The 144,179-nt window shown below is 44.4% G+C and overlaps 1 protein-coding gene across 1 annotated transcript; it reads left to right on the plus strand.

The window, feature by feature from the left end:
* Window positions 1-28,003: 28,003 nt before the first annotated feature.
* Window positions 28,004-110,621, plus strand: LOC142677665 (uncharacterized). Its single transcript, XM_075847277.1, has 5 exons — window positions 28,004-28,223; window positions 57,436-57,590; window positions 58,776-58,955; window positions 59,040-59,163; window positions 108,176-110,621. The coding sequence occupies exons 2-5, from the start codon at window positions 57,468-57,470 to the stop codon at window positions 109,552-109,554; spliced, it is 1,806 nt and encodes a 601-aa protein (XP_075703392.1). The 5' UTR covers window positions 28,004-28,223; window positions 57,436-57,467; the 3' UTR covers window positions 109,555-110,621.
* The last annotated feature ends 33,558 nt before the right edge of the window (window positions 110,622-144,179 follow it).

A 144,179-nucleotide genomic window follows, 5' to 3' on the forward strand; every position in this document is an offset into this window, starting at 1 on the left:
CTCCCAGCATCTCCAGGCTGTTATTATGTGATATCAGAGGACATTACAGGAGGAGATATAAGAGGAGAGGACTACAACTCCCAGCATGTCCAGACTGTTATTATGTGATATCAGAGGACATTACAGGGAGGAGGTATAAGAGGAGAGAACTACAACTCCCAGCATGCCCAGGCTGTTATTATGTGATATCAGAGGACATTACAGGAGGAGATATAAGAGGAGAGGACTACAACTCCCAGCATGTCCAGACTGTTATTATGTGATATCAGAGGACATTACAGGAGGAGGTATAAGAGGAGAAAACTACAACTCCCAGCATGTCCAGACTGTTATTATGTGATATCAGAGGACATTACAGGAGGAGATATAAGAGGAGAGGACTACAACTCCCAGCATGTCCAGACTGTTATTATGGGATATCAGAGGACATTACAGGGAGGAGATATAAGAGGAGAGGACTACAACTCCCAGCATGTTTAGACTGTTATTATGTGATATCAGAGGACATTACAGGAGGAGATATAAGAGGAGAGGACTACAACTCCCAGCATCTCCAGACTGTTATTATGTTATATCAGAGGACATTACAGGAGATATAAGAGGAGAGAACTACAACTCCCTGAGCATGTCCAGAGTGTTATTATGTGATATCAAAGGACACTACAGTAGGAGATATAAGAGGAGAGAACTACAACTCCCAGCATGTCCAGACTGTTAATATGTGATATCAGAGGACATTACAGGAGGAGATATAAGAGAAGAGAACTACAACTCCCAGCATGTCCAGGCTGTTATTATGTGATATCAGAGGACATTACAGGGAGGAGATATAAGAGGAGAGAACTACAACTCCCAGCATGTCCAGGCTGTTATTATGTGATATCAGAGGACATTACAGTAGGAGATATAAGAGGAGAGGACTACAACTCCCAGCATGTCCAGACTGTTATTATGTGATATCAGAGGACATTACAAGAGGAGATATAACAGGAGAGAACTACAACTCCCAGCATGTCCAGACTGTTATTATGTGATATCAGAGGACAATACAGGAGGAGATATAAGAGGAGAGAACTACAACTCCCAGCATGTCCAGACTGTTATTATGGGATATCAGAGGACATTACAGGAGGAGATATAAGAGGAGAGGACTACAACTCCCAGCATGTCCAGACTGTTATTATGTGATATCAGAGGACATTACAGGAGGAGATATAAGAGGAGAGAACTACAACTCCCAGCATGTCCAGACTGTTATTATGTGATATCAGAGGACATTACAGGAGGAGATATAAGAGGAGAGGACTACAACTCCCAGCATGTCCAGACTGTTATTATGGGATATCAGAGGACATTACAGGGAGGAGATATAAGAGGAGAGGACTACAACTCCCAGCATGTTTAGACTGTTATTATGTGATATCAGAGGACATTACAGGAGGAGATATAAGAGGAGAGGACTACAACTCCCAGCATCTCCAGACTGTTATTATGTGATATCAGAGGACATTACAGGAGATATAAGAGGAGAGAACTACAACTCCCTGAGCATGTCCAGAGTGTTATTATGTGATATCAAAGGACACTACAGTAGGAGATATAAGAGGAGAGAACTACAACTCCCAGCATGTCCAGACTGTTAATATGTGATATCAGAGGACATTACAGGAGGAGATATAAGAGAAGAGAACTACAACTCCCAGCATGTCCAGGCTGTTATTATGTGATATCAGAGGACATTACAGGGAGGAGATATAAGAGGAGAGAACTACAACTCCCAGCATGTCCAGGCTGTTATTATGTGATATCAGAGGACATTACAGTAGGAGATATAAGAGGAGAGGACTACAACTCCCAGCATGTCCAGGCTGTTATTATGTGATATCAGAGGACATTACAAGAGGAGATATAACAGGAGAGAACTACAACTCCCAGCATGTCCAGACTGTTATTATGTGATATCAGAGGACAATACAGGAGGAGATATAAGAGGAGAGAACTACAACTCCCAGCATGTCCAGACTGTTATTATGGGATATCAGAGGACATTACAGGAGGAGATATAAGAGGAGAGAACTACAACTCCCAGCATGTCCAGACAGTTATTATGTGATATCAGAGGACATTACAGGAGGAGATATAAGAGGAGAGAACTACAACTCCCAGCATGTCCAGGCTGTTATTATGTGATATCAGAGGACATTACAGGAGGAGGTATAAGAGGAGAGGACTACAACTCCCAGCATGCCCAGGCTGTTATGTGATATCAGAGGACATTACAAGAGGAGGTATAAGAGGAAAGAACTACAACTCCCAGCATGTCCAGGCTGTTATTATGGGATATCAGAGGACATTACAGGAGGAGGTATAAGAGGAGAGGACTACCACTCCCAGCATGTCCAGACTGTTATTATGTGATATCAGAGGACATTACAGGAGGAGATATAAGAGGAGAAAACTACAACTCCCAGCATGACCAGGCTGTTATTATGTGATATCAGAGGACATTACAAGAGGAGGTATAAGAGGAGAGGACTACAACTCCCAGCATGCCCAGGCTGTTATGTCATATCAGAGGACATTACAAGAATAGGTATAAGAGGAAAGAACTACAACTCCCAGCATGTCCAGGCTGTTATTATGTGATATCAGAGGACATTACAGGAGGAGATATAAGTGGCGAGGACTACAACTCCCAGCATGTCCAGACTGTTATTATGTGATATCAGAGGACATTACAGGAGGAGATATAAGAGGAGAGGACTACAACTCCCAGCATGTCCAGCCTGTTATTATGTGATATCAGAGGACATTACAGGAGGAGGTATAAGAAGAGAGAACTACAACTCCCAGCATGTCCAGACTGTTATTATGTGATATCAGAGGACATTACAGGAGGAGATATAAGAAGAGAGAACTACAACTCCCAGCATGTCCAGACTGTTATTATGGGATATCAGAGGACATTACAGGAGGAGCTATAAGAGGAGAGAACTATAACTCCCAGCATGTCCAGGCTGTTATTATGTAATATCAGAGGACATTAAGGGAGGAGGTAAAAGAGGAGAGGACTACAACTCCCAGCATGTCCCCACTGTTATTATGTGATATCAGAGGACATTACAGGAGGAGATATAAGAGGAGAGGACTACAACTCCCAGCATGTCCAGACTGTTATTATGTTATATCAGAGGACATTACAGGAGATATAAGAGGAGAGAACTACAACTCCCAGCATGTCCAGAGTGTTATTATGTGATATCAGAGGACATTACAGTAGGAGATATAAGAGGAGAGAACTACAACTCCCAGCATGTCCAAACTGTTATTATGTGATATCAGAGGACATTACAGGAGGAGATATAAGAGAAGAGAACTACAACTCCCAGCATGTCCAGGCTGTTATTATGTGATATCAGAGGACATTACAGGAGGAGATATAAGAGGAGAGAACTACAACTCCCAGCATGTCCAGGCTGATATTATGTGATATCAGAGGACATTACAGGAGGAGGTATAAGAGGAGAGGACTACAACTCCCAGCATGCCCAGGCTGTTATGTGATATCAGAGGACATTACAAGAGGAGGTATAAGAGGAAAGAACTACAACTCCCAGCATGTCCAGGCTGTTATTATGGGATATCAGAGGACATTACAGGAGGAGGTATAAGAGGAGAGGACTACCACTCCCAGCATGTCCAGACTGTTATTATGTGATATCAGAGGACATTACAGGAGGAGATATAAGAGGAGAAAACTACATCTCCCAGCATGCCCAGGCTGTTATTATGTGATATCAGAGCACATTACAAGAGGAGGTATAAGAGGAGAGGACTACAACTCCCAGCATGCCCAGGCTGTTATGTCATATCAGAGGACATTACAAGAATAGGTATAAGAGGAAAGAACTACAACTCCCAGCATGTCCAGGCTGTTATTATGTGATATCAGAGGACATTACAGGAGGAGGTATAAGAAGAGAGAACTACAACTCCCAGCATGTCCAGACTGTTATTATGTGATATCAGAGGACATTACAGGAGGAGATATAAGAGGAGAGAACTACAACTCCCAGCATGTCCAGACTGTTATTATGGGATATCAGAGGACATTACAGGAGGAGCTATAAGAGGAGAGAACTACAACTCCCAGCATGTCCAGGCTGTTATTATGTAATATCAGAGGACATTAAGGGAGGAGGTAAAAGAGGAGAGGACTACAACTCCCAGCATGTCCAGACTGTTATTATGTGATATCAGAGGACATTACAGTAGGAGATATAAGAGGAGAGAACTACAACTCCCAGCATGTCCAAACTGTTATTATGTGATATCAGAGGACATTACAGGAGGAGATATAAGAGAAGAGAACTACAACTCCCAGCATGTCCAGGCTGTTATTATGTGATATCAGAGGACATTACAGGAGGAGATATAAGAGGAGAGAGCTACAACTCCCAGCATGTCCAGACTGTTATTATGGGATTTTAGAGGACATTACAGGAGGAGGTATAAGAGGAGAGAACTACAACTCCCAGCATGTCCAGGCTGTTATTATGGGATATCAGAGGACATTACAGGGAGGAGATATAAGAGGAGAGGACTACAACACCCAGCATGTCCAGACTGTTATTATGGGATATCAGAGGACATTACAGGAGGAGCTATAAGAGGAGAGAACTACAACTCCCAGCATGTCCAGGCTGTTATTATGTGATATCAGAGGACATTAAGGGAGGAGGTAAAAGAGGAGAGGACTACAACTCCCAGCATGTCCCCACTGTTATTATGTGATATCAGAGGACATTACAGGAGGAGATATGAGGAGAGAACTACAACTCCCAGCATGTCCTGACAGTTATTATGTGATATCAGAGGACATTACAGGAGGAGATATAAGAGAGGACTACAACTCCCAGCATGTCCAGGCTGTTATTATGTGATATCAGAGGACATTACAGGAGGAGATATAAGAGGAGAGGACTACAACTCCCAGCATCTCCAGACTGTTATTATGTGATATCAGAGGACATTACAGGAGATATAAGAGGAGAGGACTACAACTCCCAGCATGTCCAGACTGTTATTATGTGATATCAGAGGACATTACAGGAGGAGATATAAGAGGAGAGGACTACAACTCCCTGAGCATGTCCAGAGTGTTATTATGTGATATCAAAGGACACTACAGTAGGAGATATAAGAGGAGAGAACTACAACTCCCAGCATGTCCAGACTGTTAATATGTGATATCAGAGGACATTACAGGAGGAGATATAAGAGAAGAGAACTACAACTCCCAGCATGTCCAGGCTGTTATTATGTGATATCAGAGGACATTACAGGGAGGAGATATAAGAGGAGAGAACTACAACTCCCAGCATGTCCAGGCTGTTATTATGTGATATCAGAGGACATTACAGTAGGAGATATAAGAGGAGAGGACTACAACTCCCAGCATGTCCAGACTGTTATTATGTGATATCAGAGGACATTACAAGAGGAGATATAACAGGAGAGAACTACAACTCCCAGCATGTCCAGACTGTTATTATGTGATATCAGAGGACAATACAGGAGGAGATATAAGAGGAGAGAACTACAACTCCCAGCATGTCCAGACTGTTATTATGGGATATCAGAGGACATTACAGGAGATATAAGAGGAGAGGACTACAACTCCCAGCATGTCCAGTCTGTTATTATGTGATATCAGAGGACATTACAGGAGGAGATATAAGAGGAGAGGACTACAACTCCCTGAGCATGTCCAGAGTGTTATTATGTGATATCAAAGGACACTACAGTAGGAGATATAAGAGGAGAGAACTACAACTCCCAGCATGTCCAGACTGTTAATATGTGATATCAGAGGACATTACAGGAGGAGATATAAGAGAAGAGAACTACAACTCCCAGCATGTCCAGGCTGTTATTATGTGATATCAGAGGACATTACAGGGAGGAGATATAAGAGGAGAGAACTACAACTCCCAGCATGTCCAGGCTGTTATTATGTGATATCAGAGGACATTACAGTAGGAGATATAAGAGGAGAGGACTACAACTCCCAGCATGTCCAGACTGTTATTATGTGATATCAGAGGACATTACAAGAGGAGATATAACAGGAGAGAACTACAACTCCCAGCATGTCCAGACTGTTATTATGGGATATCAGAGGACATTACAGGAGGAGATATAAGAGGAGAGGACTACAACTCCCAGCATGTCCAGACTGTTATTATGTGATATCAGAGGACATTACAGGAGGAGATATAAGAGGAGAGAACTACAACTCCCAGCATGTCCAGACTGTTATTATGTGATATCAGAGGACATTACAGGAGGAGATATAAGAGGAGAGGACTACAACTCCCAGCATGTCCAGACTGTTATTATGGGATATCAGAGGACATTACAGGGAGGAGATATAAGAGGAGAGGACTACAACTCCCAGCATGTTTAGACTGTTATTATGTGATATCAGAGGACATTACAGGAGGAGATATAAGAGGAGAGGACTACAACTCCCAGCATCTCCAGACTGTTATTATGTGATATCAGAGGACATTACAGGAGATATAAGAGGAGAGAACTACAACTCCCTGAGCATGTCCAGAGTGTTATTATGTGATATCAAAGGACACTACAGTAGGAGATATAAGAGGAGAGAACTACAACTCCCAGCATGTCCAGACTGTTAATATGTGATATCAGAGGACATTACAGGAGGAGATATAAGAGAAGAGAACTACAACTCCCAGCATGTCCAGGCTGTTATTATGTGATATCAGAGGACATTACAGGGAGGAGATATAAGAGGAGAGAACTACAACTCCCAGCATGTCCAGGCTGTTATTATGTGATATCAGAGGACATTACAGTAGGAGATATAAGAGGAGAGGACTACAACTCCCAGCATGTCCAGGCTGTTATTATGTGATATCAGAGGACATTACAAGAGGAGATATAACAGGAGAGAACTACAACTCCCAGCATGTCCAGACTGTTATTATGTGATATCAGAGGACAATACAGGAGGAGATATAAGAGGAGAGAACTACAACTCCCAGCATGTCCAGACTGTTATTATGGGATATCAGAGGACATTACAGGAGGAGATATAAGAGGAGAGAACTACAACTCCCAGCATGTCCAGACAGTTATTATGTGATATCAGAGGACATTACAGGAGGAGATATAAGAGGAGAGAACTACAACTCCCAGCATGTCCAGGCTGTTATTATGTGATATCAGAGGACATTACAGGAGGAGGTATAAGAGGAGAGGACTACAACTCCCAGCATGCCCAGGCTGTTATGTGATATCAGAGGACATTACAAGAGGAGGTATAAGAGGAAAGAACTACAACTCCCAGCATGTCCAGGCTGTTATTATGGGATATCAGAGGACATTACAGGAGGAGGTATAAGAGGAGAGGACTACCACTCCCAGCATGTCCAGACTGTTATTATGTGATATCAGAGGACATTACAGGAGGAGATATAAGAGGAGAAAACTACAACTCCCAGCATGACCAGGCTGTTATTATGTGATATCAGAGGACATTACAAGAGGAGGTATAAGAGGAGAGGACTACAACTCCCAGCATGCCCAGGCTGTTATGTCATATCAGAGGACATTACAAGAATAGGTATAAGAGGAAAGAACTACAACTCCCAGCATGTCCAGGCTGTTATTATGTGATATCAGAGGACATTACAGGAGGAGGTATAAGAAGAGAGAACTACAACTCCCAGCATGTCCAGACTGTTATTATGTGATATCAGAGGACATTACAGGAGGAGATATAAGAGGAGAGAACTACAACTCCCAGCATGTCCAGACTGTTATTATGGGATATCAGAGGACATTACAGGAGGAGCTATAAGAGGAGAGAACTATAACTCCCAGCATGTCCAGGCTGTTATTATGTAATATCAGAGGACATTAAGGGAGGAGGTAAAAGAGGAGAGGACTACAACTCCCAGCATGTCCCCACTGTTATTATGTGATATCAGAGGACATTACAGGAGGAGATATAAGAGGAGAGGACTACAACTCCCAGCATGTCCAGACTGTTATTATGTTATATCAGAGGACATTACAGGAGATATAAGAGGAGAGAACTACAACTCCCAGCATGTCCAGAGTGTTATTATGTGATATCAGAGGACATTACAGTAGGAGATATAAGAGGAGAGAACTACAACTCCCAGCATGTCCAAACTGTTATTATGTGATATCAGAGGACATTACAGGAGGAGATATAAGAGAAGAGAACTACAACTCCCAGCATGTCCAGGCTGTTATTATGTGATATCAGAGGACATTACAGGAGGAGATATGAGGAGAGAACTACAACTCCCAGCATGTCCAGGCTGATATTATGTGATATCAGAGGACATTACAGGAGGAGGTATAAGAGGAGAGGACTACAACTCCCAGCATGCCCAGGCTGTTATGTGATATCAGAGGACATTACAAGAGGAGGTATAAGAGGAAAGAACTACAACTCCCAGCATGTCCAGGCTGTTATTATGGGATATCAGAGGACATTACAGGAGGAGGTATAAGAGGAGAGGACTACCACTCCCAGCATGTCCAGACTGTTATTATGTGATATCAGAGGACATTACAGGAGGAGATATAAGAGGAGAAAACTACATCTCCCAGCATGCCCAGGCTGTTATTATGTGATATCAGAGCACATTACAAGAGGAGGTATAAGAGGAGAGGACTACAACTCCCAGCATGCCCAGGCTGTTATGTCATATCAGAGGACATTACAAGAATAGGTATAAGAGGAAAGAACTACAACTCCCAGCATGTCCAGGCTGTTATTATGTGATATCAGAGGACATTACAGGAGGAGGTATAAGAAGAGAGAACTACAACTCCCAGCATGTCCAGACTGTTATTATGTGATATCAGAGGACATTACAGGAGGAGATATAAGAGGAGAGAACTACAACTCCCAGCATGTCCAAACTGTTATTATGTGATATCAGAGGACATTACAGGAGGAGATATAAGAGAAGAGAACTACAACTCCCAGCATGTCCAGGCTGTTATTATGTGATATCAGAGGACATTACAGGAGGAGATATAAGAGGAGAGAGCTACAACTCCCAGCATGTCCAGACTGTTATTATGTGATATCAGAGAACATTACAGGAGGAGGTATAAGAGGAGAGAACTACAACTCCCAGCATGTCCAGACTGTTATTATGTGATATCAGAGGACATTACAGGAGGAGATATAAGAGGAGAGGACTACAACTCCCAGCATGTCCAGACTGTTATTATGTGATATCAGAGGACATTACAGGAGGAGATATAAGAAGAGAGAACTACAACTCCCAGCATGTCCAGACTGTTATTATGTGATATCAGAGGACATTACAGGAGGAGATATAAGAGGAGAGAACTACAACTCCCAGCATGTCCAAACTGTTATTATGTGATATCAGAGGACATTACAGGAGGAGATATAAGAGAAGAGAACTACAACTCCCAGCATGTCCAGGCTGTTATTATGTGATATCAGAGGACATTACAGGAGGAGATATAAGAGGAGAGAGCTACAACTACCAGCATGTCCAGACTGTTATTATGGGATATCAGAGGACATTACAGGAGGAGGTATAAGAGGAGAGAACTACAACTCCCAGCATGTCCAGGCTGTTATTATGGGATATCAGAGGACATTACAGGGAGGAGATATAAGAGGAGAGGACTACAACACCCAGCATGTCCAGACTGTTATTATGGGATATCAGAGGACATTACAGGAGGAGCTATAAGAGGAGAGAACTACAACTCCCAGCATGTCCAGGCTGTTATTATGTGATATCAGAGGACATTAAGGGAGGAGGTAAAAGAGGAGAGGACTACAACTCCCAGCATGTCCCCACTGTTATTATGTGATATCAGAGGACATTACAGGAGGAGATATGAGGAGAGAACTACAACTCCCAGCATGTCCTGACAGTTATTATGTGATATCAGAGGACATTACAGGAGGAGATATAAGAGAGGACTACAACTCCCAGCATGTCCAGACTGTTATTATGTGATATCAGAGGACATTACAGGGAGGAGATATAAGAGGAGAGAACTACAACTCCCAGCATGTCCAGGCTGTTATTATGTGATATCAGAGGACATTACAAGAGGAGATATAACAGGAGAGAACTACAACTCCCAGCATGTCCAGACTGTTATTATGTGATATCAGAGGACAATACAGGAGGAGATATAAGAGGAGAGAACTACAACTCCCAGCATGTCCAGACTGTTATTATGGGATATCAGAGGACATTACAGGAGGAGATATAAGAGGAGAGAACTACAACTCCCAGCATGTCCAGACAGTTATTATGTGATATCAGAGGACATTACAGGAGGAGATATAAGAGGAGAGAACTACAACTCCCAGCATGTCCAGGCTGTTATTATGTGATATCAGAGGACATTACAGGAGGAGGTATAAGAGGAGAGGACTACAACTCCCAGCATGCCCAGGCTGTTATGTGATATCAGAGGACATTACAAGAGGAGGTATAAGAGGAAAGAACTACAACTCCCAGCATGTCCAGGCTGTTATTATGGGATATCAGAGGACATTACAGGAGGAGGTATAAGAGGAGAGAACTACAACTCCCAGCATGTCCAGACTGTTATTATGTGATATCAGAGGACATTACAGGAGGAGATATAAGAGGAGAAAACTACAACTCCCAGCATGCCCAGGCTGTTATTATGGGATATCAGAGGACATTACAGGAGGAGATATAAGAGGAGAAAACTACAACTCCCAGCATGCCCAGGCTGTTATTATGTGATATCAGAGGACATTACAAGAGGAGGTATAAGAGGAGAGGACTACAACTCCCAGCATGCCCAGGCTGTTATGTCATATCAGAGGACATTACAAGAATAGGTATAAGAGGAAAGAACTACAACTCCGAGCATGTCCAGGCTGTTATTATGTGATATCAGAGGACATTACAGGAGGAGGTATAAGAAGAGAGAACTACAACTCCCAGCATGTCCAGACTGTTATTATGTGATATCAGAGGACATTACAGGAGGAGATATAAGAGGAGAGAACTACAACTCCCAGCATGTCCAGACTGTTATTATGGGATATCAGAGGACATTACAGGAGGAGCTATAAGAGGAGAGAACTACAACTCCCAGCATGTCCAGGCTGTTATTATGTAATATCAGAGGACATTAAGGGAGGAGGTAAAAGAGGAGAGGACTACAACTCCCAGCATGTCCCCACTGTTATTATGTGATATCAGAGGACATTACAGGAGGAGGTATAAGAGGAGAGGACTACAACTCCGAGCATGCCCAGGCTGTTATGTGATATCAGAGGACATTACAAGAGGAGGTATAAGAGGAAAGAACTACAACTCCCAGCATGTCCAGGCTGTTATTATGGGATATCAGAGGACATTACAGGAGGAGGTATAAGAGGAGAGGACTACCACTCCCAGCATGTCCAGACTGTTATTATGTGATATCAGAGGACATTACAGGAGGAGATATAAGAGGAGAGAACTACAACTCCCAGCATGTCCAGGCTGTTATTATGTGATATCAGAGGACATTACAGGAGGAGATATAAGAGGAGAGAACTACAACTCCCAGCATGTCCAGACTGTTATTATGTGATATTAGAGGACATTACAGGAGGAGGTATAAGAGGTGAGGACTACAACTCCCAGCATGTCCAGGCTGTTATTATGTGATATCAGAGGACATTACAGGGAGGAGATATAAGAGGAGAACTACAACTCCCAGTATGTCCAGGCTGTTATTATGGGATATCAGAGGACATTACAGGAGGAGGTATAAGAGGAGAGGACTACCACTCCCAGCATGTCCAGACTGTTATTATGTGATATCAGAGGACATTACAGGAGGAGATATAAGAGGAGAGAACTACAACTCCCAGCATGTCCAGGCTGTTATTATGTGATATCAGAGGACATTACAGGAGGAGATATAAGAGGAGAGAACTACAACTCCCAGCATGTCCAGACTGTTATTATGTGATATTAGAGGACATTACAGGAGGAGGTATAAGAGGTGAGGACTACAACTCCCAGCATGTCCAGGCTGTTATTATGTGATATCAGAGGACATTACAGGGAGGAGATATAAGAGGAGAACTACAACTCCCAGTATGTCCAGGCTGTTATTATGGGATATCAGAGGACATTACAGGAGGAGGTATAAGAGGAGAGGACTACCACTCCCAGCATGTCCAGACTGTTATTATGTGATATCAGAGGACATTACAGGAGGAGATATAAGAGGAGAGAGCTACAACTCCCAGCATGTCCAGACTGTTATGGGATATCAGAGGACATTACAGGAGGAGCTATAAGAGGAGAGAACTACAACTCCCAGCATGTCCAGGCTGTTATTATGTGATATCAGAGGACATTAAGGGAGGAGGTAAAAGAGGAGAGAGCTACAACTCCCAGCATGTCCAGACTGTTATTAAGGGATATCAGAGGACATTACAGGAGGAGATATAAGAGGAGAGGACTACAACTCCCAGCATGTCCAGGCTGTTATTATGTGATATCAGAGGACATTAAGGGAGGAGATATAAGAGGAGAGAACTACAACTCCCAGCATGTCCTGACAGTTATTATGTGATATCAGAGGACATTACAGGAGGAGATATAAGAGAGGACTACAACTCCCAGCATGTCCAGACTGTTATTATGGGATTTCAGAGGACATTACAGGAGGAGATATAGGAGGAGAGAACTACAACTCCCAGCATGTCCAGACTGTTATTATGTGATATCAGAGGACATTACAGGAGGAGGTATAAGAGGAGAGAACTACAACTCCCAGCATGTCCAGACTGTTATTATGTGATATCAGAGGACATTACAGGAGGAGATATAAGAGGAGAGAACTACAACTCCCAGCATGTCCAGACTGTTATTATGTGATATCAGAGGACATTACAGGAGGAGATATAAGAGGAGAGAACTACAACTCCCAGCATGTCCAGACTGTTATTATGTGATATCAGAGGACATTACAGGAGGAGATATAAGAGCAGAGAACTACAACTCCCAGCATGTCCAGACTGTTATTATGTGTTATCAGAGGACATTACAGGAGATATAAGAGGAGAGAACTACAACTCCCAGCATGTCCAGACTGTTATTATGTGGTATCAGAGGACATTACAGGAGGAGATATAAGAGAGGACTACAACTCCCAGCATGTCCAGGCTGTTATTATGTGATATCAGAAGACATTACAGGAGGAGATATAAGAGGAGAGAACAACAACTCCCAGCATGTCCAGACAGTTATTATGTGATATCAGAGAACATTACAGGAGGAGGTATAAGAGGAGAGAACTACAACTCCCAGCATGTCCAGACTGTTATTATGTGGTATCAGAGGACATTACAGGAGGAGAAATACAAGGAGAGGACTACAACTCCCAGCATGTCCAGGCTGTTATTATGTGATATCAGAGGACATTACAGGAGGAGGTATAAGAGGACAGAACTACAACTCCCAGCATGTCCAGACTGTTATTATGTGATATCAGAGGACATTAAGGGAGGAGGTAAAAGAGGAGCGGACTACAACTCCCAGCATGTCCCCATTGTTATTATGTGATATCAGAGGACATTACAGGAGGAGATATAAGAGGAGAGAACTACAACTCCCAGCATGTCCAGACTGTTATTATGGGATATCAGAGGACATTACAGGAGGAGATATAGGAGGAGAGAACTACAACTCCCAGCATGTCCAGACTGTTATTATGTGATATCAGAGGACATTACAGGAGGAGGTATAAGAGGAGAGAACTACAACTCCCAGCATGTCCAGACTGTTATTATGTGGTATCAGAGGACATTACAGGAGGAGATATAAGAGAGGACTACAACTCCCAGCATGTCCAGGCTGTTATTATGTGATATCAGAGGACATTACAGGAGGAGGTATAAGAGGAGAGGACTACAACTCCCAGCATGTCCAGTCTGTTATTATGTGTTATCAGAGGACATTACAGGAGGAGATATAAGAGGAGAGAACTACAACTCCCAGCATGTCCAGACTGTTATTATGTGGTATCAGAGGACATTACAGGAGGAGATATAAGAGAGGACTACAACTCCCAGCATGTCCAGGCTGTTATTATGTGATATCAGAAGACATTACAGGAGGAGATATAAGAGGAGAGAACAACAACTCCCAGCATGTCCAGACAGTTATTATGTGATATCAGAGAACATTACAGGAGGAGGTATAAGAGGAGAGAACTACAACTCCCAGCATGTCCAGACTGTTATTATGTGGTATCAGAGGACATTACAGGAGGAGAAATACAAGGAGAGGACTACAACTCCCAGCATGTCCAGGCTGTTATTATGTGATATCAGAGGACATTACAGGAGGAGGTATAAGAGGACAGAACTACAACTCCCAGCATGTCCAGACTGTTATTATGTGATATCAGAGGACATTAAGGGAGGAGGTAAAAGAGGAGAGGACTACAACTCCCAGCATGTCCCCATTGTTATTATGTGATATCAGAGGACATTACAGGAGGAGATATAAGAGGAGAGAACTACAACTCCCAGCATGTCCAGACTGTTATTATGGGATATCAGAGGACATTACAGGAGGAGATATAGGAGGAGAGAACTACAACTCCCAGCATGTCCAGACTGTTATTATGTGATATCAGAGGACATTACAGGAGGAGGTATAAGAGGAGAGAACTACAACTCCCAGCATGTCCAGACTGTTATTATGTGGTATCAGAGGACATTACAGGAGGAGATATAAGAGAGGACTACAACTCCCAGCATGTCCAGGCTGTTATTATGTGATATCAGAGGACATTACAGGAGGAGATATAAGAGGAGAGAACAATAACTCCCAGCATGTCCAGACTGTTATTATGTGATATCAGAGAACATTACAGGAGGAGGTATAAGAGGAGAGGACTACAACTCCCAGCATGTCCAGTCTGTTATTATGTGTTATCAGAGGACATTACAGGAGGAGATATAAGAGGAGAGAACTACAACTTCCAGCATGTCCAGACTGTTATTATGTGATATCAGAGGACATTACAGGAGGATATATAAGAGCAGAGAACTACAACTCCCAGCATGTCCAGACTGTTATTATGTGATATCAGAGGACATTACAGGAGGAGATATAAGAGGAGAGAACTACAACTCCCAGCATCTCCAGACTGTTATTATGTGATATCAGAGGACATTACAGGAGGAGATGTAAGAGGAGAGAACTACAACTCCCAGCATGTCCAGACTGTTATTATGTGATATCAGAGCACATTACAGGAGGAGATATAAGAGGAGAGGACTACAACTCCCAGCATGTCCAGGCTGTTATTATGTGATATCAGAGGACATTACAGGAAGAGGTATAAGAGGAGAGAACTACAACTCCCAGCATGTCCAGACTGTTATTATGTGATATCAGAGGACATTACAGGGAGGAGATATAAGAGAGGACTACAACTCCCAGCATGTCCAGACTGTTATTATGTGATATCAGAGGACATTACAGGAGGAGATATAAGAGGAGAGGACTACAACTCCCAGCATGTCCAGACTGTTATTATGTGATATCAGAGGACATTACAGGAGGAGATATAAGAGGAGAGGACTACAACTCCCAGCATGTCCAGACTTTTATTATCTGATATCAGAGGACATTACTGGGAGGAGATATAAGAGAGGACTACAACTCCCAGCATGTCTAGGCTGTTATTATGTGATATCAGAGGACATTACAGGGAGGAGATATAAGAGGAGAGAACTACAACTCCCAGCATGTCTAGGCTGTTATTATGTGATATCAGAGGACATTACAGGGAGGAGATATAAGAGGAGAGAACTACAACTCCCAGCATGTCCAGGCTGTTATTATGTGATATCAGAGGACATTACAGGAGGAGATATAAGAGGAGAGAACTACAACTCCCAGCATGTCCAGACTGTTATTATGTGATATCAGAGAACATTACAGGAGGAGATATAAGAGGAGAGGACTACAACTCCCAGCATGTCCAGACTGTTATTATGGGATATCAGAGGACATTACAGGAGGAGATATAAGAGAAGAGAACTACAACTCCCAGCATGTCCAGGCTGTTATTATATGATATCAGAGGACATTACAGGAGGAGATATAAGAGGAGAGGACTACAACTCCCAGCATGTCCAGACTGTTATTATATGATATCAGAGGACATTACAGGAGATATAAGAGGAGAGAACTACAACTCCCAGCATGTCCAGACTGTTATTATGGGATATCAGAGGACATTACAGGAGGAGATATAGGAGGAGAGAACTACAACTCCCAGCATGTCCAGACTGTTATTATGTGATATCAGAGGACATTACAGGAGGAGGTATAAGAGGAGAGAACTACAACTCCCAGCATGTCCAGACTGTTATTATGTGGTATCAGAGGACATTACAGGAGGAGATATAAGAGAGGACTACAACTCCCAGCATGTCCAGGCTGTTATTATGTGATATCAGAGGACATTACAGGAGGAGGTATAAGAGGAGAGGACTACAACTCCCAGCATGTCCAGTCTGTTATTATGTGTTATCAGAGGACATTACAGGAGGAGATATAAGAGGAGAGAACTACAACTCCCAGCATGTCCAGACTGTTATTATGTGGTATCAGAGGACATTACAGGAGGAGATATAAGAGAGGACTACAACTCCCAGCATGTCCAGGCTGTTATTATGTGATATCAGAAGACATTACAGGAGGAGATATAAGAGGAGAGAACAACAACTCCCAGCATGTCCAGACAGTTATTATGTGATATCAGAGAACATTACAGGAGGAGGTATAAGAGGAGAGAACTACAACTCCCAGCATGTCCAGACTGTTATTATGTGGTATCAGAGGACATTACAGGAGGAGAAATACAAGGAGAGGACTACAACTCCCAGCATGTCCAGGCTGTTATTATGTGATATCAGAGGACATTACAGGAGGAGGTATAAGAGGACAGAACTACAACTCCCAGCATGTCCAGACTGTTATTATGTGATATCAGAGGACATTAAGGGAGGAGGTAAAAGAGGAGAGGACTACAACTCCCAGCATGTCCCCATTGTTATTATGTGATATCAGAGGACATTACAGGAGGAGATATAAGAGGAGAGAACTACAACTCCCAGCATGTCCAGACTGTTATTATGGGATATCAGAGGACATTACAGGAGGAGATATAGGAGGAGAGAACTACAACTCCCAGCATGTCCAGACTGTTATTATGTGATATCAGAGGACATTACAGGAGGAGGTATAAGAGGAGAGAACTACAACTCCCAGCATGTCCAGACTGTTATTATGTGGTATCAGAGGACATTACAGGAGGAGATATAAGAGAGGACTACAACTCCCAGCATGTCCAGGCTGTTATTATGTGATATCAGAGGACATTACAGGAGGAGATATAAGAGGAGAGAACAATAACTCCCAGCATGTCCAGACTGTTATTATGTGATATCAGAGAACATTACAGGAGGAGGTATAAGAGGAGAGGACTACAACTCCCAGCATGTCCAGTCTGTTATTATGTGTTATCAGAGGACATTACAGGAGGAGATATAAGAGGAGAGAACTACAACTTCCAGCATGTCCAGACTGTTATTATGTGATATCAGAGGACATTACAGGAGGATATATAAGAGCAGAGAACTACAACTCCCAGCATGTCCAGACTGTTATTATGTGATATCAGAGGACATTACAGGAGGAGATATAAGAGGAGAGAACTACAACTCCCAGCATCTCCAGACTGTTATTATGTGATATCAGAGGACATTACAGGAGGAGATGTAAGAGGAGAGAACTACAACTCCCAGCATGTCCAGACTGTTATTATGTGATATCAGAGCACATTACAGGAGGAGATATAAGAGGAGAGGACTACAACTCCCAGCATGTCCAGGCTGTTATTATGTGATATCAGAGGACATTACAGGAAGAGGTATAAGAGGAGAGAACTACAACTCCCAGCATGTCCAGACTGTTATTATGTGATATCAGAGGACATTACAGGGAGGAGATATAAGAGAGGACTACAACTCCCAGCATGTCCAGACTGTTATTATGTGATATCAGAGGACATTACAGGAGGAGATATAAGAGGAGAGGACTACAACTCCCAGCATGTCCAGACTGTTATTATGTGATATCAGAGGACATTACAGGAGGAGATATAAGAGGAGAGGACTACAACTCCCAGCATGTCCAGACTTTTATTATCTGATATCAGAGGACATTACTGGGAGGAGATATAAGAGAGGACTACAACTCCCAGCATGTCTAGGCTGTTATTATGTGATATCAGAGGACATTACAGGGAGGAGATATAAGAGGAGAGAACTACAACTCCCAGCATGTCTAGGCTGTTATTATGTGATATCAGAGGACATTACAGGGAGGAGATATAAGAGGAGAGAACTACAACTCCCAGCATGTCCAGGCTGTTATTATGTGATATCAGAGGACATTACAGGAGGAGATATAAGAGGAGAGAACTACAACTCCCAGCATGTCCAGACTGTTATTATGTGATATCAGAGAACATTACAGGAGGAGATATAAGAGGAGAGGACTACAACTCCCAGCATGTCCAGACTGTTATTATGGGATATCAGAGGACATTACAGGAGGAGATATAAGAGAAGAGAACTACAACTCCCAGCATGTCCAGGCTGTTATTATATGATATCAGAGGACATTACAGGAGGAGATATAAGAGGAGAGGACTACAACTCCCAGCATGTCCAGACTGTTATTATATGATATCAGAGGACATTACAGGAGATATAAGAGGAGAGAACTACAACTCCCAGCATGTCCAGACTGTTATTATGTGATATCAGAGGACATTACAGGAGGAGATATAAGATGAGAGAACTACAACTCCCAGCATGTCAAGGCTGTTATTATGTGATATCAGAGGACATTACAGGAGGAGATATAATAGGAGAGGACTACAACTCCCAGCATGTCCAGACTGTTATTATGTGATATCAGAGGACATTACAGGAGAAGGTATAAGAAGAAAGAACTACAACTCCCAGCATGTCCAGACTGTTATTATGTGATATCAGAGGACATTACAGGAGGAGATATAAGAGGAGAGCACTACAACTCCCAGCATGTCCAGACTGTTATTATGTGATATCAGAGGACATTACAGAAGGAGATATAAGAGGAGAGAACTACAACTCCCAGCATGTCCAGGCTGTTATTATGTAATATCAGAGTATATTACAGGAGGAGATATAAGAGGAGAGAACTACAACTCCCAGCATGTCCAGGCTGTTATTATGTGATATCTAAGAACATTACAGGAGGAGGTATAAGAGGAGAGAACTACAACTCCCAGCATGTCCAGGCTGTTATTATGGGATATCAGAGGACATTACAGGATGAGATATAAGAGGAGAGAACTACAACTCCCAGCATGTCCAGGCTGTTATTATGTGATATCAGAGGACATTACAGGAGGAGATATAAGAGGAGAGAACTACAACTCCCAGCATGTCCAGACTGTTATTATGTGATATCAGAGGACATTACAGGAGGAGATATAAGAGGAGAGGACTACAACTCCCAGCATGTCCAGACTGTTATTATGTGATATCAGAGGACATTACAGGAGGAGATATAAGAGAGGACTACAACTCCCAGCATGTCCAGACTGTTATTATGTGATATCAGAGGACATTACAGGAGGAGATATAAGAGAGAACTACAACTCCCAGCATGTCCAGACTGTTATTATGTGATATCAGAGGACATTACAGGAGGAGATATAAGAGGAGAGAACTACAACTCCCAGCATGTCCAGACTGTTATTATGGGATATCAGAGGACATTACAGGAGGAGGTATAAGAGGAGAGGACTACAACTCCCAGCATGTCCAGACTGTTATTATGTGATATCAGAGGACATTACAGGAGGAGATATAAGAGGAGAGAACTACAACTCCCAGCATGTCCAGACTGTTATTATGTGATATCAGAGTATATTACAGGAGGAGATATAAGAGGAGAGAACTACAACTCCCAGCATGTCCAGGCTGTTATTATGTGATATCTAAGAACATTACAGGAGGAGGTATAAGAGGAGAGAACTACAACTCCCAGCATGTCCAGGCTGTTATTATGGGATATCAGAGGACATTACAGGATGAGATATAAGAGGAGAGAACTACAACTCCCAGCATGTCCAGGCTGTTATTATGTGATATCAGAGGACATTACAGGAGGAGATATAAGAGGAGAGAACTACAACTCCCAGCATGTCCAGACTGTTATTATGTGATATCAGAGGACATTACAGGAGGAGATATAAGAGGAGAGGACTACAACTCCCAGCATGTCCAGACTGTTATTATGTGATATCAGAGGACATTACAGGAGGAGATATAAGAGAGGACTACAACTCCCAGCATGTCCAGACTGTTATTATGTGATATCAGAGGACATTACAGGAGGAGATATAAGAGAGAACTACAACTCCCAGCATGTCCAGACTGTTATTATGTGATATCAGAGGACATTACAGGAGGAGATATAAGAGGAGAGAACTACAACTCCCAGCATGTCCAGACTGTTATTATGGGATATCAGAGGACATTACAGGAGGAGGTATAAGAGGAGAGGACTACAACTCCCAGCATGTCCAGACTGTTATTATGTGATATCAGAGGACATTACAGGAGGAGATATAAGAGGAGAGAACTACAACTCCCAGCATGTCCAGACTGTTATTATGTGATATCAGATGACATTACAGGAGGAGATATAAGAGGAGAGAACTACAACTCCCAGCATGTCCAGGCTGTTATTATGTGATATCAGAGGACATTACAGGGAGGAGATATAAGAGGAGAGGACTACAACTCCCAGCATGTCCAGACTGTTATTATGTGATATCAGAGGACATTACAGGAGGAGATATAAGAGGAGAGGACTACAACTCCCAGCATGTCCAGACTATTATTATGTGATATCAGAGGACATTACAGGAGGAGATATAAGAGGAGAGAACTACAACTCCCAGCATGTCCAGACTGTTATTATGTGATATCAGAGGACATAACAGGAGGAGATATAAGAGGAGAGGACTACAACTCCCAGCATGTCCAGACTGTTATTATGTGATATCAGAGGGCATTACAGGAGATATAAGAGGAGAGAACTACAACTCCCAGCATGTCCAGACTGTTATTATGTGATATCAGAGGGCATTACAGGAGGAGATATAAGAGGAGAGAACTAGAACTCCCAGCATTTCCATGGCTGTTATTATGTGATATCAGAGGACATTACAGGGAGGAGATATAAGAGGAGAGAACTACAACTCCCAGCATGTCCAGGCTGTTATTATGTGATATCAGAGGACATTACAGGAGGAGATATAAGAGGAGAGAACTACAACTCCCAGCATGTCCAGACTGTTATTATGTGATATTAGAGGACAATACAGGAGGATATATAGGGGGAGAGGACTACAACTCTCAGCATGTCCATGGCTGTTATTATGTGATATCAGAGGACATTACAGGGAGGAGATATAAGAGGAGAGAACTACAACTCCCAGCATGTCCAGACTGTTATTATGTGATATCAGAGAACATTACAGGAGGAGATATAAGAGGAGAGGACTACAACTCCCAGCATGTCCAGACTGTTATTATGTGATATCAGAGGACATTACAGGAGGAGATATAAGAGGAGTGGACTACAACTCCCAGCATGTCCAGACTGTTATTATGTGATATCAGAGGACATTACAGGAGGAGATATAAGAGGAGAGAACTACAACTCTCAGCCTGTCCAGACTGTTATTATGTGATATCAGAGGACATTACAGGAGAAGGTATAAGAGGAGAGGACTACAACTCCCAGCATGTCCAGGCTGTTATTATGTGATATCAGAGGACATTACAGGAGGAGATATAAGAGGAGAGAACTACAACTCCCAGCATGTCCAGACTGTTATTATGTGATATTAAGGGACAATACAGGAGGAGATATAAGAGGAGAGGACTACAACTCCCAGCATGTCCAGGCTGTTATTATGGGAAATCAGAGGACATTACAGGAGGAGATATAAGAGGAGAGAACAACAACTCCCAGCATGTCCAGACTGTTATTATGCGATATCAGAGAACATTACAGGAGGAGATATAAGAGGAGAGGACTACAACTCCCAGCATGTCCAGACTGTTATTATGGGATATCAGAGGACATTACAGGAGGAGATATAAGAGGAGAGAACTACAACTCCCAGCATGTCCAGGCTGTTATTATGGGATATCAGAGGACATTACAGGAGGAGATATAAGAGGAGAGGACTACAACTCCCAGCATGTCCAGGCTGTTATTATGTGATATCAGAGGACATTACAGGAGGAGATATAAGAGGAGAGGACTACAACTCCCAGCATGTCCAGACTGTTATTATGTGATATTAAGGGACAATACAGGAGGAGATATAAGAGGAGAGGACTACAACTCCCAGCATGTCCAGGCTGTTATTATGTGATATCAGAGGACATTACAGGAGGAGGTATAAGAGGAGAACTACAACTCCCAGCATGTCCAGGCTATTATTATGTGATATCAGAGGACATTACAGGAGGAGAGATAAGAGAAGAGAACTACAACTCCCAGCATGTCCAGGCTGTTATTATGTGATATCAGAGGACATTACAGGAGGAGATATAAGAGGAGAGGACTACAACTCCCAGCATGTCCAGGCTGTTATTATGGGAAATCAGAGGACATTACAGGAGGAGATATAAGAGGAGAGAACTACAACTCCCAGCATGTCCAGACTGTTATTATGTGATATTAGAGGACAATACAGAAGGATATATAGGGGGAGAGGACTACAACTCTCAGCATGTCCATGGCTGTTATTATGTGATATCAGAGGACATTACAGGGAGGAGATATAAGAGGAGAGAACTACAACTCCCAGCATGTCCAGACTGTTATTATGTGATATCAGAGAACATTACAGGAGGAGATATAAGAGGAGAGGACTACAACTCCCAGCATGTCCAGACTGTTATTATGTGATATCAGAGGACATTACAGGAGGAGATATAAGAGGAGTGGACTACAACTCCCAGCATGTCCAGACTATTATTATGTGATATCAGAGGACATTACAGGAGGAGATATAAGAGGAGAGAACTACAACTCCCAGCATGTCCAGACTGTTATTATGTGATATCAGAGGACATAACAGGAGGAGATATAAGAGGAGAGGACTACAACTCCCAGCATGTCCAGACTGTTATTATGTGATATCAGAGGGCATTACAGGAGATATAAGAGGAGAGAACTACAACTCCCAGCATGTCCAGACTGTTATTATGTGATATCAGTGGGCATTACAGGAGGAGATATAAGAGGAGAGAACTAGAACTCCCAGCATTTCCATGGCTGTTATTATGTGATATCAGAGGACATTACAGGGAGGAGATATAAGAGGAGAGAACTACAACTCCCAGCATGTCCAGGCTGTTATTATGTGATATCAGAGGACATTACAGGAGGAGATATAAGAGGAGAGAACTACAACTCCCAGCATGTCCAGACTGTTATTATGTGATATTAGAGGACAATACAGGAGGATATATAGGGGGAGAGGACTACAACTCTCAGCATGTCCATGGCTGTTATTATGTGATATCAGAGGACATTACAGGGAGGAGATATAAGAGGAGAGAACTACAACTCCCAGCATGTCCAGACTGTTATTATGTGATATCAGAGAACATTACAGGAGGAGATATAAGAGGAGAGGACTACAACTCCCAGCATGTCCAGACTGTTATTATGTGATATCAGAGGACATTACAGGAGGAGATATAAGAGGAGTGGACTACAACTCCCAGCATGTCCAGACTGTTATTATGTGATATCAGAGGACATTACAGGAGGAGATATAAGAGGAGAGAACTACAACTCTCAGCCTGTCCAGACTGTTATTATGTGATATCAGAGGACATTACAGGAGAAGGTATAAGAGGAGAGGACTACAACTCCCAGCATGTCCAGGCTGTTATTATGTGATATCAGAGGACATTACAGGAGGAGATATAAGAGGAGAGAACTACAACTCCCAGCATGTCCAGACTGTTATTATGTGATATTAAGGGACAATACAGGAGGAGATATAAGAGGAGAGGACTACAACTCCCAGCATGTCCAGGCTGTTATTATGGGAAATCAGAGGACATTACAGGAGGAGATATAAGAGGAGAGAACAACAACTCCCAGCATGTCCAGACTGTTATTATGCGATATCAGAGAACATTACAGGAGGAGATATAAGAGGAGAGGACTACAACTCCCAGCATGTCCAGACTGTTATTATGGGATATCAGAGGACATTACAGGAGGAGATATAAGAGGAGAGAACTACAACTCCCAGCATGTCCAGGCTGTTATTATGGGATATCAGAGGACATTACAGGAGGAGATATAAGAGGAGAGGACTACAACTCCCAGCATGTCCAGGCTGTTATTATGTGATATCAGAGGACATTACAGGAGGAGATATAAGAGGAGAGGACTACAACTCCCAGCATGTCCAGACTGTTATTATGTGATATTAAGGGACAATACAGGAGGAGATATAAGAGGAGAGGACTACAACTCCCAGCATGTCCAGACTGTTATTATGTGATATTAAGGGACAATACAGGAGGAGATATAAGAGGAGAGGACTACAACTCCCAGCATGTCCAGGCTGTTATTATGTGATATCAGAGGACATTACAGGAGGAGGTATAAGAGGAGAACTACAACTCCCAGCATGTCCAGGCTATTATTATGTGATATCAGAGGACATTACAGGAGGAGAGATAAGAGAAGAGAACTACAACTCCCAGCATGTCCAGGCTGTTATTATGTGATATCAGAGGACATTACAGGAGGAGATATAAGAGGAGAGGACTACAACTCCCAGCATGTCCAGGCTGTTATTATGGGAAATCAGAGGACATTACAGGAGGAGATATAAGAGGAGAGAACTACAACTCCCAGCATGTCCAGACTGTTATTATGTGATATTAGAGGACAATACAGAAGGATATATAGGGGGAGAGGACTACAACTCTCAGCATGTCCATGGCTGTTATTATGTGATATCAGAGGACATTACAGGGAGGAGATATAAGAGGAGAGAACTACAACTCCCAGCATGTCCAGACTGTTATTATGTGATATCAGAGAACATTACAGGAGGAGATATAAGAGGAGAGGACTACAACTCCCAGCATGTCCAGACTGTTATTATGTGATATCAGAGGACATTACAGGAGGAGATATAAGAGGAGTGGACTACAACTACCAGCATGTCCAGGCTGTTATTATGGGATATCAGAGGACATTCCTGGAGGAGATAATAAGAGAGGACTACAACTCCCAGCATGTCCAGACTGTTATTATGTGATATCAGAGGACATTACAGGAGGAGGTATAAGAGGAGAGAACTACAACTCCCAGCATGTCCAGACTGTTATTATGTGATATCAGAGGACATTACAGGAGGAGATATAAGAGGAGAGAACTACAACTCCCAGCCTGTCCAGACTGTTGTTATGTGATATCAGAGGACATTACAGGAGAAGGTATAAGAGGAGAGGACTACAACTCCCAGCATGTCCAGGCTGTTATTATGTGATATCAGAGGACATTACAGGAGGAGATATAAGAGGAGAGAACTACAACTCCCAGCATGTCCAGACTGTTATTATGTGATATTAAGGGACAATACAGGAGGAGATATAAGAGGAGAGGACTACAACTCCCAGCATGTCCAGGCTGTTATTATGGGAAATCAGAGGACATTACAGGAGGAGATATAAGAGGAGAGAACAACAACTCCCAGCATGTCCAGACTGTTATTATGCGATATCAGAGAACATTACAGGAGGAGATATAAGAGGAGAGGACTACAACTCCCAGCATGTCCAGACTGTTATTATGGGATATCAGAGGACATTACAGGAGGAGATATAAGAGAAGAGAACTGCAACTCCCAGCATGTCCAGGCTGTTATTATGTGATATCAGAGGACATTACAGGAGGAGATATAAGAGGAGAGGACTACAACTCCCAGCATGTCCAGGCTGTTATTATGTGATATCAGAGGACATTACAGGAGGAGATATAAGAGGAGAGGACTACAACTCCCAGCATGTCCAGGCTGTTATTATGTGATATCAGAGGACATTACAGGGAGGAGATATAAGAGAGAACTACAACTCCCAGCATGTCCAGGCTGTTATTATGTGATATCAGAGGACATTACAGGAGGAGATATAAGAGGAGAGAACTACAACTCCCAGCATGTCCAGACTGTTATTATGTGATATCAGAGGACATTACAGGGGGAGATATAAGAGAAGAGGACTACAACTCCCAGCATGTCCAGGCTGTTATTATGGGATATCAGAGGACATTACAGGAGGAGATATAAGAGGAGAGGACTACAACTCCCAGCATGTCCAGACTGTTATTATGTGATATTAAGGGACAATACAGGAGGAGATATAAGAGGAGAGGACTACAACTCCCAGCATGTCCAGACTGTTATTATGTGATATTAAGGGACAATACAGGAGGAGATATAAGAGGAGAGGACTACAACTCCCAGCATGTCCAGGCTGTTATTATGTGATATCAGAGGACATTACAGGAGGAGGTATAAGAGGAGAACTACAACTCCCAGCATGTCCAGGCTATTATTATGTGATATCAGAGGACATTACAGGAGGAGAGATAAGAGAAGAGAACTACAACTCCCAGCATGTCCAGGCTGTTATTATGTGATATCAGAGGACATTACAGGAGGAGATATAAGAGGAGAGGACTACAACTCCCAGCATGTCCAGACTGTTATGGGATATACGAGGACATTACAGGAGGAGATATAAGAGGAGAGGACTACAACTCCCAGCATGTCCAGGCTGTTATTATGGGAAATCAGAGGACATTACAGGAGGAGATATAAGAGGAGAGAACAACAACTCCCAGCATGTCCAGACTGTTATTATGTGATATCAGAGAACATTACAGGAGGAGGTATAAGAGGAGAGAACTACAACTCCCAGCATGTCCAGACTGTTATTATGGGATATCAGAGGAAATTACCGGAGGAGATATAAGAGGGGAGAACTACAACTCCCAGCATGTCCAGACTGTTATTATGGGATATCAGAGGACATTACAGGGAGATATAAGAGGAGAGAACTACAACTCCCAGCATGTCCAGACTGTTATTATGTGATATCAGAGGATATTACAGGAGGAGATATAAGAGGAGAGAACTACAACTCCCAGCATGTCCTGACTGTTATTATGTGATATCAGAGGACATTACAGGAGGAGATATAAGAGGAGAGGACTACAACTCCCAGCATGTCCAGGCTGTTATGTGATATCAGAGGACATTACAGGAGGAGGTATAAGAGGAGAGGACTACAACTCCCAGCATGTCCAGACTGTTATTATGTGATATTAAGGGACAATACAGGAGGAGATATAAGAGGAGAGAACTACAACTCCCAGCATGTCCAGGCTGTTATTATGTGATATCAGAGGACATTACAGGAGGACATATAAGAGGAGAGGACTGCAACTCCCAGCATGTCCAGGTTTCCAAATCTCACACGTGACGTTACTCCTCTATATAAACACCGCCCCTCAGGTTCTGATCACATGACGGTGACGTCATCCCATCCGCCACTTCTCTTCACGTCTGAGCTCCGCCCCTTCCAGTTCTGATCACATGATAGTGACGTAATCACAGATTCTTCATCCACCTCTTCTATTCTGCTGGGCTCCGCCCCCTCCGGTTCTGATCACATGATAGTGACGTCACCTCAGGTCCTTCAGATATAGTGATATTACAGATACACGGCAGGTCCTGGTCGGTGTATGACTGGTGGTCGCTGCTGTTCTCTCTGTTATCAGTCAGTAGAGGATTTCCCGTCATTCAGAGCGGTGTATACGGAGGGTATATATATATATATGCTGCTACATTCCGGACTTACATTATTTGCGGGAGACGTGTAATAAGAAGACGCGCGGTGTAAGGTAAGGTGACGTCACGTGGTTATTACGCAGTGATTGTGACGTAACGTGTAATGTGACGCATGTTCTCCGCTACTTGGCGCAGATTTCGACCGCGTTGAGTTTTATAAAACCCCATAAACGTTTCTCTTATTTTCACCTCCGCAGCGTTTCTGTTATGTGGCGGGTGTGAAGTGTAAAGGGTTAAATCGGGGTCTGCTCTGTGTGGAGGAGGGGGGGGGGGCTGCTCTGTGTGGTGGGGGTCTGCTCTGTGTGGTGGGGGGGTCTGCTCTGTGTGGGGGGGGGGTCTGCTCTGAGTGTGGGGGGGTCTGCTCTGTGGGGGGGGTCTGCTCTGTGTGTGGTGGGGGGTCTGCTCTGTGTGTGGTGGGGGGGTCTGCTCTGTGTGTGGTGGGGGGGTCTGCTCTGTGTGTGGTGGGGGGGTCTGCTCTGTGTGTGGTGGGGGGGTCTGCTCTGTGTGTGAGGGGGTCTGCTGTGTGGTGGTGGGGGGTCTGCTGTGTGGTGGTGGGGGGGTCTGCTGTGGCTGTGTGGTGGTGGGGGGGTCTGCTCTGTGGGGGGGGGTCTGCTCTGTGTGTGAGGGGGGGGTCTCCCCAAAGAGGATTGGTCACTGGTTTTATCTCCCCTGATATTCTAGCATTGTGGTGTTAGGCCATACTAGCCACGGGGGCGGGAGCAATATCCAGACCCCGCCCAGGAGAGAGAATATGGTCACCGCCCCCGCGGCTGCATATAAATAATGGGGCTTATATCTGCGTCACGGCTCCGTTCTTGGGTCCCGTCTGAGCTTTTTGTCTTTCAAACACCACACGTTTCCGTCTGCATCAGTGTTTATTTCAATGGTGACGGATCCGGTGCTAATGGTTTCCGTTTGTCTCGGTTGTGCAAGGGTTTTCATTTTGACGGAATGAACAGGGAGTCCATCTGTGTCGCGCAACCTTCCCTGTGTCGCGCAACCTTCCCTGTGTCGCGCAACCTTCCCTGTGTCGCGCAACCTTCCCTGTGTCGCGCAACCTTCCCTGTGTCGCGCAACCTTCCCTGTGTCGCGCAACCTTCCCTGTGTCGCACAGTGAACCTGCTCCATTGTAGATGAGAAATTATCTTGACCACATTGTGTAATGTAGACCTGTACTATTGTAAACTTCTCTCGGTCTCCTGGGGCACATGTCACACATTAGCTATATAAACTGCTGTAATTAATAATGTCAGTTCTGAACAGGAATTCAGGGCTCTGTGTACACACAATGAAGCGGTGAGTATAAAAAAAAAATCTGTCCTATGTTATTAAAGAATTATTTTTTCTTCTCTACTCATGAGGCTGCTTTCCTCCTCCTTCCCATTCACTCAGTTTCTTCTCTCTAAGTAATCCGTCTCCATCCTCACACACAGAAGTCTATGGAGAGGGGAGGGGGAAGGAGAAGGCTGTAATTGATTAATTGCCTCACTCTGAACAGTGATAGGTAGTCTTATCTGGCATAGTAGTGCTAGGAGGGTGATCTTACATGCTGTGTAGTAGCAGAGAGCTCAGCAGCTGCAGTATGTGTGTCTTTCATCAGCCTCCTCCTCCACCCTCCCCTCTCTATAGACTTCAACTTTAAAAGCAGGAAAGAGCAAAGCAGCCTAATAAGTGGAGAAAGTATCATATTTATTTAATAACATACACTACCTTTCAAAAGTTTGGAGTCCCCCACACAATTTTGTGTTTTTCCATGATAACTCACACTTATATTTATCAAATGACTAGAAAATACAGTCCAGACATTGAAAAGGTTAGAAATAATAATTTTCTCCTTCAGACTTTGCTTTCGTCGCTCCATTTGCAGCAATTCCAGCATTGCAGACCTTTGGCATTCGAGCGGTTAATTTGCTGAGGTAATCGGGAGAAATTTCACCAGAAATTTCCAGAAGCCCCTCCCACAAGTTGGATTGGCTTGATGGGCACTTCTTGCGTACCATACGGTCAAGCTCCTCCCACAACAGCTCTATCGGGGTTGAGATCTGGTGACTGCGCTGGCCACTCCATTACAGATAGAATACCAGCTGCCGGCTTCTTCCCTAAATACTTCTTGCATCATTTGGAGGTGCTTTGGGTCATTGTCCTGTTGTAGGATGAAATTGGCTCCAATCAAGCGCTGTCCACAGGGTATGACATGGCGTTGCGGAGTGATCGCCTTCCTTATTCACAATCCCTTTTACCTTGTACAAATCTCCCACTTTACCCCAGACCATCACATGACCTCCACCATGCTTGACAGATGGCGTCAGGCGCTCTTCCAGCATCTTTTCAGTTGTTCTGCGTCTCACAAATGTTCTTCTGTGTGATCCAAACACCTCAAACTTCCATTCGTCCGTCCATAACACTTTTTTCCAATCTTCCTCTGTCCAATGTCTGAGCTTTTGCCCATATTAATCTTTTCCTTTTATTAGCCAGTCTCAGATATGGCTTTTTCTTTGCCACTCTGCCCTGAAGGCCGGCATCCCGGAGTCGCCTCTTCACTGTAGACGTTGACACTGGCGTTTTGCGGGTACTATTTAATGAAGCTGCCAGTTGAGGACCTGTGAGGCGTCTATTTCTCACACTAGAGACTCTAATGTACTTGTCTTGTTGCTCAGTTGTGCAGCGGGGCCTCCCACTTCTCTTTCTACTCTGGTTAGAGCCTGTGTGTTCTGTCCTCTGAAGGGAGTAGTACACACCGTTGTAGGAATTCTTCAGTTTCTTGGCAATTTCTCGTATGGAATAGCCTTGATTTCTAAGAACAAGAATAGACTGTTGAGTTTCACATGAAAACTCTCTTTTTCTAGCCATTTTGAGAGTTTAATCGAACCCACAAATATAATGCTCCAGATTCTCAACTAGCTCAAAGGAAGGTCAGTTTTATAGCCCCTCTAAACAGCAAAACTGTTTACAGCGGTGCTAACATAATTGCACAAGGGTTTTCCAGTGTTTTCTAATCATCCATTAGCCGTGTAACACAGTCAGCAAACACAATGTACCATTAGAACACTGGAGTGATGGTTGCTGGAAATGGGCCTCTATACACCTATGTAGATATTGCATTAAACACCAGACGTTTGCAGCTAGAATAGTCATTTACCACATTAACAATGTATAGAGTGGATTTCTGATTCATTTCATGTTATCTTCATTGAAAAAACTGGGCTTTTCTTTCAAAAATAAGGAAATTTCTAAGTGACCCTAAACTTTTGAACGGTAGTTTATATTATAAAGTTCCTTATATTCACCAGTACTATCCATTCATGAAAAGTTGTTTTATAATTAGACCGCGTAAACTCCGACCAGACCGTATTTACTGATGCTGATTGATCGGCACTCGTTTGCTCCGGTCACACGGAGCTATGGCTAATAATAATCTTTATATAGCGCCAACATATTACGCAGAAGCAAAAAGGAGACCCCCTAGTGGCTGGCAGGGATAATTAAACAATGAAGAGAAATGTGCCTAGGCACAAAGTCCCAATTTCGCAGCCACCAGTCAATCAGTCGATAAATGTCAGTAAAGGCAGTTAAAATATAACTTTTATTATTGTATCAAACAGACAAACGACACTGAAGAGTTAAAATTGTGTCAAAAGACGGCCAGTATGTAACACAGAAGTCAGTGTGCATGCATCCAGTACAGCACTGGACGCAGTGAGAGAAACTGATTCGGCAGCTGCAGACTGCCGTACATAGGAACAGTTCCCCCGAATGGAGGCAATAACTGGACCGTCGGTGATGTATTAAAATGGCGATAGCCCCCCCGACATGTTTCGCTGCAGAAGCAGCGTCCTCAGGGGATAACACGGGGCTAATGAGCGCGCGTTTGAAAACCTGCTCCCTATATAGACTCGTGTGCCTGCGTCTGCATGACGTGTGACGGCAACGATTCTCCTCCAAGCCAATCAGATGGCCGCAAATGGCAAGCCCCCACGCCAAGGAGAATGGCATGACAACAGGCCAATAGAACACCGGGATCAGGCATCCAATCACCACGGAGGCTGAGCGCAAGCGCACATCAGTCAAAACGGGTGATAGTCATTCAGAAAATTCTGTATGCGGGGAGATTGACAGCAAGGGCAGCCAATAAGGAGTACAAAACGGCACCCAATCGGGATAAACAAATCCAAACACTTGGATACCGTAGAGAGCCTCAATACAGGATGACAGCAAATGCATGCATTCAATACGATATACGCGTCATGCTAGCCACAGGGAGAGCAAAATACAGTCACACAGGGCAACATGCAGAGTCAGCATACACGAGTGCATGATAATATATTTATTTTACATAATACATTTATTTTACATAGTCAAGTTCGGTGGACAAAAACAAATAGTAAGAGAGAGCAGGGATCAGAGCGAGTCGTCTGTTAGATCGATAACAACCTCAATGGTAATGTGATCGCAATTTGAGTCACGTTACGCCTTGATCTCCATGCAGGTTCAAATCAGGTGGGGGGGTGCGAGCTCGGAGAAGCAACAGATACACTGAGACGTTTCTCAAGGTAAAAATCCTTCTGACTTTATTTGCAGAGACACAGAGTTTATATAGTAAAAATATCACATGAATACGTGCAGACACACATGAATCATTTACATTCTTGTGGTTTCTTCCCTCGTGATTTATGTCTCTATGTACATAGTTCTTATCTCTTACATCTAGTTGTTAATCTGGTGTCTGGTCCTTATCTATCTTGGCTGTATGCACAGAACTCAAACATCATATAAACAGACTCCTTTGTGTCTGGTAAGTCCTTGTAGGGCCCCAATTTCTACTATCTACAGAATGTCTGCAAATCTATTCCATTACCTTTCAATAATACCCAACATATTTTCTAATACATGTTCTTCTCTTCAGCATTGCACTCATTGAGGTCCCAGATACATTATACATATATTTATTCCATAACAATCCCTCCTTTTGTGATTTTACCAACACCTAAATTCCAATGCTACTTCTATCTCCTGATAGCAAGGCTTCGATCCATTTCTTCACTTGATTCACACAGGTATGTAGGTGGGGTAATCTCACAACACTCTTTCATCATAATGTATAGGCCTCTGATTGAATGCTTCCCTTATTTTGCAAAATGTATAACAATTGAAACATGTAAGCAATATAAACAATATTATGAAACATATCAAGGGTTGGAATAACACATGCAGTATCTTAGTGGCAGTGGGGGAAAATCCTGTAAATATGTCATACCAATGATGGGCACTGGCATCTTTTATTGCTGACGATAAATTTATTACTTCCTTAGCTGCTATTGTAGCCAATACTTTCACTTTACTTAGAGTCACATTATGGGCTGCTATCAATTTCTTTACGTCTTTAGACTTTTGTAACACTTGTTTTAACTCTTCCAGTGGCAAACTAAAATTTCCATAGGGCAAAGGTTCAGGTACCCATACAGTGGACATTATTTCTTCTAAAGTAGGCAGGAACACTATAGTTTGGTTCCCCCAAGTCAAATGCGTCACATTGTATAGACATCCTGAAAATGGTCCTGTGAGATTAAACTGGCTAAGGGTCTGCTTGTTGTTAGTTATTAAACATACATGCTGTGGACCTACTTCAATATAAACCTGTAGGTTAGCTTCTGGGATTATAGTGAGTGCGCATACATTATCCTGGTGCTGCATTAGACAGGGTTCATATATCCCTGACTGTCGATTACATACATATCCATGCTCTGTTAACTGGCACAAATCTATATTCCTTGTCTTATTGTGAGAATCTATGTGTGTTCCTTTCATTTCCGGCATCCAATATTGTCCTAATAATGTCACCGGATCAGTCATTACCATTGGTATAACAATAAATTTGCATAATAGAGTAGGATTTTTCACATTAAATGCTATTAGTCTTCCTGCACACCATCTAGGTGTACACTCAGTATACTCAGGCTGTAACAATAACCACGTATCATTTCTCTCTCCTATGGGCAGAATGTCTGTCCATTGCCTAACATGACTCTTATATGTGGCTTAAAACTATCTCTTAAAATTGTTATCAAGAATACAAAATATATTCTATTTCTTATTTCGCTATTATTCATACATAATATCATCCCATCAGTTTCTTTTATTACAATCGTAGAGTTGAGCCTCTCCTTGTTGCATCTTTCATAAATCTTATTTATCATTTCATTTCTATTTTTACTGGTTGTATATTTCTGTAGATACTGTAAATCTGGTTCATAACAACAAAACAACAGCCGTCTCTTCTTGTATGCTAATGTTGGCTGTTTTGTCTATGTGAAGGTACACAGTCCCTCCATGTGGTCCTTTTCTCCAAGTCCCTTCGGTTGTAGTCACATTTGTAGTATAACATTCCAGTGATTCTGTACTGATTACGTGTACAGGAGTAGCAGTTCTGCCTTTTTGTATAAGAGCACACGCAACAACCGCCGCAACAACCGCAAAGATCTTCATTCTTCTGGCTGAAGAACCTTTTTACAATGACTGGCGTGAATCCAGCTTGCCTTTCCTTCGAGCTTCACTGAGGTGCTTGTAACGAGTAGGACTTGAAAAGGACCATCAAATCTTGGGTCTAGACTTTTCCTCACGTGTCTCTTAACGACCACCCAATCTCCCGGTTCCAGCTTATGCGTCCCTTCAACTGAATCGGGATCTGGAATGGAAGCAAAAACTTGTGCATGCACCTTGGTCAATTGTTTGTTCAGCGTTTATACATAATCTGTTAGTCTACCATACTGCATTTGGAGCACCTGTGGAAAATAACATCCTAATCTGGGAGCCGACCCAAATAAGATCTCATATGGGCTGAGACCTGTTCTTTTTGTGGGCGTATATCTTACTGAGAACAAGGCTAATGGTAGACACTCGGTCCATGGTTTCCCGGTTTCTACCATTGCTTTTTGGATTTTCAATTTGAGAGTCCCATTTAGTCTCTCAACCTTCCCACTACTTTGTGGATGGTATGGTGTATGTAGGGCTTGACTTATGCCTAGAGCTGACAACACATAGTTCATGATTTCACCCGTAAAATGAGTTCCTCTGTCGCTCTCGATCACCTCTGGAACTCCATATCTGCACACCACCTCGTTGATCAGTTTCCTTGCTGGGGCTACGGCTGTAGCTTTGGTTACTGGAAAAGCTTCTGGCCATCCTGAAAAGAGATCAATACAAACAAGCACATACTCATAGGTACCAACTTTGGGTAGTTGAATATTGTCTATCTTCAGTCTCTGGAACGGATATATAGGTCTGGGTGTGTGCTTCTGTGGTACTTTTACAGTTCTTCCAATATTATGTGTTGCACAGATCATGCATCCTTGTGTAAAACTGCTGGCCATCACACTAAACCCTGGAGCATACCACACCTTGTTTACCAAGTCCATCATTGCCGTTTTTGACTGGTGTGTCTCTCCATGTGTTATCTGGGCCATCATTGGGAACATTGTCTTAGGCAGGCACAGTTTATTCTGGCACTGCCAGAGGCCATCTTTTCGTAGCGTTGCTCCTTGGGCCGTCCACTTGTCTTTTTCTTCTTTTGTTGCTTGTCCTTGAAGTTTTTGCAGTAGTTCCGGGCTTACAGCTGGTCTTGTTTCCTCTGGATCTTTTATCTGATATACGGCTGCTAACACGGGTAGCTTCTGTGCTGCTTGCTTTGCCGCTTCGTCTGCCAGGGCATTTCCCCTTTTGTCTCTGGTGAACTCACCTTAGTGTGAGCTTTTAATGTTTACTACTGCTACTTCTGTGGGTAACATCAGGGTCTCCATCAAGTATTTTACAAAGTCTGCATTCTTTACAGGTGTACCTGCAGAGGTCAAAAACTGTCTAGCCCTCCATATGGGGCCATAATCGTGTGCAATCCCAAAAGCATATCGAGAGTCAGTGTATATATTTGCTGTCTTTCCTTCTGCATGTTGGCATGCTGCTGCCAGGGCCTTAAGCTCCGCTTCTTGTGCTGAGCGGGACGCTGGTAAGGAGGCTGCTTCTAGGACTACATCTTCGGTGGTTACTGCATATCCTGTAAAAAAAAAAAGATCCTTCTACACAATACCTTGAACCATCCACAAAGAGTATTAGGTCTGGGTTTTTGGAGTGGGGTATCTTTCATATGTGCAAAGCCCACTGTTTCCTGGGCCATAAGGGCCATACAATCATGTTCATCAGTTTCAGGCAAAAATTGTGACCATACTTTACCTACGTCTTCTCCCCCTTGCTCCAAAGGCAGTAAGGTAGCTGCGTTCAATGTAGTACAGCGGTGTAAAGTAACCTGCTCAGGAAGAAGAAGAGCACAGGTTAATCTCAAATGTCTTGCAGTTGACAAATGCTTAGGTTGTACTTGAGTTAGAATAGCAGTAATATACAAGTTTTGTTTTGCCTTCTCCCTCATCTAAATCCATAAAAACTCGTGTGAGTGACGTCACATCGCCTCCTGTGTAACTTTGCTGGAGGGGGATGGTCTCTTACACATAAACCAAAATTGTACCTGATCAGTTCCTTCACCCTTCCCCCCTTTGTGGACTCTGCGAGAGTAATGTAGCAGAGTCCAAAACTACATCTCAACATAACACTAGTTTAACCCCTTGTAATGTGCAACAGCCTGAAACAAAAATGACTTTTTCCTGACAAACATGTTATCTTTACAATGACATAACTCATGTGTGAAATCAAAAACAGAACAATTGTAGTTAGTTATTCAATAAAACAGAAAATATTATCTCTGATAACATTAATTACTGCAAACCAATAAACAGTATAACGGTGGGGGCACATACATTTTCAATACCCCCGTGTCTCACAGTATCTGTAGTCTAATACATCTGAATTATCAAAACACATGAAATCTGATCACATCATAACACATAAATATCGGAACTTTTATAACCAACAGCGCTTGCGCAAAAGACAAGAAATGTATTTCGGTTTGTAGACATTACTGATATATATATATATATATATATATATATATATATATATATATATATATATATCTCAGCAGTGCATATTGAAATCCCTTTGTCTCATCAGCCCTGCAGACTGCACCCAGTCAGCCCCCCCTCCTCCTCCTCCCAAACACAGCACACTACAGGGGAGAGGGAGGGGGGTCACACACTCACAGCTTCTCACAACTTCTCACAACTTCTCACAACTTAACACTTTCAATGCCGGCAAAACAACATACGTATCTGCAATCATTCATCACACCATTGTATAGGAATTATCTACGTTAATGTTTAACCGTACAATCTGACGGCCACCATCTCTATATTATAATTACGTGTTGTTTCATCAGTGAACTAGACTGGAACTTCTGTAAATAGAAAAAACACTACAAATGACAAAATTAACAAGGTGATTATTTCATACTGATTTGGATGGGCCGGGCGTGGCCACATCAGGGGCAGGGGGGGGGGCAGCCTCTCCCATTAGAAACAGTGCGCAGGGGGTTTCCCACCAACAATGAGGACACACTCAACATGAGGTACGGACGCCATTACCGGGCGTCTGCTGGTCCTGTTCTCTAATACATACAATATGACACAAAGTCATACAAAATATCTATATCAGCATTTAATGTTGTGTCCATTCATTTCAAGAACAAGATTACATTTCTTATCTCACTAGCAGCTGTTCTCCACCTCCCCCTTCTCTTGTCACACTAGTTGATTCTAAATTATACCATATGGGAATTTACTATAAGGTTATTTGCAACATTAAAACAACTACTACTTCTATACCTCCCTTTGCTTTAAACTTTACTTTATAAAATATGAATTTCCTCTGACAACCTCCTGCACTTTTACTTCAGTGTATTAACATTACATACATTTGTAGGCTCTTTGTTGCTTTCTAAAAGATGCTACAATCCATCTACTCCAATCTGCTTTGTCATTTGACTCTGTGTGGTTCTGGATTTACAATCCCCTAGTAAATTTACACCATTTTAACAGGTGCTTGCTCACCCATATGCCATACGACTCTATTGGCTGTTAGGGAAAGTCCCACACTACGTATCTCCTACGTACACTCTGTATACACTATCCAACTGAGCCAAATTACAACCAACTAAACAATAATCCCACAAAGGATCTGCTCATTATATCATCTATATTTTTCCCGATCTAATCTTCCCGCTTTTCCCATTCCACATGCCTTCATTAACTGATTCGTTCCTTGCGTTGCCTTTTTACCTTCTCTTTCTGCTACTACCTGTTTGGCTGTCAGTCCTTGTGGGTGCTCATCTCGTAATAGGAACACCAAGTTCCCCATAGTTATAAGTGGTCGCCTATGGGCAGACCCTAAGTTACGTAGGGGGTAATTTTCCTGATAGGTAAATTTCTTCTCACCTATTTTAGACAGTTACTTATCCCCTCGAAACTTCTTAATAGGAACACCAAGTTCCTCATCTTGTGACTGTAAGTGGTGGCCTTTTTTGGCACACCCTAAGTAATTCAAGGGGTAAGTTTCCTGATAGGCAAATTTCTTTCTTGCCTATTTTCGACAGTTACTTATCCACTTGATACTTCTTATTTTGTTACAGATTTTAGCTACTGACAGATGAATTTCTTTCTCATCTATTTTAGACAGTTCTAGTTTCCGTACTTACTCTTCTACTCTGGCCAGAGGATCTTTCCCTTTCACAGTCCTTTTATAACTTTCCTCGTCTGAGACACCACTCAAGGAGATATCCTCCACACCATAACAGTAATATGACAAATATTCCTAATCCAAATAACAAGGCAAACGTAAAATCAAGCTGTTCTTTTGACATGCCGGATTATCAGATTGCACAAAATTCTGGAATTTTGAGCTGAAAATCAGTGCATGATAATCTCCGCAAGTACCTCAATGCTGTACACACATTTTCGGCATTTTTCCGGATTATCAGATTGCACAAAATTTTCGATTTCCGGGCTTAAATTTAGCCTATCATAATCCCCGTAGTCACCTGAAGCATGTACACATGTTTCTGGTAATTTGCCGGATTATCGGAAGTTTTTTTCCAAAAACAATTTCCTTATTCTAAAATGCATTTGTGACACAAAACTGGGTTTCTACAACATTCATACAAATACTGCCATGGAGATCAGGCACTTTATCCTGAGGGTAGGATTACATATAGACTTGACCAGATTTTTACACTAAAAATACCCTCATGTGGCCCCTCTATTCCTCAGGAGTACTACCGGGAAGGTGACCTACCAGACAGGAAGGTGCAGAGCAGAGTTTGTAAGAATTAAGTCTTCTTACCTTGCTGCAGCAGTGGTCTGCCCGTTCCTTAGTCTGGAGAGTCGCCACTCTAGTCCCGGGAGATCCCCTAGGTGGGGTGCCGTCCTTCTGGTCAAGTCCCTGGTTCGGGCGCCAATTTCTGTGATCGCAATTTGAGTCACGTTACGCCTTGATCTCCATGCAGGTTCAAATCAGGTGGGGGGGTGCGAGCTCGGAGAAGCAACAGATACACTGAGACGTTTCTCAAGGTAAAAATCCTTCTGACTTTATTTGCAGAGACACAGAGTTTATATAGTAAAAATATCACATGAATACGTGCAGACACACATGAATCATTTACATTCTTGTGGTTTCTTCCCTCGTGATTTATGTCTCTATGTACATAGTTCTTATCTCTTACATCTAGTTGTTAATCTGGTGTCTGGTCCTTATCTATCTTGGCTGTATGCACAGAACTCAAACATCATATAAACAGACTCCTTTGTGTCTGGTAAGTCCTTGTAGGGCCCCAATTTCTACTATCTACAGAATGTCTGCAAATCTATTCCATTACCTTTCAATAATACCCAACATATTTTCTAATACATGTTCTTCTCTTCAGCATTGCACTCATTGAGGTCCCAGATACATTATACATATATTTATTCCATAACAGTAATATACATGCTCACCAAGCATTAATAAGGTATAACTAAGTATACATCAAGACTGCATATGTGGTGATCAGTGTGTCACATAACTGTCAGAACGACAGAAGTATCACAAGGGAAAATATGTTCAGCAGAGAAGATTAATTCAGCAATAAAGGTTTATGATAACAAGAGAAGAGGGTACAGTGCCACCTACAAAAAAGCCATGAAGGTGAACCCCTCATTTAGGCCATTAGGACTCAAAGAGCTGAGCCTATGTATCCATCGTGCCTCCTCCTGCAGTAGTCTCCTATCCAAGTTGCCGGCCCTAGGTCCAAGTTTTAATTGCGTAATGCCCCAAAATTGAAGGACCTTGGAGTCGCTCCCATGAAAAGATCTCACATGTCTAGAAATGGAAGTATCCTCTTTCATATTGATACTACTGACATGTCTGGAGATTCGTCTCCCGAGTTGCTGAGTGGTCTTGCCAACATACAGTTTGGGGCAAGGGCATCTGGCGACATATACAACACCAGTGGTTTGACAGTTAATAAAGTGTCTGATGGTAAATTGACAACCGTTTAGGGGGTTGGTAAAACACTTGATCTTGGGCATATATGTGCAGAAGGAGCACCTGCCACAGGGGAAGGAGCCCACCGCAGGAGCTGAGAGCCATGTATCGCGAGGGATGAGTGGTCTAGAATAATGACTCCGCGTAAGAAATTCATGGAGGTTCCTACCGCGTCGAAAGGTCACATTCGGAATGTCAGAAATGGCGTCCGCTAAGTCAGGGTCAGACCGCAGAATAGCCCAATGCTTCTTGAAAATCTTAGAGATCTGAGTGGAACAAGTGTCAAAATTGCCAATACACCTAATATTGGAACCTCCAGATCTTTCCTCAACATTAGTTTTTCTGCCATAGAGCAGTTCCTCTCTGGGAGTGGCCTTAGCTCTGGCATAAGCTCGGTGTAGTATTTTTTTGGGGTAGCCTCTTGCCGAAAATTTATGGAAGAGGGTGTCACATTCTAATTTGAAAGTGTGTTCATCGGAGCAGTTCCTTCTGGCCCTAAGGTACTGACCGATAGGTATCCCCCTCTTGAGTGCTGGTGGATGAAAGCTACCATATTGTAAAAAACTGTTGGTAGCAGTCTTTTTTCTGAAGACATTAGTGTGGACACTGCCACCAGAATCCAGAGAAATCTGAAGATCAAGAAAATCAATAGTGTTTTTATGTATGTGGTGAGTGAATTTCATGCCAATGTCATTGTGATTAAGTATATCCATGAAATCATGAAAAAGTGTAGTGTCACCATCCCAGAAGATCAGTATATCATCAATATACCTCCCCCAGAATAGTATGTGACACGTGAAAAAAAGTAAGTCTTCATTAAAAATTAAAGTATCCTCCCACCACCCTAGAAATAAATTTGCATAAGTGGGTGCACAAACTGTGCCCATTGCTGTGCCTTTTACCTGGTGGTAAAATTTACCATCAAATAAAAAATAATTGTGAGTTAATAGAAATTTAAGAAGTGAAAGTATCAAAGTGTTGTGTGCCTGAAATTGTGTTCCCTTAGTGTTCAGAAAATACTGTACCGCCTGTAAACCCAAATCATGTTTAATGTTCGTGTAAAGTGATTCTACGTCAACAGTGGCGATTAAGGTAGTGTCAGTGACATTGATCCCCTGGATTCTGGTGAGGGTGTCCTTCAGAAAAGAAGGTAAGGCTTTAACAAAGGGTGCCAACATTTCATCGACATATGTGCTGATGCCCTGTGTCAGATTGTCGTTTCCAGAGACAATGGGTCTCCCAGGAACTGGTCTTGTATCCTTGTGAATCTTAGGAAGTGCATAGAAGGTTGAAATAGTCGGAGTGGAATTGTACAGGAATTTAAATTCGTCTGGAGTAATAAGTTGTCTAGATTTAGCATCATCCAATAGAGAGCAAAGCTCTGATGTAAAGAGATTCGTAGGGTTCCTTTCCAGGATGACACATGTGGATCTGTCATCAAGTAGTTTGTGGACCATGGATGTATAGTAAGCACGATCCATGACGACGATGTTGCCACCCTTGTCTGAGGATTTTATAATAATTTCATCATTATTGCACAGTGTGTCTAGTGCATCCTGTTCCATTTTATTCAAATTATGATTGGTGCCATGTTTATTGGCTTTAAGTTTCCCCAATTCGGAGCTCACCAGTTTGACAAAGACGTCGATATGTGCGTATTGTGCAAAGGGAGGGGTCATCTTTGATCGAGGTCTTAGAGACGAAAAAGGGCCGGTGGCTGAACTGATACGGTGTTCATTTTCATCAGACAAATCCTCAAGGGCCTGTAAGGTCCTGCGTTCACTAAAGTCCATTTGATATTCATCACTGGTCTTGGTCTTAAAATATTTGTGCAATGCCAGCTTCCTGGCAAAAAGATGAATATCCTTAACCCAGGAGAACTCGTCAAAGGCAAATGTAGGAGTATAAGAGAGACCCCTCCGTAGAAGCGACTCTTGATGGAGACTTAACTGTACAGAGGAAAGATTGTAAATCATCTAGGGTGTCACTAACAGATGTTATTTCGGTTGGTTCCATGGAGTGTGGTGTGTCCCTAAAAAAGGAAAAGCATTCAGGGGGCCACTCATCAGAGAGCTGGTGGACGATGTAGATATAGGGTTTCTCCCCAGAACAGACGTCTACACTGGAAATTGTCCCCATGATATTTGGGGTTGATGGAATATTTGTGGTCATAGTCGTGAAGGAGGGACGAGCCAGAGTGGAGACTGATGGTGTAAAGGAGGAAGAAGAAATTGGATGTTGTCCGCTGCGAGGAGAACATGGTGCAGTGAATCTCTGAGACGCGGCAGGTGCTCTCTTCGACGGATTATATTTATTGCCTCTAGTTTTGCGTTTTGCTCCCAACCTGTTGTCATCAGAAGATGGTCTTGAATCGTCTGTTCCGGATACGTCAGACTCTGAAATATCCCCTGGTCTATATGTGCGGTTAGGGAATGAAGCAGCTGGAGTGCGAGAGCGATAGGTATACACCTGCCCCGTGTCAAAATCCCTGCGATCACGTATATATTTGCGGTGTTTTCTTTCCTTTATCTCTTTTTGTAGATATTCTATATTTTTTTGTAATTTAAACTCACACTCTGCGAATTCAGGAGTAGAACTGAATGTACGTATTTCTACAATTTCTTTCTCCAATTGTGTACCTATCTTGCTAAAGTCTCTTTTTTCAAACTCCAGCAAGTAATGTAACATACGGGATGAACAGTCACTCAAAATCTGCTCCCATCCCTTCCTAAAGGTGTCATCATTACGGTATGAGTTTGGAATAATATTTATACGCAGTCCCCTATAAATGATTTTCTGCTGGATGTATGTTTCCAGCAGAAAATCATTTATAGGGGACTGCGTATAAATATTATTCCAAACTCATACCGTAATGATGACACCTTTAGGAAGGGATGGGAGCAGATTTTGAGTGACTGTTCATCCCGTATGTTACATTACTTGCTGGAGTTTGAAAAAAGAGACTTTAGCAAGATAGGTACACAATTGGAGAAAGAAATTGTAGAAATACGTACATTCAGTTCTACTCCTGAATTCGCAGAGTGTGAGTTTAAATTACAAAAAAATATAGAATATCTACAAAAAGAGATAAAGGAAAGAAAACACCGCAAATATATACGTGATCGCAGGGATTTTGACACGGGGCAGGTGTATACCTATCGCTCTCGCACTCCAGCTGCTTCATTCCCTAACCGCACATATAGACCAGGGGATATTTCAGAGTCTGACGTATCCGGAACAGACGATTCAAGACCATCTTCTGATGACAACAGGTTGGGAGCAAAACGCAAAACTAGAGGCAATAAATATAATCCGTCGAAGAGAGCACCTGCCGCGTCTCAGAGATTCACTGCACCATGTTCTCCTCGCAGCGGACAACATCCAATTTCTTCTTCCTCCTTTACACCATCAGTCTCCACTCTGGCTCGTCCCTCCTTCACGACTATGACCACAAATATTCCATCAACCCCAAATATCATGGGGACAATTTCCAGTGTAGACGTCTGTTCTGGGGAGAAACCCTATATCTACATCGTCCACCAGCTCTCTGATGAGTGGCCCCCTGAATGCTTTTCCTTTTTTAGGGACACACCACACTCCATGGAACCAACCGAAATAACATCTGTTAGTGACACCCTAGATGATTTACAATCTTTCCTCTGTACAGTTAAGTCTCCATCAAGAGTCGCTTCTACGGAGGGGTCTCTCTTATACTCCTACATTTGCCTTTGACGAGTTCTCCTGGGTTAAGGATATTCATCTTTTTGCCAGGAAGCTGGCATTGCACAAATATTTTAAGACCAAGACCAGTGATGAATATCAAATGGACTTTAGTGAACGCAGGACCTTACAGGCCCTTGAGGATTTGTCTGATGAAAATGAACACCGTATCAGTTCAGCCACCGGCCCTTTTTCGTCTCTAAGACCTCGATCAAAGATGACCCCTCCCTTTGCACAATACGCACATATCGACGTCTTTGTCAAACTGGTGAGCTCCGAATTGGGGAAACTTAAAGCCAATAAACATGGCACCAATCATAATTTGAATAAAATGGAACAGGATGCACTAGACACACTGTGCAATAATGATGAAATTATTATAAAATCCTCAGACAAGGGTGGCAACATCGTCGTCATGGATCGTGCTTACTATACATCCATGGTCCACAAACTACTTGATGACAGATCCACATGTGTCATCCTGGAAAGGAACCCTACGAATCTCTTTACATCAGAGCTTTGCTCTCTATTGGATGATGCTAAATCTAGACAACTTATTACTCCAGACGAATTTAAATTCCTGTACAATTCCACTCCGACTATTTCAACCTTCTATGCACTTCCTAAGATTCACAAGGATACAAGACCAGTTCCTGGGAGACCCATTGTCTCTGGAAACGACAATCTGACACAGGGCATCAGCACATATGTCGATGAAATGTTGGCACCCTTTGTTAAAGCCTTACCTTCTTTTCTGAAGGACACCCTCACCAGAATCCAGGGGATCAATGTCACTGACACTACCTTAATCGCCACTGTTGACGTAGAATCACTTTACACGAACATTAAACATGATTTGGGTTTACAGGCGGTACAGTATTTTCTGAACACTAAGGGAACACAATTTCAGGCACACAACACTTTGATACTTTCACTTCTTAAATTTCTATTAACTCACAATTATTTTTTATTTGATGGTAAATTTTACCACCAGGTAAAAGGCACAGCAATGGGCACAGTTTGTGCACCCACTTATGCAAATTTATTTCTAGGGTGGTGGGAGGATACTTTAATTTTTAATGAAGACTTACTTTTTTTCACGTGTCACATACTATTCTGGGGGAGGTATATTGATGATATACTGATCTTCTGGGATGGTGACACTACACTTTTTCATGATTTCATGGATATACTTAATCACAATGACATTGGCATGAAATTCACTCACCACATACATAAAAACACTATTGATTTTCTTGATCTTCAGATTTCTCTGGATTCTGGTGGCGGTGTCCACACTAATGTCTTCAGAAAAAAGACTGCTACCAACAGTTTTTTACAATATGGTAGCTTTCATCCACCAGCACTCAAGAGGGGGATACCTATCGGTCAGTACCTTAGGGCCAGAAGGAACTGCTCCGATGAACACACTTTCAAATTAGAATGTGACACCCTCTTCCATAAATTTTCGGCAAGAGGCTACCCCAAAAAAATACTACACCGAGCTTATGCCAGAGCTAAGGCCACTCCCAGAGAGGAACTGCTCTATGGCAGAAAAACTAATGTTGAGGAAAGATCTGGAGGTTCCAATATTAGGTGTATTGGCAATTTTGACACTTGTTCCACTCAGATCTCTAAGATTTTAAAGAAGCATTGGGCTATTCTGCGGTCTGACCCTGACTTAGCGGACGCCATTTCTGACATTCCGAATGTGACCTTTCGACGCGGTAGGAACCTCCATGAATTTCTTACGCGGAGTCATTATTCTAGACCACTCATCCCTCGCGATACATGGCTCTCAGCTCCTGCGGTGGGCTCCTTCCCCTGTGGCAGGTGCTCCTTCTGCACATATATGCCCAAGATCAAGTGTTTTACCAACCCCCTAAACGGTTGTCAATTTACCATCAGACACTTTATTAACTGTCAAACCACTGGTGTTGTATATGTCGCCAGATGCCCTTGCCCCAAACTGTATGTTGGCAAGACCACTCAGCAACTCGGGAGACGAATCTCCAGACATGTCAGTAGTATCAATATGAAAGAGGATACTTCCATTTCTAGACATGTGAGATCTTTTCATGGGAGCGACTCCAAGGTCCTTCAATTTTGGGGCATTACGCAATTAAAACTTGGACCTAGGGCCGGCAACTTGGATAGGAGACTACTGCAGGAGGAGGCACGATGGATACATAGGCTCAGCTCTTTGAGTCCTAATGGCCTAAATGAGGGGTTCACCTTCATGGCTTTTTTGTAGGTGGCACTGTACCCTCTTCTCTTGTTATCATAAACCTTTATTGCTGAATTAATCTTCTCTGCTGAACATATTTTCCCTTGTGATACTTCTGTCGTTCTGACAGTTATGTGACACACTGATCACCACATATGCAGTCTTGATGTATACTTAGTTATACCTTATTAATGCTTGGTGAGCATGTATATTACTGTTATGGAATAAATATATGTATAATGTATCTGGGACCTCAATGAGTGCAATGCTGAAGAGAAGAACATGTATTAGAAAATATGTTGGGTATTATTGAAAGGTAATGGAATAGATTTGCAGACATTCTGTAGATAGTAGAAATTGGGGCCCTACAAGGACTTACCAGACACAAAGGAGTCTGTTTATATGATGTTTGAGTTCTGTGCATACAGCCAAGATAGATAAGGACCAGACACCAGATTAACAACTAGATGTAAGAGATAAGAACTATGTACATAGAGACATAAATCACGAGGGAAGAAACCACAAGAATGTAAATGATTCATGTGTGTCTGCACGTATTCATGTGATATTTTTACTATATAAACTCTGTGTCTCTGCAAATAAAGTCAGAAGGATTTTTACCTTGAGAAACGTCTCAGTGTATCTGTTGCTTCTCCGAGCTCGCACCCCCCCACCTGATTTGAACCTGCATGGAGATCAAGGCGTAACGTGACTCAAATTGCGATCACATTACCATTGAGGTTATCGATCTAACAGACGACTCGCTCTGATCCCTGCTCTCTCTTACTATTTGTTTTTGTCCACCGAACTTGACTATGTAAAATAAATGTATTATGTAAAATAAATATATTATCATGCACTCGTGTATGCTGACTCTGCATGTTGCCCTGTGTGACTGTATTTTGCTCTCCCTGTGGCTAGCATGACGCGTATATCGTATTGAATGCATGCATTTGCTGTCATCCTGTATTGAGGCTCTCTACGGTATCCAAGTGTTTGGATTTGTTTATCCCGATTGGGTGCCGTTTTGTACTCCTTATTGGCTGCCCTTGCTGTCAATCTCCCCGCATACAGAATTTTCTGAATGACTATCACCCGTTTTGACTGATGTGCGCTTGCGCTCAGCCTCCGTGGTGATTGGATGCCTGATCCCGGTGTTCTATTGGCCTGTTGTCATGCCATTCTCCTTGGCGTGGGGGCTTGTCATTTGCGGCCATCTGATTGGCTTGGAGGAGAATCGTTGCCGTCACACGTCATGCAGACGCAGGCACACGAGTCTATATAGGGAGCAGGTTTTCAAACGCGCGCTCATTAGCCCCGTGTTATCCCCTGAGGACGCTGCTTCTGCAGCGAAACATGTCGGGGGGGGCTATCGCCATTTTAATACATCACCGACGGTCCAGTTATTGCCTCCATTCGGGGGAACTGTTCCTATGTACGGCAGTCTGCAGCTGCCGAATCAGTTTCTCTCACTGCGTCCAGTGCTGTACTGGATGCATGCACACTGACTTCTGTGTTACATACTGGCCGTCTTTTGACACAATTTTAACTCTTCAGTGTCGTTTGTCTGTTTGATACAATAATAAAAGTTATATTTTAACTGCCTTTACTGACATTTATCGACTGATTGACTGGTGGCTGCGAAATTGGGACTTTGTGCCTAGGCACATTTCTCTTCAACATATTACGCAGCACTTAAATCTAGAGGGAACATAAACCGACAATATCAGACATTATATAGTGACAAAGCTGATTTTACAATTCAGACGGGAGGATTGAGGACCGTGATCACAAGAGCTTACAATCTATGAGGAGAGGAGGAGTGAGGACGCTGATCACAAGAGCTTACAATCTATGAGGAGAGGAGTGAGTGTCAGGGTAAAACTTCCTTTTTTTTCCCCTGTTATCTCACACCGAATAACTACCTCTGTAAATTGAAAACTGGTCGCATGCATGTAGAAAATATACCACGAGACAAGTTGGTATAGATCCTACCTCCGTCGAGTAGGAAGTGAGCTGAACTTTTTTATTAAACAAAGAAAGAAACCCAAAACTCCTCCCTAGAAATGTGGGGCGTGCTTAAGCACCATTGGCTCCTCAGCTGTGAGTTCTTCTGTACACTCCTCTTGCATTCCAGGGGCGGTGTCTTCATAGGCGTGTTCCTGATACAGGTTCCATTTTGTTACATTCCAGTTCTTTGTGTAATATACTGATATATATATACATATGTGTGAGGATAATATTTTTGCAAACAATATACATGGTAATGATCCCTGACAGTCCCCCCTAAAAATATTATTACTCTATCCCTGAGTCTTGCCTAGCAACCTACCACTGACCAATCGAAACAGGCGGGTAGGGGTTTTGGATTTCTTCACCAGCTTGAGACGAGCTACTCCTTCTGAGTAACCCCCCTTTGTACCTGGACTTCCAAGGTTTCGGAGTGGTCCTAACTTTCCCTATTCTCCTCAGGATACAGGATGGTTGTCTTGGTATAATCTACAAACCGCAGCTGGTTGTAATATATATAACTAATCCAGTCTACATTTTTATTAATAGTAATAATTGTCGCACTGTCACTTACTGTCCTAATGGGACTTTTACCCGTGCAGATATAACAGGTCATGGGCAGCATCTTCCCCAACCCTAAAGACACCCGGGTAACATAACCTCCGGGCTGTCATTGCGGCCATGTACTTCTTACATATGAGTGACAACAACCAGTGACCTTCACCTCACACCTCCACATAAAACTCCTCAGATTGTAATTTGCAGGGCCGTGGCATATTTACACACATTATAATTATAAACCTCAGATAATCTAAACAATAGGGCCTCAACTAATACTATAATCCTATCACCAATCTCATGCTATCACCCTCAGGTTTTGGGTCCCATCAGTTCATTGCCAGTCCTGTACATCATCGTCCTCTTCTTCTCCTGTCTTCTGTGGAGTCAGACTGCAAAGTGGTGTCCAGTGAGGGATTTATTATTATCCTCCATCTGGTCACTTACTTATTAAAACACTATATACTGCTGACGGATTCACTCAGGTCTTTACTTTACTTTGCTGATGTCATCAGAACTTGGTTTGGTCCTTCTCATCTGTCAGACACCGTCTCTTTCAGTATACGTCACCAGGCTGTACATAGCACCTCATGCTGTGAGCCTGGGGTGAGATCCCACTTAGACGGAGTAGTGGAGTTTTAGGGTAAGTCCACACGGCAGCGTCCGTAACGGCTGAAATTACGAAGCTGTTTTCAGTAGAAAACAGCACCGTAATTTCAGCCGTTTTGGCATGTTGAGGCGCTTTTTACTGCGTCCATTACGGATGTTAAATGGAGCTGGTTTTCCATGGAGTCAATGGAAAACGGCTCCATTTATGTCTGAAGAAGTGACAGGCACTTCTTTGACAGCGGGGCGTAAAAAAATATGACCGTGCGCACAGAACATCGTAAGACCCATTCTAATGAATGGGCAGATGTTTGCCAACGCTATCGAGGCGCATTTTCGGACGTAAAACGCCCGAATTACGTCCGTAAAAAAGCCGTGTGAACATACCCTTATTGTGACTACCATAAACCCTCCGTATCTGTCTTCTTTCTCTGGCAAGTTACTTGTCTGGGCAGCTGCTTAGAATTGTGACACTGCCGTCAGTTCGTGAGAAACGCGTTGTAGTGGCTCAGGCTGCGGCTTCCGCATCTCAGTGAAGGAGTTAATCATCTTAAAAGTCTTCTAGTTCATATTTACTGGCACTTGTCGGGGACCCAAACCTTGTCAATTGTTAAAATAAATACTAATCTGGTGATAACATCATCCGCATACATTATAAACGTTGTTCGAAGTACATACAATAATAATGTCAGGCCCTTAAATGACATCAAACACCCTTATATAAGAAAAACTTCTCTGTTACAATGGACAGGGCACCTAGAAGATGTGTCATTACTGGGTACATTGTATTTGAACATGATGTTTACACTTTCCAGCAGGATTTGTAACTTGATCTCAGCTGATTGCCTGTAACATCTCCTATTCACAGAAATATACACAGATTCCACCTGTTTATCTGACAAGTGTCTCAAACCAATTTTTCTCCCCAGGCCTCTCAAGGTCTGTTCTCTTTGTGGGAGGCGGGTATGATAAGGTTGGCACCGGTCTGCCAGGACTGTTCTGTAGGCAAATCAAACAGCTCTAACAGAATTTAGCAGCATCAGCTGTAAAGCCTGGGACATACCAATTAGATCTTACCAAAACGATCCTTGCAGTCTTGGGGCATATGTGAGGTCATACACCATCAATGCAAGTACCATCAAGAGTGCCTTGGGTGGTACCGGTTTACCTTCCTTTATCCGTCCACATTCTGTCAGAATCTGGTTCTCACGCGTTCCGCTCCCAGTTGGGCTTTCCATCGCATAATCTGTAATTGATTTGAAGAAAAACATTAACAAATAACATATTTGCATTAAACGTTCACATTGAGCAGTAACTAGAAGTGATACATGCAAACTCATTTTACTTCTTTTATATATATCTACACATATACACTGCACAGAATTCTCTGCTCTAAAATGTTTCTTTCACAACAAAAATATTTTCAAATAGGAATCTACTTGCACTGAGAAGTTATCATTCACACAAACATAATACTGACGCCTGCAATAGTCCAATGCTAAGGCTGGTCCAGAACTTTACATAAAACTTAACCTCCGTATTTAATATTCCCACAACACTTTCTGAATATCGTTATTAAACAAACTAACTTTGGGATAATATCTGGAGAACTGCTGACATCTTATCATTGTACAAACACCAGGTCAATACTTGGGATAACATTGTTCCCCTGTCACTACACACAATGTCTGCAGTTTGGAAGATACAGGCCGGGCTTCAGGCTTCCCTGAGAACAGGTCTACACACACACGAGCACATTGTCATACACTTCTACCTCGGGTAGTTGTATGTTCTGCAGTCGCTGGGATGGGTAATCTGGCCGGGCTGCACTTTTCACAGGTACCTTTGCTGTTTTACCTATGTCATGCAGTGCGCACGTCACGTCGGCTGCTAGAAACCTAGTGGTGGCATTATTGTATCCAGGGACAAGCCAATTTACTGACACCTGGCTGCACATTCTCTTGTCAGTTCTGTCTTCTCTTGCTCTCGCAATTGGCTTACCCGATGATCCAATAAAGTTCCTACTACCAATTGGCCCATAATTGTGGGCTTTGCCAAAAGCGTACCTAGAGTCGGTGTAAATGTCGGCCCTCTTACCTTCTGCCAGGTTACAGCCTCAGCGAGCACCTCCAGCTCCGCTCCTTGAGATGAATGAGAAGGTGAGAGTGGTTTCTGGATGATTTACCTGGTGCCTCGTATCCTGTCTTGTACATACTGTATATGATCAAGTATCTCTACATTACAAATTTACATTAAAAACCCATGTCACATATAGATAGAACATTTCAATGGGGGGCGTCTTCATTCTCTAAAATAAAACCAAATGTTATACACTTCTCCACACTCATCCGATAATCCAGAACACTTTGAAAATTTCACTTTATCAGGTTCTGTAAATACTTGATTAATACAAAAACAAATAAAAATTACTAAAATCTTTACATAAAATTAACAATGTTTAGATAATTTTCACCTCCTTCCCTCCTAAATCTGGAAAGACTCATCTGTGAGTGACCTCGACCTCTTGTGTAAATTTGCTGGAGGCGGATGGTCTTTTACACAGTACCTCATATTGGGTGGAGACTACAGCACAGCATACCCAGTGCCATATTTACTGTTCTGGAAGGATCTACACAGAAAAATCTCAACATTTAGGTTACTCTCATACACATTTAATCTGGATTACTCAATGGGGTCTCATACACATTTTGTAGATCTCCGGGAACCAAATTCATTAATTCAAAACAAACCAAAATTGTACCTGATCAGTCCCTTCACCATTCCCCCCTTTGTGGACTCTGCGAAAGTAATGTAGCAGGGTTCAAAACTACACCTCCACATAATAAGGTTGGGCACTCTATCTGGGGGGCACTAGTTTAACCCCCTGTAATACACAACAGCCTGGAACAAAAATGACTTTCTCCTGACAAAAATAAATTTTATCTTTAAAATGACTTGCAACCATTTACCTGTAAAACATCTCACATTTTCCAAAATAACATTTAGGCTGCACTAGAGCACGTGCCTCATGTGTGAACACAAAACAATTGTAATTAGTTATTCAATAAAACGGAAATTTTATATCTAGTAATATTAATTACTGCAAACCAATAAACTGTATATAAGAATAGGGAACAGTGGGGGCACATACATTTTCAAGACCCCGTGTCTCACAATATCTGTAGTTTGATACATCTGAATTAACATCAAAACATTCCAACATTAAATCTTATCACATTATAACACAAATATGCAGCGTAACTTTTATCAACAACAGCGCATGCGCAAAGATAAACTTTCCTGTACACAGAAAAAAGAAACTGATTTTAACCCCATACACAAAACACTAAGAATTTTTGTTTTTAGACATTACTGCTGTTAAAAATAAGAGCATAGAATATAGATCTAAAATCAGGGCAATATTGTAATCCCCTTGTCTCATCCGTCCACGCCCTGTATACCAGTCGGTCTGCTTCACACTGCAGACAGCACACAGCCCCACTCCCCCACACAGTCACATTCTACAGGAGGGGGTCACACACTCACTCCTCACAGCTTCTGTTCTCACAATCTTAACAATTTCAATGCCGGCAAAACAACGTACGTATCTGCAATCATTCATCGCACTATTGTGTAGGAATTTTCTACGATCAAAACATCAAACACATAATCTGTAACTGTGTCCAATCTGTCGGCCACTATCTCTATATTATGATGACGTGTCTTTTCACCTGTGCACAGCGTCCTGCACCCTGGGACGGAATCTAGAATAGAAGAAAACACTGCAGCGTGTGTTACTGAGGGGAATGACAAAATTAAGAAGGCTATAATTTCATACTGATTTGATTGGGCCGGGCGTGACTTCATCAGGGGGTGGGGAAGGGGCAGCCTCTCCCAGAGGAAGCACAGTGCTCAGCTGTGAGGGGGGTTTTGCTGCCCACAATGAGGACACACCCAACATGAGGGACTGTCGCCATTACAGGGCGGCGGCTGGTCCTGTGGTTTCTAATACATATAACATACAATACCTTTCTTATTCATAACTTCCATTCGCTTCACCAAATCGTACGAATAGGATCGTCCGGGTACGGGTGATCCTGATGATTTGAATATGGACCGTAAACCATCCATTCTAACAGTCTATATTATACACGTAATTTATATAACCATTTTCGGTCTACAACTCTCTAGGTCTAGCCGGAAATATTAAAATTTCGCAGTCTGCAACTCTCTCTAGGTCTCGCCGAAATATTGCAATCTCCCAGTCTGCAATGTATTTCATCTCGTTGGAATATTACAATCCCCCAGTCTGCAATTTTATTAAATCTAGCAGGAATATTACAATCTCGCTGGAATATTACAATTTTCCCAGTCTGCAACTCACAGGTCTTGCTGGAAAATTACTCACGACTGATCGTGCCCCTGTATAAAACAGGTTATATTTTCTATCTAGTCCCTAATTACCCAGAGGATGGTTAGTCGGGAGCGACTAATTTCTTATGGGTTCGTGACCACACAGTGGGGATGTCGCTTCTGTCGCCTGAGATAATCGAGCCAGTCGATCAGGGTTCTACAGATTCCCACAAGACCGTCCACTAACACAGATAAGTCGAAGATTAATAAAATCAACAGACTTACCGTTTTATTGTGGAGGTGATCAGGCTCCTTCGGTGGGCAGTCCTGGGTCGTCTGTTTCACCTTGTGATTGTCGTCTGTCCGGATTCCGAAATCCCCTCAAGTGTGGCCCTACGTTGGGCGCCAAAATGTCAGGGTAAAACTTCCTTTTTTTCCCTGTTATCTCACACCGAATAACCACCTCTGTAAATTGAAAACTGGTCGCATGCATGTAGAAAATATACCACGAGACAAGTTGGTATAGATCCTACCTCCGTCGAGTAGGAAGTGAACTGAACTTTTTGTATTAAACAAAGAAAGAAACCCAAAACTCCTCCCTAGAGATGTGGGACGTGCTTAAGCACCATTGGCTCCTCAGCTGTAAGTTCTTCTGTACACTCCTCTTGCATTCTAGGGGCGGTGTCTTCATAGGCGTTCCCCTGATACATGGTCCATTTTGTTACATTCCAGCTCTTTGTGTAATATACTGATATATATACATATATATATGTAAGGAAAATATTTTTGCAAACAATATACATGGTAATGATCCCTGACATGAGGACGCTGATCACAAGAGCTTACAATCTATGAGGAGGAGTGAGGATGCTGATCACAAGAGCTTACAATCTATGAGGAGAGGGGGGAGAACGCTGATCACGAGCTTACAATCTATGAGGAGGAGAGGAGGAGTGAGGATGCTGATCACAAGAGCTTACAATCTATGAGGAGAGGGGGGAGAACGCTGATCACGAGCTTACAATCTATGAGGAGGAGTGAGGACGCTGATCACAAGAGCTTACAATCTATGAGGAGAGGAGGAGGGAGGACGCTGATCAGAAGAGCTTGCAATCTATGAGAGGAGTGAGGATGCTGATCACAAGAGCTTACAATCTGAGGAGAGGGGGGAGACCGCTGATCATGAGCTTACAATCTATGAGGAGGAGAGGAGGAGTGAGGACGCTGATCACAAGAGCTTACAATCTATGAGGAGAGGAGTGAGGACGCTGATCACAAGAGCTTACAATCTATGAGGAGAGGAGTGAGGACGCTGATCACAAGAGCTTACAATCTATGAGGAGAGGAGTGAGGACGCTGATCACAAGAGCTTACAATCTATGAGGAGAGGGGGGAGTACGCTGATCACGAGCTTACAATCTATGAGGAGGAGAGGAGTGAGGACGCTGATCACAAGAGCTTACAATCTATGAGGAGAGGGGGGAGAACGCTGATCACGAGCTTACAATCTATGAGGAGGAGAAGAGTGAGGACGCTGATCACAAGAGCTTACAATCTATGAGGAGGAGAAGAGTGAGGACGCTGATCACAAGAGCTTACAATATATGAGGAGAGGGAGGATGCTGATCACAAGAGCTTACAATCTATGAGGGGAGGAGTGAGGACACTGATCACAAGAGCTTACAATCTATGAGGAGAGGAGTGAGGACACTGATCACAAGAGCTTACAATCTATGAAGAGAGGAGGGAGGACGCTGATCACAAGAGCTTACAATCTATGAGGAAATAAACGAGACACAAAGTGTAACAGTGTTTGTTCCAGAGGACGGAGCAGCACGAGAGAAATCCTGGAGACGGGAGTGGGAGGTTCGGATTATGGAGGATGTTAATCTAAGGTCGTTGGCAGAACGTAGAGCCCGAGTAGTAGACAGAGATGAGGGAGGAGATGTGAGGAGGTGCAGCACTGTGGAGAGCGTCGTGAGTGAGAGTAATAAGTTTGAATTTTATTCGGAAGGGGATGGGCAACCAGTGCAGTGACTGGCACAGGGTAGAGGCGCTGGTGTAGTGACTGGCACAGGGTAGAGGCGTTGGTGCAGTGACTGGCACAGGATAGAGGCGCTGTTGTAGTGAATGGTACAGGATAGAGGTGTTGGTGTAGTGACTGGCACAGGGTAGAGGTATTGGTGTAGTGACTGGCACAGGGGTTGGTGTAGTGACTGGCACAGGGTAGAGGCGCTGGTGTAGTGACTGGCACAGGGTAGAGGCGTTGGTGCAGTGACTGGCACAGGATAGAGGCGCTGGTGTAGTGAATGGTACAGGATAGAGGTGTTGGTGTAGTGACTGGCACAGGGTAGAGGTGTTGGTGTAGTGACTGGCACAGGGTAGAGGCGTTGGTGCAGTGACTGGCACAGGGTAGAGGCGTTGGTGCAGTGACTGGCACAAGGTAGAGGCGTTGGTGCAGTGACTGGCACAGGGTAGAGCCGTTGGTGCAGTGACTGGCACAGGGTAGAGCCGTTGGTGCAGTGACTGGCACAGGGTAGAGCCGTTGGTGCAGTGACTGGCACAGGGTAGAGCCGTTGGTGCAGTGACTGGCACAGGGTAGAGCCGTTGGTGCAGTGACTGGCACAGGGTAGAGCCGTTGGTGCAGTGACTGGCACAGGGTAGAGCCGTTGGTGCAGTGACTGGCACAGGGTAGAGCCGTTGGTGCAGTGACTGGCACAGGGTAGAGCCGTTGGTGCAGTGACTGGCACAGGGTAGAGCCGTTGGTGCAGTGACTGGCACAGGGTAGAGCCGTTGGTGCAGTGACTGGCACAGGGTAGAGCCGTTGGTGCAGTGACTGGCACAGGGTAGAGCCGTTGGTGCAGTGACTGGCACAGGGTAGAGCCGTTGGTGCAGTGACTGGCACAGGGTAGAGCCGTTGGTGCAGTGACTGGCACAGGGTAGAGGCGTTAGTGTAGCAGTGCAGTGTAGTTTCTGGTACAGGGTAGCGCCACAATACCTCCTGGTATCGGCCATGTGTCCGGTCTTCATTGTCTGCTCGGCCGTTTCTGCAACTTTCATAGAATTAAATAATCGCGCACGTCCATGGCCACGGCTCCGTATATACTCTGCCTCGATATGGAGGGCACATCATCGGGTAGATCGGATGAGGTGTGTCCCTGAGGTGTGACCCGCATGTATCAGACATCTGATATATTCGGTGTATAATTGTCGGTGCCGGTCATGCCCCTTTATTCCATGTTTTGGAGGCTCGGAGAAGCGGTTTCTCTCAATAAGTGATGTTCTGTATTTCACACATGATGTTGTCCCCTGTATAATTCTCTCCTCTTCTCATATAGCCGCCTGCAGTACTACAATCTCCAGTGGATCCATGTTGTCATCCAGAACGTTCCTTCTCCTGAATGACCCACCAATGATGGACAAGGACAGCAATGAGGTGACCACAAGAATATTAAACTTCACCCTGGAGATCATCTACCTGCTGAGCGGAGAGGTAAACATTTCTATATTTCTATGTTCTTTATTGTATTATGTAACGTCACGTAGGAGGAAGAAGCCAGTGTCCTGTATACCATCTACGAGACCTTCCAAGTGATGGGAAGTAGTGAAGATCAGCCAGCAATATGGTCAGTTATGTGTAATAGTAATGTAGAGTAATGAGAATAGTAAGTAGTCACGTTGTAACCAGGAGGAGAAGGCGCGGAGGAACCAGGAGGAGAAGGCGCGGAGGAACCAGGAGGAGAAGGCGCGGAGGAACCAGGAGGAGAAGGCGCGGAGGAACCAGGAGGAGAAGGCGCGGAGGAACCAGGAGGAGAAGGCGCGGAGGAACCAGGAGGAGAAGGCGCGGAGGAACCAGGAGGAGAAGGCGCGGAGGAACCAGGAGGAGAAGGCGCGGAGGAACCAGGAGGAGAAGGCGCGGAGGAACCAGGAGGAGAAGGCGCGGAGGAACCAGGAGGAGAAGGCGCGGAGGAACCAGGAGGAGAAGACCCGGAGGAACCAGGAGGAGAAGACCAGGAGGAGAAGGACCGGAGGAACCAGGAGAATCAAATGGCCGGAGTCTGTCCTGGAGACGAGGATTTCTACCACTAGTCTGACCTCTATATAGAAACATAGAAGATGACGGCAGGAGGAGAATCACATGGCCGGAGTCTGTCCTGGAGACGAGGATTTCTACCACTAGTCTGACCTCTATATAGAAACATAGAAGATGACGGCAGGAACCAGGAGAATCACATAGCCGGAGTCTGTCCTGGAGGTGAGGATTTCTACCACTAGTCTGACATCTATATAGAAACATAGAAGATGACAGCAGGAGGAGAATCACATGGCCGGAGTCTGTCCTGGAGATGAGGATTTCTACCACTAGTCTGACCTCTATATAGAAACATAGAAGATGACGGCAGGAACCAGGAGACCGCTATATCTGTAATTTAGAGCAGGAGGTGGTGGTGGTGGTGGTGGTGGGGGGGGGGGGGGGGGGGGGGTATTCGGTGTAGGGTCCTGGACACTTGCGATCACGGCTCTGGAGGAATTACAATGGGTTTTATTCGGTCACTGAACCTTTAAGACCATCCCCTCTGGTGTCTTTACACTTCTATGCTCGTCTTTATATAACGGTCAGATGTTTAAGGAGTGTTATTTGCTGACAGACCCTTAAAGTGTCTCTCTCCATACACAGGACTACACAATAGTGAAGAAGACATCGGGGGACTGTGTGGCCCACAGCAGTCATGAGTCAGGAGGATGGAGCCGGAGCCCCATCATAGAGCCCGCTCCTCACTCGCAGATACATGAGAGGAACAATAAGCAGAAGATCCTAGAACTTCTCCACAAGATGGCGGAGCTGCTGACTGGAGAGGTGACGCTGCTGGGAATGCTGGGAAATTATACCGTAGGATCACTGGAGGAGTCTGGGTAATGACTGTATCATTGTGTGTGTCAGGTTCCTATAAGATGTCAGGACGTCGCGGTCTATTTCTCCATGGAGGAGTGGGAGTATGTAGAAGAACACAAGGATCTGTACGAGGAGGTCATGATGGAGGACCACCAGCCCCTCCCATCACCCGGTAAGAGGAGACATCGCTGTGAAAAAATATTTGCCCCTTCCTAAATGTTCCTATTTTTGCATATGTCCCAATTGAATGTTTCAGGTCATTAAACTACATTTAATATTGGACTGATTACCCAAGTAAACACAAAATACATTTTTATCTGATGAATTCCTTTATTAAAGAAAAAATTCTGCTTAGTCCTACACGGCCTTATGTGAAAAAGTAATTGCCCCCTAGTTGGTGGTGGTAGTGTGGTGGTCTGACGCTGGTGGTGGTGGTAGTAGTAGTGTGGTGGTCTGACGACGCTGCTGCTGCTGGTGGTGGTAGTAGTGTGGTGGTCTGACGCTGCTGGTGGTGGTAGTAGTGTGGTGGTCTGACGCTGCTGCTGCTGCTGGTGGTGGTGGTAGTAGTGTGGTGGTCTGACGCTGCTGGTGGTGGTAGTAGTGTGGTGGTCTGACGCTGCTGCTGCTGGTGGTGGTGGTAGTAGTGTGGTGGTCTGACGCTGCTGCTGGTGGTGGGGGTAGTAGTGTGGTGGTCTGACGCTGCTGGTGGTGGTAGTAGTGTGGTGGTCTGACGCTGCTGGTGGTGGTAGTAGTGTGGTGGTCTGACGCTGCTGGTGGTGGTGGTAGTAGTGTGGTGGTCTGACGCATCTGTTGGTAGTAGTGTGGTGGTCTGACGCTGCTGCTGTTGGTGGTAATAGTGTGGTGGTCTGACGCTGCTGCTGCTGCTGGTGGTGGTAGTGTGGTGGTCTAAAGCTGCTGCTGGTGGTCTGACGCTGCTGGTGGTGGTAGTAGTGTGGTGGTCTGATGCTACTGGTGGTGTTAGTAATGTGGTGATCGGACGCTGCTGGTGGTGGTGGTAGTGTGGTCTGATGCTGCTGGTGGTGGTGGTAGTAGTGTGGTGGTCTGACGCTGCTGCTGGTGGTGGTGGTGGTGGTAGTAGTGTGGTGGTCTGACGCTGCTGGTGGTGGTGGTAGTGTGGTCTCTCGCTTCTGGTGGTGGTGGTAGTAGTGTGGTGGTCTGACGCTGCTGGTGGTGGTGGTGGTAGTAGTGTGGTGGTCTGATGCTGCTGGTGGTGGTGGTAGTAGTGTGGTGGTCTGACGCTGCTGCTGCTGGTGGTGGTAGTAGTGTGGTGGTCTGACGCTGCTGCTGGTGGTGGTAGTAGTGTGGTGGTCTGACGCTGCTTCTGGTGGTGGTAGTAGTGTGGTGGTCTGACGACGACGCTGCTGCTGGTGGTAGTAGTGTGGTGGTCTGACGCTGCTGGTGGTGGTGGTGGTAGTAGTGTGGTGGTCTGACGCTGCTGCTGGTGGTGGTAGTAGTGTGGTGGTCTGACGCTGCTGCTGGTGGTGGTAGTAGTGTGGTGGTCTGACGCTGCTGCTGGTGGTGGTAGTAGTGTGGTGGTCTGACGCTGCTGCTGGTGGTTGTAGTGTGGTGGTCTGACGCTACTGCTGGTGGTGGTGGTAGTAGTGTGGTGGTCTGACGCTGCTGCTGGTGGTAGTAGTGTGGTGGTCTGACGCTGCTGCTGTTGGTGGTAATAGTGTGGTGGTCTGACGCTGCTGCTGGTGGTGGTGGTAGTAGTGTGGTGGTCTAACGCTGGTGGTGGTGGCGGCGGTGGTGGTGGTAGTAGTGTGGTGGTCTGAAGCTGCTGGTGGTGGTCTGACGCTGCTGGTGGTGGTGGTAGTAGTGTGGTGGGCTGACGACGACGCTGCTGGTGGTGGTGGTAGTAGTGTGGTGGGCTGACGCTGCTGGTGGTGGTGGTAGTAGTGTGGTGGTCTGACGCTGGTGGTGGTGGTGGTAGTGTGGTGGTCTGACGCTGCTGGTGGTGGTGGTGGTAGTGTGGTGGTCTGACGCTGGTGGTGGTAGTAGTGTGGTGGTCTGACGCTGCTGGTGGTAGTAGTGTGGTGGTCTGACGCTGCTGGTGGTAGTAGTGTGGTGGTCTGACGCTGCTGGTGGTAGTAGTGTGGTGGTCTGACGCTGGTGGTGGTAGTGTGGTGGTCTGACGCTGCTGGTGGTAGTAGTGTGGTGGTCTGACGCTGCTGCTGGTGGTGGTAGTAGTGTGGTGGTCTGACGCTGCTGGTGGTGGTAGTGTGGTGGTCTGACGCTGCTGCATGTGGTGGTAGTAGTGTGGTGGTCTGACGCTGCTGCTGCTGGTGGTAGTAGTGTGGTGGTCTGACGCTGCTGTTAGTAGTAGTGTGGTGGTCTGACGCTGCTGGTGGTAGTAGTGTGGTGGTCTGACGCTGCTGGAGGTGGTGGTAGTGTGGTGGTCTGACGCTGCTGCTGGTGGTAGTGTGGTGGTCTGACGGTCTGACGCTGGTGGTGGTGGTAGTAGTGTGGTGGTCTGACGCTGCTGGTGGTGGTAGTAGTGTGGTGGTCTGACGCTGCTGGTGGTGGTGGTAGTGTGGTGGTCTGACGCTGGTGGTGGTAGTAGTGTGGTGGTCTGACGCTGCTGGTGGTAGTAGTGTGGTGGTCTGACGCTGCTGGTGGTAGTAGTGTGGTGGTCTGACGCTGCTGGTGGTGGTGGTAGTGTGGTGGTCTGACGACGCTGCTGGTGGTAGTAGTGTGGTGGTCTGACGCTGGTGGTGGTGGTAGTAGTGTGGTGGTCTGACGCTGCTGCATGTGGTGGTAGTAGTGTGGTGGTCTGACGCTGCTAGTGGGGGTAGTAGCGTGGTGGTCTGACGACGACGACGACGCTGCTGGTGGTGGTAGTAGCGTGGTGGTCTGACGCTGCTGCTGGTGGTAGTAGTGTGGTGGTCTGACGCTGCTGCTGCTAGTAGTGTGGTGGTCTGACGCTGCTGGAGGTGGTGGTAGTAGTGTGGTGGTCTGACGACGCTGCTGCTGCTGGTGGTGGTAGTAGTGTGGTGGTCTGACGCTGCTGGTGGTGGTCTGACGCTGCTGGTGGTGGTCTGACGCTGCTGGTGGTGGTAGTAGTGTGGTGGTCTGACGCTGCTGCTGGTGATAGTAGTAGTGTGGTGGTCTGACGCTGGTGGTGGTCTGACACTGCTGCTGGTGGTAGTAGTGTGGTGGTCTGGTACTGCTGGCGGTGGTGGTGGTAGTAGTGTGGTGGTCTGATGCTGATGGTGCTGGTGGTAGTAGTGTGGTGGTCTGACGCTGCTGGTAGTAGTAGTGTGGTGGTCTGACGCTGCTAGTAGTAGTAGTAGTAGTAGTAGTAGTAGTGTGGTGGTCTGACGCTGCTAGTAGTAGTAGTGTGGTGGTCTGACGCTGCTGGTGGTGGTAGTAGTGTGGTGGTCTGGCTGCTGCTGGTGGTGGTGGTGGTAGTAGTGTGGTGGTCTGACGCTGCTGCTGGTGGTGGTGGTAGTAGTGTGGTGGTCTGACGCTGCTGGTGGTGGTGGTGGTAGTAGTGTGGTCTGACGCTTCTGGTGGTGGTGGTAGTAGTGTGGTGGTCTGACGCTGCTGCTGGTGGTAATGTGGTAGTCTGACGCTGGTGGTGGTGGTAGTAGTAGTGTGGTGGTCTGACGCTGCTGCTGCTGCTGGTGGTAGTAGTGTGGTGGTCTGACGCTGCTGGTGGTGGTCTGACGCTGCTGGTGGTGGTAGTAGTGTGGTGGTCTGACGCTGCTGCTGGTGATAGTAGTAGTGTGGTGGTCTGACGCTGCTGGTGGTCTGACACTGCTGCTGGTGGTAGTAGTGTGGTGGTCTGATGCTGCTGGTGGTAGTAGTGTGGTGGTCTGACGCTGCTGGTGGTGGTGGTAGTAGTGTGGTGGTCTGATGGTGCTGGTGGTAATAGTGTGGTGGTCTGAAGCTGCTGGTGGTGGTGGTGGTGGTGGTGGTAGTAGTGTGGTGGTCTGACGCTGCTGGTGGTGGTGGTGGTAGTGTGGTCTGACGCTTCTGGTGGTGGTGGTAGTAGTGTGGTGGTCTGACGCTGCTGCTGGTGGTAATGTGGTAGTCTGACGCTGGTGGTGGTGGTAGTAGTAGTGTGGTGGTCTGACGCTGCTGCTGCTGGTGGTAGTAGTGTGGTGGTCTGACGCTGCTGGTGGTGGTCTGACGCTGCTGGTGGTGGTAGTAGTGTGGTGGTCTGACGCTGCTGCTGGTGATAGTAGTAGTGTGGTGGTCTGACGCTGGTGGTGGTAGTGTGGTGGTCTGATGATGCTGGTGGTCTGACACTGCTGCTGGTGGTAGTAGTGTGGTGGTCTGATGCTGCTGGTGGTAGTAGTGTGGTGGTCTGACGCTGCTGGTGGTGGTGGTAGTAGTGTGGTGGTCTGATGGTGCTGGTGGTAATAGTGTGGTGGTCTGAAGCTGCTGGTAGTAGTAGTGTGGTGGTCTGACGCTGCTAGTAGTAGTAGTAGTAGTGTGGTGGTCTGACGCTGCTGGTGATGGTAGTCTGATGTCTTGGGCAGGACCTAGAGAACTTGCCATATTTGATGGAATCGTGAATTCCTGCAGGGTGACACAACCAGTTATTAGGTTTAGGAGGCAATTACTTTCTCACATTGATATAGGTTTTATATCAATCTTTATCCTCAATAAATGGAATGATCATATAAAAGCTGCATCTTGTGGTTACTCGTGTCGTCTTTCTATTAACCCCTTCCCGACATCCGCCGTATATATACAGCGACAAAATGATAGTTTTTTACCGCTCAGACGGTTGTAGATGTACAGTCTGAAGTGTCCATCAAGGGTTTGACCTTCCCCTCAGCTAGCATGCAGAAGGAATGATCCAAATTTCCACTGGTTTGTATATCTCGCTGGTACTTGTGGTTCCAATAGGGTTGCATTATTTGGCGTGTTACAAGAGCTTATCTTATGCTTTTATCTATATCCATTTTTGTAAGTATGGAATAAAGTCGTGGAATTTGCAGTTTCCAAAAGGTAGTGACGATCTCCTTTTTCTCCCTTGTTGGAGATTTAGAACATCACGTACGAGGATATACACAGCAAGCAGTTGCATTTCTGCAGTTTCACTTCTGTGTGGAACCACAAGTACCAGCGAGATATACACACCAGTGGAAATTTGGATCATTCTTTCTGCATGTTAGCTGGGGGAAGGTCAACCCCTTGATGGACACTTCAGACTGTACATCTACAACCGTCTGAGCGGTAAAAAACTATCATTTTGTCTCTGTTTTTTGTGGTGTTGAGGATTTCACCTCTTTTTTTTACCTGCTCCGGTTGTTCATCTCCTTGTTGAGATATTTCAGTGAGTAGAGAGCTGAGTTGCATATTTGGTATATATACAGAGCTGTCGGCAGGGCTTCCCGCAAAGCGCAGTACCATTACGTCGCGGTGATAGTGCGGGCTCGTATGTTACATCTAGCACCCTGAGGTATCGGCCAGGACCGGAGCTAGCATCCGATCCGGCCGATTAACCACTCAGATGCTGCTTTCAATAGAGATCGCAGCATGTGAGGAGTTTTTAGCCACCGGCACCCTAGCAACATGATCGTATTAGGCAATCGGAGGCCTAATACTTACCTCCCGGTCTGCCAGCAACGGAAGCCTCCTATTCCCCGCTTGCCGGCAGGGCCTAAAAGGCTTCCGGTACTATTGACAAGATGGCGTCCGCTCAGCTTCCGGTTCAGAAGCTGAGCCGGCGTCATCAGCAGTGGTATCTGCTATATGTTACAGCTGACAGCCTGCTGTGTTGGCAGGAACCGGTGCTAGCTCCGTTTCCTGCCATTAACCCCTTCGATGCAGCAATCCAGTGCGATCACTGCATCAAAGTGGTTTGTAGCAAATCGGCAGCCTGCCATGCGATGGGAAGGCTATCAACTGCTAGTATGGCAGCAGGAGGCCTAACAATGGCCTCCTGTCTGCCATTACGGAAGCGGATTAGGCCCTGACCGGAGCCGGATCGGCTTGCTGTCAGTGAACAACTGACAGTTCTATTACATTGCACTACATAGGTAGAGCAATATATAAGAACATCAATCAAACAGTTGGACCTTCAAGTCCCCTAGTGGGACTAAAGAAAAGTGTAAAAAAAGTAAAATTAAAAGATGTAAAAGATATAATAAAAGTTTCAAGTAATAAAATAAAACCCAATCGCCCTTTTTCCCTTATCAAGTCATTTATTATTGAAAAATAATAATAAACCATACATATTCGGCATCGCCGCGTCCGTAACGACCTGAACTATAAAAATATGATGTTATTTGTCCCATGCAGTGAACGCCGTAAAAAAAAATAAAAAGAATCCAAAAATTGAAATACAAAGTGATCAAAATGTCGCATGTATCCAAAAATGGTACCTATAAAAACTATTAGATAGACTTGGGAAAAACATCCTCATACCACTACGTCTATGAAAAAATAAAGTTAGTTAAGGCTCCAATAAGTCAGGAAATAAAAATATGCAGTTGTGCATCCTGAGGGGAACATTTCTTCTGTTTCAAGTGGCGATTTATCAAGGCCTTAAAATTAGGGAGCCAGGAAGTGGAGGGCCCAAACATATCTGCTGGAAGCGAGGGCGCCCGTATTATACCAGGAAGGGGAGGGCCCAAACATCTGCTGGAAGCGAGGGCACCCGTATTATACCAGGAAGGGGAGGGCCCAAACATATCTGCTGGAAGCGAGGGTGCCCGTATTATACCAGGAAGTGGAGGGCCCAAACATATCTGCTGGAAGCGAGGGCACCCGTATTATACCAGGAAGGGGAGGGCCCAAACAACTGCTGGAAGCGAGGGTGCCCGTATTATACCAGGAAGGGGAGGGCCCAAACATATCTGCTGGAAGCGAGGGTGCCCGTATTATACCAGGAAGGGGAGGACCCAAACATCTGCTGGAAGCGGGGGTTCCTATATTATACCAGGAAGGGGAGGACCCAAACATCTGCTGGAAGCGGGGACGCCCGTATTATACCAGGAAGGGGAGGACCCAAAAATATCTGCTGGAAGCGAGGGTGTCCGTATTATACCAGGACAACACTTCCCTACAAAATTCCCAAAACTGCAAAGGTGCGGAGTGTGGACGAATATGGGGATAAGGAAGGACATTTATCAGTGCGACACCGGCCGGTGCAGAAAGGATTGATCACAGTGTAACCCACATCTATGGATTATTTGACAGTTTTTTTTTAGTTTTTTTTTTTACCCCGTTATTATACCACCTGACTCTGCCCCTGATTTACTCTGCCCAGCTTACATGTACCCCCACATTATTATACCACCTGACTGTGCCCCTGATGTACTCTGCCCGGATTACATGTGCCCCCACATTATTATACCACCTGACTATGCCCCTAATATACTCTGCCCGGCTTACATGTACCCCCACATTATTATACCACCTGACTATGCCCCTGAAGTACTCTGCCCGGCTCACATGTGCCCCCACATTATTATACCACCTGACTATGCCCCTAATATACTCTGCCCGGCTTACATGTACCCCCACATTATTATACCACCTGACTATGCCCCTAATATACTCTGCCCGGCTTACATGTACCCCCACATTATTATACCCCCTGACTGTGCCCCTGATGAACTCTGCCTGGCTTACATGTACCCCCACATTATTATACCCCCTGACAGTGCCCCTGATTTACTCTGCCCGGCTTACATGTACCCCCACATTATTATACCCCCTGACTGTGCCCCTGATTTACTCTGCCCGGCTTACATGTGCCACCACGTTATAAACTAAAATAGCTGTAAAACTCCAAACAAAACTACTACCAAGCAAAATCCACGCTCCAAAAGCTAAATGGCGCTCCCTCCCCTCTGAACCCTACAGCGTGCCCAAACAGCTGCTTACTTCCACATATATGGCATCTCCATACGTGGGAGATCCCCTTTAACATTTTTTGGGGTGGCACAAGCTGGGCGTGACATATTTCCCACTGAAATGGCATATCTAGGGAAAAATTAAAATTTTTACTTTGCACCATCCGCAGCGCAATCATTTTATGGAAAAGACACGTGGGGTGAAAATGCTCACTACCCCCTTAATAAATGCCTTGAGGGGTGCAATCTCCAAAATGGGGGTCACTTCTCAGGGGTTTCTTTTATTATTTCACATCTGAGCCTCTGCAATTGTGAACCAATACTTTGTAAATCGCCAAATTAGGCCTCAATTTTACATGGTGCTCTTTCACTCCTGAGCCTGGTCGATAGTCCAGGCAGAAGACTAAAGTCACATGTAGGGTGATTCTAAAACCGGGAAACACAGCGTAATAACTAGAGAGCGGTCTTTTCATGTTGGCACAAGCCGGGCACCACATATTGGCATATCTATGGAAAAAATCACTCTGCAGCATCGAGTGCACACTAGTTTCTGCAAAACACCTGCAGGGTTAACATGCTCACTACACTCCTAGGTAAATGCATTGAGGGGTGTAGTTTCCAAAATGGGGTCACTTGTGGTGGGGTTTCCACTGTTTTGGTCCCACAGGCGCCCAGAAACCAATCCAGCAAAATATGTACTCCGAAAGCCAAATGCCGCTCCTTCCCCTCTGAGCCCCGCCGCATGCCCAAACAGCAGTTTATGACCACATATGGGGTATTGCCGTACTCGGGAAAAATTGCTTTACAAATGTTGGGTTCTTTTTTTCCTTTTATTGAGAAAACAATTTTTTTTTTAGCTAAAGCTACGTCTTATTGAACAAAAAGTATTGTTTTTATTTTCACTGCCCAATTCTAATAAAATCTATGAAACACTTGTGGGGGTCAAAATGCTCATTACACTCCTAGATGAATTCTTCAAGGGGTGTAGTCACTTTTAGGCAGTTTCCACTGTACTGGTACCTTAGGGGCTTTGCAAAAGCGACATGGTGCAGAAAAACCAATCCAGCAAAATCTGTGCTCCAAAAGCCAAATGGCGCTCCTTCCCTTCTGAGCCCTGCCGTGTGCCCAAACAGCCGTTTACGACTACATCTGGGGTATTGTTTTAATCGGGAGAAATTGCTTTACAAATGTTGCGGTGCTTTTTCTCTTTTAGTCCTTGTGGAAATTAGAAGAAATTAGCTAAACCTACATTTTCTTTGAAATAATGTAGATTTTCATTTTCACGGCCTACTTCCAATTTCTGCAATAAACCTGTGGAGTCAAAATGCTCATTATACCCCTAGATAATATCCTTCAGGGGCCTAGTTTCCCAAATGGGGTCACTTTTGGGGAGACTCCACTGTTTTGGCACCGCAAGAGCCCCTCAAACCTGACATGGTGCCTTAAATATTTTCTAATAAAAAGCAGGCCCCAAAATCCTCTAGCTGCTCCTTTGCTCCTGAGGCCGCTGCTTCAGTCCATTACCTCACTAGAGCCACATGTGGGATATTTCTAAAAACTGCAGAATCCGGGCCATAAATATTGGGCGTTTCTCTGGTAAAACCTTCTGTTACAGAAAAAAATGGATTAAAAATGAATTTCTGCAAAAAAAAGTGAAATTTGTAGATTTCCCCTCTACTTGGCTTTAATTCCTGTGAAACGTCTAAAGGGTTAAGAAACTTTCTCAATGTTGTATTAAATACTTTGAGGGGTGAAGTTTTTTAAATGGGGTGACTTTTTGGGGGTTTCTAGTATATTAGGCCCTCAAAGCCTTTTGAAATTTTCTTGACAATGTGAGAAATTGCTGCTAAAGTTCTGAGCCTCGTAATATCCTAGAAAAATAAAATAATGTTCAAAAAACGATGCCAATGTAAAGCAGACATGTGGGCGATGTTAACCCCTTCCCGTCGTAAACCACTTTCAGATTTTCGTTTTCGTTTTTTCCGCCCCATCTTCCAGAAGCCATAACGTCTTTATTTTTCCGTCGATCTTGTCCTCTGAGGGCTTGATTTTTGCGGGACGAGTTGTAGTTTTTCGTAGCGCCATTTATTGTGCCATATAATTTACTAGGAAACAGGAAAAAAAAATATTTGTGGGGTAGAAAATGAAAAAAACAGCGATTCCTCCATTGTTTTTTGCGCGTTGTTTTTATGGAATTCACTGTGCAATTAAAACAACATGTTACCTTTTATTCTGCGGTCATTACGATTACAGCGATACCAAATATGTGTCGTTTTTTTCTATATTTTACTACTTTTACATGTAAAAGCCGAAGTGTAAAAAAGAAAATTTATTTTGTGTCGCCAAATTCCGAGAGCCACAACTTTTTTATTTTTCCGTGGATTACGCGGTCTGCGGGCTTATTGTTTGCGGGATAAGCTGTAGTTTTTAATAATACAATTTTGGTGTAAATGCGACAGTTTGATCACTTTTTATTTCATTTTTTGTGGGAGATGAGGTGACCAAAAAATAGAGATTCTGGCGTTTACAAATGTATTTATTTTTTACGGCGTTCACCGTGCGGGTTAAATAACGATATATTGTAATAGTTCAGACTTTTACGGACGCGGCGATGCCAATTATGTTTATTTATTTTATGTTTTTACTATGCTCTAGGGGGGAAATGGGAAAAGGGTTTTTTTTTGAACTTTTTAATATTTTTTTATTTATTTTTTTTACACCAAAAAAATGTATACTAATGTATTGCAGTATATCGTGATTCTGACAGGCGAGGCTTAATAGGTGTACAAAGATGACGGACCTGGGGGCGTTCATGAAGCCCCCAGGCAGCCATAGCAACCATCGACCCATCCCCCCCCCCCGCGATTGCGTTGCGGGGGGCGCGATGAGCTGTTAGAGGGGGTTGCCCCCCTCTTTCTGACGATTTAAATGCTGCGGTCAGTATTGACCGAGGCATTTAACGAGTTAAACTAGCGGGATCGCGCTCGAGCGCGATGCCGCTAGTTACTCTGAAGTGTCGGCTGTAACATACAGCCGACACCGTCATCGTATGAAGCGAGCCCTACCCGACTTTGGCGTATGGATCGTCAAATGTCGGGAAGGAGTCAATTAGCAACTATTCTCTTTGGTATAACTATCTTACAAGTGGATACGTTTAAATTTTAAAAATGCTAATTTTTCACTAAATTTTGGTGTTTTTCACAATTAAATACTGGACATATCGAGCAAATTTTGCCAGTAACATAAAGTCCAATGTGTCACGAGAAAACCATCTCAGAATGGCTTGGATAGGTGAAAGCATTCCGGAGTTATTACCACATAAAGTAACACCTGTCAGATCTGAAAAATGAGGCTGTCGGGATGGTCAAAAGTGGCGGCAGCGGGAAGGGGGTAAATGTAGTTGTATGATCGGAAACCTTTAACCCTTTAAGGGTGCAGTAAGTTTTGGTTGATACATTCTGTGTTTTTGTGAAAAACACTCGTATTGAAAATGTTTTTAAAAATTAGCAATTTTCAATGTTAATTTCTACTTGTGGGACGGTCCGAACACGTAAGAGTCTGTGATTGACATTTACTGCGGCTACTTTTCTGTTGGTGACATTTATTGAACATCTTTTTGTACTTTTAGGTGTTACAGTGAAGGAAATAAGTATTTGATCCCTTGCTGATTCTGTAAGTTTGCCCACTGTCAGAGTCATGAACCGTCTAGAATTTTTAGGCTAGGTTAATTTTACCAGTGAGAGATAGATTATATATAAAAAAAACAAACAGAAAATTACATAGTAAAAATGATATTTCTCTGTGCACAATGCAAATAAATATATAAGTATGTGACCCCCTACCAACCATTAAGAGTTCAGCCTCCTCCAGACCAGTTACACGCTCCAAATCAACTTGGTGCCTGCATTATAGACAGCTCTTACATGGTCAACTGTATAAAAGACTCCTGTCCACAGACTCAATGATCAGTCTGACTCTAACCTCTACAACATGGGCAAGACCAAAGAGCTTTCTAAGGATGTCAGGGACAAGATCATAGACCTGCACAAGGCTGGAATGGGCTACAAAAGCATAAGTAAGACGCTGGGTGAGAAGGAGACAACTGTTGGTGCAATAGTAAGAAAATGGAAGACATACAAAATGACTGTCAATCCACATCGATCTGGGGCTCCATGCAAAATCTCACCTCATGGGGTATCCTTGATGCTGAGGAAGGTGAGAGCTCAGCCGAAAACTACACGGGGGGAACTTGTTAATGATCTCAAGCCAGCTGGGACCACAGTCACCAAGAAAACCATTGGTAACACATTACGCCGTAATGGATTAAAATCCTACAGTGCCCGCAAGGTCCCCCTGCTCAAGAAGGCACATGTACAGGCCCGTCTGAAGTTTGCAAATGAACATCTGGATGATTCTGAGAGTCATTGGGAGAAGGTGCTGTGGTCAGATGAGACTAAAATTGAGCTCTTTGGCATTAACTCAACTCGCCGTTTTTGGAGGAAGAGAAATGCTGCCTATGACCCAAAGAACACCGACCCCACTGTCAAGCATGAAGGTGGAAACATTATGTTTTGGGGGTGTTTCTCTGCTAAGGGCACAGGACTACTTCACAGCATCAATGGGAGAATGGATGGAGCCATGTACCGTCAAATCCTGAGTGACAACCTCCTTCCCTTCACCAGGACATTAAAAATGGCTCGTGACTGGGTCTTCCAGCACGACAATGACACGAAACATACAGCCAAGGCAACAAAGGAGTGGCTCAAAAAGAAGCACATTAAGGTCATGGAGTGGCCTAGCCAGTCTCCAGACCTTAATCCCATCGAAAACTTATGGAGGGAGCTGAAGATCCGAGTTGCCAAGCGACAGCCTCGAAATCTTAATGATTTACAGATCTGCAAAGAGGAGTGGGCCAAAATTCCATCTAACATGTGTGCAAACCTCATCATCAACTACAGAAAACATCTGACTGCTGTGCTTGCCAACAAGGGTTTACCACCAAGTATTTAGTCTTGTTTGCCAAAGGGATCAAATACTTATTTCTCTGTGCACAATGCAAATAAATATATATAATTTTGACAATGTGACTTTTTAGGGACCAATTCTGTTCTGCTGTGGCCCTGAGGGGCCTATTTATAAGAAAACACTCATAAATCGCCACATTTTAAAATCTTCACCCATCAAAGAATTCAAAACCGTGTTTAGCAAGTTTGTTAACCCTTTAGGTCTTTCGCAGAAATGAGTGAAGTAGAGGTGAGATTTTAGACTTTTTCTGTAGCTGTTCAGTTGTAATACGAGGTTTTCTGTAAGGCCCCTGCGCACTCTTGTTCCATTCATCTGAATGGGGTTGTTTCTGCAGCGTGTGTATGGGGCCTAAGACCGCAGGTGTTAACTGAGAAACACAACTCCAGCTTTATTACCCAGATTTTTCAGTTTTTAGAATGATCCCATATACTAGGTTAAAAAAACCACAAGAAGCACATCCCAAAAAGTGAGAGCATCGTCTGAATTTGAGGCTTTTTTTCAGCATTAGTTCAAAATTGTCTCTGAGGTCAAATAGTAAGAGAAACCCCCGAGAAGTTACTCCATTTTGGAGACTACACCTTAAAGGCGTTCATGAAGGGCTATATAAACCTACAAAATAATGGGGCGAAGTACCACAGTAATAGAAAAAATATCAAAAAATCTTTATTAGCGCATTCAAAATGGAGTCCCACAATAGATAAAAGATAAAGCGATATCACGGGAGTGAGGCATACAGAAATAATATATGTCCAAGGCAACGGGTAGATCTATCATAGGGAAGTATCGTGGATAAAGTATAGTGTGTGTGTGTGTGTGTGTGTGTGTGTGTGTGTGTGTGTGTGTGTGTGTGTGTGTGTGTATACACAGAAATCTGCAAAGTACATGGGGGTATACATGGACAGCTGGGTATAAGTAACATGTATAGAACAATGGATTGAGTAACATACAATGCCTCATACCCATCTGTATGTTGCAAACCGGGATGGCGCCAATCCCGACGCGCGTTTCGCCACATTCTTCGTCTGGGGGTATAGTGAGTATTTGGACTCCACGGGTGTGGGCTCGTATGAGCGCTGCTTCCCCTTCATTTCTTCTTACTCACTGTGAATGTTCAAGACGCATTTCACGGAAATTCACAGGTATTACAGCCGCCTTCCCCTATTGAGATGAATGAGTGAGCGAGAAGAAATGAAAGGGAAGCCGCACTCGTACAAGCAGTGCAGCCCCTTCAAAAAAGTCGGACCACATTCAATCAGCTATTGATGGCCTATCCTCTGTATATACGCAATCAATTTATATTGGCTGGAAGACCCCTTTAATTTCTTGAAAATACCAAATTGCAATTTTTCCACTGATATGCAATTTCAGTGCCCAATATGGTGTGCCACTGGAGACATACACCCCATAAACTGTTACGAGGGTTCTCCTGGGTACAGCAATGCCATATATGTGGAAGCAAACTGCTGTGTACAGTGCATGGTTCAGAAGGGAGGGAGCGCCATTTGGCTTCTGGAGTGCGGCTTTGCTTGGTAGCAGTTTTGTTTGAAATGCCAGCAAAACTCCAGTTTATGTGGGAGCATATGCAATATGTGAGGAGTACATCAGGATATATGTAATATGTGAGGAGTACATCAGGATATATGTAATATGTGAGGAGTACATCAGGGTATATGTAATATGTGAGGAGTACATCAGGATATATGTAATATGTGAGGAGTACATCAGGATATATGTAATATGTGAGGAGTACATCAGGGTATATGTAATATGTGAGGAGTACATCAGGATATATGTAATATGTGAGGAGTACATCAGGGTATATGTAATATGTGAGGAGTACATCAGGGTGTATGTAATATGTGAGGAGTACATCAGGATATATGTAATATGTGAGGAGTACATCAGGATATATGTAATCTGTGAGGAGTACATCAGGATATATGTAATATGTGAGGAGTACATCAGGATATATGTAATATGTGAGGAGTACATCAGGATATATGTAATATGTGAGGAGTACATCAGGATATGTGTAATATGTGAGGAGTACATCAGGATATATGTAATATGTGAGGAGTACATCAGGATATATGTAATATGTGAGGAGTACATCAGGATATATGTAATATGTGAGGAGTACATCAGGGTATATGTAATATGTGAGGAGTACATCAGGATATATGTAATATGTGAGGAGTACATCAGGATATATGTAATATGTGAGGAGTACATCAGGGTATATGTAATATGTGAGGAGTACATCAGGATATATGTAATATGTGAGGAGTACATCAGGGTATATGTAATATGTGAGGAGCACATCAGGATATATGTAATATGTGAGGAGTACATCAGGATATATGTGAGGAGTACATCAGGGTATATGTAATATGTGAGGAGTACATCAGGATATATGTAATATGTGAGGAGTACATCAGGATATATGTAATATGTGAGGAGTACATCAGGGTATATGTAATGTGTGAGGAGTACATCAGGGTATATGTAATGTGTGAGGAGTACATCAGGATATATGTAATGTGTGAGGAGTACATCAGGGTATATGTAATGTGTGAGGAGTACATCAGGATATATGTAATATGTGAGGAGAACATCAGGGTATATGTAATATGTGAGGAGTACATCAGGATATATGTAATATGTGAGGAGTACATCAGGGTATATGTAATATGTGAGGAGTACATCAGGGTATATGTAATATGTGAGGAGTACATCAGGATATATGTAATATGTGAGGAGTACATCAGGGTATATGTAATATGTGAGGAGAACATCAGGGTATATGTAATATGTGAGGAGTACATCAGGGTATATGTAATATGTGAGGAGCACATCAGGGTATATGTAATATGTGAGGAGCACATCAGGGTATATGTAATATGTGAGGAGTACATCATCAGGATATATGTAATATGTGAGGAGTACATCAGGGTATATGTAATATGTGAGGAGTACATCAGGGTATATGTAATATGTGAGGAGTACATCAGGGTATATGTAATATGTGAGGAGCACATCAGGATATATGTAATATGTGAGGAGCACATCAGGGTATATGTAATATGTGAGGAGCACATCAGGGTATATGTAATATGTGAGGAGCACATCAGGGTATATGTAATATGTGAGGAGCACATCAGGGTATATGTAATATGTGAGGAGCACATCAGGATATATGTAATATGTGAGGAGTACATCAGGATATATGTGAGGAGTACATCAGTGTATATGTAATATGTGAGGAGTACATCAGGGTATATGTAATATGTGAGGAGTACATCAGGGTATATGTAATATGTGAGGAGTACATCAGGGTATATGTAATATGTGAGGAGTACATCAGGATATATGTAATATGTGAGGAGTACATCAGGATATATGTAATATGTGAGGAGTACATCAGGGTATATGTAATATGTGAGGAGTACATCAGGGTACATGTAATATGTGAGGAGTACATCAGGGTACATGTAATATGTGAGGAGTACATCAGGGTACATGTAATATGTGAGGAGTACATCAGGGTACATGTAATATGTGAGGAGTACATCAGGGTACATGTAATATGTGAGGAGTACATCAGGGTACATGTAATATGTGAGGAGTACATCAGGGTACATGTAATATGTGAGGAGTACATCAGGGTACATGTAATATGTGAGGAGTACATCAGGGTACATGTAATATGTGAGGAGTACATCAGGGTACATGTAATATGTGAGGAGTACATCAGGGTACATGTAATATGTGAGGAGCACATCAGGGTACATGTAATATGTGAGGAGTACATCAGGGTACATGTAATATGTGAGGAGCACATCAGGGTACATGTAATATGTGAGGAGCACATCCGGGTACATGTAATATGTGAGGAGCACATCAGGGTACATGTAATATGTGAGGAGCACATCAGGGTACATGTAATATGTGAGGAGTACATCAGGGTATAGCATCATTATCAGGTCTCTATGCAAATTGTCCCTTAGTGTTGTCCTGTTCCCTTTGTTTCCCGTGCCCTGCTACCTGTATCCCGTTCTGTTATTCTTCCTCAGCCTGTTCAGTGATTGAGTCGTGTCCTGCTGCACCTGCTGCCATCCGCCACGTCTGGCGCACCCTACTGCACCTACTACTATCCGTGCCAGAGTCCCTGCCACCATCTGGACTATTTCAGGTACGCTTGTGCTACGAACCTGTATAGATTCTTGCATAGACTGTGACTTGGCCAGCTACCTCTCCGCTACGACGGAGCGGCCTAGTGGGTGCACATGCCCTGCGATCGTGACAATACGCTCAGGCCGTGGAACCCGCAGGCCAGGCCAAGATCGAGTTCAAAAGTTAAAGACGGAGATGCATGACCTACGGACACGTCAGGATCAACTCCATGAGGCTGTAAATTCCATCATGGCCCGTCTGGATCAACTCACTGTTCCGCCTCCGATTCCTCCTCGAGAAGCTGCTGCCGCTCCACTACCCGTTGCTCTCCCTGTCTTTTCCGAATCCACAGTTTCACTGCCTTTTCCTCCTCGCTAGGATGGTGATCCCAGATCCTGTAGAGGATTCATCAACCAATGCACGGTTAATTTTAGGCTACGGGTTCATCTCTTCCCCTCTGAAGAGGCCAAATTAGCGCTTATCATCTCCCTCCTCGCTGGCAAGGCTCTCGCATGGGCGAATCCCAGCTTGGCACAACAAGGACCTGTATCCTCGGATTTAGCCTTGTTCCTGCAGTATTTCCGTGCCGTGTTTGAGGAGCCGGGCCGAGCATCTTCTGCCGGAGACACTGAAGCAAGAGGGTTACACAGTAGGGGAGTATGCCATCTCCTTCTGTACCCTGGCAGCAGAGTTGGCATGGAACAATAAGGCATTGGTGGTGACCTTTTGGCAGGGACCGTCCTCACACATCAAGGATGAGCTTGCAGCCTGTGAACTTCCTTCTACCATGTATGCGCTCATCCTGTTGACCACTCATGTTGACATGAGGATCCGGGAGCGCTCTCAGGAGGTTCATCAGGAGAGCCGGTGTCACAGACCAGCACCCTCGGGCCAGAAACCACTATTGCCTTCCCCTAGTGCGCTACCTGAAGAACCTATGCAGGTAGACCGGGCCCGGTTGTCCGAACAAGAGAAACCGCACAGCGGCTCTTTTGGATTATGTTTGTATTGTGGCCTTAAGGGTAATTTTGTGCGCCGATGCCCACAGAAACCGGGAAACTCCAGTACCTAGGGTTGGTTGGAGAGGCAACTCTAGGGGGGACGTCTCCAGATGTCAAAACCTCTTCCAAACTATCGATTCCTGTGACCATCATCTCCGGAGAGACATTACATTCTTCCTCTGCCTATCTTGACTCTGGAACAGCTGCAAATTCCATCCAACAGGATCTAGTGGATCGCTTACATCTACCCACAGTTCTTTTGGAGAGACCTCTGGTTATTGCTTCTGTGAATGGCCTACCGTTGCCCGATTCAATTGTGTTCATCACGGAACCATTGACACTACAAGTCCGAGCTCTTCACTCTGAACAGATCGCCTTGTATTTCCTAAAGCTATCATCCCTATTCTGCTGGGTCTGCCATTGCTTCGCCTACACGCTCTGGTTCTCGACTAGAGTTCCGGAGAGCTCCTCCAATGGGGCCCCAGATGCCATAGCCACTGCCTGTCACAGGTTCGCGCTGTGTTGCCCCACTGCCTCAGCCCCTCTCCGGTTTGATTACAATAGTTTTGTGGACGTTTTTAGCTAAATGGAAGCAGAGACTCCTCCTCATCGCATCTATGACTGCCCGGTGGATTTACTCCCTGATGCTTCACCACCTCGAGGGCGCATTTAGCCTCTTTCCCTGTCAGAGACCCAAGCCATATCTGCCTATGTTAAAGAGAATCTCAAAAGCGTTTTTATCTGAAAGTCTTCCTCCCTGGCCGGAGCCGGATTCTTCTTTGTGAAAGGACTGATCTCTTCGGCCATGTATCGACTACCTGGGCCTGAACCAAATTACTGTTAAAAAGAAGTATCCCCTGCTGCTCATCTCAGAACTTTTTGACAGAATCTGTGGGGCCAAGGTAATCACAAAACTGGACGTACGCGGAGCATATAACTTGAGCCGTATCCACAGAGGAGACTAATGGAAAACCGCATTTAACACCCGAGACTGCCAGTATGAATACATTGTGATGCCTTTTTGGCCTGTGTAACGCTCCAGCTGTGTTCCAGGAATTTGTAAATGACGTTTTCTGTGATCTGCTGTATGTCTGTGTAGTAGTCTATCTGGACGACATCCTGATATACTCGCCGGATTTAATGCCACATCGGAGGCACGTTCGCCAAGTTCTTTCGCGTTTAAGAGACCACCACCAATACGCTAAATTTGAGAAATGTATGTTCGAGAGAAACTCTCTGTCCTTCCTGGGCTACATCGTGTCCGACCGTGGCCTCAAGATGGACCCAGAGAAGATGAGCTCATCTTAGAGTGGCCACGTCCACAGGGCTTTCGGCCCATACAAAGATTTCTGGGATTCGCGAACTTCTATCGGCAATTTATGCCGGACTCCTCATCTCTGACTGCCCCAATCTCGGCCCTCACCAAGAAGTGGCGAAAACCAAGGTTTGGCCTCCAGAGGCCGAATTGGCATTTAGTAAGCTCAAGAGCGCGTTCACCTCAGCATCTCTTCTTCATCACCCTGATGCTTCTCGGCAGTTCCTTCTGGAAGTGGACGCATCTTCCGTTGGTGCTGGAGCACTACTAGGTCAAAAGAACTCTTAAAGGACGAGTGTCGCGAAAAAAAACATTTTTTTATATCAATTTGCTTTTAGTGTTTTTATTTAAAAAAATAAATATTTATTTGTGTGTTTGTGTTTTTACTTTTTTTTTATTTTTTAACTTTTTCTGGTCTATGGGGGCTGCCATTTTTTTTTCCATCTCTGTATGTGTCGATTAACAACACATACAGACATGGAATACGGCACATACAACCCCAAAGTGAATGCGAACGGGGCCCGTTCCATCCACTATACTGTACGCCGTCTGTGTGGGAACGGCGCATGCGCCGCTCCCACACAGTCCAAATTGAAGGTCTTCGGCCGAGCGATGTCCGGCGCCATTTTCTTGTGGATTGGAAGCCGCGGCCGGACAGTAAGATTACTACTTCCAGTCGCGGCTTCCGGACTTGTGCACTTGGAGCGGAGGGAGTGGACGGACCGGAGGGAGCGGCGGCAGCAGGAGCAAGTAAGATAGGTCTGTGTATGTACGTGTTTTAGTGTGTGATTACTACTGTATGTAAACCTACTACACTGTGTGTTAGCGCAAAAAATGGCGGCACATAGTGTAGGAGGTTTGACCGTTCAATCCCCTCCTTTCTCCTGGCACTAGCCAGGATAAAGGAGGGGGGATTCTGTGAGCTCACTAGAGCGAGTGTGTATTCTCAAATTTTGCAGCATAAAGCAATGCGTTTGCTTTACCACATGCCTATGCTGCAATTTTGGGAATTGCTCCATCTAGTGAAAAGCACTGGGAAATGTTATAAATTAGAATCGAATTTATAATATTTCCTGACTCATGAAAAAATAAAAAAAATTAGAACAATGTTTAATCACTTATACACTAACTGTTTAACTAAAAAAAAAAGAACAATTTTCTAGCGACACATTCCCTTTAAGGGCAAGATGGTGGCTTGTGGCTTCTTCTCAAAATTGATCTCTACGTCAGAGCGCAACTATTCCATCGGGGATCGAGAGTTTCTGGCCGTCAAGTTGGCATTAGAGGAATGGAGACACTTGCTGGAAGGCGCGACCCACTCAATTCTCCTTTATATGGATCACAAGAACCTTACATACTTAGTCAGCACAACGACAAAATCCTCGCCAAGCCAGGTGGTCGTTCTTCACTAGATTTCAATTCCTGCTTCACTTCTGTCCTGCTGATAAGAATGTGAGGGCTGACGCCCTGTCTTGATCAATTGAGATTAATGACTCTGAAGAGATTCCCCAATATAATATAGACCCGTCTAGGATTATTGTCGCTAGCCCATTGCAAATTAGAGACCTTCCTCCAAGAAAGACTTTTGTCCGCCTTACTGACCGGTAGAGAATTCTCCGCTGGGGACACAGCTCTTAATTGGCTGGGCACTCTGGTGTTCGAAAAACTTAGGACTTCATATCCCGTCCGTATTGGTGGCCCACGCTGCCTAAGGATGTTGTGGACTATGTCTTTTCGTGTATGAACAGATCTTCCCGCTCCAAACATGCTGGTCTGCTCCTTCCCCTGCCCGTTTCGGATGCCCCTTGGCAGCATATAGCTATGGACTTTATCACTGACCTTCCCCCTTCGGCTGGATGTACTAAAATCTGGGTAGTAGTGGATCATTACTCCAAGATGGCACATTTCATTCCACTAACTGGCCTCCCGTCAGCTCCTCGCCTGGCAAGCCTGTTTATTTCACACATCTTCCGGCTACATGGACTCCCTCTACGTATTGTCTCGGACCGGGGTGTACAGTTTACATCCAAGTTCCGGAGAGCCCTGTGCAACCTGCTGGACGTTAAACTTGACTTCTCTTCTGCCTATCACCCTCCGTCCAATGGTCAAGTGGAGAGGACCAACCAAATTTTGGAGAATTATCTTCGCCGCTTTGTTTCCACTCAACAGGACAATTGGGAGCAACTCCTGCCTTGGGCACAATTCTCATACAACCACACAAGTGAGCCTACTGCCTCTTCTCCTTTCTACATTGTGTACAGCCAGCATCCTCGAGTTCCTCTTCCTATGCCAGCCATGACTCAAGTACTGGTAGCTAACTCTTCATTTGGCTCTTTTGTTCACATCTGGCAGCAAACTAAGGCTGCCATTCTCCAAGCAGTGGACCGCATGAAAAAGCATGCTGATAAAAGAAGGAATATTCCCCCTCCATTCTCTCCGGGAGTCAAGTTCTGGCTATCCTTGAGAAACATTCAACCCAAGGAGCCTTCTCGCTCCTAAGTTCCTCGGTCCTTCCAAGGTCCTACAGCGGATCAACTCCGTATCCTATAAACTTCAGTTGCCTCCTACTCTGAAGATTCCAAACTCGTTCCATGTGTCCCTCCTTAAACCCGTGGTCCTGAACCGCTACAGTAAAGCTCCTAGCCAAACCGAAAAAGCAGCATGAATCAATATACCCATTAAAGCTCCTAGCTCTGCAGTTGCTCCCAGTGGTTCTTCTGAGGTAGGAGGGAGGACTTTTTATCTTGTGGACTGGAGAGGGTTCAGTCCTGAGGAGAGGTCTTGGGAGCCAGAAGAGAACCTTAATGCACCTACCCTCATTAAAAAAATTCCTCTTACGCTCCGGACCCAAGAAGAGGGGGCATAAGGCGGGGGGTACTGTTATGAACGCGGTCACGGACTGCTGATTTAATTTTCCAGCAGGACTTGGCACCTGCCCACACTGCCAAAAGTACCAATACCTGTTATGAACGCGGTCACGGACCGCTGCTGGTCACCCCCGGCAAACGGCCGTGACTGCAATTCCCTGCTGTCTGCCGGCGTCTCACTCCTCGGAGACGCCAGCTGGCGCGGACTCCCCGTCCTGGACTTCCTGATAAGGTGCTCGTGCTCATCCTCAAAGGGCCAGCAGGCACATTTCCTAAAGGTTTCCTACCCTATCCCCAGTGCACTCCGGACTATAAAAAGGGCTCAGCCCTCTCACCCCTTGCCTGAGCGTTGTTAGTAATCCCATGTTAGTCTTTGCAAATGGTCTCTTAGTGTTGTCCTGTTCCCTTTTGTTTCCCGTGCCCTTCTACCTGTATCCTGTATCCCGTGCTGTGTTATTGTTCCTGAGCCTGTTCAGTGATTGAGTAGTTTCCTGATACACCCATTGTTGTTTACTGCCACGTCTGGTGCAACTTTCTGCACTTACTACCATCCGTGCCAGAGTCTCTGCCACCATCTGGACGATTTCAGGTACCCTTGTGCTACGAACCTGTATAGACTCTTGCATAGACTGTGACTTGGCCAGCTGCCTCTCCGCTACGGCGGAGCGGCTTAGTGGGTCCACATACCCCGCAATCGTGACAATACCTGGTTTATTAACCACAGTATCACTGCGCTTGATTGACCAGCAAACTCGCCTGACCTAAACCCCATAGAGAATCTATAGGGTATTGTCAAGAGGAAGATGAGAGGCACCAGACCTAACACTGCAGACGAGCTGAAGGCCGATATCTTACAACCTGAGCTTCCATAACCCCTCAGCAGTGCCGCAGGCTGATCCCCCTCCATGCCACGTCGCATTGGTAACACCTCAGCAGTGCCACAGGCTGATCGCCTCCATGCCACGCCGCATTGATAACACCTCAGCAGTGCCACATGCTGATCGTCCCCATGCCACGCCACATTGATAACACCTCAGCAGTGCCACAGGCTGATCACCCCATGCCACGCCGCATTGATGCAGTAATTCATGAAGAGTCGGAGCCCCAGCCAAGTATTGGGGGCAGATACTGGACAGACTTCTCAGTAGGATGACATTTCTGTATTAAAAATCATTTTTGATATTGGGCTTATATAATATTCCCATTTTCTGAGACACTAAATTTGGGGTTTTCAGTAACTGTTCCCATAATCATCAACATTACAAGAAAAAACTGCTGGAAATAGATCCCTCTGTGTGTGATGAATCCATAGAATATATGAGATCCCTCTGTGTGTGATGAATATATGAGATCCCTCTGTGTGTGATGAACCTATAGAATATGAGATCCCTCTGTGTGTGATGAATCTAGAATATGAGATCCCTGTGTGTGATGAATCTATAGAATATATGAGATCCCTCTGTGTGTAATGAATCTATAGAATATACGAGATCCCTCTGTGTGTAATGAATCTATAGAATATATGAGATCCCTCTGTGTAATGAATCTATAGAATATATGAGATCCCTCTGTGTGATGATTCTATAGAATATATGAGATCCCTGTGTGTGATGAATCTATAGAATATATGAGATCCCTCTGTGTGTGATGAATCTATAGAATATACGAGATCCCTCGGTGTGTGATGAATCTATAGAATATATGAGATCCCTCGGTGTGTGATGAATCTATAGAATATATGAGATCCCTCTGTGTATAATGAATATATGAGATCCCTCTGTGTGTGATGAATCTATAGAATCTACGAGATCCCTCTGTGTGTGATGAATCTATAGAATCTACGAGATCCCTCTGTGTGTGATGAATCTATAGAATCTATGAGATCCCTCTGTGTGTGATGAATCTATAGAATATATGAGATCCCTCTGTGTGTGATGAATCTATAGAATATATGAGATCCCTCTGTGTATAATGAATCTATAGAATATATGAGATCCCTCTGTGTATAATGAATCTATAGAATATATGAGATCCCTCTGTGTGTGATGAATCTATAGAATATATGAGATCCCTCTGTGTGTTATGAATCTATAAAATATATGCGATCCCTCTGTGTGTGATGAATCTATGGAATATATGAGATCCCTCCCTTGTGTGATGAATCTATAGAATATATGGGATCCCTCTGCGTGTGATGAATCTATAGAATATACGAGATCTCTCTGTGTGTGATGAATCTATAGAATATATGAGATCCCTCTGTGTGTGATGAATCTATAGAATGAGATCTCTCTGTGTGTGATGAATCTATAGAATATATGAGATCCCTCTGTGTGTGATAAATCTATAGAATATACGAGATCCCTCTGTGTGTGATGAATCTATAGAATATACGAGATCCCTCTGTGTGATGAATCTATAGAATATACGAGATCCCTCGGTGTGTGATGAATCTATAGAATATACGAGATCCCTCGGTGTGTGATGAATCTATAGAATATATGAGATCCCTCTGTGTATAATGAATATATGAGATCCCTCTGTGTGTGATGAATCTATAGAATCTACGAGATCCCTCTGTGTGTGATGAATCTATAGAATCTACGAGATCCCTCTGTGTGTGATGAATCTATAGAATATATGAGATCCCTCTGTGTGTGATGAATCTATAGAATATGAGATCCCTCTGTGTGTGATGAATCTATAGAATATATGAGATCCCTCTGTGTGTGATGAATCTATAGAATATATGAGATCCCTCTGTGTGTTATGAATGTATAAAATATATGCGATCCCTCTGTGTGTGATGAATCTATGGAATATATGAGATCCCTCCCTTGTGTGATGAATCTATAGAATATATGAGATCCCTCTGTGTGTGATGAATCTATAGAATATATGAGATCCCTCTGCGTGTGATGAATCTATAGAATATGAGATCCCTCTGTGTGTGATGAATCTATAGAATATACGAGATCCCTCTGTGTGTGATGAATCTATAGAATGAGATCTCTCTGTGTGTGATGAATCTATAGAATATATGAGATCCCTCTGTGTGTGATGAATCTATAGAATATATGAGATCCCTCTGTGTGTGATGAATCTATAGAATGAGATCTCTCTGTGTGTGATGAATCTATAGAATATATGAGATCCCTCTGTGTGTGATGAATCTATAGAATATGAGATCCCTCTGTGTGTGATGAATCTATAGAATATACGAGATCCCTCTGTGTGTGATGAATCTATAGAATATACGAGATCCCTCTGTGTGACGAATCTATAGAATGAGATCCCTCTGTGTGTGATGAATCTATAGAATGAGATCTCTCTGTGTGTGATGAATCTATAGAATATATGAGATCCCTCTGTGTGTGATGAATCTATAGAATATACGAGATCCCTCTGTGTGTGATGAATCTATAGAATATACGAGATCCCTCGGTGTGTGATGAATCTATAGAATATACGAGATCCCTCGGTGTGTGATGAATCTATAGAATATATGAGATCCCTCTGTGTATAATGAATATATGAGATCCCTCTGTGTGTGATGAATCTATAGAATCTACGAGATCCCTCTGTGTGTGATGAATCTATAGAATCTACGAGATCCCTCTGTGTGTGATGAATCTATAGAATATATGAGATCCCTCTGTGTGTGATGAATCTATAGAATATATGAGATCCCTCTGTGTGTGATGAATCTATAGAATATATGAGATCCCTCTGTGTGTGATGAATCTATAGAATATATGAGATCCCTCTGTGTGTTATGAATGTATAAAATATATGCGATCCCTCTGTGTGTGATGAATCTATGGAATATATGAGATCCCTCCCTTGTGTGATGAATCTATAGAATATATGAGATCCCTCTGTGTGTGATGAATCTATAGAATATATGAGATCCCTCTGCGTGTGATGAATCTATAGAATATGAGATCCCTCTGCGTGTGATGAATCTATAGAATATACGAGATCCCTCTGTGTGTGATGAATCTATAGAATGAGATCTCTCTGTGTGTGATGAATCTATAGAATATATGAGATCCCTCTGTGTGTGATGAATCTATAGAATATGAGATCCCTCTGTGTGTGATGAATCTATAGAATATACGAGATCCCTCTGTGTGATGAATCTATAGAATATACGAGATCCCTCTGTGTGACGAATCTATAGAATGAGATCCCTCTGTGTGTGATGAATCTATAGAATGAGATCTCTCTGTGTGTGATGAATCTATAGAATATGAGATCCCTCTGTGTGTGATGAATCTATAGAATATGACAGACACTTTTTGAATTAAATTACTGAAATAAATGAACTTTCTGATGATATTCTAATTCATTGAGGAGGACGTGTATAGCTGTATGCCAGTCGTGAAGGGGTTAACCTTATCCTTAGAATCCAGAAGTCTAAAGGATTGGTCAATTAAAATAAAAATCACAAACTCTTTCCATGATTTATTTTATAAAGTGTTAGTGACTCCGTGGTGAAGCAATGGGGATCGCCGAGGTCAAGGCTTCGATGCAGCCCCCAATGGAATCATAAATATGTTGTATAAGTAACACGTTCTTTGTAAAAAAAATCCATAAATAATTAATGACGCTATATATGTTTTTATCAATTATTTTAAATATCCGTTTTCTTATAGCAGGGAAATAAAATAAACGTAAAAGAAGAAAAATATGAAAAATGGAAATAAATACGTCCCAATTCTGTGCAACTCTGAGATATGCGATGAATGTGCTGCAGCTGCACTTACACGCCAGTACCTGGTCATTGTTATTTTCCTGGTATAAGAAACTTGATCTCCTATTTTAAGCTGAGATAAATAATATAAACCTATATGGTGTCCACTATACTTTACAGTGCATTACCTTGCTTATGACGTGTATTTTTTTGCAGAGAAGCCTTGGGAGCGGGTTTTTTGTTTGACTATTTTATTTTGCATGCGCAGTAAGGCCATGTTTACACACAAACTCAAAAATGTCTGAAAATACGGAGCTATTTTCAAGGGAAGACTGCTCCTAATTTTCAGACGTTTTTTAAGCCACTCGCGATTTTCGCTGCGTTTTTTACGGCCGTTTTTGGAGCTATTTTTCTATAGTCTATGAAATGGCTGAAGAAGTGACGTGCACTTTTTCCCTAATGTTATTTCACGCGGCCGTTTTGATAAACGACCGCGAAAAAAACGGCCCGTCGGAACAGAACGTGTTTTTCCCATTGAAATCAATGGGCAGATGTTTGTAGGCGGTCTGCTTCCGATTTTTCAGCCGTTTTCTGGGACATTTACAGCCCGACAAACGTCTGAAAACACTGTGTGTGCACATACCCTAAGGCCCTATGCACACACACGTAAAAACGCCCGTAATTACGGGCCCATGGACCTCTATTGGCCACGGGTACCTCCCCGTATGCTTACGGGAAGGTGCCCGTGCCGTTAAAAAAAAAATATAAAACCGTTCCTATTTCAGGTCATAATTACGGCACGGGCAGGACCATAGAAGTCTATGGGGCTCCCGTAAGTACGGGTGACTATGTGTGTGCACCCGTAATTACGGGAGCGTTGCTAGGCGACGTCAGTGTATAGTCACTGTCCAGGGTGCTGAAAGAGTTAAGCGAGCGGCAGTAACTGTTTCAGCACCCGGGACAGTGACTTCCGATCACAATATACATCAACCTGTAAAAAAAAAAAAAGACGTTCATACTTACCCAGAACTCCCTGCTTCTTCCTCCAGTCCGGCCTCCTGGGATGACGTTACAGCCCATGTGACCGCTGCAGCCAATCACAGGCCAATTACAGGCTGCAGCGGTCACATGGACTGCCGCATCATCCAGGGAGGTCGGGCTGCATATCAAAAGAGGGACGCGTCGCCAAGACAATGGCCGGGTAAGTATGAATTTCTTTTACTTTTTCTGCGGAAAGGGCTGTCCCTTCTCCCTATCCTGCACTGATAGAGAGAAGGGGCTGCCGATTACTGCAGTGTAATTTTGCAGCGAAAACGTGCCCGTAAATACGGGTGGAATGCTGGTGACCAAGGACCCGTATTTATGCCAGTATTTACGGGAGGACAAAAATACGTTTGTGTGCATGAGGCCTTACTCCGGGATTTTACTTACACAATAAAATGAAGGGTTTGCACAGCCCACAGTTTAGATAAAGTCACGAGATTGTCCAGAGGGTTTCAAAAGCTGAATTGAAATAGTTGTTAGAAAGGCTTTGCAGCTGCAGGATCTCCATTACTCCAGAGGTCGTACTTACCATCATGATTGCCGGAAAGAACATTTCTTACGAACTAGAAGGGAAAAAGAAAGGAGATGCCGGTGTCCTGGCTTAATGTGGGGAGGAAGAAGTGAAAACGGAAATCCAAAAAATGTCTGCGGACAGAAAGAGTTAAAATCCTTCCAAACCTTCGCAAAACTAATGGAAGGTAAAAGTAAAGCCGACGCCAAGAGTCCAACCCGTGGCCCTAACACCCCTGTCCTGATACACAAGCTGAAGAGATGTTCAGGCGCTCCATTATATCCCAATACAAAATACATAAAACCGTCGTGTAAAAGGTCAAATAACTTACAGCTTCAAAAAGTCAAGAGGATAAAATCATTCCATATATAATTGGGAGGGACCAAAGTCAATCGATTTTTGCATGAAACTGAAAATAAACGAATAGACTAGAAATGAAAGAAAACCATTGCGTTCTAAACGGGCTGTGGATCATGTGACCTGTACGGCCAATAAAACACAACGATCAGATCCATTCACAACAATACTGTATAGTAATTGTGACGCACAAAGGGAGAACCAATCGCAAGGCAAAACCAGTCCGCCCATAAATACAAGGACTCCTATGTATATATAAAAATCATATGGCCGAAGAGTCGTGGCTCGAAAATAATATTAGGACTTTGTGTTCTAGACGACGCCAAACGTTCGTAACTAGAGCTGAAAAGTGCAAAAATGCCGGGACTAAGTTCATTATCTATATTTAATCCATGCGGATGCGAAGTCCCTATGAAATAGATCCAGGTCCCTCCTCCTCCTCCCTTTTTTTTTTTGTATTCGTTACCGGATTGCTGCGCAGCCAGTTTTTTACTTATTCCACCTCTTGGTCTTTTATGTGCGCTGTGATTCACCTTCTTATAATGTGCCAAAACACGGATTCTCCACCAGCTTTAATGTTCTATCTGGACTCCCTAATTCTTGGTTCACGCAGGGTTATATCTACATACTGGAGGCCAAAAGGTCACCCCCACGTGTTCACACCAAAATGATTTTAACAGACTAATTTTAATATAGTGTTTTGTAGTGTTCTTTAGGCTCCTCCTTACAACTATTACATAGTTACATAGTTACATAGTTACATAGTTAGTACGGCTGAAAAAAGACACATGTCCATCAAGTTCAACCAAGGGAAGGGAAAAGGAAGGAAAAATTTCTACACATAGGAGCTAATATTTTTTTGTTCTAGGAAATTATCTAACCCTTTTTTAAAGCCATCTATTGTCCCTGCTGTGACGGCTCCTGCGGTGTCTACTGTCCCTGCTGTGACGGCTCCTGCGGTGTCTCCTGTCCCTGCTGTGACGGCTCCTGCGGTGACTACTGTCCCTGCTGTGACGGCTCCTGCGGTGGCTATTCCATAAATTCACAGTTCTCACTGTAAAGAAGCCTTGTCGCCTCTGCAGCTTGAACCTTTTTTTCTCCAGACGGAGGGAGTGCCCCCTTGTTTTTTTAGGGGGTTTTACAAGGAACAGGATTTCACCATATTTTTTGTATGTGCCATTCATATATTTATATAAGTTAATCATGTCCCCCCTTAGTCTTCTTTTTTCAAGGCTAAATAGGTTTAATTCTTTCAATCTTTCCTCATAACTTAAATTCTCCATGCCCCTTATTAGCTTCGTTGCTCTTCTTTGTATTTTTTCCAACTCCAGGGCATCCTTTCTATGAACTGGAGCCCAGAACTGAACTGCATATTCTAGATGAGGCCTCACTAATGCTTTGTAAAGTGGCATTATTACATCCCTGTCCCGCGAGTCCATGCCTCTTTTAATACACGACAATATCTTGCTGGCCTTTGAAGCAGCTGATTGACACTGCATGCTGTTATTGAGTTTATGATTTACAAGTACACCCAGATCCTTCTCAACAAGTGAATCCCCCAGTGTAGCGCCCCCTAGGACATATGATGCATGCAGGTTGTTGGTACCAAGATGCATAACTTTACATTTATCTACATTAAACTTCATCTGCCAAGTGGACGCCCAAACACTTAGTTTGTTTAAATCTGCCTGTAATTCATGAACATCTTCCATAGTCTGAACTATATTACATAGCTTGGTGTCATCTGCAAAAATAGAAATAGTGCTATTAATCCCTTCCTCTATATCATTAATAAATAAGTTGAATAATAGTGGTCCCAGCACTGAACCCTGGGGTACACCACTTATAACCGGGGACCATTCAGAGAAGGAATCATTGACCACAACCCTCTGGATACGGTCCTTGAGCCAATTCTCAATCCAATTACAAACTATATTTTCTAAACCTATAGTCCTTAATTTACCCATTAGGCGTCTATGGGGGACAGTGTCAAATGCCTTTGCAAAGTCCAAAAACACTAAATCCACAGCGGCCCCTCTGTCTAGACTTCTGCTCACCTCTTCATAAAAACAGATTAGGTTAGTTTGACAACTTCTGTCCTTAGTAAAACCGTGCTGGCTGTCACTTATAATGCTATTTATTGTCACATAATCCTGTATATAGTCCCTCAATAGCCCCTCAAACATTTTCCCCACGATGGATGTTAAGCTTACTGGTCTATAATTACCCGGGGAAGACCTAGAGCCCTTTTTGAAAATAGGCACCACATTTGCCCTGCGCCAGTCCCTTGGCACTATACCAGTCACTAGAGATTCTCTGAATATTATGAAAAGGGGGACAGAAATAACTGAACTAAGCTCTTTAAGAATTCTAGGGTGTAACCCATCTGGTCCCGGAGCCTTGTGCACATTTATTTTATTTAATTTAGCTTGGACCATCTCTACATTCATCCAATTCAGTATATCAACTGATATATTAACAGCACCGGCACCGGCTACATCAGCTGCTCTTTCTTCTGTTGTATATACAGAGCGGAAGAACCCATTTAGTAACTGTGCCTTCTCTTGATCCCCTGTGATCAACTCCCCATTACCATTATCTAGGGGTCCTACATGTTCAGACCTGGGCTTTTTTGCATTTATATGCTTGAAGAATTTTTTAGGATTTGTTTTACTATCCTTGGCCACCTGCCTTTCATTTTGTATTTTTGCTAATTTTATTACATTTTTACAGATTTTATTAAGCTCTTTATATTTTACAAAGGCTACAGCTGTACCCTCAGATTTGTATTTTTTAAATGCCCTTTTTTTGTCATGTATTGCCCCTTTCACAGAAGGTGTAAGCCATGTGGGGTTTAATTTGAGTCGTTTATACTTATTACCTGTAGGAATAAATTTTGCACTATAATAACTCAAAGTAGATTTGAAAATCTCCCATTTATCATTTGTTCCATTATTTGACATTAGTTCTTCCCAGTCTATATCCTGAATTGCAGCCCTCATCCTGGGGAAATTGGCTTTCTTAAAATTAAATGTTTTTGCCCTCCCAGCCTGCGTTTGTTTTTTACAGTATAGGTAAAATGTAACTATATTATGATCACTGTTACCGAGGTTTTCACGAACATTGACATTCCCAACAAGATCTGCATTATTAGAAATGACCAGATCCAACAGAGCTTCACCTCTAGTCGGGTCTTCCACAAACTGGCCCATAAAATTTTCCTGCAACAGGTTGAGGAAATGTCTCCCCTTTGCAGTTGAAGCCGAACCATGACACCAATTAATATCCCGGAAATTAAAATCTCCCATTATCACTACAGTACCCGCCTGTGCAGCCCGCTCCATCTGTTTATATATCTGACCTTCCATCTCCTCAGTTATATTGGGGGGTCTATAGATTACACCAAAAGTAATTTTTTCAGTGTTTACCTCCCTTTCTAGTTCCACCCACAAGGTTTCAACCTCCTCACAGTCTTCACCCACTATTGTCTCTTTCACACTCGCCTTCATATCACTTCTCACATACAGACATACACCACCACCTTTCCTATTTGTCCTGTCTTTACGAAAAAGTGTAAAACCCTGTAGATTTACAGCCCAGTCATGTGAAGAGTCCAGCCATGTTTCAGCAACACCAACTATATCTATATTTTCTTCCAGTATCAAGGCCTCCAGCTCCCCCATTTTGCTTGCTAGACTTCTGGCATTTGTGAACATACACTTTAACTTGCCTGTCAGTTGTTCACTTTTATTATCAGAAATGTGATTTGACATTAATCGGTCCTTTTTATTTACACTGATGTTTTGTAACGAAAGGATCTCCTTATCTTGTTGTCTAGTCCTCTCCCCACATTCTGTTTCTCCCCCCACCAATATAGTCTGACCCCTCTCTAACCTGGCTACCCCTTTTTTTTCTACATTGACCTCCCTCCTCAGCCCTAGTTTAAATACTCCGCCACCCCAGCTAGAATTCTCTCCCCCAGCACAGCGGACCCCCTTCCATTTAGGTGCAAATCATCTGCAGAATACAGTTTGTACCCCAATGAAAAGTCAGCCCAGTGCTCTAGGAACCCAAATCCTTCTCCTCTACACCAAGACTTCAGCCATGCATTTAACTCCCTAAGCTCCCGCTGTCTTTCCTGTGAAGCGCATGGCACAGGCAGTATTCCTGAGAATACAACCTTGGAGGTCCTTCCCTTCAGCTTGTAGCCTAGTTCTTTAAAATTATTCTTAAGGCTCCTCCACCTACCATTTATTCTGTCGTTGGTACCGACATGGACCACGACAGCTGGATCATCACCAGCCCCTCCCAGCAATTTGTCCACCCGTTCCACCACATGCCGAACCCTGGCACCAGGGAGACAGCAAACCATTCGGTTGAGGCGGTCTTGGCGACAAATTATTCTATCCGTCTTCCTGATTATAGAATCCCCTACAACTATCAATTGTCTTGGCTTGCCTGCATTACCATCCCGCCGACTACTAGCTGGGCTGTTCTCCCGGCTGTTAGGGAGATCAGTATCCACTAGGGCTGCCTTTTCTGAGACTGACACCCTCGCATCATCACCCAACCTGGCAATTTTGCTTGGAATGCCAGAAACCGGATCGGCCTTCCTTGTCTTTGACCCCTTTCTACTGCCCCTAACTACATTAACCCAGCTACTTACCTGATCCTGCTCACCCATGTCTTCACCCTCCAGTTCTAACCCACTAACTGCATGCTCTGTGAGCAGCAAGCTCCGCTCAAAATTGTCTATCCTCCTCAGTGTTGCATTCTGCTCCTCCAGATCTCTAATACGAGCTTCCAGGTGAACAACATGCTCACATCTGCCACAGAGATATTCACCCTGGAACTCCGGCTCCAGTCGTGTATACATATGACAAACTGTGCACTGAAGAAAACCTCCAATCTTGCTATCCATTATCCAAGTTACACCAAAACAGCGAACAATTGTCAAAGAAAAAGAAGAGTACTTACTGGGGCTTCAACTCCTCTTTTCAACTCCGGTTTTAGAACTCCACTTAGTTCACAAGCCACTTAAACCACCAAGCTCAAAAATATTTTCAACTTTTTTTAAATAAGCGTAGGACATGCAGGCGAAGTGGGACCAATTACCCATTCGTAATTAATAATCTTCTAAATTCTTCAGTTTACCCACTCATATTGAGTAATAAAATCTATCATCCGAATTCTGTTGAATCGTTCCATCTGCTTTCGGGCACCGCATGTTCACGTTTTCGGTTTCATCTGTTCTCTGTAGCATCGGATTGCTTAGCAATAAGCCTCTTTTTGAGGATGCCGCCCTCTTCCTCCAAATCCTTTACCCTGGAACAGTTTCTTTTCATTTGTTGTGACTGACCCTTGGGGACATTTTTAAACCAATGCCTTAGTAGTGTCATTATACAGGGTGGGCCATTTATATGGATACACCTAAATAAAATGGGAATGGTTGGTGATAGTAACTTCCTGTTTGTGGCACATTAGTATATGGGAGGGGGAAACTTTTCAAGCTGGGAGTTGACCATGGCGGCCATTTTGAAGTCTGACATTTTGTATCCAACTTTAGTTTTTTCAATGGGAAGAGGGTCATGTGACACATCAAACTTATCGAGAATTTCACAAGAAAAACAATGGTGTGCTTGGTTTTAACGTTACTTTATTCTTTCATGAGTTATTTACAAGTTTCTGACCACTTATAAAATGTGTTCAAAGTGCTGCCCATTGTGTTGGATTGTCAATGTAACCCTCTTCTCCCACTCTTCACACACTGATAGCAACACCGCAGAAGAAATGCTAGCACAGGCTTCCAGTATCCGTAGTTTCAGTTGCTGCACATCTCGTATCTTTACAGCATAGACAATTGCCTTTAGATGACCCCAAAGATAAAAGTCTAAGGGGGTCAGATCGGGAGACCTAGGGGGCCATTCAACTGGCCCACGACGACCAATCCACTTTCCAGGAAACTGTTCATCTAGGAATGCTCGGACCTGACACCCATAATGTGGGGGTTCACCATCTTGCTGGAAAAAATCAGGGAACGTGCCAGCTTCAGTGCATGAAGAGGGAAACACATCATCATGTAGCAATTTCACATATCCCGTGGCCTTGAGGTTTCCATTGATGAAGAATGGCCCCACTGTCTTTGTACCCCATATACCACACCATACCATCAATCAGTCTTGGAGGGATCTATCCAATGTGGGTTCGTGTCAGACCAATAGCGGTGGTTTTGTTTGTTAACTTCACCATTCACAAAAAGTTTGCCTCATCACTGAATAAAATGTTCTGTGTAAACTGAGGGTCCTGTTCCAATTTTTGTTTTGCCCATTCTGTAAATTCAGTGCCTTGATCTGGGTCATCCTCGTTGAGATGCTGCAGCAGCTGGAGTTTGTAAGGGTGCCATTTGTGAGTAGCTAATATCCGCCGCAGGGATGTCCGTCTGATGCCACTCTCCAGTGACATGCGGCGGGTGCTACGCTGTGGGCTCTTGCTGAATGAAGCCAGGACAGCCACTGAGGTTTCTTCATTAGTGACAGTTTTCATGCGTCCACATTTGGGCAAATCCAACACTGAACCAGTTTCACGAAACTTGGCAAGCAGTTTGCAAACTGTAGCATGGGAGATGGGTGGTCTCGTAGGGTGTCTTGCATTGAAATCTGCTGCAATGACCCGGGTACTGCGTTCACCAGACATCAACACAATTTCTATCCGCGCCTCACGTGTTAACCTCTGCGACATGTCAATGGCTGTAAACAAAGAGAAGCTTGTAAATAACTCATGAAAGAATAAAGTAACGTTAAAACCAAGCACACCATTGTTTTTCTTGTGAAATTCTTGATAAGTTTGATGTGTCACATGACCCTCTTCCCATTGAAAAAACTAAAGTTGGATTCAAAATGGCCGCCATGGTCAACACCCAGCTTGAAAAGTTTCCCCCCTCCCATATACTAATGTGCCACAAACAGGAAGTTAATATCACCAACCATTCCGATTTTATTTAGGTGTATCCATATAAATGGTCCACCCTGTATTTCTGTAGATTTAAAGTAGGGATTTGTGAGATTTTCTCGACCTTCTATAGAAATGTTAAGGGCTGTGTACACCTTTGAAACCGTGTGGTGGTTTTGTTTTGTTTTTTTTTTTAAATCAAAATGTTGGCGTGTTTGGTGCAACTTTCTATATACGGTGGACATGCAGGACCCGCTGTCATTGAACCAGTCAGTCCCACTAAGCTGACGGATTCAGGTTTCCGCACTAGATACAGCTGCTCTATATACTGGATACAAAGCCGCTGTAAATCCAAAAAGTCAAAATCATTTTTAGTAAAATGTATTTAGAAAGTTGCACCAAAAGCCCAGCCAATTTTATAAAAAATATATATATATATATATTTATATATATATATAATATATATATTTTTTTTTATTGATCGAGAAAATTTGCACTTTCCGTTCTTCTTTCTTTACTGAAATTTCCATTTAATGTTATTTAATATATTCAAAGAAAATATCCAGAGATTTTGCCGTGACTCTTTTTACGCAAAAAATTTCCCCAATACCTTTTGGGCAAACTTTTTACGGCAGTCTTTTTTTTATAATATTCTCTGGGTTTTTCTTGCCACCATCTCGTCGTTCACAGTCTCAGTGTCTTCACTTTCTGAGATCCCCGGTATTCGTACGTTACTCCTTCGTGGCCCTATTTTTAGGTCATCTGGAGGTTCTTCTAGATTCCTGCAGTCTAACATGTAGATCTTGTATTTCATCTTCCGTGCGCTCATTTTCTGTTGCCTTCATTGATTCTTTGCTGCTGTGACTTTGTCAGCACCCGTTGGATCGCCTTACGAATTAGATCTGATAATTGGACAGCAGTTCTTGAGCTCCAGCTGTGGTTTCTGTTATTTTTATGGAGATTTGCTCCCCTCTCCTTTCCTTCTTTAGGTTGTGGTTTTCGGTGTGATCTTCAGGGATCTGGAGTCCCTCCTTTTTGTATCTGCTCTTTGTCGGTACGTTTTGGTCGTGTTCACGTTTTCCGGCATATCTACCTAAATAAAACACAAACAAAAGGTAGAAATCTCCCTTGCTTATTGTATTCTGTTAGTGAATCGGTGGTAGTTTCTTAAAGAGGTCATATCGTTCCAGAGATGTCTGACTGTTGTGTTGGCTCCCTATATGCTAATTTGCTTTAGTTGGCATATGCTGCGTGAACTACCCTGATTGGTCAGCATCAGAGGCAGAGAACCTACCTCCGCCCCGTTGGCTACCTTCAGCAAACTAGCATATAGGGAGCCAACACAGCAGTGGCCCATATCTCCGGAAGAAGGGGTAAAGGTGTCCAGGAAAAAACACCGCGCTGGAATCAGGGAGACCGCGCTATTCAGGTCAGTTAACCAGTTCAATTTATATGACGTAGGGACAGGTCCTCTGTAATTCCACAGAAATGTCCTTCAGGAATTGTCATTATTCCAAGTCCTTTAGAGAGTATTCTACATGGATGGTATCCCCTCTATTAGACGGGCAAGTCTTTCACGTATTATCTGGGGTATTCTCAATGCCATTCAGTAATATCCATAGAGCACGCGTCTGGTATTATCTCATTTATATGTCCGTGCTACAGTCCTTTAAATAATCATCGATATTTGTTAAGCCCGTTCAGCAACTAATAACTTGACGCTGTCCTTAGCTCATCAGAGGGTCAGCCAATATTGTGGCTCTTTCCGCTTTTCTCCCCTCTTTGTAGCTTTAGGTCAGTCAAGTGGTTTGTAGGATTATTACGTTCCACTTCAGATCATGAGGCATCCAAGAATGTTTAAATCCCGTCGGGAGATGGTCCTGACACGTGCCGTACCTCTGAGCCCAGCGGCCTGTGCGCCCAGGCTTTCTTATAATACTTGTTCATGCAACTCATTATATATGCGCAGACTCTTGCCGTTCTGTTTCACACAGAGTCTCACAACAACAAAATGCAGTCCGTGCCCTTATTTTGTCCGTGCAGCGGGCCCTATAGCTGACCTCACGCTGCTCAGTAGACCGCTCAACGGTAAACCGGGCTGACCAGTTCCACCAACAGACAGAAGTGTAGCCGAATGGTGGGGTTAACCCCCCCCCCCCCATACACGCTACCGTGTTCCAAGGCTATTCTAGCGAGGGGGGGCGGGAGTGTGTGCCGTCATCAGGCACTAGACCGGAAGGCCAGAGCTGTTAACCGGTTAATGTATTGCAGATAACAAAGGTTAAGGACTGGCCTGTTTTACAGCTAAATGAACAGAGCAAATTTCACAATTTTGCTATGCGCTTATTTAGATGATTATAACTCTGCAGGTGAATAAAGTTCATCTTTGAATTTTACACTCTTTTTAAAGGACAGATAGGGCTTGGTTTTAGGGGCATTTGTCAGTATATATCATTTTAATTTTTTTCTCTAAAGTGGGCAAAATTGGAAAAAATTCAAGAATTTAGCAATTGCGTCAGTTTATTCTAGTATTTTTCACACATAATATGGACCACGGACAAAATTAATCTCCTTTCACATTCTGCCACTTCTCCCGTGCAGGGGGATACCACATATGTGGCCTTATTTATCACATAGAGGTGTAGGAGGGCGGACGATAGAAGAAGATTATTTCACAAATCGCTTTTTTTCAAAGCTGGTTTTACAAAACTCAACAGAGTTTCTATAACACGTCCAAAATATCTGCTCTTGAAGCCGAGATCCCAAAATATTCATCTAGGGGTATAATGGGAATTTATTTTTTGGGGTTTTCTAAAATAAGAAATTGCAGGTTTATGCAAATGGAGCAGATGAACTTTAGAAAACATCAAACATGACATCCACCCCCCCCCCCCCCCAACCATTCCCTCCCTCACCCTTGGAGTAAAATCAGGGGAAAAATAAAAAAGTAATGTAGGGCAAATATATTTTCAACTAATTAACTAAAATCTAATAATTTAGAACAGTGTGGTATTTTTTTTAAAACATGGGTGAAGCACAGGCCTGGTTGTGAGGGACAGAAATATCGGGACTCTTTGCGGTGCCGTCTTTTCTGCAGACGCGGCACTTTTTCTGGGTTTTGCTTCTGGTTGGTGTTGGGGGAATCCGACTGATGAAGTGTCTTTCAGTCGGTCGCGTGACATCCTCAGACTGGGGGCATTCTCTGGTGTCCTGAACATCAAATATGAGGCCTTCAATAACTTTCTCCTGGAAATCCAGGTATGTGTCTCTGCCTCTGTTTTTTTTTTTATAGAGCACACATGAGTTGTGGATTTGCCGCCTGTAGAAGATAAATGGATACTTTTTTGTACCAGGTTTTTGTTTTTCGCTTCACTAAATAGGGCTGTAAAACCCGGTCGCTTAAATCCCTCCCCCCCCCCCGATGTACGTGTTATATTCGGACACGCTCACTGGTTTGTGCTGGTCCGATGTCACCCCTCTTTCCCTCACTGCCACTGTTCCTGCGGTATGAATCGTGCTTAGCACATTCACATCTTTGCAATCCCTGTACTTGACCGCCAGCAATTCCTCAGATGCACAAGCACAGGAATGCCCCATTACCATGCGCTTCCCCACTAATTGCTGCGGAAAACCAATTCGGTTTTTGTACATGGTACCACATGCCCCAGTCCTTGCAGCATGTAAATGCCTAAACAGGGGCACACTGGAATAAAAATTGGTGAAGCAGAGGCTGCATTATCTCCCACATGATCTTACTGCTGGTGGAAAGATCAGGGGGGCATCCAGGAACATTTATTGAGCGGTCCCGCCCTTCATAAATCCTGAAGGCGGTGGTATATCCTGACCCGCTGGTATATCCTGACCCGCTGGTATATCCTGACCCGCTGGTATATCCTGACCCGCTTTCACACAATTTGTGGAGCTTAACGCCATATCTTGCCCTTTTGGAAGGTAGATATTGGTGAAAGCGAAGTCTTCCATGGAAGTTGAGGAGGGATTCGTCCACACTTACATTCTGCTCAGGGGTGTAAAGTTGCAGGAATAAATTATTGAGGGAATTTATCAGTAGTCATTTTGAACAACTGATCCTGGTTTGCATCGGTACTTGGGGGGAGGGGGGGGCCTGTGCATTGTCATTGAAGTGGAGGAACCTCATTATTGTCTCATAACGAGACCTGGGCATTACTGCAGGATACACTGGGGTGGCTTGGGCAGGTCTTGTTGACCATTAAGACCTAATGGAGGGCTTTTTGACAATACCCATATTTAGGGTGAGCCCCAAATTTTTTTTTAATTCCTGCAAATTGTTGGGCGTCCAATCTCTGGCATGGGTGGATGAAGGTTTGTGCCTTATATACTGAGCGGCATATAAATTAGTTTTGTGGACAATCATATTTAGGAGGTCGTCCGTAATAAATAAATGGAAGTAATCCATTTGGACAAAATTTGCATAGTCCACAGTTATGCCAGGAGTGGCAGTAAATCCGTGGATTCTAGGCCTAAAAGATGGGGCAGGTGCCCATACAAGAGCCTGAACTAGGGGGACCAGGCTGTCCCGTGCTACAGCGCTACTAGTCCCTACGCTTCCATGTTCTGCAGTTTCAACTGCTTCAGTGTGTGTGTGTGTGTGTGTGTGTGTGTGTGTGTGTGTGTGTGTGTGTGTGTGTGTGTGTGTGTATATATATATATATATATATATATATACATACATACATACATATACAGTGAAGGAAATAAGATAGATTATATATTAAAAAAAAACTGAAAATCAAATTGTCAAAATGATATATATTTATTTGCATTGTGCACAGAGAAATAAGTATGTGACCCCCCGACCAACCATTAAGAGTTCAGCCTCCTCCAGACGAGTTATACGCTCCAAATCACCTTGGTGCCTGCATTATAGACAGCTCTTACATGGTCACCTGTATACAAGACTCCTGTCCACAGACTCAATGATCAGTCTGACTCTAACCTCTACAACATGGGCAAGACCAAAGAGCTTTCTAAGGATGTCAGGGACAAGATCATAGACCTGCACAAGGCTGGAATGGGCTACAAAACCATAAGTAAGACGCTGGGTGAGAAGGAGACAACTGTTGGTGCAATAGTAAGAAAATGGAAGACATACAAAATGACTGTCAATCCACATCGATCTGGGGCTCCATGCAAAATCTCACCTCGTGGGGTATCCTTGATCCTGAGGAAGGTGAGAGCTCAGCCCAAAACTACACGGGGGGAACTTGTTAATGATCTCAAGGCAGCTGGGACCACAGTCACCAAGAAAACCATTGGTAACACATTACAATCCTGCAGTGCCCGCAAGGTCCCCCTGCTCAAGAAGGCACATGTACAGGCCCGTCTGAAGTTTGCAAATGAACATCTGGATGATTCTGAGAGTGATTGGGAGAAGGTGCTGTGGTCAGATGAGACAAAAATTTAGCTCTTTGGCATTAACCTAACTCGCCGTGTTTGGAGGAAGAGAAATGCTGTCTATGACCCAAAGAACACCGTCCCCACTGTCAAGCATGGAGGTGGAAACATTATGTTTTGGGGGCAGTGGCGTAGCTGTAGGGGTCGCAGCGGTCGCAGTTGCGACCGGGCCCCTAAGCCTGAGGGGCCCACGGGCCCCCCTCGCCACACTTAGTGTCCGTATCATTGCTTCTTAGATAAAATCGATCTTTACACAGCGCAGGTGCAGCAGCGTGTGTACTCCCCCTCCCTTCTTGTGCTCTGAGGCACTGGATTGGAGGAGACAGGAGGAGGAGTCTAGATACACACACTGCCGCACGCTGTGTAAGGAAAAAGCTCATGTCTCATCGCAGCTCGTTTCCCCCACATCCATGTGAGTTCTGGACAGGCGTTACTCATGCAGTTACATTGTCTTTAGTGTTTTTCCCTATACTGTTTGATCTTTGCTGTCTCTCTCTGTTCTTTCTATCCTGCAAATAGAGGACAGAACGGGAGGATTCAGCAGTGAGAGCAGCGCAGACAGAACACTGATAAGCGGTTACTGAGGGTCATAATTCATTACAGGACAGCTCAGCCTCCAGTTATCGGGAAGACACTGATAAGGGGGCTAGAGGTTACTATGGGTCATGAATGATTGCACATTACTGGAGGTCTGGAGCTGTGCTGTAATGTGAAGCACACAGCTCTGCTATGCCAGTGTCCATTGGAAACTATAAAAAATAAAGAGGCTGCTCCTAAAGGTTTATAAAGTTGTTTTTTTTGCCAGAATCATAAATTACCACCTATCCTTAGGATAAGTGATCATTTTGTTTTCGCTGGGACACCCACCAATCATGAGAACTGGGGTTCCAAACCCCCCCCCCCATTCCTCCTCACTGTAAGCAGGACATTGAATGGAGCAGTGATCGTGCATGCACTCTACTTGCTCCATTCAAAGTCTATTTACGTCATTGTCATAGACCGTGAATGGTGCGGCGGGCGTATGCTCAACAGCCGCTCCATTCAAGCTCCTCTTTACTGCAGGGGTGCAGTGAGGAGGCTCAGAGGGTTTGGGACCCCTGGTCTCTCGATCGCCTCCAGCAATAAGAGAATGATCAAATATACTGTGGATAGGTAATAATTTATGATTCTGGGAAAACCATTTTAAATATGTTGCAATTAATAAAATTTATCAACTGCCCAGGTGGAATTTATCCTGTGTAGGAGGACATAGGGGGCAGCAATCCCTTTGGGGGGGGGGGGGCAAAAAAGTTAAAAAGTTGGTATTGTGGCTGTATAAGGCACAAAGGAGGGTATTACTGTGGGGCACAAAAAAGGCATTATGATTTTGTGGTGGGGGCACTATTACTTTGTAGGGAACAAAAGGGGGCACTAGTACAGTTTGGGGCACAAATGGGGCCACTATTAAGGTGGAGGGGGCACTAAGAGGGCTATTGGGGCTAGCAGCATAATTTGTAGTTTGTGTGAAGAGACAAGTTGTGGCTGGAAGAAGTCATGCCGGTCTGGCCTGGATAGAGTAGAAAAGGGAAATCGGGATACAACTGTAGTGTATTAATTTTTCACTGTGTAGAGCTGGTATATGACCTTTATTTGGTGAATTCATTATTTAGGTATACTATCATACATAGAACTGCGCCGCTTTAAGCCTGCCGTGTTATAAAAGTTGTTTTATTCGTCTCTGATGTATATATTTTTGTTTTGAGGGGTTACTTTAGAGACCCAGTAATGCAGCTGAAAGTTAGAGAGAAGATGCGTAGGGGGGCCCAAACTGAAAGTTTGCACCTGGGCCCATGAGCCTTTAGCTACGCCCCTGTTTGGGGGTGTTTCTCTGCTAAGGGCACAGGACTACTTCACCGCATCAATGTGAGAATGGATGGAGCCATGTACCGTCAAATCCTGAGTGACAACCTCCTTCCCTCCACCAGGACATTAAAAATGGCTTTTGGCTGGGTCTTCCAGCACGACAATGACCCGAAACATACAGCCAAGGCAACAAAGGAGTGGCTCAAAAAGAAGCACATTAAGGTCATGGAGTGGCCTAGCCAGTCTCCAGACCTTAATCCCATCGAAAACTTATGGAGGGAGCTGAAGATCCGAGTTGCCAAGCGACAGCCTCGAAATCTTAATGATTTACAGATGATCTGCAAAGAGGAGTGGGCCAAAATTCCATCTAACATGTGTGCAAACCTCATCATCAACTACTAAAAACGTCTGACTGCTGTGCTTGCCAACAAGGGTTTTGCCACCAAGTATTTAGTCTTGTTTGCCAAAGGGATCAAATACTTATTTCTCTGTGCACAATGCAAATAAATATATATAATTTTGACAATGTGATTTTTTTTTTTTTTTTTTTATAATCTATTTCTCACTGGTCAAATTAACCTAGCCTAAAAATTCTAGACTGTTCATGTCTTTGACCGTGTGCAAACTTACAAAATCAGCAAGGGATCAAATACTTCTTTCCTTCACTGTATATATATATATATCTACACTACCACTAACAAAAAAAATAAACCACTATTGCTATATATATTATATATATGTGGATATATATATAATTATATATTCCCTACCTGCCTATTCTAATAGAATAAAAGATAAATGGATAGATTGTATAGATAGAAATTTATCTATACAGAGAATGTTTTATAGTGTAACTATGTTTTTTGTAACTGTAATCTTCTGGCAGCAATTCTCTTGAGTCTCTTCTTCTCACACTGAAACAATGTTTGAGGAGAAGAAAAGTGGCAGGAGATTTGCTGACAGAAATATCAAAATAAAACATGTGGTCGCTGTGATAGGTTTTCACAGCGACCACATGTTCAGGGACCATCAGATTGGTCCCTGATACTCTGCCCAGAGCTGTTGGTAACAGCGTGGGCACAGGGCTGTGTGCACGCAATCACGTGCACACTGTATTATACGTACAAATGCATGTGATTGCTGTGATTGGTTGTCACAGCGATCACATGTTCAGGGGCCAAAAGATTGGCCCCTGACATTCTGCCCAGTGCCCATGGCTGTTAGCAACAGCCAGGGCACAGAGCTGTGTGCACGCGATCGCGCGTGCACAGTATCTGAAGTGCCGTAAAAATACAGCCAGCGGTCGGGAACCTGTTAAAGAAAGAAGCGCCTCATGGTGCAGAAATCCTAAAGACAATGGAGATAATAAACACAGGTGTAAGAGTAATCCTCACCTGGGATAGTGGGGCGGTATCCAGGCACAACACCGATTAAGCAATGATGTAGTAGCCGCTGCTTTCTAGCTGGCGGGACAACGAGGCTCCACCGCATTGTTTTGCATTCAAATAGGAGAAAATTTGGAAGCCAAATAGCGCTACTTCATGAAGATAAACGGCCATCAAACTCCGTAGTAGTATTCAGCCTTTTAATGAGGTGACGCGTTTTCAACATCGGAGCGGCGTCTTCATCAGACCGTATACGTAAAAAAACTTAGACTGTGGTTTCTAAACATAAAAAGACGCCAAATCGACTCGTAGTGACATCAGGAGTGACCGTTGCAACAGCCACCCAGAGATGCATAAGAAAAGTGTAGTTCACAAGAACGGTACAAACCGTAATGGGCAGTCGTTAAACACCAACCCATCCAATACGTAGACGTAGAATATAGTACTTAAAAAAGGAAGATGTGGGGGTAGAATGAATTCAATTGTTTATTTAAAAAGAAAAACATGTACGTATGTGGCAGGGGAAAAGGAATCCGTGCGTCTGGTGCTAATGTACCGGTGATGGAGATCTGCCCGACCCAGAACCGCGGACGACACTGTGGGGGGGGGGGGCAGCGTGATTGGGCATGTTGCACTGTTCTCACGTATATCAACCCTGAGATCGGAGCGCAGGAACGGACGTCGACTTATGTCATTGATTGGGTACCCCCTCTCACTCTGCCACCAGAGTCCAGTGGTCGGGCCAGCCCCAGGTTTCCATGGTACAGAGACGCTGGCTCACCTGATACGCTGGGAGCCATTCAATCAGGGGATAGCAAACAGCCAAGCCCCTAGTTCTCATGGGGACGGGTAGCGAGCAAGCTGAAAGAAACGCTAACGTGGAGGAAAAAAAAGATACTGACAGGAGGAAATAGGGAAAATGTAAGACGCTGTATATAAATATATATAAATGGGACACTGACATGGGGAATAAAGGGCTAGTAAATAAATATATAGAAATGACATACCGTAGTTTATTGTTAATTGAATAAACACATTCATTTTTTTTTAAAAAAACAAAACTTTTATTACAAAAATTTTGGTAAATAGAAATAAATTAGAATACGAGTATAGAAATATAAATTGTCGGTAAAAAGGCAATCCATGTATTAGGACAGAAAAAAAATCAATTACCGGCTCATTCATAAATAAGATCTTTCATTCCGTGGAGGCGGCGGGAGATCTCTACAGTGATTGCTCAATATACTTAGTCAGACCATGCGGCTGTAAATGGGACTGGTTGTAAGTCCAATAATTTTGATGTTGCCTAAGTTTGCCAAATCTGTTAGGGGTGGAACTAGCCATTTGTTCAATGGGCGTAATACTGATGCACTGAAGTCGTTATTGTGAGCAGTCGCACAACGTTGTGCTACACTGTGCTTTATAAAACCACTCCGTCTGCTTATTAATCTGACTCCTCAGTTGTGGGATAGTCCGCACGATGTGTTGAAGGTTACAGGGACACTAATAAGCGCACCACAAAGTCGGACTCAAAATTTAAAAATGTTCTAATTGGAAAGCGCACCGGAGTCCATAATGATTGAAGGGATGTTGCTCTATGAGTGACGTTAAGACAACATAATCATTGAGATTTGCTGCAGTGATCTGAGCCTCCCAGGCTAGGAAATAATTTCACTGATCTAGTTTTTGACTGTCTGTCCACTCGGAGCCGGTAAATGTGTAATATGTGGGTACATATTACTGAATGGCCCACACCTCAAAGACATTCTAAGAAACCCGAGATGACGTCTAGAAGGTCAACTACCCTCAGGGAAAAAACACTGCACACCAACACATAAACCTCTTCTAACCCGTGACATGTGTCAGAAGGAGCGTCGTGGTGGAGGGAGCGTCATGTTTTGGGGCTGCTTTGCTGCCTCAGGGCCTGAACGCCTCGCGTTAATTGAGGGAACTCTGAATTCATAGGTATAGTTACATAGTTAGTACGGCTGAAAAAAGACACATGTCCATCAAGTTCAACCAAGGGAAGGGAAAAGGGAAGGAAAAATTTCTACACATAGGAGCTAATATTTTTTTGTTCTAGGAAATTATCTAACCCTTTTTTAAAGCCATCTACTGTCCCTGCTGTGACGGCTCCTGCGGTGTCTACTGTCCCTGCTGTCACGGCTCCTGCGGTGTCTACTGTCCCTGCTGTGACGGCTCCTGCGGTGGCTATTCCATAAATTCACCGTTCTTACTGTAAAGAAGCCTTGTCGCCTCTGCAGCTTGAACCTTTTTTTCTCCAGACGGAGGGAGCGCCCCCTTGTTTTTTGAGCGGGTTTTACAAGGAACAGGATATCACCATATTTTTTGTATGTGCCATTAATATATTTATATAAGTTAATCATGTCCCCCCTTAGTCGTCTTTTTTCAAGGCTAAATAGGTTTAATTCTTTCAATCTTTCCTCATAACTTAAATTCTCCATGCCCCTTATTAGCTTCGTTGCTCTTCTTTGTATTTTTTCCAACTCCAGGGCATCCTTTCTATGAACTGGAGCCCAGAACTGAACTGCATATTCTAGATGAGGCCTCACTAATGCTTTGTAAAGTGGCATTATTACATCCCTGTCCCGCGAGTCCATGCCTCTTTTAATACACGACAATATCCTGCTGGCCTTTGAAGCAGCTGATTGACACTGCATGCTGTTATTGAGTTTATGATTTACAAGTACACCCAGATCCTTCTCAACAAGTGAATCCGCCAGTGTAGCGCCCCCTAGGACATATGATGCATGCAGGTTGTTGGTACCCAGATGCATAACTTTACATTTATCTACATTAAACTTCATTTGCCAAGTGGACGCCCAAACACTTAGTTTGTTTAAATCTGCCTGTAATTCATGAACATCTTCCATAGTCTGAACTATATTACATAGCTTGGTGTCATCTGCAAAAATAGAAATAGTATATGAAACATTTTATAGGAAACTGTAGGGGAAGTGGGCCTTGACCTCAAGCTGAATAGACGTTGGGTGATGCAACGAGACGCTGACACAAAACACACAAGTAAAGAATGGCGGAAAAAAATGTGTTTAGGAATGGCCAAGTCCTGAACTTAACCCTATAGAGATTCAGTGGCGGGACCTGCTGAGCTGTGCACGCAAAGCCCCTCCGAAATATTCATGCACTGAAACACATGTGCAGGAAGGAGTGGTCGAAAAATCTGCAGTCTAATGCAAATCTTATTTTGCAGCTGCAGGAAAAGTGAGAGGAAGGTGATTGCTGCTAAAGTGGGAACTACAGGTCATTAAAATGGATTAGAAGTGGATGTTTACTTAACGTGCTTTATAAAAGATGCAGAGTACAACTGTTTGTATTTTATTACTTTAGATTGTTAGTTATCGAAGTAATAATTATTATAGACCATCACAATCGGACCAACGTTTATTAGAAATCAATGCAGAAATCCAGATAATTCCATAGGGTTTACTTTTTCTTGCAGTTGTAGCTGAGAATCCTGGACTTTATCATGGATACATTTACGTGTAATACAAAGTTTTATAAGGCCGTGAACACACATGCTGTTTTTGATGCAATTTTTAAGTTAAAGCCAGGAGCCTATTTAAAGGGAACCTGTCACCAGCATTTTAGGTATCAAGCCAGCAATACCTTGTGAAAGTGGGTGAAAAATCATTGTTAGCTAACCTATAAATATGTTCTAAGTAAGCTCTGTACCTTTAGTATTCAGTTTTTCAGTGGTCCCGAGCTGTATGCAAAAGAGTTAAATCTTCACTCAAAGAGTCAGAATTTCATTCCTCTGTGTTTCAGAGTTGACTCCGCCTCCTTGTTTTTGATTGACAGCTTCTCTCACTCCATTTCACATGAAATCCCACGCTTGCGCATTGAGACACTAAAGCAGCTGTTCACACATTATTTTACTGCGCATGCTCGGTGCTCAGTGTGACGTCATCAAATGCCGTCGGTTCTTCTCCTAATCCAGCGCCTGTCTCCTGACAGCACAGTGAACGAAGCAGTGCACAGCATCCCGACACTTGGAGTGAGGTCCTGCGGCCGAAGAGGAGGTAAGTTTAATTTTAGTGTCTTACTGATGGGTTGGGGTCCGACACCCCCGCCAATCAGCTGTTTTGAAGGGGTTGCAGCCGCTCATACGAGCGCTACTTCCGCTTCATTCTGTTCACTGTCTCACACTGAATCGCTGACACTGACGTGTCAGCGATTCACAGTATGACATACGATCAGGAAAGGGGGTGTGCACCCGTGCGGCGCATGCGCAGTTAACTATTTCTGTATGAATGAAGCAGGGAAGGGTGGTGAAGCACGCAAGCGCGATATTTGTAACGAGATTTCGGCATTTAGGGCTGGACAGGTGGTGTAAGTGGGCGGGGTTAAGATCCTCCGTCACAAAGTAAAAATAAATTACCATAAAATGCGGTAAAAGTTTAAATTACAATATTTCGGGCAAGAGGAGGACATGAGGAGAGAAGAACAGATAAATTAACTATGGACAGCTGTGGTCACTGAGGGGTCAGGAGGTTTTATAAGGTAAGATGTTGATGACAGGATCCCTTTAAAAGGGTTAGGAAATCTAAAGAAAGGACAGATAACTTCTGCTGGATCCACTTCTGGCTTTGGTTAAAAAACAAACAAACAAAAAAATACACCTAAAGTTGCATGTTTGTTTCCTAACGAATAGGATTGTTATACATTTGTCTACTGTATGGTCATGAAATCCATTTTTAATCCTAACAGAAAATCCCATTATGAACGCTGAAGGAAACTTCCTGTTACCACTAAAGTATAAAGTAGAAGATGAAGAGATCATGCAGCAATTCACAGGAGAAAACATCATTACCCTTAATGTACATCCAGGATTTCACAGTACAGATCTATCGTATAATCCCGCTGATTATGAGGAACCTTCTCCTGATCACTCACAGATTGTTACCACAAGCATAAGTCAGAATGGGGGTCAAGGGTTTCAATGTGGCGAATTTACACAAATAATTCACACAGAGGAGAAGCCATTCTCCTGTTTAGAATGTGGAAAATGTTTTGCAAATAAATCACATCTTGCTAGGCATGAGAGAAGTCACACAGGGGAGAAGCCGTATTCCTGTACAGAATGTAGGAAATGTTTTATAAATAAATCGCATCTTGTTAGACATCAGAGAAGTCACACAGGGGAGAAGCCGTATTCATGTTCAGAATGTGGAAAATGTTTTATTACTAAAGCGAAACTTAGGAATCATCAGAGAACTCACACGGGGGAGAAGCCATACTCCTGTTCAGAATGTGGGAAACGGTTTATAACAAAATCAAATCTGGTTAGGCATGAGAGAAGTCACACTGGGGAAAAGCCACATTCATGTTCAGAATGTGGGAAATGTTTCATGAATAAATCACATCTGTTTAGACATGAGAGAAGTCACACAGGAGAAAAGCCACATTTATGCTCAGAATGTGGGAAATGTTTTATAAGTAAATCACATCTTGTTATACATGAGAAAAGTCACACAGGAGAGAAGCAATTTCCATGTTCAGAATGCGGGAAATGTTTTACAGAAAAATCAATTCTGGTTATACATGAGAGAAGTCACGCAGGGGAGAAGCCATATTCATGTTCAGAATGTGGGAAATGTTTTACACATAAATCAAGTCTTGTTATACATGAGAAACGTCACACAGGACAGAAACTTTTTCCATGTTCCGAATGTGGGAAATGTTTTATAAATAAATCAAATCTTGTCACACATCAGAGAATTCACACAGGAGAGAAGCCGTATCCATGTTCACGATGTGATAAATGTTTTAGAAGTAAATCACATCTTGTTATACATGAAAGAATTCACACAGGGGAGAAACCATATCCATGTTCAGAATGTGGCAAATGTTTTATAAATAAATCAAATCTTGTTAAACATGAGAAAACTCACACAGGGGAGAAGCCATATTCATGTTTAAAATGTGGGAAATATTTTACAGATAAATCATATCTTGTTAAACATGAGCGAATTCACACAGGAGAAAAGCCATATTCATGTTCAGAATGCGGGAAATGTTTTACAGATAAATCAAACTTTGTTAGACATGAGAAAATTCACACAGGAGAAAAGCGGTTTCCATGTTGAGAATGTGGTAATTGGTTTACACACATCTGTAAGGAGGGTGAACGAAGTACTCCCCCCCCCCCCATTTGCAGCCTCTAGACTGTATGTATTGTTTTTTGTTATGGTTGCCTGTCGCTTTAAAAGGACTGTAAAGTTGCGAAGGCTGCTCGTGTGTTTATTGCTTATGTTGTATTGCACTGTATATATGTTACTTTTGTCTTGCAGGTCCTCTGGAGGGACAGGCTGCTTTGCTTTGTGGCACTGTCATATGCGCAGAGCTATCACTGTACAAAGGAATAAAAGGGTTTTGGGGGATAGTGCATTGCCTGCGTGAGTGGTTAGCACTGGAAAGTCTGCTCGGGCTGTGAAAATTGCCAAAAAAAACTATTGTAATGGGCTTCGTTAAGTTACAGAGTAAATTATGACAGGGCAGCTCCAACAGGATTTATTGTATCCAATGCTGACAGAACAGGTTGCCTTCCACGCAGGAACAACACACAGTCCACAAAATCAGGTAATCACAGGAAACTTCTCCCATGAAGGTCTAAATCCAGAACTCCCATCCTCCCAGGTCAAGCCCTTATATACCCCTAAAGAGGATGGGGAGCTTGGCAGTTACTAGTTTCCATTAGCGGAGAGGAATGCATTCTTCATCAGGTAGTGGACAATCAGATGAGTCGCAGTCACAATGCATAAAGTGCCCTCAGTGTCCCGTCTCCACAGGGGATCATCAGGAGGCACCGCCATAACACAGGTGCAGACCAGCAAACCAAGCAGATCCAAACCCCCCCCCCCCCTCCCACGGTGTTCTCATGCTGGGTGTGGCAGAGAATAGTTGGGCAATACACAACAGTACAAAGGCCAAAACTCACAAACATAAAAAATACAAATTAAAGTCAATGTTATAATAAATCATGGTTTACAATAAACCACACATAATGCACCAGCACAAAAGCTCCCCTCATATAATAAGTGAGCTGGCCATGTGACTACCTCACTCATGAGCCACTTATTGCAGTTCGGTAGGAACAGTCCACAGGTTGTAAAGAATGTCCAATGCACAGTTATATCTGGCGCAAAGAGCAATGTCTGGAAACACAATCACAAGGTTCAAGAAATGTCTACAAGAGCCCCACGTCATCTGTTCGTTTTGGAAGACCTGATTCGGTGGCTTCCAGGACAGTCCAGCCCGTGAGATAGAGTCTCTGGGGTCAGGAGGTTTCTTGGGACTTTTATCCAGTCTACAGGTTTTTGCAGACTCCGCATGGTCCATCCAGACACTTTCCTCCCCACTGCATCCCACCACATTATATTGGGTAATGCTGGCCTACTATCTGACCCATCACCCAGGCAAAGATCATACCAGAAAATACAGTCAGTGTTGTAGTGAGTCCTGAGAATTTGGTGGCAGAAGATGGGGAGATAGAAGTCCAATCGGTTTGAGAAAACAATGACCATAATTGAAAAGGGTCTGAGGTCTCACCATCATGAAGGTCACCACTGCTGTTGGGACCAGTGTCTTGTTGTCCTTCGCAGACCTGATCCTCCAATGCTCCTTCCACCTTAGAACTTGATGACACTCCAGTGTCATCCTCATCCATGTTGGAAGACTGCGCCTGGAGAGTCCATACTGACTGCAACATCATTGAACCCAGACAAATCAGACCCCAAGTTATCAATAGAGTTGGGTTACTCAACCTCTTGGAAATCCTGGAATGCAGGAAACACATAGACGGGAGAAGCACAAACATCATTGCTCACTAGGGGGTCTGTTTCGTGTGACCTAACCTCAGTTGGGCTTTCAGAACTGACACTGGTGATCTCAGTGCTAAAGGTTTCAGTAGGTCCAGTGCTAGTTATATCTCCTGTCTTTGTCATCCACACCAACGCTAGTTATATCTCCTGTGTCTTCATCATCCACACCAATGCTAGTTATATCTCCTGTGTCTTAATCATCCACACCAGCGCTAGTTATATCTCCTGTGTCTTCATCATCCACACCAGCACTAGTTATATCTCCTGTGTCTTCATTACCCACAGGATTTGCTTCTGTAGATACATAGACAAACTATGAATTCCTTCCAGTCCTGAATTAAGTTCAGAATCTTTTCCCTCTTCCAGGTGCTCCCACATCTCATGGGATATGCTACCCCCACACTACACATCACTCACCTCAGGACATTCTGGAGACTTCTCTGGAGATCTGTAGCGATCCGAGCCTGAAGCAGCGGCACAATCCTTATAACACTGTGCTGGCCGTTCCCACCATGTTTGCGGCATCTCTCGCTCCGCTTGTGCCAGAGACCAATTCCAGTCCTAGAATTTATCATCCTCCGTGGTCTAACATCCATGGTCTCCTGGTACAACTCCTGAGCTCGCACAAGAACTTGTTCCTTCTCTGCCATAGTCAGAGCCTTATCCCAAGCCCAGCGTTCAATGTCTTCTGTAGCCTTTGGTCCAAGACCGTCCATTGCGTCCTGGTAAACCAATTGTTCTCCTCACGATAGACATCCTGGTGTGCAGGCCACTGCCCATCTCTCCTGCACTGTTGATCCCACTTCTGACACCAATTGTACACATAACAGTACAAAAGGCCAAAACTCGCATACAAACAGTAGAAGTACAAACTGAAGTCAGTATTATAATAAATCATGGTTTACAATAAACCACACATAAATGCACCATCACACCTACCTAGTAACTTTAATATGGGAGCGGTAGAATGTTAGAGCCCTTAAAGGCTTGTTTTTACTAAAATAAAAAAGGTGTATCAGTGTGTATTGTATAACTTTGTAAATACTTTTTGTTAAAAATTATTTCTACTTTTTTAGATACAGCTTTCTATATTCTCTATATAGCACTATTCACTGAATCTCTTAGTCCTGCGGATCTGACAGCTTCAGGGACAGTGGTCACATAGGATCCACCTGTAAACGATCACATCTAAGTTATAAACTCAGGAGACACGCAGGACTCGCCCACACTGAACCCGTCAGCTCTGCGGGACTGATGGATTCAGTGAATAGCGCCAGATACAGCTGTTTTATATAGAGAATACAGAGCAGCTGTATCTAAAAAAGTAAAAATAACTTCATAAAAAGTATTTACAAAGTTACACAACACACTGATACACCTTTTTATTTAAAAAAAAAAACAACAATTTTTGCCTTTCAAAGGTGTTACATAGCCTTTAAGAGTCAGGGCCCCAGAAATAAGGCCACCTTGATCTCAGTGACTGGGAGTATAAGAGGGTGTGGAGGTCTTGTGGTGGAAGTGCCTGCAAGGCGTGATAAGTGCCCCTTAAAGTTTAGCTAACTTCGGTTGACTTTTCAGAATAAGCTCTCATGTGTGTACATGAGAAATAATTGTATTTCTAGTTATTATATGACTTATATCCTGCATTATTATTTTTTTAGTAGCTTCCCCTCTGTAGGTTTTCTCTAATTCTCAGTTTTCCCGTACTACTATCATGTCTGCCATACATTGCACACTTAGGGAGAGAACATCCTTCTCTCTCTACTTGTAGCACGTGCTCAAAAACCGCTTTATCATGGAGGACGTCATATAGCATTTTTCTTATACCTCATGCACACGACCGTGTGTGCCGGCAAAGTCCTGTCAGTGATCCGTAGAAAGGTAGGTTATGTGCTATCCACGAATCGGAGAATTGGGTCAGTTCTTACGGACCTGATTCACCCGCTAAAGTGAATGGGTCCGTGAAAACTTTCGGATACCACTCAAATGTCGTGAAAAACTGACCGAGTGGCACTCGGTCGTGTGCAACTACATTTAGGTTCCAGTGGCCACAGCCCTTTGAAATGACAAATTGTTCTATAGGACCACACTTTGTCAACCACCATCAATTTCAAAGGAAAATTTTAGGAAAAGGAGAGGAAGGGATTCGATGTGTCATCTATTTTAAAGTTTCAATTATTTATAATACTGTATTATGATCCAAAGCCCATATAGTATCCCCCATATAAAGTCATATAATTTGGCAATAGAACCTACCAAAAGCACAACAAATGAAGTTCTCATTCAACCCCCTTGAGTTTACGGAATTGATCTGAAAAATCCATTGGCTTTCTTTACTTTTTTTATATGGGGATACTATGTAGGATTGTGAATCTTAAAAGATGTCTCAATATAAATCCTAAACAAAAGGTACATGACAATAAATATCTATAGAGGATGTAATATAAGGGTCTTCAGTGTTGTATATTTCTATACCTCCTTACTATATATAAGAGGCTTTTCTGTTTTATATTTCTATACCTCCTTACCAGGGGTGTAACTAGGAGAGACTGGGCCCCATAGCAAGTTCTTTACTGTGCCCCCCCCCCCCAGGTGCCACAAGCAGCCCCCTTATAGATAGTGCCCCCTGTAGAATGTGCCATACAGCCCCCTGTAGACAGTGTCAAACCACACTTGTAGATATCACCCCCACCTCCCCCTTGTAGATAGTGCCATACAGCCCCGATGAAGATATATCGCCATAAAGCCTCCTGTATATAGCGCTATGGAGCACTGTATATAGTGCCACACAGCCCCCCTTAGTAGATAGTGCCGCACAGCCCCCTTTAGTTGATAGTGCCACACACAGTCCCCTGTAGATAGAGCCGCAGTCCTCTCCCTTGTATATAGTGCCACACAGCTCCCCCTTGTGTATAGTGCCACACATCTCCCCCTTGTGTATAGTGCCACACAGCTCCCCCTTGTGTATAGTGCCACACATCTCCCCCTTGTGTATAGTGCCACACAGCTCCCCCTTGTGTATAGTGCCACACAGCCCCCCTTATTTATAGTGCCAAAAGGCAATGGTACATCCGAGAAAGTTGTATTAGTCAGGGAGATGTCACTCAAACATGGAAAGGTGGGTTTGGAGGCAGGACTATGTGACTCTTCAGGATAGCGGCACCGCCCCATGACCCTTTAATGAGTAATTAGCATATAGTGTGCGCCGTTTTAAAAGTGCATTTTTAAGATTTTGCTGCATCTGAAAAAAAAACACACAGGAGAATATTGTCAGGTCATGTATTACTGCATGGTGGCGGTTCAAGGGGTTAAAACTACCAGACAGGTTCCCATTAAATATACAATGAACTGAGAACAATTTCATCTGCCCTGCAATTTTGTTATAAATATATTCTATATAATTTCATCTCCAGAACCAAGCCCTGACATATATACAGCACCAGAACAAAGCTCATACATATATACAGCACCAAAACTAAGCTCAGTACATATATACAGCACCAGAACCAAGCTCAGTATATATATATATATATATATATATATATATATATATACAGCCCCAGAACCAAGCTGAGTACATAAATCCAGCACCAGAACAAAGCTCATACATATATACAGCACCAGAAAAAAGCTCAGTACATTTATACAGTACCACAACAAAGCTCAGTACATATATACATCACAAGAACAAAGCTCATTACATAAATACAACAGCAGACCCAAGCTCATACATATATACATCCCCAGAACCAAGCTCAGTACATATATACAGCACTAGAACCAAGCTCTGACGTATATACAGCACCAGAACAAAGCTCATACATATATACAGCACCAGAACAAAGCTCATACATATATACAGCACCAGAACAAAGCTAAGTACATATATACAGCTCCAGAACCAAGCTAAGTACATATATACAGCTCCAGAACCAAGCTCAGTACATATACACAGCTCCAGAACAAAGCTCAATACCTATATACAATACCAGAACTGACCTCATACATATATAGAGCACATGAAACCAAGCCCAGTACAGATATACAGCACCAGAACCGAGCTCAACACATATATAAAATTCCAGAACCAAGCTCAGTGTAATGCCCGTGGCTGCGGGCTGTCAGCTTCAACCTCCCCCTGACACTCGCAGCCACGAGTCGGTAAGCGCTGGCCCCAGCCTCCTCAGGAGACGCCAGCGCTCGCGTACACTCACCTCAGCCGGATCCCGTAGGGAACTCGTTGATTAACTTTGACCCGTGAGTACCCTGGACTATAAGAGGGGTCCAGCGGCCTAGTTCTATGCCTGAGCATTGTTGTGTTCCCTAGTTTGTCTATGTGATGGCCTCCTAGTGTGTTTCCTGTTCCAGTCCCTGTACCTATACCTGTTATGTTGGGTTCGTGGGCCCACTGGGCCGTACCATCCTGGTGGTCAGGCAGCTGGCCAACAGGGCGCAGGTCAAAGCCTATAGTTCATATAGGTACCTGTGGCAGCTCGGACAGTAGCAAGGCAGGCTCGGCAGGAACCTGGCAGCAGGTGAATGTCAGGCGTGGAGAAGCAGGACAGGTGTGGTATACAGCACAGCAAGGCACTAGATCAGGATACAAGTATAGGATACAAGAACAGGAACACTGGGAGCAGGAAACACTAGGGGGCCATATGCAAGATAGACTAGGAATACACAACAAAGCTCAGGCAAAGAACTAGGGGGCAGGACCCCCTCTTATAGTCCAGAGTACTCACAGGTCAAGGTTCATGAGCCCTACGGGATCCAGCTGTGGTGAGTAGACGCTTGCCGACTCGTGGCTGTGGCTGTCAGGGGGACAACGAAGCAGACAGCCTGCAACCATGGACATTACAGTATCCCCCCTCTTACGCCCCCTCTTCTTGGGACCAGAGCGAGAGAGAAACTTTTTCAGAAGAGCAGGAGCATTGTGGTTCTCCTCTGGCTCCCAAGACCTCTCTTCAGGACCAAATCCCCTCCAATCCACCAAATAAAAGGTCTTTCCTCTCACTCTTTTGGAGTCTAGGAGCTCTTGAACCTCAAAGGTGTCTGAAGGGCCGCTGGTAACAACCGCAGGGCTATGTGTCTTGGTGTAGAGGTTCAGGACCACTGGCTTCAGGAGGGATACATGGAAGGAGTTGAGGATCTTGAGGGTAGGAGGCAGCCGAAGCTTATAGGCGACAGGGTTGATCTGTTGTAGGATCTGGAATAGTCCGAGGAACCTGGGAGCAAACTTGCATGACGGCACCCTTAGTCGAATGTTCCTGGAGGACAGCCAGACCTTAGTGCCAGGAAGAAACTGAGGCGGTTCTCTTCTCCTTGTGTCCGCCCTCCATTTCGTACAGTCAACTGCCAGCAGGATGGAGGATCGAGTCTGCCGCCAAATCTGTAGAAAGTCCCTAAAGGCCGCGTCAGCAGCTGGTACCTTGGATGAATCAGGAACCAGGAGAGGTATTCGTGGATGTTGGCAAAGGACTGTGAGTTCCTTGTGAACTCGCTGTTATGATTGTTGTAGGAGAATTCAGCCCACGGAAGCAACTGCACCCAGTCATCATGCTGCCTAGAGACGAAGTGACACAGGTAGTTCTCCAAGATTTGATTAATCCTCTCGACCTGAGGATGGTAGGCCGAGGAAAAGTACAACTTCACACCTAGAAGTCCGCAGAGGGCTCTCCAGAACCTCGAGGAGCAGACGGAAGGCCGGTCAGAGGAACGAAGTGCGCCATTTTCGAAAATCGATCCACCAACACCCAGACAGTACTGCATCCGGCAGAGAGAGGCAGGTCAGTAACAAAGTCCATATCTATATGCTGCCAGGGAGCATCGGGCACAGGCAATGGCTGGAGCAGACTAGCGCGTCTGGTGTGAGCGACCTTTTTAGCTGCACACACAGAGCAGGAGGAAACAAAGTCCATAACATCTTTGGGCAGCGTGGGCAACCAGAAATGACAGCCAATCAAATCCCGGGTCTTATGGATCCCCGCGTGACCTGCCAGTCTATAGGCATGTCCCCAGCGGACTCTCCTTTGGTCAGCCATGCGCACAAAAGTTCTCCCTGGAGGGATGTCCCCAACTTGCAGTGGATTGACTGAGACAATACAGGACGGGTCGATAATGTTCTGGGGCATCTCCATTGTGTCTTCTGTCTCAAAACAAAGCAAAAAAGGACACGGCGCCAAATGTGCGGATCAATACGTAATAAATTAGCAAAAATGATCACATAAATGCTCACCTCATAGGCTGCAAATTACTGGCATGTAATTGCAATTAGAAGCTGCTGCCAATCCCAAACGCAAAACTCCCATGGAGATGCCAAACAGTAGTAATAAAAGTAGGAAAAACGGCGCTGCTTTATGGATTAAATAATTTAATGAAATGATACAACGGATGCTACGCGTTTCAACGCCGGACCGGCGTCTCTTTATCAGGCATATCACAAAACCAGTAAATAGACACATATATATATATATATATATATATATATATATATATATATATATATATATATACACACACACACACACACATAGTTGATGACAACTTAATTGGGCCAATTCACACCAGCCTCCTGGTCAAAAAACCGCCAAAACAGCAGGTCAGAGTTCAGCAGCAACACATTTGTAGACAGTTTAAAACAACTCAATAAATAGAATTGAATAGTCCCAAATAGGTGATTAACATGATCTGAAAGGATGAATAATAAATATATAATAAATTTGGAACAGTAAAAGCTATAAAAAACTCAGCCGGAATAAAAAAGAGTTCACATCGTTCATAAAATAAAACTAACTGTATGCACAAGAAAATCAAATAATACAACAATAATACAAAAATACAAAACAAATTGCGATATCAAGAATGAATAAGAAGTGTACACGTAGAACGATGTCATAGTACCTGCAAAGGGAAACATCGAGCGTTGTCAAGGAGATCATAAACAAGACGATAGCGGAAGAGGTAAAAGTCATGGTGGAACGCATAATGGAACGTAAGCCGCGATTAATATGCTCGAAGAGCCGGAGGAAAGGAAAGGTTTTAGCAAGGGCCACAGGGACTTAGATTTGTATTTAAAAGGACGTCAATATATTGTTTTGAGAAATAGATAATATAACATAAAGATCGGATAGATCAGTAGACAAATGTAGTCATAACAACGCTAAAAACTACGGTGGCCGAGACGGTTCAATTCAAGAATGGAACGCACTATTTCCCAGCGCTGAGCAATTGATGCAAAGGTGACAGGAAAAAGACATATAGGTAAGTACAACCGAATAGTTATACAGATAGAAGTGTCATAGGTAAAATAAAGAATACATGGTAACAGGGTATACCGAGTGGGCTATATTAGAAATAAATTGAAATGAAAACAATTACCTGATGGTAAGGCAATATAAAATCGATAGATTCTGAAAAATTCTAAAGTATATATATTATATTATTGACATTTCAAGTATCAACATTAGGAGGACAACATGTTAGCGATAATAATATGCACAACACACAAAGTACATGAAACAAAATTAATGAAAAATTGAATAAATGTACAAAAAAGTAAATATGTAGTGTGATTAGTCCAGTGCAGACTCTGTAATGTCATTGAGACCATTTGGATATAATGTCCCCAATTTGTATATCCAAAAGTTTTCCCTTTGCTTCAATCTAATAAACCTATTGGATATGTCAATAGGTATTTTCTCAATGGGGGTAACAGTGATAGTGTCAAAATTGTACTTGTGTTCAATGGCACAATGGCGAGATACACTATGTTTCGTGAAGCCACTCCTAACATTAAATCTATGTTTGTTGATCCTACTTCTGAGGGTTTGGGTAGTGCGGCCCACATATTGCCGATCGCACGTACATTGCAGTAGATAGATGACATAATCGCTACCGCAGTTCAGAAAGCTTTTTATCTGAAAGCTTTCATTAGTTGTTACAGAGGTGAAGTGCGTTATTTTGTTTGCAATATTCGAACAACATAAGCATCTAGATTTGCCGCAACGATAAGAACCATTAGTAATTATTGATATTTTCTGGGAGTCATGAATAGTTTTCTGAAGTTTGCTGGGTGCAATCAGATTACTCAGGGTTTTAGCCCTTCTAAAAGTAATCTTGGGCCTAATAGGAAGAATAGTTTTCATGAATTGGTCATTCTTAAGGATATGCCAATGTTTCCGGAGTATGGAACTGACTAATTTGCTCCCTTTATTAAAAGTGGTTATAAAGTTGCAGCTGAAGTCGGTAGATTTCTCAGCAACTTGAGCAATAGGGTTGATACACTCAGATTGCGTTAACGCTTTAGCCCGGGATTCTGCCCCCATAATAAGACTGGTCGGAAAGTTTTTCTGTTTAAACCTCTTTTTTAGTATGTTGCACTCAATAGAGAAATCTTTATCATTAGTACAGTTTTTCCTTATCCGTTTAAATTGGCCAAAGGTAAATGTATCCATACATGATAACCTGGCCCTGGATATCAGTACGCATATCGTGTCGTATTCACATAACATCACTACGGATGGTCTAGAACCCATACTTGACAACACCCTAGCAACAGTATCTTTTTTAGGACTCCCATCGCAGATTACCAGGCCTCCAATCACCCCTATTTCCCAATCACAAGATATTCTTCTGCCCCTCATAAAAAGTCAAAAATCTCAAACGATCACTGCATTCTTTCCAAGAATCCAAAAGACTACATCAAAAAGAAAACTGGAGGAAGAGCCAGAGGATGCAGAGGGGGCAGGCATAAGCTTCCCCCCTTCTTCCAAAGAAACATAGACGGAAACAATAAAGCTCTTTAATCTATCCAAATATAACTTGAACATTGACGAGACGAGCTTACTTTCCAAGGGCCTTTCCTTCTGCCCAACCACTCCCCCTGACGGCTTTGAAATTTTCATGGACCTAAACAGGTTTATGCGTAAATTAACACTACTACTCATTTTGCAATATCTCCAACAATATCTCCACCTGTGTCCATACAGATTCCTGCTTCATCTCCCCTTATCCCCAAGCCTATTAGTGTAGATGTTCGTCCAAAATCTTCATTTTATCCCCTCCACCACCGTGGACCGGCCCTTGAACTTTTTACAACTTGGTCAGCAATGATTTTAAAATAATTGAACAACCCATTTATTCTCCGGACAATCTTACAAAATCCGAGCGCATTTCATTAAAAGGTCTGCAAAGAAACCATCAAATTGTTATACGGTCTGCTGACAAGGGTGGTGGGATCATCATTCAGGACCGTATAGATTATACCAATGAGGCCTACAGATTGCTGTCTGACACAAATTTCTATGAGAGACTACATTGTAACCCGATACCTTCATTCCAATCAGAATATAAATCCCTTATCGAGACGGCTTTTATTGATCATATTTTAAATAAAAGAGAAAAATTATTTTTAACTGTTCCATTCCCCACTATTCCGTTTCTTTATCATCTACCAAAGATTCACAAATCCTTATTCCAAATCCCCCCTGGTAGACCAATCATCTCAGGGATAGGGTCTTTGACCAGTAACTTGTCCCATTTTATAGATATCCACCTTCAAACACATGTGGTTAAACTGCCGTCCTACCTTAAAGATTCCACCCATTTAATTAGAGAAATATATAACTTGCAATCTGTTTATGATTTTATGGACCTTTGGTTTTTAACAGCAGATGTGTCATCATTATATACGAATATCCCACATGATCTCGGCATGCAAGCCTCTTTAACTTATTTATCTTCAGACTCACGGTTACCAATTTTTTAATGGACTGTATTGATTTTATACTTACACATAATGTGTTCACATTTGAAGGGAAATTTTACAGACAGATAAAGGGCTGTGCGATGGGGTCGAGGTTTGCCCCATCGTACGCCAACCTGTATATGGGAGCCTATGAAGATTTTTACGTATATGGTGATCATGACTATAGGGATAATATTGTTTTTTACAAACGTTATATAGATGACATCTTTTTTTTATTATTAAAGGTGATCCAACTGTGATTCTGGATTTTGTTAATCACCACAACAACAATAATTTTGGTATTTCTTTTACACACACATCTTCTTTGGATAGAATTGATTTTTTGGATCTCACAATTGAGAAAAATGGCCACCTTTTAACCACCAAAACACATTTTAAAGGGGTTGACGTTAATAGCTATTTGAATTTTAAGAGCGCCCATTACCGACCATGGCTGAAGAATGTACCCTTTGGCCAATTTAAACGGATAAGGAAAAACTGTACTAATGATAAAGATTTCTCTATTGAGTGCAACATACTAAAAAAGAGGTTTAAACAGAAAAACTTTCCGACCAGTCTTATTATGGGGGCAGAATCCCGGGCTAAAGCGTTAACGCAATCTGAGTGTATCAACCCTATTGCTCAAGTTGCTGAGAAATCTACCGACTTCAGCTGCAACTTTATAACCACTTTTAATAAAGGGAGCAAATTAGTCAGTTCCATACTCCGGAAACATTGGCATATCCTTAAGAATGACCAATTCATGAAAACTATTCTTCCTATTAGGCCCAAGATTACTTTTAGAAGGGCTAAAACCCTGAGTAATCTGATTGCACCCAGCAAACTTCAGAAAACTATTCATGACTCCCAGAAAATATCAATAATTACTAATGGTTCTTATCGTTGCGGCAAATCTAGATGCTTATGTTGTTCGAATATTGCAAACAAAATAACGCACTTCACCTCTGTAACAACTAATGAAAGCTTTCAGATAAAAAGCTTTCTGAACTGCGGTAGCGATTATGTCATCTATCTACTGCAATGTACGTGTGATCGGCAATATGTGGGCCGCACTACCCAAACCCTCAGAAGTAGGATCAACAAACATAGATTTAATGTTAGGAGTGGCTTCACGAAACATAGTGTATCTCGCCATTGTGCCATTGAACACAAGTACAATTTTGACACCATCACTGTTACCCCCATTGAGAAAATACCTATTGACATATCCAATAGGTTTATTAGATTGAAGCAAAGGGAAAACTTTTGGATATACAAATTGGGGACATTATATCCAAATGGTCTCAATGACATTACAGAGTCTGCACTGGACTAATCACACTACATATTTACTTTTTTGTACATTTATTCAATTTTTCATTAATTTTGTTTCATGTACTTTGTGTGTTGTGCATATTATTATCGCTAACATGTTGTCCTCCTAATGTTGATACTTGAAATGTCAATAATATAGTATATATATATATATATACTTTAGAATTTTTCAGAATCTATCGATTTTATATTGCCTTACCATCAGGTAATTGTTTTCATTTCAATTTATTTCTAATATAGCCCACTCGGTATACCCTGTTACCATGTATTCTTTATTTTACCTATGACACTCCTATCTGTATAACTATTCGGTTGTACTTACCTATATGTCTTTTTCCTGTCACCTTTGCATCAATTGCTCAGCGCTGGGAAATAGTGCGTTCCATTCTTGAATTGAACCGTCTCGGCCACCGTAGTTTTTAGCGTTGTTATGACTACATTTGTCTACTGATCTATCCGATCTTTATGTTATATTATCTATTTCTCAAAACAATATATTGACGTCCTTTTAAATACAAATCTAAGTCCCTGTGGCCCTTGCTAAAACCTTTCCTTTCCTCCGGCTCTTCGAGCATATTAATCGCGGCTTACGTTCCATTATGCGTTCCACCATGACTTTTACCTCTTCCGCTATCGTCTTGTTTATGATCTCCTTGACAACGCTCGATGTTTCCCTTTGCAGGTACTATGACATCGTTCTACGTGTACACTTCTTATTCATTCTTGATATCGCAATTTGTTTTGTATTTTTGTATTATTGTTGTATTATTTGATTTTCTTGTGCACACAGTTAGTTTTATTTTATGAACGATGTGAACTCTTTTTTATTCCGGCTGAGTTTTTTATAGCTTTTACTGTTCCAAATTTATTATATATTTATTATTCATCCTTTCAGATCATGTTAATCACCTATTTGGGACTATTCGATTCTATTTATTGAGTTGTTTTAAACTGTTGCTAAACTCTGACCTGCTGTTTTGGCGGATTTTTGACCAGGAGGCTGGTCTGAATTGGCCCAATTAAGTTGTCATCAACTATGTGTGTGTGTGTGTGTGTGTGTGTGTGTGTGTGTGTGTATATATATATATGTGTCTATTTACTGGTTTTGTGATATGCCTGATGAAGACGCCGGTCCGGCGTTGAAACACGTAGCATCCTTTGTATCATTTCATTAAATTATTTAATCCATAAAGCAGCGCCGTTTTATCCCGTTTTTCCTACTTTTATTACTTCTGTCTCAAAAGACCTGGACAAGACATCGGCCCTCACATTCTTGTCAGCTGGGCGATAATGGAGCTCAAACTGGAACCTGGCAAAGAACAGTGACCACCTGGCCTGATGAGGATTCAGCTGTTGGGCTGTCCGGAGGTAAGTGAGGTTCTTGTGGCATGTAAAAATCAGGATGGGGTGAGCTGCGCCCTCTAGTAGATGTTTCCACTCCTCCAGGGCCAACTTGATGGCCAGTAACTCCCGATCCCCAATCGAGTAGTTGCGTTCTGCGGAAGAGAAAAGCTTAGATAAATATGCACATACCCTAGACTTGCCCTTGGAACCTCTTTGGAACAGGAGTGCACCAGCACCGACAGAGGACGCGTCCACCTCCAACGAGAACTGTAGGGAGACGTCTGTATGATGGAGGATAGAGGCTGACGTGAAGGCACTCTTCAAGGTATTGAATGTGGACTCTGCCTCAGGAGAACACACCTTGGCGTTCATGCCCTTCTTGGTGAGGTTAGAGATAGGAGATGTCAGTGAAGAGAAGTTTGGGATGAACTGTCTGTAAAAATTGGCGAATCACAGAAAGCGCTGTATGGCCCTCAAGCCTTGAGGACGTGGCCATTCCAGGACAGACTTTACCTTCTCAGGAACCATCTCGAGACCTCGATTCGAGACGATGTAGCCCAGGAAGGGTAGAGCATCTCTCTCCAATTTGCCGTACAGACGATTCTCCCTTAACCGCAGCAAGACTTGACGGACAGGTTTCTGATGAGTCATAGGATCTGGAGAAAAAATCAAGATATCATCAAGATAGACCACAACACAAACATAGAGGAGGTCACAGAAAATGTCCTTAATAAACTCCTGGAAGACCGCGGGAGCATTACACAGGCCGAAGGGCATTACTAGATATTCATCGTGTCCATCACGGGTGTTTAATGCAGTCTTCCATTCATCACCCTGGCGAATCCGGATTAGGTTGTAAGCGCCACGCAGGTCTAACTTGGAAAAAATCTTGGCACCACGAATACGGTCAAATAATTCTGAGATCAGTGGCAATGGATAATTATTTTTTGCCGTGATCTGGTTGAGACCCCGGTAGTCTATACAGGGACGAAGAGAACCATCCTTTTTTTTGACGAAGAAGAACCCGGCTCCTGCCGGGGAGGAAGACTTGCATATGAAGCCCCGCTCCAAGTTCTCTCTAACATAGGTGGACATGGACAGAGTCTCTGGCAAGGAGAGAGGATATACCCTACCACGGGGAAGGGAAGCAGCTCGATAGGACAGTCATACGCCCAATGTGGGGGAAGTGTCTCCGCCTCTTTCTTGCTGAAGATGTCCAAAAATGAAGCAAGAGCTCTGACTATCCTTCCCCCCTTTTTCCCCTGTGTCTTTTCCCTGATGTCTTGTTTATCTATTGAAATTTACTGTTCTGTTATGTGAATTGCATGGCCTTCCCATGCATTTTTATGTCATATGTATATTTTGAAAATTTTCAATAAAAACACAGTTGAAACCAAAAATGAAGCAAAATGACTAGACAATCCTGCCAGTGACTGAGGCAGAGGAGGCTGAGCCGAACAAATCTGTCCCAGGCAACGATTGTGACACTCGGGGCCCCACTGGAGAACCTCTCCGGAGTTCCAGTCCAGGACTGGGGCATGCAATCGGAGCCAAGGCAGGCCCAGCAACACAGGCTCAACGGCTCTGGGTCTGGGTAGGACATAGAACGACAGCAGTTTGCAGTGGAGAGCCCCTACTTGGAGACTCAGTGGTTTGGTCACAGCAATAACTGCATCCACGTCTGACCTGCTTCACTTCGCCTGACGTCCGCCTGCTACCTAGTCCCAGCCGAGCCTGCCTTGCTGCTGTCTGAGCTGCCACAGGTACCTATAGAACTATAGACTCTCACCTGCTCCCTGTTGGCCAGCTGCCTTACCACCAAGGCGGTACGGCCCAGTGGGACCCTTCGTGACAGTACGCTCAGGCCATGGACCCCGCTGGTCAATTCAAGACTATGACGACGTCACAGGAGATGCGAGCGGATATGCTGGACCTCCGGTGTCGACAGGACCAACTTCACCAGGCGTTCAACATTCTTGCACGTCGGCAGGAGGCACAAGCTGCCGTTCCTTCTACTACACCTCCTGGCAATGTTAATCCTCAGACTACACCTCTTGGCAGTATTGACCCACGTGTTTCTTTGCCACATCCTGACCGCTATGATGGAGAAGCAAGTACCTGTCGTGGTTTTCTTAATCAATGCCAGATCCACTTCAGCCTGTATGCTAGGACATTTTCATCTGATGGCGCCAGGGTCGCTTTCATCATCTCTCTCCTCACTGGCAAGGCTCTTGCATGGGAAAACCCTATCTGGGAGAGACAAGGACCAGAGACCCGTGACTTCCCTGCCTTCCTCCAGATTTTTCACATGGTGTTTGAGGAGCCTCGACGGGTCTCATCTGCAGCGGCCTCTTTGATTAACCTGCGCCAAGGAGACACCTCCGTGAGTGAGTACGCCATCTACTTCCGCACACTGGCGGGAGAGCTCACATGGAACAATGAGGCCCTGGTGGCTGTATTCTGGCATAGACTACCTTCCAGAATTTAAGACGAACTTGCTGCCCGGGATCTGCCGTCTACCCTGGATGACCTCATCCTTCTTTCTGCCCGGATTGATATACTGATCCGTAAACGCCTCCAAGAGGTTCAACGGGAGGGAGCCCTTTCTAGTCTGGTCCCTACTTTGCAGCAACCCCTGCTGTCCTTAGAAGTTGATCCTCCCAAGAAGTCGGTAATAACGGACCAGTATAAGTTATCCACCCAGGAGAGACAATGCAGACATCTGGACTCTGTCTTTATTGTGGTCTCGATGGCCATCTTGTGCGCATGTGCCCCCAAAAATCCCAAAACCTAGGGTTGCTTGGAGTGACGACCTTGGGTAAAGATGGACTTTCGTCTAGATTGTCCATACCTGTTACCATAGTGTCCGGCGAGAGAACACATCAGGTCTCTGAGTATCTGGACTCTGGATCCGCTGCTAATTTCATCTGCAGAGATCTGGTGGAGCTTCTTCAATTACCCACCACCCTCTGGAGAGCCCGTTGACAGTTGCATCAGTGAATGGACTACCTCTAACAGACCCAGTTATAGCTGTGACCAAGCCGCTGAAGCTCCAAGTGGGAGCCCTTCACTCCGAATTTCTGTCATTCTATGTCCTGCCCAAAGCTGTTAACCCTGTGTTGCTGAGCCTGCCTTGGCTCCGACTGCATGCCCCAGTTCTGGACTGGAATTCTGGAGAGGTTCTCTAGTGGGGCCCTGAGTGTCAAGGTCGTTGCCTGGTGCAGATTCGGTTGGCTCAACCTTTGCTGCCTCGGTCATTGGCAGTATTAAGTGGTCATTATGCTGCATTTTCGGACGTCTTCAGCCCTATTGAACTCTTTCCTGGTGCATCCCTTCCACGTGGTAGGGTATATCCATTCTCCTTGCCAGAGACTATGTCCATGTCCACCTATGTGAAAGAGAACTTAGAAAGGGGCTTCATATGAAAGTCTTCCTCCCCGGCAGGAGCCGGGTTCTTCTTCGTCAAAAAGAAAGATGGCTCTCTTCGTCCTTGCATCGACTACTGTGGTCTCAACCAGATCATGGTGAAGAATAAATATCCGTTGCCACTGATCTCTGAACTGTTTGATCGTATAAGTGGTGCAAAAAAGTTTTTCTAAACTAGACCTGCGTGGGGCTTACAACCTAGTCCGGATTCACCAGGGTGATGAATGGAAGACTGCATTTAAGACCCGTGATGGACACTATGAGTATCTAGTAATGCCCTTCGGCCTGTGTAATGCTCCCGCGGTCTTCCAGGAGTTTGTGAATGACATTTTTCGTGACCTTCTCTATGTTTGTGTTGTGGTCTACCTTGATGATATCTTGATTTTCTCCCCAGATCCTATGACGCACCAGAGACATGTCCGTCAAGTTCTGCTATGGTTAAGGGAGAATCGTCTGTACGCCATGTGTGAGAAGTGCGTATTTGACAAGGATGCTCTACCCTTCCTGGGCTACATCGTCTTGAATCGTGGTCTCGAGATGGATACTGAAAAGGTAAAGTCTGTCCTGGAGTGGCCACGTCCTCAAGGCTTGAGGGCCATACAACGCTTTTTGGGAATTGATTGCTCGTCATTTCTGGTGGCCCACACTGCCCAAGTATATTGTGGACTTAGTTTCTTCCTGTGCTGTATGTGCTGCCAACAAGACTGCTCACTCCAGACCTGCTGGCCTGCTCCAGCCATTGCCTGTGCCCAATGCTCCCTAGCAGCATATAGCTATGGACTTTATCATGGACCTGCCTCTCTCTGATGGATGCAGTGCTGTCTGGGTGGTGGTGGACCGATTTTCGAAGATGGCTAACTTCGTTCCTCTGACCGGTCTTCCTTCTGCTTCTCAGTTGGCCAAGTTATTTATCCAACACATCTTCTGCCTGCACGGCTTGCCGCAGCACATTGTGTCTGATTGGGGTGTTCAGTTTACCTCAAGGTTCTGGAGAGCCCTCTGCGGACTTCTTGGCGTGAAGTTGGACTTTTCCTCTGCCTACCATCCTCAGTCTAATGGTCAGGTTGAGAGGATCAACCAGATTTTGTAGAACTACCTATGCCACTTCATCTCCAAGCAGCATGGTGACTGGGTGCAGCTGCTTCCGTGGGCTGAGTTCTCCTACAATAATCACACCAGCGAGTCTACTAGGAATACACCGTTCTACATTGTCTATGGCCAGCACCCACGAATTCCTCTCCCGGTGCCTGATACTTCCGAGGTACCTGCAGCTGACTCCACGTTTAGAGACTTTTTGCAGATCTGGCAGCAGACTCGATCCTCCATTCTAATGGCAGTGGACCGCATGAAATGGAAGGCTGACACAAGGAGAAAAGAGCCTCCTCGGTTTCTTCCTGGCACTAAGGTCTGGCTGTCGTCCAGGAATATCCGACTAAGGGTGCCATCATGTAAATTTGCCCCCAGGTTCCTCGGACCATTCGAGGTTCTGCAGCAGATCAATCCTGTCGCCTACAAGCTTCGACTGCGTCCCACCCTCAGGATTCCCAACTCCTTCCATGTCTCCCCCCTGAAACCAGTGATCCTGAACCGCTATTCCAAGACTCCCAGCCCTGCGGTTGCCTCCAGCGGCCCTTCAGACATCTTTGAGGTCAAGGAGATCTTGGACACCAAGAGAGTGAGAGGAAAGACTTTTTATTTGGTGGATTGGAGGGGGTTTGGCACTGAAGAGAGGTCCTGGGAGCCAGAGGAGAATCTCAACGCCCCTACTCTTCTGAAGAAGTTTCTCTCTCGCTCTGGTTCCAAGAAGAGCGGGCGTAACAGGGGGGATACTGTAATGTTCGTGGCTGCGGGCTGTCAGCTTCAACCTCCCCCTGACAGCCGCAGCCACAAGTCGGCAAGCGCTCGCATCCACTCACCTGAGCTGCATCCCGTAGAGTGCACATGCACGCTCGTGCCCACTCTTAAAGGGCCAGCACGCACACCGGACCTCATTGATGAACTTTGACTTGTGAGTACCCTGGACTATAAGAGGTGTCCAGCCCCCTAGCTCTATGCCTGAGCGTTGTTGTGTTCCCTAGTTTGTCTATGTGATGGCCTCCTAGTGTGTTTCCTGTTCCAGTCCCTGTTCCAGTCCCTGTCCCTGTACCTATACCTGTTTCCAGTTCCTGGTCTAGCACTGAGCTGTGCCAAAGTCGTTCCGTGCTGCATCCACGTCTGACCTGCTTCACCTCGCCTGACGTCCGCCTGCTACCTAGTCCCATCCGAGCCTGCCCTGCTGCTGTCTGAGCTGCCACAGGTACCTATAGAACTATAGACTCTCACCTGCTCCCTGTTGGCCAGCTGCCTTACCGCCAAGGCGGTACGGCCCCGTGGGTCCACAGACCCTTCGTGACACTCAGTACATATATACAGCACCAGAACAGAGCACAAAACATATATACAGTCCCAGAACCAAGCTCAGTACATATATACAGCACTAGAACCAAGCTCAGTGTAACGTCTATGGCCGCGGACCGTCGTTCTGACTTACCCTCTGATGGCTGCGGCCATGGACGTGTGAGTTCTCGACGGCATTTCCCCCTGTGAGACCCTGGCACTCACTTTCTGGTTCAGAGACTGTCTCCCGCAGGGCGCGCGCCCGGGCGTGCATAGCCTTAAAGGGCCAGTGCGCGCACAGTTGCAGAATATCTGAAATTAGCCCAGAATGTTTCTGGACTATAAAAGGGACTCTGCCCTCTTGATCATTGCCTGAGCATTGTTCTGTTACCTAAAATTTGTCTTTGCAAATGGTCTCCTAGTGTTTTCCATTTCCCAGTGTTACCCGTTCCTGCTGCCTGTACCCTGTATCCCGTGCTACCATGCTTCTGTGCCGTCAAGAGTTGGAGTCATGTTGTATCCTCCTCTGCATCTAGTGTGTCGCACCCCGCCGGGTGTCTGTCTACTGCCGGAGCCTCATCTTAGCCTGAATCTACCGCTACTGTCTACATTGCCTCAGGTACCCTTTCTGGACTATTGACATTTCATTGCACCTGTTTGGCCAGCTGCTATCCTGCTACGCGGTACGGCCCAGTGGGTCCATACCCTGCGCCGTGACGGCACGCTCAGGCCATGGACCCAGCTGGTCAATTCAAGGGCCAGTCATCCTCCCAAGCCATGCAGGCGGACCTGCAGGATCTGCGATCACGACAGGATCAACTTCTTGTGGCAGTAGACTCCATGGCACAGCAGCAAGGGGCGCTAGCTGCTTCCTTCTCTGCTCCTGCTCCAGCTTCCCCGACTGATCCTCCTGCTACACGTCCTTTCACGTCCTTTATGATCCTCGGTTCTCGCTGCCATGGCCACCTCGTTTTCCTGGAGACGCAAGTACGTGCAGGGGATTTCTTAACCAGTGTCATATCCACTTCACCCTGCACGCCAGAGCATATCCTTCAGATGGAGCCAGAATCGCCTTCATTATTTCCTTACTTGCTGGCAAGGCCCTGGCGTGGGCGAACCCAATCTGGAAACAACAGGGACCCAAGACCCGAGACTTCGAGCGGTTCGTGCAGTTATTCCGTACTGTGTTCAAGGAGCCTGCACAAGTTTCGTCGGCAGCTATCTCTATGCTGAACCTTCGTCAGGAAGACGCTTCCGTGGGCGAGGACCCCATCCAGTTCTGGACCCTGGCAGGAGAGCTGTCCTGGGACAATGAGGCGTTAGTAGCTTCCTTCTGGCATGGACTGTCATACGAGATTAAAGACGAACCTGCTGCTCGTGATCTACCATCCCCAGTCCATTGGTCAAGTCGAGAGGGTTAACCAGATTATGGAGAACTATCTGCATCACTTTGTCTCCAGACGACATGATGACTGGGTGCAGCTGCTCCCGTGGTCTGAGTACTCTTATAATAACCACACTAGTGAGTCCACCACCTCCAGCCCGTTCTTCATTCCCTACGGCCAACATCCTCGAATACCTCTTCCTGTCTCTACTATGTCCCAGGTGCCTGCAGCTGACTCTACTTTCAGGGACTTTCTGCAGTTCTGGCAACAGACCCGATCTTCTATTCTGCTGGCGGTGGACCGCATGAAGAGAAAGGCAGGCACTAGAAGACAAGAACCTCCCCAGTTTCTTCCAGGTTCGAGGGTCTGGCTGTCTTCCAGGAATATCCAGCTGAGGGTGCCATCTTGCAAGTTTGCCCCCAGGTTCCTCGGATCCTTTGAGATTCTGCTGCAGATAAACCCTGTCTCCTACAAGCTTCGGCTGCCTCCTACCCTCAAGATCCCTAACTCTTTCCATGTCTCCCTGCCGAAGCCCGTGGTCCTGAACTGCTACTCCAGGACTCCTAGTTCCGCAGTGGCTCCTGGCGGCTCGTCAGAGACTTTCGAGGAGAGGGAGATCCTGGCCACCAAGAAAGTGGGAGGAAGGACGTTTTATTTGGTGGATTGGAGAGGATTCGGTCCAGAAGAGAGGTCTTGGGAGCCAGAGGAGAACATCGATGCCCCTGTGTCACGGTCACAGGTTACATGGACATACTAGGCCGCTCCGCCATAGCGGGGAGGCAGCTGACCAGGTCACAGTCTACATGAAAGTCAATAGCAGATAGCAACGCTTGGGTACCTGAACTAGTCCAGACGGTGGCTGTGGCTTCAGCACGAACGGAGGCCAGTGCGGCAGGTAGCGCCAGACGTGGTGGGCAGTATCCCATGTGGCAGAAGACACTGGACGTGGCAGAAGACACTGGATGTGGCAAACGACACTGGACGTGGCAAACGACAGCAGGTGAGTAGACACGACTCCAACACTGGTAGGCACAGGAACAAGAACAATATGGGATACAGGAACGGGTAACAGGGCATGGGTAACAACTGGAATGGGGAAACACTAAGGGACCATTTGCAAGACAGACTGGGATAGACTAACAACGCTCAGGTAATGATCAGAAGACCTGGGGCCTTCTTATAGACCAGGAAATCATGGCCGTTGATGATGATGATGACGATTTCCTTTGTGCGTGCGCTGGCCCTTTAAGGGAATTGAGCGCTGGCGTCTCCTAGGAAGGAAATGGGAACCAGCGCTCACGGATTCATGGCTGCGGGTGTCCGGAGGTGAGTAAACCCGTCGGCACGCGGCCATGGACGCTACACCCTGGCCTCGTGAAGAAGTTTCTCTCCCACTCAGGCCCCAAGAAGAGGGGGCGTAAGAGGGGGGATACTGTAACGTCTGTGGCCACGGACCGTCGTTTTGATTGACCCTCTGATGGCCGCGGCCATGGATGTCTGTGTTCTCGATGGCACCTCCCTCCTGAGAGACGCCGGCACTCACTTCCTGGTTCAGAGACTGTCTCCCGCAGGGCGTGTGCCCGCGCATGCACAGCCTTAAAGGGCCAGTGCGTGCACAGTTGCAGAATATCTGCAATTAGCCCAGATTGCTGCTGGACTATAAAAGGGGCCCTGTCCTCTTGTTCATTGCCTGAACGTATTTGTGTTACCTAAAGTTTGTCTTTGCAAATGGTCTCCTAGTGTTTTCCAGTTCCCAGAGTTACCCATTCCTGCTGCCTGTACCCTGTATACCGTGCCTCTGTGCCGTCAAGAGTTGGAGTCGTGTTGTATCCTCCGCTGCATCTAGTGTGTGGCATCCCACCGGGTGTCTGTCTACTATCAGAGACTCTTCTTAGTCTGAATCCATCGCTATTGTCTACATTGCCTCAGGTACCCTTTCTTGACTATTGACATTTCATTGCGCGGTACAGCCCAGTTGGTCTACAACCCACGCCGTGATACTCAGTACATATATACAGCACCAGAACAAAGCTCAGTACATATATATAGCCCCAAAACCAAGCTCAGTATATATATATATATATATATATATATATATATATATATATATAGCCCCAGAACCAAGCTCAGTACATTAATACAGCACTAGAACCAAGCTCAGTACATAAATACAACACCAGAACTAAGCTCAGTACATATATACAGCACCAGAACAAAGCTCAGTACACAAATACAACACCAGAACCAAGCTCAGTACATATACAGTGAAGGAAATAAGTATTTGATCCCTTGCTGATTTTGTAAGTTTGCCCACTGTCAAAGACATGAACAGTCTAGAATTTTTAGGCTAGGTTAATTTTACCAGTGAGAGATAGATTATATATTTTAAAAAAAAGACAGTCACATAGTCAAAATTATATATATTTATTTGCATTGTGCACAGAGAAATAAGTATTTGATCCCTTTGGCAAACAAGACTAAATACTTGGTGGCAAAACCCCTTGTTGGCAAGCACAGCAGTCAGACGTTTTTTGTAGTTGATGATGAGGTTTGCACACATGTTAGATGGAATTTTGGCCCACTCCTCTTTACAGATCATCTGTAAATCATTAAGATTTCGAGGCTGTCGCTTGGAAACTCGGATCTTCAGCTCTCTCCATAAGTTTTCAATGGGATTAAGGTCTGGAGACTGGCTAGGCCACTCTATGACCTTAATGTGCTTCTTTTTGAGCCACTCCTTTGTTGCCTTGGCTGTATGTTTCGGGTCATTGTCGTGCTGGAAGACCCAGCCATGAGCCATTTTTAATGTCCTAGTGGAGGGAAGGAGGTTGTCACTCAGGATTTGACGGTACATGGCTCCATCCATTCTCCCATTGATGCGGTGAAGTAGTCCTGTGCCCTTAGCAGAGAAACACCCCCAAAACATAATGTTTCCACCTCCATGCTTGACAGTGGGGACAGTGTACTTTGGGTCATAGGCAGCATTTCTCTTCCTCCAAACACGGCGAGTTGAGTTAATGCCAAATAGCTCAATTTTAGTCTCATCTGACCACAGCACCTTCTCCCAATCACTCTCAGAATCATCCAGATGTTTTAGCAAACTTCAGATGGGCCTGTACATGTGCCTTCTTGAGCAGGGGGACCTTGCGGGCACTGCAGGATTTTAATCCATTACGGCGTAATGTGTTACCAATGGTTTTTTTGGTGACTGTGGTCCCAGCTGCCTTGAGATCATTAACAAGTTCCCCCCGTGTAGTTTTCGGCTGAGCTCTCACCTTCCTCAGGATCAAGGATACCCCACGAGGTGAGATTTTGCATGGAGCCCCAGATCGATGTCGATTGACAGTCATTTTGTATGTCTTCCATTTTCTTACTATTGCACCAACAGTTGTCTCCTTCTCACCCAGCGTCTTACTTATGGTTTTGTAGCCCATTCCAGCCTTGTGCAGGTCTATGATCTTGTCCCTGACATCCTTAGAAAGCTCCTTGGTCTTGCCCATGTTGTAGAGGTTAGAGTCAGACTGATTCATTGAGTCTGTGGACAGGAGTCTCTTATACAGGTGACCATGTAAGAGCTGTCTATAATGCAGGCACCAAGTTGATTTGGAGCGTGTAACTGGTCTGGAGGAGGCTGAACTCTTAATGGTTGGTAGGGGGTCACATACTTATTTCTCTGTGCACAATGCAAATAAATATATATCATTTTGACAATGTGATTTTCTGTTTTTTTATATATAATCTATCTCTCACTGGTAAAATTAACCTAGCCTAAAAATTCTAGACTGTTCATGTCTTTGACAGTGGGCAAACTTACAAAATCAGCAAGGGATCAAATACTTATTTCCTTCACTGTATACAATACCAGAACCAACCTCAGTACATAAATACAACACCAGAACCAAGCTCAGTACATATATACAGCACCAGAACAAAGCTTAATACATAAATACAGCACCAGAGACAATATTATACGTATATACAGCACCAGAACAAAGCTCAGTACATAAATACAGCACCAGAACAAACCTCAGTACATATATACAACACCAGAACAAATACAGTTCAATTTAGTGCAACCCCTGCCGTATAGGTTTGTACGGAGTAAAACTATAGTGTTACGATGTGGGGTGTGGACCCACTGGGTCGTTCCGCGTAGCGGGACGGTAGCTGAACCAACAGGTATAGTACAGAGTTAAAAAATATATTTAAGGGAAATATCCAAAAACCCAGAAAATTGTGGTTGGGGAGCCACACGGTGCCGTCCTAGTAACTAAACCAAAAAACAATAAATCAAAACACTATCCAGGACAAACCAGCACTCATCTGGGTAAGAAAATTGAATAATGGATATATAAATAATGAATATATCCATAAATGTAATATAAAATAAGTTTAATACATAGAAAAAAGGGGGGGGGGGAAATGAAGGGAAAAGGAAATACAAACAATTCCCACAATAGCATATACAATAATGCAAAACAAATAAAAAAACTACCTGGCCAGGAGGAATAATGAGTATATATAAATATAAGAATCAATATGCTCAAGAAAATACAAAAGAGTATATCAAATATACAGAAAGGATATATCGGCAAGGTGCATGTAGCAAATTGCAACCTAAGAAACACAGGTAAATTCAGACCGGTCAAGACAATAAATTTGGCACATCCAGGAATAAGCAACGAGAATATAGATGATCCACAGAGATTTTTCGCATACTCATCTATTGCGTGCGGATCAGTCCATAGATGGTCTTTATCTTCATTGGACTTTCAGTGAAAACTTGAACAAGCCATGTGCATCTGACTTTAAGGAACAAACTTTTGGTCGTTTCAATTCCTTCAAACAGGCGGGTTCCTGATCATACACCGAGTGGATTTTTCCTTTGCTTCCTTATCCGTGACTGGATGAATTGATTCCCGGGTACAGGTAGGGGCTGTTGTAGCATGCATGCAAAATCCTTGCTTCGGATTTAAAACGGCCAATAGATATCCTCTAGGTGTTGTATCTCATACCTCGTAGGTAGTAGGGGTTAGGAATCTCAAGTCCAGAGACCCAGAAAGAAAACACCGGCCAAGGTAGTAGGTAACAAACCAAGCGTGGTTTGAGACATGGAGTTACAGGTAACCACACCTGAGGGAAACGGTATGATGACGTCTCTCACCACCGTGCATACGTCTTACGCGTTTCATCCCAGCTGGGACTTCATCAGAGACAGGAAATCATGTGCACGATAGTACCTGATCCAGCTTTCCCAGGAGCAAAGGACAGAGTCTATAGTCCAGAGAGGGTAGCTGTGGCAACTCGGACAGTAGCAAGGCAGGCTCGGCTGGGACTAGGCAGCAGGTAGACATCAGGCATGGTGTAGCAGAACAGGCGTGGAATGCAGTACATCACGACAATAGCTCAGCACGGTACTTTATCTGGATAGTGCGGGATACAGGATACAGGAACAGGGAACACTTGTGAACTGGAAGACACTAGGAGACTAGTTGCAAGACAAACTTTGGGTAACGAAGAATGCTCAGGCAAAGAACAAGAGGGCAGAGCCCCTTTTATAGTCCAGTAGCATTCTGGGCTTGATTGCAGACTTCCTGCAATTATGCGCGCACTGGCCCTTTAAGACCAAGCACACGCGGGCGCGCGCGCCCTCTGGGAGACAGTCTCAATACCAGGAAGTGAGTGCTGGTGCCTCACTGGGGGATGACGCTGCAGAGAACACACATGTCCATGGCCACGGCCATCGCGGGGTAATTCAGAACGACGGGCCGTGGCCATAGACGTTACAGTATCCCCCCTCTTATGCCCCCTCCTTTTGGGACCGGAGCGGGAGAGAAACTTCCTCATGAGGACAGGGCATCGATGTTCTCCTCTGGCTCCCAGGACCTCTCTTCTGGACCGGAGCCCCTCCAATCCATTTAATAAAACGTCCTTCCTCCCACCTTCTTGGTCGCCAGAATCTCCCTTACTTCGAAAGTCTCTGACGAGCCGCCATGAGCCACTGCGGAACTAGGAGTCCTGGAGTAGCGGTTCAGGACCATGGGCTTCAGCAAGGAGATATGGAAGGAGTTAGGGATCTTGAGGGTAGGAAGCAGCCGCAGCTTGTTAGACACCGGGTTAAACTGTAGCAGGATTTTGAAGGGTCCGAGGAACCTAGGGGCAAATTTACAGCATGGCACCCTCAGCCGGATATTCTTTGAACACAACCAGACATTGGTACCTGGAAGAAACTGAGGAGGAGCCCGTCTTCTTGTATCTGCCTTTCTCTTCATGCGGTCCACCGCCAGCAGGATAGAAGATCGTGTCTGCTGCCATATTTGCAGAAAGTCCCTGAAAGTAGAGTCAGCTGCAGGCACCTGGGACATAGTAGAGACAGGAAGAGGTATACGAGGATGTTGGCCATAGACGATAAAGAACAGACTGGACGTGGTGGACTCACTAGTGTGGTTATTATAAGAGAACTCAGCCCACGGGAGCAGCTGCACCCAGTCATCATGTCGTCTGGAAACAAAGTGACGCAGATAGTTCTCCATAATCTGGTTAACCCTCTCGACTTGCCCATTGGATTGGGGACGATAGGCCGAAGAGAAGTCCAACTTTACACCGAGGAGACCGCAGAGTGCTCTCCAAAACTTCAAGGTGAACTGGACCCCTCGGTCCGAGACAATATGCAAAGGCATGCCGTACGGACAGAAGATGTGTTGAATGAAGGGGTCGGCCAATCACGCCGCAGAAGTCAAGACCAGCCAAGGGGACAAAATGAGCCATTTTAGAAAATCGATCCACCACCACCCAGCTCACACTGCAACCCGCAGAGGGAGGGAGATCCGTGACAAAGTCCATTGCAACATGCCGCCAGGGGGCATCGGGCACAGGTAGTGGTTGGAGCAGACCACCTGATCTGGAGTGGGCAACTTTATTTGCTGTGCACACCGTTCAGGAGGAGACAAAGTCGATAACATCTTTGGGCAGTGTGGGTCACCAGAACTAGCGGGTGATTAGATCTTGGGTCTTACGAGCACCTGCGTGACCTGCCAGCTTAGAACTGTGACCCCAGCGAAGGATTCTTCCTCTGTCTGCCAGACGTACAAAAGTCCTTCCCGGAGGAATGTCTCTAACTTGCAGGGGATTCACAGAGAAGATGAAGGAAGGGTTAATAATATTCTGTGGGCACTCCACAGTGTCCTGTGTTTCGAATGACCTAGACAAGGCATCGGCCCTCACATTCTTGTCGGTAGTGGAGTTCGAACCGGAACTGTGCAAAGAACAATGACCACCTGGCTTGACGAGGACTCAACCGTTGAGCCGTCTGAAGATAGGTCAGATTCTTGTGATCCGTGAAGACCAGGATAGGATGGACTTCGCCCTCCAGTAGGTATCTCCACCCCTGCAGAGCCAGCTTGATGGCCAGTAACTCCCGATCCCCAATCGAGTAGTTGCGCTCTGCGGAAGAAAACAGCTTGGAATAGTAGCCACATACCACAGTCTTTCCCTTCGAACCTTTTTGGAACAACAGTGCACCCGCACCAACCGAGGAAGCGTCCACCTCTAAAGGAAACTGTAGGGACACATCAGGGTGGTGAAGAATAGAGGCTGACGTGAAGGCTTTTTTTAAGGATTCAAATGCGTCTTCTACCTCCGGAGCAGTGGCGGATTAAGTAGACCTTGGCCCTGGGCTATTACCCAAGCTTGGGCCCCCCTTCCGCACCGCTGCCCCGTAACTATTGTTAACACTACCTTTTTGGGCAAGCATTAACAAATGGGAGTTACGATGCCCCTTGTCACAGGTCTGTGTCCCTACATACTGATAGTATCACTGTGCAGGGACACATCCTTTTGACAAGGGGAAATGTCTGTCAGTCCTGGACTGCAGAAAGACTTTTTGTGAAATACAAGGATTTCCTATAATAAACATGTCAGGAGAGGTGACAGATTCTCTATAAATCTAGTGACTCACAGGTGACGATGTCTCAGATTCTAGTAGTTTTTTTCCTCTTTTCTTCTCCATCCGGTCCAGAGCTCATGACGACTTCTCCCGGCCATGACCCATTTCTGCAGAATCTGCCACTCAGATGTCTGCGGCTCCTCACTTTTCCAACATTTCCACACCTATAAACGAAAATAAAATTATCATGGTGCCACATACTGTGCCCCTAAATATAATAGCACCAAACACTTTGCGTCTGAATATAATAATACCACACACTGTAAATCACCACATACACACAGCCCCCTGTACATAGTGCCACACACAGCCACTGTAGATATCACACATCCCCCTATAGCTAGCACCACACACATCCCCCCGTAGAGAGCGTTACACACAGCCCCCTATAGATAGCGCCAGATAGCCCCCTGTAGAGAGCGTTACACACTGCCCCCTAAAGATAGTGCCATACAGTCCTCCCCCTCTTGTAAATAGCACCACAGAGCCCCCCCTGTAAAGAGCGCCACAACATACCGCTGTGGATAGTGCCACACAGCCCCCCCCTTGTATATTGGGCTACGCAGCCCTCCCCTCTGTACATAGTGTCACACAGCCCTCCCCTTTGTATATAGAGCCACGCAGCGCTCCCTCCTTGCATATAGTACTAAAGGAAAGAGCAAAAAACACGGCGCCAAAGTAGCGGAATCAACAGTTAAAGGAGCAAAAAATGGTACATAAATGCTCACCTGTGAAGTGGCAAATTACCGGCATGTAATTTGTATTAATAAGCTGCTGCCAATCCCAGACGCAAACTCCCATGGAGATGCCAATGTGATACAATTGAAAATAGCAAGAAACGGGAAAAAAAACAAAACAAAAAAAAAACGGCGCTGCTTATAAGAAATGACAGTTTAATGGATAATTAAGGGGGGATTTTTTTTTCCCGTTTCTTGCTATTTTCAATTGTATCCTTGCATATAGGGCCACTCAGCGCTCCCCCTTGCATATAGGGCCACATAGCGCTCCTCCTTTGTATATGGTGCACACAGCGCTCCCCCTTTGTATATAGTGCCTCACAGTGCTCCCATCCCCCTTGTATATAGGGTCACACAGCACTTCTCCCCCATGTATATATGGCTACACAGCGCTTCTCCCTTGTATATAGGGCTACACAGCACTTCCCCCTTGTATATAGGGCTACACAGCGCTCCCCCTTTGTATATAGTGCACACAGCGCTCCCCTTTGTATATAGGGACACACAGCTATCCCCCCTTGTATATAGTGTCCCAGAGCACTGCCCCCCTTTATATATAGTGTCACACAGCACTCCCCTCCCCCTTGTATATAGGCCCACACAGCACTACCCCCCCTTGTATATAGTGCCACCCAGCACTCCCCCTTATATATAGTGTAACAGAACACTCCCCCCCCCCTCCTTGAATATATACACAGTGCTACCCCCACCTAAAAAAATATATCTACAGTTTACTTACCTTGCCCCGTGGCGGCCGCTCCAGCTGGATGCATGTAAATCCTCCGGACTAGACGCATGCGCAGACCGGCGTGATACAGTACCTCATCACATCGGCCTGCGCAGGGAGTCTTCCCAGCACCTTATAGGCTGCAGGCCTAACGTGTCCTGCAGCCTGTAATATTAGTTTGTATCTGAGTCCTGAGGACTCAGATACAAATGAATGTGGGTGCTGCTAGCACCGGGGCCACCTCCGGAACTAGTGACGCCACCAGGCATGAGGGGGCCCGTGCGGCCATGTGCGTTTCGGGCGGCCATGGGCCCCCCGGCAGCCTTGGGCCCCGGGCGGCCGCCCTAACCGCCCTAATGATGATCCGCCAGTTGGAAATGAACAGCCGCTAGATTTTTTTTCAAACACACCCTTCTCCAGCTTGGCATAAAGATGATTCTCCCTTAAGCGAAGCAACACCTGATGGACATGACTCTGATGAGTTACTGGATCTGGAGAAAAAATCTAAATGTCATCGAGATTCACCACAACACAGACATAGAGGAGATCACGAAAAATGTAATTGACAAATTCTTGAAACACCGAGGGGGCGTTACACAGGCCGAAGGGCATAACCAGGTATTCGTAGTGCCCATCACGTGTATTAAATGCGGTCTTCCACTCATCACCCTGACGAATCCGAATTAGTTTGTAGCCCACCGCAGGTCTAGCTTAGAAATGTTTTTTTGCCCCCCCCCCCCCCCCCCGTATGCGATCAAACAGTTAAGAAATCAAAGGCAATGGGTACCTGTTCTTCGCCATGATCTGGTTGAGGCCTCGGTAGTCAATGCAGGGTTGGAGGGATCTATCTTTCTTCTTGACAAAGAAAAACCCAGCTCCGGCCAGGGATGAGGATTTACGAATGAAGCCCCTCTCCAGATTCTCTTTAATGTAGGCTGACATAGACTGGGTCTCTGGCAAGGAGAGAGGGTATACTCTACCGCGAGGATGGGACGACTCAGGAATCAAGTAGATCGGACAATCATATGCTGTATATGGCGGCAAGGTCTCAGCTTCCTTCTTTCGAAGACATCAGAGAACATAGAGTAACAAGAAGGCAACCCTGCCAATGACTGAAGCGAAGGAGGCTGCGGTGGATTGATATGACCCAGACAGCGGTCAAGACACTTTGTGCCCCACTGGAGAACTTCTCCAGAGTTCCAATCCAGGCTGGGGCGTGCAAACGGAGCCAAGACAAACCCAGCAGCATGGGGTTGACGGCCTTGGGCAGAACAAACAGGGAGATGAGTTCAGAGTGAAGAGCTCCCACTTTAAGTCTCAATGGGTCAGGCAATGGCAGTCCATCTACCGAGGCAATGATCAGCGGCCTTTCCAGCAGGACAGTGGGCAACTGAAGAAGATCCACAAGGTCTTGGATGCAGAGCCAGAGTCCAGGTAGGCAGAGACCGGATGGGGCCTCTTGCCAGCAATTATGGGCACGGAATGAACAGCAGTAGAAGGAGGCAAGAGGGGTTGCTGGAAGTTGGGCGTCAGTCTAGGAAGCCGTCTCTCCTGACGAACCTCATGAGATCTCTCCTTCAGCCTTATGTCCACCCGAGTGGCAAGCAGAATCAGGTCATCCAAGGCAGGTGGTAGATCTCAAGCAGCAAGTTCGTCCTTGATCTCGGGCGATAGACCATGCCAAAAGGATGCCACCAAGGCCTCATTATTCCAGGATAGTTCTCCTGCCAGGGTACGGAACTGGATGGTGTATTCGCCCACAGATGTGTCCTCCTGGCGATGGTTAAAGATAGCAGTGGCTGCCGAAGAGACTCGTCCTGGCTCCTCGAAATCAGTCCAGAATAACCGCTCGAAGCCCTGGAAGTCTTGGGTCTTGGGTCCCTGACATTCCCAGATAGGGTTTGACCATGCCAGGGCCTTGCAAGAAGAGACACGATGAAGGTGATCTTGGTTCCGTCCGACAGAAATGCTCAGGCGTGCAGGGTAAAATGGATATAGCGTTGGTTCAGAAACCCCCGACACGTACTTGCGTCTCCATAGAACCGAGAAGGTTAATGTCAGCGAGAACCAAGGATCCGAACCGGAACTTCCAGGAGGTGTAGCAGGAGGGTTGATCGGAGGAGCTTGCATAGGAGCAGGAAGGGAACCAGCTAGCGCCCCTAGCTGCTGTGCCATCGAGTCCACTGCCACAAGAAGTTGATACTGTCTTGGTCGAAGATCCTGCAGGTCCGCCTGCATGGCTTGAGAGGGTGACATGTCCTTGAATTGACCAGCGGGGTCCATGGCCTGAGCGTACTGTCACAATGCGGGGTGTGGACCCCCTGGGCCGTACCGCGTAGCGGGACGGCAGCTCACCAAACAGGTATAGTACAGAGTCTATAGTCCAGAGAGTCCAGAGAGGGTACCTGTAGCAAGGCAGGCTAGGCTGGGACCAGGCGGCAGGTAGACGTCAGGCGTGGCGTAGCAGAACAGGCTTGGAATGCAGCACAACACGACAACAGCTCAGCACGATACTTGATCTGGATAGCACGGGATACAGGATACAGGAACAGGGAACACTTGGGAACTGGAAGACACTAGGAGTCCATTTGTAAGACAATCTTTGGGTAACAAACAACGCTCAGGCAAAGAACAAGAGGGCAGAACCCCTTTTATAGTCCAGTAGCATTCTGGGCTTGATTGCAGACTTCCTGCAATTATGCGCGCACTGGCCCTTTAAGACCGTGCGCGGGCGCCCCCCGGGGGACAGTCTTGATACCAGGAAGAGAGAGCCGGCGCCTCACTGGGAGAGGATGCTGCAGAAAACACACATGTCCATGGCCACGACCATCAAGGGGTAAGTCAGAACGACGGGCCGTGGCCATAGACATTACATACACCACCCAGAATGGCACGAACAATGGTGAGGATATGCTGGGAGTTGCTGTTTAACAAAAAAAAAATCTTACCACCCATGATCTCGCTGCAGATTATACAGTGACTACAGTGCTGATTAGAGGCAGAGAAACATTTACATTAAGTCACTCACCGGTGACGTCTCAGATTCTAGTTCTTTTCTTCTCCCTCCGGTCCAGACCTCTGTGATGGATTTCTACCGGCCACGACCCTTTTCTGCAGTTTTCCGCTGAGGTGTCTTCAGCGTCTCACTTTTAAAGCATTTCTGCACCTATAAACTAAGTTAAAATTCCCAACACCTCTAAATATATAGCGCCATACACTGCACCACTAACTATAATTGCGCCATACACTGTGTCCCTGATTATAATAGTACCATAAACTGTGTCCCACAAACACACACCGTGCCCCCTGTAGATGTTCCCCCATAGCCCCCTGTAGATAGTGACCGCCATAGAGCCTCTGTAGATAGAGACCTAAATAGAAACCCCTGTAGATGGTGTCCCACATACAACCTTCTGTAGATATTGCCCACATATGGATTCCAGAGCTGCAGGGCAATAGTGCTAACCACTGAGTCACCGTGCTGCCCTACATAAAGCTTCCTCTATAGATAGTGCTCCACGTATAGCCCACCTCTGTAGCTAGTGTCTCACATATAACTCCCCCTGTATATAGTGTCCCACATATAGCCCACCTCTGTAGACAGTGCCCTACATATAGCCCCCCTGTAGCTAGTGCCCCACATGTAACCCACCCCTGTATATAGTATCCCACATATAGCCCACCCCTATAGAAAGTGCCCTAAAAATAGCTGCCCTATAGATAATGCTCTACATATAGCCCACCCCTGTATAGTGTCTCACATATAGCTCCCCCTGTATATAGTGACCCACATATATCTCCCCCTGTATATAGTACCCCACATCCCCACATATAGACCCCCTGTAGATAGTGGTCGACATATAGACCCCCT

The sequence above is a fragment of the Rhinoderma darwinii genome, assembly GCF_050947455.1.
Source record: "Rhinoderma darwinii isolate aRhiDar2 chromosome 2 unlocalized genomic scaffold, aRhiDar2.hap1 SUPER_2_unloc_44, whole genome shotgun sequence".
Lineage (NCBI taxonomy): Eukaryota > Metazoa > Chordata > Amphibia > Anura > Rhinodermatidae > Rhinoderma > Rhinoderma darwinii.

Bases quoted from the DNA above. Each gene is read 5' to 3' on its own strand.
- LOC142677665 (XM_075847277.1), top strand. From the start codon at position 57,468: ATGTTGTCATCCAGAACGTTCCTTCTCCTGAATGACCCACCAATGATG. The intron at 57,591-58,775 runs GTAAACATTTCT...CTCCATACACAG, and splicing joins TCTACCTGCTGAGCGGAGAG to GACTACACAATAGTGAAGAA. The intron at 59,164-108,175 runs GTAAGAGGAGAC...TAATCCTAACAG, and splicing joins CCAGCCCCTCCCATCACCCG to AAAATCCCATTATGAACGCT.